Source organism: Lytechinus variegatus, chromosome 2 (genome assembly GCF_018143015.1).
Source record: "Lytechinus variegatus isolate NC3 chromosome 2, Lvar_3.0, whole genome shotgun sequence".
Taxonomy (NCBI): Eukaryota; Metazoa; Echinodermata; class Echinoidea; order Temnopleuroida; family Toxopneustidae; genus Lytechinus; species Lytechinus variegatus.
The window spans coordinates 55,032,079-55,176,257 of NC_054741.1; the positions used below are offsets into that span (position 1 = coordinate 55,032,079).

Consider the following 144,179-nt stretch of genomic DNA (forward strand, 5'->3'; position numbering starts at 1 on the left):
GTTGATATGGTCGTGGTTGGCTTCGTGGCGCCTTCCAAAGATGTAAGTTCCATTGTGTCTTAAAGTCTATCCAATACTTCTACTACTACTTCGAGTGTTATAGAACGAACATATGCTAACTCGGAAGTCTTGAAGCAGTTAGACTGTATGTCCACTTAAATCAGGTAAAAGGTGTAATTAGGGTTACAGTTACAATCCGTTGTACCAGGTAGCTGTCACCAACAAAGAAATCTGAATTTGATCCTATAGGCCCTATTTGAAATGAGTATATGCTAATAATATAGCAGTGAAATAATTTCGCTAAATCTTTCGAATCATCTAAGATAATCGCCAAAATAACGCAAATCCATCATTGACGTAAACGAGGAAATATGCTTATGTGAAGTAAGTAGAACAGGGTTAGAAAAGAAAGGTTCTTAAATTTCTAAGAGTGTAGAGGCATTTCGACGGATGTTGCTTTATAGAAACGGACGTCAGGCCTACACTTTTGTGAATCCATCAGATATATCAATCTTCATGTAGTTTATTTCCTTCTCCAAAGATGATTCAAAATTCAGTCGAGGAAGGGAGGATTTTTCATCCAGCTGTGTCAGATCCCAAGGGCTGGTGATTACCCATGCAAACTTGAACCTGTGTAAGGAAAATGAAAAGAATAGAAGACATGAGTAAAAAGTACTTTAATGAAAGAACAGCCATGCACTCTAGAAGATTGAGTTAAAATTTACCCAATATTGGGTAGAAAGGGAACATGCATGTTTGTTGATTAATTTTCCCCCATATTGGGCAAAATGCATGTTTTATGGGTAAATTTCAACGCAATATTGCATAAAATTTACAACGTATTTGGTATTATTTTACCCAGTAAACATGCATGTTCCCATTTTACCCAATATTGGGTAATTTGTTTTAGAGTGCGAGAGGGGAGCTGTAAGGAAAGGTTATCTCCCCATTTCATTCTGCATAAGGGTTCAAATTCAACCGCACACACACAAACACACCCACCAAACACACACTCATAATACTAATACACACTCGTTTAGCAAAGTCTCACATAGAGCCCAATAGATACAGGGTGAAAGGGATGAAGCCGAAAGAGAAAAATTCGAAGAAAAGAAAGAGAAAAGGAGAGATGGGTGTAGGGGAAGAGAGGATGAGAGGGGGCGTTTGAAAAATAGAAGAGAGGAAAAATCAACATATTGTAAGATGAAGGAATTAATATAAAAGCAGATTTGTTTATACATAGTGGAGGAATACAGGGTGAAATTGGGAAAAGACCGAGAAGGAATCAATTGTCAGGATTGTGAAGAATAAATAAGCCTACGGATGATAATGAGAGAATGGGAATGACTGATGAGACGAAATAACAGGATAATGAAAATGGATGACAACTACGGACACAGACTGTGTTTAAATTATGACAAGAGGGAAGAATTGGCGAATTAAACCGGGGAGAGATGGAGAAAATTGAATGAGTGTTAAGATAGATTACACACCTTTGGCAACCTCGAGTACGGCAACATTAGATCTACGATTCGTGTGCAAACTTCTTGTTAAATAAAAGAGAACGAAGGCCGGGGAGGAATATAGATATAAATGGAGAGAGGGAGAGATCATTTATATTTTATACGATATCGTGGCAAAAGTAAATGCAGGTCGTGGTTTGAAAGTCCCTTCTTTTTGGGGTTACACTTCGTAATTCCGAAGGTTCGTAAAATTCCGAAACACGTAAATTGCCTATACCTCGATGTTCGTTAATCCGAAAAAGAAAAAAAAAGTTCGTTAATCCGAACATTTGTGGCGTTATTCCGAAGGTTCGTTAGTCCGAAAACGAAATGAGGTTCTTGGCTCACCGGATTCTATACAAGTACATCATGTACATGAAGTAATTGAAAATATGTTATTGTATAGAAGCGATCACCCCCCCCCCCCCCTGAAAAAGATCAGTCATGTGAAAGTACATGCATTGTTTGAAAGAAGGGCTTGTTTCTTTTTTTTTTCATATATGATAAAAAGAAGCAAGCCCTACTTTCAAACAATGAAATGAATGTAGTTTCACATAACTGATCTTTTTCTGGGGGCTGTGCTTCTTTACAATAGCATATTTTCAATTACTTCATGTACATGATGTACTAGCTTGTATAGAATTCGTTGAGCCAAAGACATATCTCTGGCTCAACGAATTCTATACAAGTACATGAAGTAATTGAAAATGTATTATTGTATAGAAGTGTAGTACCCCCCCCCCCCCATAAGTGATACTCCATTCACTTTATTGCTTGAAAGTTCTTCCTTTTCATGGGTTTGGCTCAACGAATTCTATACAAGTACATCATGTACATGAAGTAAATTGAATTATGTTATTGTATAGATTCGTAGTCCCCCCCCCCCTCCTCCAGAAAAAATCCATTAAGTGAAACTATACATTCAGTTCATTATTTGTAAGTACTTCCTTTTTCAAATCTTTGGCTCAACAAATTCTATACAAGCTCAAGGGCATAAAGTAATTGAAAATATGTTATTGTATAGAAGCGCAGCAAAAAAAAAACTTAATGAAGAAAATTGAATTGTTGCTTTCCAAGTCCAATAATGCTAATGAGGTTTGTATGCCATCGTGTATTTTAATATCCCTCAAGATCTTATTAGTTACTGATTTAATTTATATCAGCTTCCGGTTTTCGTGAATTCACGTATGTTGCTGGCGTGTGAAGGAAAATGTCTGGCCGGTTTTTCGTCGGATTTTATTTTCTTCAAGAATTTCACTGATTTCCTTGATTGTAAGGCTTCAGGCATCAGCTAATGGAACAATCTTGACAATAACAATACTACTTGCGTTGGTATAAGAAGGGTGTATATGTTCTCGAGGATGGTGATGCAAATCATGCAAATATTTTTTTTCAAGACGAGACTCATCTCATGCCAGTCTTTTCCCCATAAGCTCGATTCATGAAATTTTAATGAAAGTGTTCCCCCGAGTCTTTGATTTGAATTCGGTCTCGTACTGGGCTTCCCGAGACATTGCATTCCATTTCCTGTATTTTTTCCATGCATGTTAGGCACCGAGTGAACATCAGAATCCCATTGACAGCTTATTCACGTTTTATTTTCTACAGTATAAGATGGGCACGTGTATGGCAAGCCGTTGACATGCAAGGGTAGTATCATGCACTTAATTCAAAGACGTAGTATATTCGTACTAATTTTCTTCGCGCCAAAGAATAATCTATACGGATACAAAATTATTATCTACAATGAATGATAACATTTTTCATGTATATCTAAACCTGAGGTATTGATTAAGCATTCTTTATTATTTCAAACAAATTGTACGTAGGTACAGATTGATGTACTTTGCTATCACGATTTTTTTTTTTTTGAATGGTTACCACCAAATCCTCCAAAATAAATTGTAAAGAATCTTAGGAAACAAAATTGTAAAATATCGGACAAAGCGATAGCATCAAATCATTACTCACATTTTGAGTCATATTTTTTTACTTGATAGTATGCGAAACAATTTCTGTAGAGGAACCCTTTGTAGAGCTGATATCTACAAAAAAAAACTATATTGGCTTGAAATTTTTGAAATTTTCAGCCCACTGAATGTTAAAGAATTGGTTTTATATAAAAAAGAAAACCACGCAGATTTTCATTTGTCAATCACAAAAAGTATCGAGTTAAACACATTTCCATTCCACATTCTCCACATCCTAAATGTTTAAAAAGGTATACATTATTATTCATATCATCGATTTATTGATTGGAAGGGATCCCACATGTTAGGGATTTACCAAAGCGTAAGACATGGTCTTTGTGAAATGTTTGCCTTTCTATCTGAGAACAAGCGTATCACTGCCGCAAATATTGTTTCATAATATTAATATTCTTCTTTTCATTTGATTTTGCAGTTGGCAGTGTCTGTTACATTCCAAATATCATCGACAAAAAATACATTACCTATGATGTTCTTGTTTCATTTCAGGTTATCATAATCTGTACAAATCTTTTATCTTAATTTGTTTCATCTTCAAAGCTTCAGTCTACATGTTTTGTTCTTCTTATTCTTCTCACTCTGCCTTCTTTATTTTTTCTTCTCCGTTTAAATTCTCTTCTTCTTTCCCTTCATATCCTTTTCCTTCTTTTTCTTTTTCCTTCTTCTTCTTCTTCTCCTTCATCTACGTGATGTTTTTCATAATCGTCTCTTCTATAGTTTTTTTTTCTTTTTAAAACCGCAATGTTTGTCATTCTTACAACTCATCTTCTAATTAACGATAGTACATTACCAAAAAAAATGAAATGAAACAATATGCTAAAATGCTCATTTGTAATCACCAACTTTTAGTGCGCACTGTGCGGTGAAAATCTCATCGACCGCTTTTATAAAGCGGTCGATGAAATCAATTTTAAATCAACGAATCGATTTGGCATATGTATGGAGAGTAGCGTATGTAAAACATACGTTGCAACAATGGTATATATTATATCGTAAGATTTATTTTTTATTCATTTGGTATTTTGTCTCATGCAATCGTGTTTTTTTTTTCTTATCCCAATATTATGTTCTTTTGAGTGATTCATAGATTCGTTGACCACAAAAGTAATGATTTCAGTACTTTTTTCACGTGCTTACAGATGCGATTGAAATAATTAAGCTTATTCACGGTCAGTGGCGTAACTACGGGGGGGGGGCATGGGGGGCACGTCCCCCCCCCCATCGGCTGGCCAAAAAAAAACGAGGAAAAGGAGAAAGAGAAAGAGAGAAGGGAAGAGAAACTTAGTTGGAAAAAAGAAATTATTAATTTTACATTATATTTATATTTTATATTATATTTATGTTATATTACTGTTTATTACATGAATTAACTTTTTTTTCATAACTTTATGAAACATAATTTGCTAAGGGCCTATATTTTCATTGTTCCTGGTGCTCGCATTCTCTGTTCTACTATAATAGATCAAATATTTTTCGGAATACTATAGTTTTCAAATATATTTGAGAGACGTGACGTTGTCAAATCAAGTCAATATACACCAAATATGTTTCCTCGCACTTCGAGCTGTTATTGTTTTATGTAGTGACATATGTTTATTTTTAATGACTACTTAAAGTGATTGCCCCGTTTCAAGGTCTTAATATAAAACATTTCCTGTCCGTTCGCATTAAAGGATTTGTGAGATTTTGTCTGCTCTTCATGAATTCCTAAAATCAGTCCTTAAATGTCCCTCTTTTCTGATCGAATTTCAGCTCGCGCTTCGCGCTCGCATCATTTGGTTAGTGAAGTACGTATGGTCTTAGTGAATTCCTACAAACAAGCTTAGAATGATCCTCTTCAGGTCTGAATTTCCTATATTTTCAGCTCGCACTTCGCGCTTGCAATATTTCATTAGTGAGATGCGTATGATAATCATGATTACAATGACTACAAAAAGAGCTTCATGTGTTTAGATGTAATTCTAACCAAATCAGCAAGCGCTTGGCACTCGCATTAGATGATGATATGTACTCTTAACGGATTCCTTATAAAAATAGTCCTCAAAATATCCCTTTTTGTGATCTGAATATCAAATTTTTCAGCTCGCGCTTCGCGCTCGCATCATTTGGTCAGTGAAATACGTATGGCCTTAGTGAATTCCTACAAAAAGGCCTTAGAATGCCCCTCTTCAGGTCTGAATTTCCTAAATTTCAGCTCGCGCTCGCAATATTTGATTAGTGAGATGCATTATTATGTCAATCATGATTACAATGACTACAAGTGCTTCCTGTGTTTAGATATATAATTCTAACAAAATCAGCAAGTAATTGGCACTAGCATTAGATGAATATCGTGAGATATTTATACTTACATACATAATAAACATTTCAGCTTATGCTTCGCGCTCGTATTGTTTGTTTAGCGAGACAGGTATGTAACATTATAACAAGAATTCGCTTAGGCCTATAATGTCCCTTTCTAGATCTGAATATCAAAAATTTTCAGCTCGCGCTTCGCGCTCGCATTATTTGGTCAGTGAGATACATATCCGTCTAATGGCACTTTCCTTAAAATGTCTCTTTTAGGTCAGTATACCTGGCAACTGAAGCGCGCTCAGAAGGTGACTCAAAATTTTTGATGGTGCCCCCCCCCCCCTTCATGCCGTGACCCACGGTACGCCACTGTTCACTGTTGTAAACTACGCACGACCAGTGAAACGAAGGTGGTCTTCAAATTCGCATATAGACATGTATCGGCATTTGTGATTTGATGATTGTTTATGTATTCCTTTTGCAATATTCTTTTCATCACATCCAAATCGAAAATTAGGCCTAAATAACAAAATATTCATAATCGCTGGTATTTCATCGCCCAAACAATAGTCAAATGTGACAAAAGTAGTCAATATAACAACAGATTTCCAAACTTTACCCCTGGGGCCTGTTCCATAAAACTTTTTACCTGAGAAAACTCTGGTTAAAACTGAAAACTGAACGTTTTATGGAATGAGCCCGTGGTATACTAATTTAGTTACCAGGTCTATACAATGCATTTCGTTCTTAGAATTGTAATGCTTTGACGGGAAAGAATTCGGAACATCTTCATTTGAAAATGTTAGTGCTTAAAGGCGTGGTCACACCGCCCGAGCGTTGTTGGAGCGGTCGTGGAGCGGAAGGGAAAGAGAGTCGAATTTCGCTCACAAAATTGGGGGAAAAATCGGAAAAAATCGAAAACAAAACAAAAACAATCGAAAATGGTGAACGGTAGCGAGCGGTGATGATTTTTTTTCCCTCCGCTCCAACAACGATCGGGCGGTGTGACTAGGCCTTATCCTAATGAAAAATCGCAAAGGTAGTATGAGAAAAGATAATGAGATAAAGGCCTGGTCACACCGCCCGAGCGTTGTTGGAGCGGTCGTGGAGCGGTAGGGAGAGAGGATAGAATTTTGCTCACAAAATTGGGGAAAAAACGAAATAAAAAATAAAAACAATCGAGATCGAAAATGGTGAACGGAAGCGAGCGGTGATGATTTTTTTCTCTCCGCTCCACGACCGCTCCAACACCGCTAGAACTTTGCTGGAGCGTTCATGGAGCGGTGACAAAAAAAACATCACCGCTCGTGTTAAGGCAACGCCGTTTTCGCTCGGCCACCGTTGATCCGGTCGCCGTCCCTCCAAGTGGCGTACCGTGGTTCACGGCAATGGGGGGGGGGGAGCAAAAAAAGTCACTTAGTTAATTGCCAGGAATACTGACATAAAAGAGATATTTCAAAAGGATAATTATGTGTCACACTAATCAAATATTGCTAAATAAAAAAAATAAAAAAGGGACTGGAAGCAAATTTTTTCAGAAGCAAAATCATGATACGTACCAGTATATCACTAAACTAACATGCGAGTGCCGAGTGCGAACTGAAATTTTAAAGACTATTTTTCAAGAATTCATGAAAAGCATACATATCTCACCTTGGCCATCTATTGTGAGCGCCTTGCGCCTTTTTCATTATTTTAGTGTTTTAACACCCTTATTACGTTCGTAACGTAGCTATCTTCAAAAGACATCTCAGTTTTTTACGTGTTTTCTTTGGTGGCGCGTGGTTATCCACTCGTCAAGGTAAGTGCGCCCCCCCCCCCGAGGAGGACCAGGCCTTAACCTTGAACTGGCTATTCCATAAAAGTACAGGGAACAAGTCAGTTACTCATGGGAACAAGTTTTAAATGGAAAACTATGTTGTGCAATTAGCTTACGAACGGTCAAGTCCACCTCAGACAAATGTTGATTTTTAATCAATAGAGAAAAAATCTAACAAGCATAACGCTGAAAATTCATCAAAATATGTTTTAAAATAGGAAAGTTATGACGTTTCAAAGTTTTGCTAATTTTTCGCAAAACAGTTATTATGTACAACTCGGTTATATGCAAATGAGTGAGTCGATGACGTCCCTCACTATTTTGGTTTTCGTCTCGCCTGCATAGCAAAGCAAGACTATATACACGCAGCTTTTCCGACGGCGGCGGCGTCGTCAACATTGAAATCTTAACCAAGGTTAAGTTTTTGAAATATCATCATAACTTATACCTAGTTCATGAAACTTAGACATTAGGGGTAATTAGGTATTACCAAACATCTTGTCCGAGTTAAAGGTCACATGACTAAGGTCAAAGGTCATTTAGGGTCAATAAACTTAGACCATGTTGGGGAAATCGATATCGAAATCTTAACCAAGGTTAAGTTCTTGAAATGTCATCATTACTTAGAGTATATAGACCTAGTTAATGAAACTTAGGCATTAGGGTAATAGTGTATTATGAAAAATCCTGCCTGAGTTTCAGGTCACATGATCAAGGTCAAAGGTCATTTAGGGTAAACAAACTTCGATATTGTTGGTGTATTCGAACTATCATCAGAACTTTAAAAGTTTATGGTTTTAGTTGAACTTGGACATAACAGTAACCATGTATCCATGAATATGTTGTGCGTGTTTCTGGTCACATGACCAAGATCAAAGGTAATTTAAGGTCAATGGACTTTGGCCATGTTTGGGGTATTTGTTGAATTGGCCTCATAACTTACAAAATTAATGGATCTACTCATGTAGTTCATGAAACATAGACATAAGGGTATTCAAGTATGAATGACTGTTTTACACACGTCTTGTGCTCATGGTCAGTTATTAATTATATTGCGAAATTTTGATGACATTTTCATAGATTTTGACTGTCAGTAAGAGCTTTAAACTCATTGTTGTGATCTCGTGATTTGAAAACGAGCACATGGAACATATGTTTTTGATATTTTAACGTCTTCAGAAGACGTTCCTATACAAATCTAGAGAGTATGATGAAAATTACATGGATTTTTAATGTTTGGGAGCAGAACGAACCATTCGTCTTTTAGGCATTTTGGACGGTATTAGACTTGCCCATTATGGGAGCATTTTAGACTGTTTCGAGCCAGTTTGCAACACTTTGGACACTGATAGTTTAAAAACGAGCTCATGGACCCCATATTTTGAATGTTTAAACGTCTTTAGAATATATTCTTCTAAAAAATCTAGACAGTTTAATAGAAATTAAATGGATTTTAAATGTTTGGGAATAGTACTATAACGAACCATTCACATTTTAGACATTTTAGACTTTTATCAGACTTTTGTACGTTTTCAGCGCACTTTGGGCCGTTTCAAGCCAACTCGCAACACATTAGACCCTGAAATTTTTCAATATTTTAACGTCTTCAGAATAAATTCCTCTACAAAGCTAGAGAGTATGATGAAAATGACATGGATTTAAGGGAGCAGAACAACGGAACCATTCCCTCTTTAGACGGTATTATTAGATTTTAAAAACAAGCACATTGGCCCCCTTTTTTACTTTCCTATACCTTTGTAATGCATTCGCCTACAATTTTACCGAATTTGATGAAAATGACATCGATTTTGAATAAAACGCAGCTCAAACTATACTTTTTTAAATTTTCGAGTCGATTCACGCCTTTTAAAGATTTGTTTTTGGAAGTTTTTGTACCATTCTTATCAAATAAGGCAGCTGCTGAATCCACATAGATATAGTTTTGCCAATTAAAAGATATTTCCTACTTTGGTATGTACTTAGTTACATATTCTGAAAGTTTGATGAAGTCTGATGCGATATCGACAGAGAAAAGATAATTTAAACTCATTTGGTGAATTCGTGAGGTCTAAGAGAGGCTTCATTTTTTGACTGCGCAACATTTTATATCATCCAAATACGGCGACATTGAAGTCCCGTAGAAAAAAATAGCACATGAACCTATATTATTTTTTGCATTTTCATAATGCATAGATACCAAAGTAACTCTGCAAAATTTTGTGAAAATGATATGGATTTAATTTTAACTGTGGAACGTCATATGTCACTTTATTCGCTGATATCTCTTTCTACCTGCACACTAAAAAAATATTGGGTAAAATGCTTCGTGAGGGTAATTATTTGTTCAACCAACATTGGGAATTTCTATTTGGCATTTTTATTTTGTACCCACTGCGGGAAGCATATTGTCCAGAAAGATTGAAAAATAAGCAGAAATTACTTTAGAATGGGCAAAATTTCCATCACAATGGATAAATAAAAATGCCCAATGATCGTTGGACAAATAATTACCCTCATGGAGCACTTCTTTTACCCAATATATTTTAGAGTAATGTTTACTGCATGATACTTGAAATAAGGCCTATAACCCACGAATTTCTCCAATCTGGCCAACAAGTCAGAAATGTAATTTTTTTTGCTCGAGTTTGATCTCGTCAAATCCTTCGCTAGATTATAGGATCAATTATTGGCAGCCCTAGTTCTAGCAGATAATTCTCTTGATTTGTGGGTGTGGGTGTGTGCACGAGTGAGGGGTGTGTTTGTGCAAAAATACACCTTTCCGTGTTGACATTATTGTATGTTCGGTTGAAAAAAACTACAATAGTTATATCCAATTATATTCCTGAAATTCAATTCATTTTCTTTATAACTTAGCCTGGTTCTTGCTGTAACCTCCACCCAAACAAAAAGACGGGTGAGTACAAATCTCCCGATGTCGAGTTTAAAAATTGTATATGTCACGCAAACTTGTTGGGTAAGACAAAACATTGCGTAAAGCATGTACGCATTATGATGTTTTGCCAACAAGAATAACGTTCTCTCTCAACATGCTCAACCCAATAAATATCATTATTGTTAGAGTGTAGTAATTATAATAATAATAAGAAGAAGAAGAATAGTCAGTTCTTGTGTAGCGCATAAAACATGAATAACATCTTTGTGAGCTTCCAAATGACTTGGATATTATTTGTGTTGTCAATTCCTGTATTTTTGCCAATTTGTATTTTGGTCTATTCCTGCCAAAGCTATATGGAATCTTTCCAAATAAGCACTTCGGTCTATTTTCTCTACTTATATTCTTGCGTACTGCTTCGGGTCAGATCTAGACAGGTCAACGTATCGAATCGTCATTATTATGCAAAAAAAAGTAAAGGATGATTCTTATCACCTGTGTGACTAAAATAAATGAACTCACTCTTTGATGCATTGTACTTTATCACTCTTTACTAGAATAATATTCACTGAATTTACGAAAAAAATAGAAACACTTACCTCAGCCGGTAAGTCTTTCAAAGTGTGAGATCACATCGCGGAGACAAATCGAAAATGAAACCAGTGTTGTTATATGAAACAATGTCGAAATTCTTTGGAGACTTGCTTGAAGGAGATACCACGACACATCGCCGCATAATCTCCACGCAGTGATTTTAATAATTCATGATTCTATCCTAGTATTTAGCTTGAGCATGCAAGTTCTGATTGACGGGCATACGTCACACCCACTGCTTTATTTTTGTCATACCCTTGAGGGTTGTTATTGTTGTTTTTGCTGTCTCTATATTCCCCTTTTTCTCTTTAACTTAAATCATTATAATATTGGCCATGCACCTAATGCAGGTTGATGCGCTTTTTAAATTATTTCACATCCGATGAATTTATTTTTTAATGATAACATGTTTCAAATCCTACAAGTCCTGACTCTTCATCTCAGTCTAAAGCAAGTAAAGGATTCGAGGTCTTCCTCCTCTAGTTTGGTTCCCAGTAAGACGGGTCTTTCGTCGTCCTCGCGCGGGGGGGTGACAAGTTATAACCCTCCCTCGATCTTACTTTTGTCAACAAATTCGCCAATGCCATAGAAAAAATGCAGTGAGTACACTACAGATGGCAATACTTTTTGTCCGTCAAGCAGGCGCGTAGCCAGGGGGGGGGCAGTGGGGCGATCGCCCCCCCCCCCTCAAAAAAAAGAGAAAAAGAAAAAGCGAAAGGAGAAAGGGGAAGAAAGGAATAGTTTTGTTGTTTTTTCAATCTTTTGTTTTGTCAAATGAATAAAAACCTAAACGAATCGTTGGTCTTCTCTCTTAATACAAAATATGGCTTTTCTCAACTTTTTCGTTATGTTCATGACCATGATTCAAAGGCGTTTACTTAAACATTCACGCTTGAATGAACATGTGGAATGTGATTAGCTCTTATTTACCTTATCTGAAAAAATGTAACTGTGAATATCTGTCATAAACCTCCTTGCATAGTTCATTTGATGTGATTTTTATGAAAATCCCGATGTTTAATGCATCAGTGAGCACACAATATTCGAAAATTATGCAAATGAGAAGAAAGTTCAAGGCCTTGGCCCCACTCTGTGCAGTATTAAATTGTTATTTTGGTGTGCGCGCCTTTTAGATAGTGTTACTCTGAAGCCAATATGCGAAGTTTCGTGAAATAACTGTTGGTAGAACAAAAACCGCCCATGAAACAAACCCTCATTTCATATTTGTTAAAATTTTGACTTCCTCTCTCGTAGACTTGTGTACATTATGGGTGCATATGTTTAAGAATAAGTATCCCCTTATTCAATATGGTGGAACTTTTTTCAAGGCTGTCTTTCGCAATGTCATTTGGCAGTTATGTTTATCAACCTGTGGGCAGAATTCTGTGCAAAAATGAAATCGAGTTGTTTATTTATGGATGAGTGAGCACGAATCAAAGTGGGAAAATTGGTATTTTCAATGTTACAGACTTATTTTAAAGGGTAAAAAGTGAATATTGGGGGCAAATTTGGTTTAAAATGTGACTTTAATTACTGTTTTTTATCATCCATCATTTCTATCAACACACACTTTCCGAACTTTGTCATGGTTTAGCGAGCACATTCGAAAACTTAGGAATACTCTTAATACTGCATAAATGTATTCTTTTCCAAACATTTTTCTAATGATCAGTTTAATTTATAGAAAAATCATTGGTGGATCCAGAAATTTAAAATGGGGGAGGAGCCTATAATCGGGGGAGCCACCAACATTTTCAAATTTTAACATGATCTAACAAGTTGTAGAGGATACTACAGTGGGATACTACCAAAAACCCCTCTGATGATACATAACAGTTTAGGAGCCGCGGAACGGTTTTCAAAGTTTTTTTTTTTTTTTTTTTGGGGGGGGGCTGACCATGCAAAAAATCACAATCGTATGGTCATGTTTACATTTTTGTACATGCTTTTGGAACAAAGTGGGGGGGGGGGTAAAGCCCCCAGCCCCCCCCCCCCCCCGCTTCTGCAGCCCTTGCAATACATTGCGCTCACTTAACCATGAACATACGATATCAAAATTTGGTCTGAAGTGGTTAAATGATGGCTAGTAAAGCATAACACCATAAAATTCACTTAAAAACAACTTTTGCTCAACTTTGTATTTGTACAATCTGAAAAACGACTCTTGGTGACTTTCAAAAATTGTCATTTTTAAATTCAATCTTTAATTTCTCATGCCTGACTCAACCAATCAATTTCATTTTTCCCCAATGGTTGCTCAATGAATGTAGAAAAATGCCTACGAAATATCATATCTCAAAATAATTCCGTTCAAAAGTTACAGCAATTTGATTTAGGGGGGACTTACATTTTTTGTCATGTATATAACCAACTTGATGGTCATGTTGTGGTTCTCCTTGACTATAATGTACACTGTACATGCATCCATGCCACTTCTATCCAACAAATCAAGGTATGAATATCATAAGAGCAATCTTTGATCACTACCACGAGAACAAATCGAAAAAATGCAAAAAACGAGACAAGTCATGTGTATTCACGTCCGGACATAAAAAATCAAAACTACTAAACCACCCTCCCACTCAGAAAATATGGCATGTTCCCAAATTTGGTGAGTACACTGTACCGCTGAAATGTATGCACACATGGCACCAAGAAATATTACTAAAAAATTAAACAAGCAAAGACTAGCATGCATAATACAAAATGTAACCAAACGGCGCTCAGACTGAGTGAACACCAAACACATTTGTGCATCTCAAACATAATAAGTAAGCACAAATACAAGACCTGCCTATACTTAAAAACATTAAACACTCCACTATAAGCAATCTGGGGATCGGTCCACATTAAACGCACAAACCTTTAAACGTCAAGGCTCCAACCAAGAATATAACATAAAATACTGCAAATTTGTGGTATACCTATCAGAAAACACCAAAAACACACATGATGGGTCATAGGCATGATACATTTTAAAAATAAAAGCACTAATATAACATAAAAATGACACATCAAATGCAGTGGCGTACTTAGGATTTTCCACAGGGGGGGGGGGCAAAAACGGCCAAATATAAGCAAAAAAAAATTGACAAGCAAAAAAAAAGGTCTTCAAGCTAGTCAGGGGGCAATTGATGTCTTCAAGCTCGTCGGGGGGGGGGCAAAAAAAGGTCTTTCAAGCTCGTCAGGGGGCAGGGATACACCCTTTGCATTGGTTGTGGCTCATCTGTATATCACAGAAAACTTTTCTTTGGAGTGGCAAGCCGACTAAAAGTCTCTGATAAACAAAGCGAGGAAGCAAAGCGACCGAGTTTGGCAATGGACGCTTATTCATAGTAAATGGAAGGATATAATGCACACTTTTGGTGAATATTGTGAAAATTTTCAGTTTAAAAATGTATCTTTTTGCTGCATACGGCCATGGTAGAGGAATTGGGCATTATTAACAGTATCATTTAGTTTGTTATTTGGAACATTTTATTATACATTTTTGGAAAAGTAAATATATATCCAAGACCAACCACTAAGTCTTAAAGTGTATCAAAGACCAGCCAATAAGTCTTAGAGTACCTGCCATTTGAAAACGGAATTATTTACCTTGTGGAAAATATTATTCCTATACTGTAGTGATTGTGAACTCTAAAGCTAAGTACTTTTATTTATGAGGTTCCTTCTAAAATATGTAAATCACAATGATCTATCAAAGTTTCTATCTGCAATTCTGGCAACTCTGTACATTGTGAACTCAAAAACTAATTACTTTATGAGGTTCCTACTAAAATATGTAAATCAAAATGAACTATCAGTTTCTATCTGCAATTCTGGCAATTTTTCTGTGTTGCTGGAAGTTTTATTTTTCTTTTTTTGTTGTTGTTATTATACCAATGGATGGGCAATAGGGCAGTTAACACAGTAGTATACTTGCAGACCTTCAAACAGGATTGCTGGTTTATCTGCACAACCTGATGAAAAAACCTTTTCAATGATCACCTGCCATGATTTAAACACAGATCAAGAGATCCTCAGTATGTCGTATATACCAACTAGACAACAAAAATTACTGTGCCTGTTGCTCACTAGAACCGATTAATCTCTGTACATTAGTGGGCATTACATTACTGATTCCAGCAGTTAATTAGCAGGTCAAATATCTTTTCAAGTAGAATAAATTAGGAGTAGGCCCTGTTATTGTCTCATCAAGATAAATGGCGAAGTCCTAACCATTGAACTAATGAGCATTCCCATTTAAGTTCTTTCTATAAACCTCCAAACCAATCTCTCTCCCTTTCTCGAGAAGCCACCTCCGATCGAGAAAATGTAATTATTGGGGATTTCAACAGTCACAGCATTATCTGGGGGTATGGAGAGACCAACGAGATGGAGAACTTGTGGAGAACTGGTCAGATGCAAATCAGATTGCATCACCCAACAAAATGTGACAAGGTTGTGCTTGACCCTCTCCCGCACACTCAACATCAACCTATTGGGCTGAAGGTGAATGAAGGCATCACTCTACGCACAGTTCCCTTTCACAGATGTTTCACCCTGAAGAAAGCAATCTGGGAGCAGTTTGTCATAGATCTGGATAACTATCCACAGGATCTTCCAGCACTCCCTACTCATTACGACACATTTGGAAAGCTATTGAAGAAATTATCACCGAAGAATATTCCACGAGGATGCAGTACAAACTATTCTCCGGGCTTGACGAATGATGAAGCTGCTGTACAGTAAATATTTCAGGAGCTTTGAGAATGACCCCTTTGTTGCCGATACACTTGAATGTGGGGGAAATTGACAACTGCCATTATGGATAATAAAAAAGAAAGTGACAGTGATTTAATAAATCAATGGACATGACTCACAACAGCAGAAAAGCCGGGGAAAACGATTCGGATCCTTAAAAAACGATTCAATATATATATATATACCCCTAGTGACCACCGACCAAGTGGCCCACTATCTTCTTGTGTACAGTCAAGGTAACCCTATTTATTGCCCACGAAGGGCCAACCTCCCTAAATAAAAGTGCAGTTACAGTCTCCCAACTAAGAGTCATTTAAATGCACAAGACCATTCAGCCTGAACGTCTTGTCTGCTTGTGCTAGGCTATCAAAGGGAATAATTAAGAGCAACAAGGCACCTGGATTAGATGATGTCCACTGTGAGCAGATCACCCTTCTTGGACCAATGGCTGCTGACATGTTAAACTACTGTTTGCATGAAGAAGAAAAAAAAACAATGGCAAGAGAAAATTTAGGGTAGTTGCCAAAGTCGAGCCAGGCAAAGACCCAATCAGAGTTACAGAAAAATCTCTCTACTCTGTCACACATACAAGCTCTTTAAAAAGCTCCTGCTTAACCGCATTGTTCCCTTTGTGACTGAGTTCTTCATTCCAGTAGGCAAGATTCAGGCCAGGAAAGTCCTTTACTTATCAAGTACTGAATCTGACTCGGTACATCAGATGGTTTGAGGAAGGTCTGAAAACTAGAGCAGCCTTTGTTAACTTAACTGCAGCTTATGAAACAGTTAATCATGGGGTATTATAGGCCTTCATACGAGGAAAGTCATTGTGATGACAAAGGAAGTCAAGTTGACAAGGCTAATTAAAAAAATGCTGAAACCGGTTGTGAATCTCAGTGGCTCCAGCAGCAAATGGTGGAGGCAGAAAAATGGTCTCCCACAAAGAAGTGTCCTCCCCCAACTCTTTAACTTCTACACAGACGACCAAGTAATCCGTCTGTCAGCTACCATAAAGAGTATTATGATCTTTACCTATTGTGTGGCACAGTCCCCCAGATATAGAGGTATCAGCATGGGTGGAAAAAAGAGCAAAAAAGATGTCCTTCTTCCACTCTCTAACTTTGAACCTGACACAAAGAGACTGGAATCAAGACAATTTCCTTCACTAGACTGAATCCCTTGATAGTTATGCACAAAGTCAAAGGATCGCCCTATGGACAAACCACCTCAAGCCTGTGACGCAAAAGCTTTCCATGTGACCTACGAATCACGCCCCAGGTTCAAATGACGATTGGCCATCCTGGCTATGTCTTACATGGCTATGTCTTACATATGGTCTTGGAACAAAAAGGTGCAAAGTCCTTAATATGCGGTTCGGGGCTACAGCAGGGATGCAGACACTATCTACGACTGAGGAGAGGATCAGACAGTGCATCACCTTTTGGTCTGCCCCCCCCCCCCTCCTACTTGAGCCGTGCGCTGCCAAAGATCTGGAGTCACTCAACCCAAAAGCCAGATCTTCCTTGAACCCTCTACTACAAAGGACTTGTGTCGTTACCGATCAAAGGGCACAGATCAAATGTTGCCCTTTAAAATCATTCAGTATTCTATGACAAAAATGGGAGCTTAGCTGTGCAGGAGTTTGTCTCTCCAAAAGGTGGCTTTTTAAGGGGGGAGGGGGGGGGTATGTAGATATTGGGTAAGATTGTTAGCATCGAATATCTTTGCTCTTTCACTGACAAATTGTTAGTTTCACCTTAAAACACTAACATTCAGAATATAGGCACCGTTTTCAGCAAAGTTTTAGCCTCACCATGGACCTAGGTCCATGGCCTAACCGACAACCCCATCAGGAACCAATTAAGTCCCTGTTCCCTCCCCCATCCAACAACCTATGACCAAATAATCATTTCTGACCAAATGTCAGATTACCATAAATAGGTGTCTTCTACCAGTCAGATAATTAATGACACACTTTTTCTTAGCTCATTAAAGATGTCATGTCCTGATAATGGTACAAGATCTACATGTAGCTTTCCTGTGAAAAGAATAGAGTGCAGTGGCAAAGGCAGTGGCAGTTCAAAGCTCTGGTAGGAGGGGTATGCCAAAAAAGTGTTGTATATCCTAATACAGTTGCAGGAAGTTTCTTCATTCCTATTGTAGCCCCATAGGCGGTTCAACAAGATCAAGTAGGCCATTCTTCACTTGGACCCGGAGAGTGATGTACTAAGTCCATTGGTGAGATTGTGCATCACAGACTGGAGATTGTTAGACCAGTGGGTGATGCTTTTATGCAAGCAGAGTCATCAAGGGACTCTATTGAGCAAAGAAAACTGTGTCTAGATTTGAGTCTCGCTGCAGGCTCATGATTGACGAGTGGAATACTATGTTCTTGATTGTTTTTTTTTTCTTTCATCTGTGCTGATGACTTCTCTTCTGACGTACAGTGGGGGCAATAATACATAGTAGGTAAAGATTACTCACTTCTTTTAGTCACAGGCATTCAGTGATGGCTCTGCAAGATTTGGGGTCAATATTTAGCACCAAGTGCTGCGTACTCAGCAGTGCAGAAGCATAAAGTCAGAGCTGTGGTACAGAGAGATTTGGCATCTATCAATTCCCCATATGTTTCCCAGCTTCTTAAGAATGATATTCCTTTGCTCCAAATTTCGCATTTGTTTTGGCAGCATGTTCTTTGTATGCAAAAAGAACGGTCTACAATGACGCCAAGGTAGGTTGGCTTGTTACCACCTGACCCTCAGTTTTTGATCTGCTCCCTGTTCTTAAAGCCTGTGTATAGCTTTGGTAAAGGGTCAATAATGTGATTGATAAGTCTAAATGAAGTGTAGAGACCGTTAGATATTTTTCCAACTGCACTTCTCTGAGAAAATTTCAAATATTCAAATGTTGGATATATAGCGCCCTCTCTCGGCGATGCTTGTTTTGAATTTAAAAAATGGGCATTCAAGCACTTATCTTATAAATTTAGTGATTTAGAGATATCCAAAAGTTACAGACAAAGAACATATCTTTAAAGTTTCAGCCCATTCCATGATTTGGAATAGGATTTAATTGAAAGACAAAAACACAGAGATATTTTAATTAGATCGGGTGACCCGATCAAGTTAAATTTTCATGTAAAATCGCAAAATTTATCCTGTAAAACACATTTTCATTTCATATCCTCCACATCATAACTCTTGTAGGGCATATCCATTCATATTAGCTAGCCATGAATTGGAATAGTGATAGGTGCATTTTGGTGGATTTACCAAAACTATACACAAGCTTTAAGGTGGAATACACTAAGTTTCAGTTTTTCTGGATCGGAACAGAGATGATTTATAGCACAGTAAGGAGTTAGACTTGCCAGATCATCACTGAGTCCGTTTTGGCACACTGAGGAGTGATTATTACTTTAGAGATTATTGTTCAATTCAATGTTTTTCTACTCCATTCAAGTAGTGATCCAAAATTATGGCAGTAATTTAAATGTTCCAGCCTTATTATTTGAACAAATCATCATTACAAATGCAGATGCATTTGTATTATTAGTATCAGCATTTTTTACCAATGCTGTAGGGGTATCATCCCAATTTTCCGTTTCAGATATTTTCTCAGAAATATTTCTTATACCATGGATGTGTTTGAAGATATACATTGATCTAAATCTCCATGGAACGAACAGTAGCGTTAGTTTAAGCCCAACAATCATGACAATAGAGGCATGTGTACCTGTTTTCTGAAGCTTTACCCATATCAACGTCCTTTACATATGTATGCATGTTGAGAGGAATCCTTGTCTTTTCTTTCAGACATCTTTTTTAAAATGAGTATTTAAGGCATCAGTTTTTTCCATCGGAGTCACTGACACTATCGCTGTAGCAGAAAATACCCGAAGGACAACATCAAAGACTACATAAGCTGATATGCCTCCTCTCTATATTCTGGGACTTTTGTTGTATGCCCCACCCTGGTTGTCTCTATTCAGCAGATGTGTGCAAACCTCATGACATATTACATAATGACACTTACACATAGAAAACATCTCCCACTTTAGTAAGCCTCTCTATCCTTAATGGTTTTCTTGTCCTTTTCTTGGCCTGATCAGGAATGATAGCTCAGTCGATAGAGCGGGGGTTTCGGATTCCGGTGACCTGGATTTCATTCTCACTTGGTGCATTAGTGCTCTTTTTTAAGGCGCATCCTCATTATATCCTCATTACCAGGTCCTGGAGAGGACATTAAGCCGTCGGTCCTCTGGTTGTTTGCTTACAAGCATTCATGCTTTCTTAGCAATCGGGTAAAAAAAACCATATTAAGGCTTAAGATCCCAAGTTTTCATACTTTCATCCTTCTGATTTCTTGACAGTTATCAGATTGAAAGTGACATAATAAATTCCCTGTGATTAAACTTCTGACACATATTAATAGTATCAAAGTTTCAAAAGAAACTTGTCGAACTCACAGCCTTGGCATCTTTGGGCTACAACCTCAACACAGACACAACCTTGGAAGATGGACATGCATCGGTGATTAGGTACAGAGAGATCCATTTGTTAACCATTCCTTATTCACTCAAAGGAAGTGATCTACATGTAAATATGCAGCCAAAAGCCTTTGCCAATGACCTTATTGAGTACTAGTACAGGAGGGCCCTGAAATTGAAAAAAATATCTGTACAAGCCTTATGTGAAGGCCCACTGTATGATCAAAGTTTTAATCAGGGACTGTGCCTAAATAGTAGTGTTGTCCATTTTATCAAAGCATCAATGCTATACCTATACTGTAGCAAACTAAAAAAGAAAAAAAAAAATGCTTTGTACCCAGCAGCTATTTCAGTTTCAGTTTATGAATCATACAAACCGTATTATTCTATTTTTATCTGCAAAAACATTTAAATTTCTCTTTGAAGCTGCTCTTTTTTAAACGATAAAGTTTAAATACCATGCTCATGTTAAGAATAGGTAGACAAGCAATATACATACAAGGATAGATGATTTTTCTTTAGAAATAAGAGAAATGAAGCGATGTCCTTCAATTTATCATTGCCAGTATGCATGTAGGTATATTATTGTACAAATGGTACTGTACACTTAAAAGTGGATTATTTCCCCCCAAATTGGTTAGGGGGAAAACATATCGTTGCTAAGGTAAATAGTGTTGCTAGGCAATGAAATTGTGTCAGTATAATGGTAAACTCCGGAATATTGTTTGCCTATCGATAACAAACTATGATATGTTAGTTCTCTCAATATTTTTACTCTAAGGCACAACTTCGTCCACACATTTAGCCGAGATGAAGAGTTGTAACATAGCCGTTGCTAGGGAATATTGTTTCTGGGCAACACATTTGACGCCATGGAAGCTATAAGATAGACAGTTTGTTGAATGGTGACTGAAAACGAGTTTTTAGCATCTATAATGATAATTGTGTCAGTATTATTGCTCATAATGGACTATTTTCCACAGATTTGTCCAGGGAAAAGAGTGTTAATATAGTCGTTGCTATGGAAAATAGTCGTTGCTAGGCAACAAATTGGTATCCATGGATAATGTGAAATGGTCATTTTGTTGTTTTCTACACTCTAAAAAATGGAATGTTAAAACAACATTTTGAAAGGTTGGAGGAGTGACAACATTTTCTAAATGTTGCATTTACCACTTTAAATGGTTCTACCCGACATTTAAAATGTTGGACTTAGCTTTATACAAAGTTGGATGTAACATTTGGAAAAGGTTGTCACTCCTCCAACCTTTCAAATGTTGATTTAACATTCCATTTTTTAGAGTGTATTGAAGACAAGATAATTGATCAGGAATTATTCACTCAATTGACTTTTTCACCACAAAATATTATAAAGTATGTTACTTGTACGTACATGTATCTGTATCAATGTAGTCAAAATGAACAATAAAATGGCGATTTGTACGATGTGAAGGGGTGTGTCCGGTAGTGCATTAAAAATTAATTTGAGGTTCTCAATAGCTTAAATGGGGGTTTTCAGTTCTTTTTATTATTTTTAAATAATAATTTATGTAATTTCTTTGGTGTAACTTACTTGGTTTGATTCAACCTAGTTAAAAAGTTAAAAGTTAGGTTTGAAATGGAAAAATAAGTTGTTAATTTAAGGAGCTAAATGGTTGCTAAGGAAAGTTATGTTGCTAGGCAACACTTTCTGAGAAAATGTTCATAAAATTCATGCTCAGTTGTTTTTCAGTAATTCTTCTTACAATATATAGTAGATCTATCCTTTGAAAATAAGAAACAATATCTGATAATCTAAATTAATGAGTAAAAAATCAATATTCGTGATAAATATTCAATAAGTATCTAAAATGGGCGTGGCTTGTTCAAGGCTGGTTTCCATAGTGATGCTACACATTACGGCATTTTTAATACCCAATTCCGGAAAATTCAGGAAATTTCCTTTAATTTGATGTATGATTTTGCTTTGATCCAGCCGGGGGGATTAAAGTCAAGAAATAAGGCACTTTTTGGCTTCTGGCCGCTCACCTATAATTCCCGGTACATATTATAGTTCAATGTATATAAAGAAAAGTATAAATAGTAGTAAATAAATAGGGGACCCTGTTGATAGTAAAAGAAAGAAACAATGAATAAAAAAAATAAATGAAAGTAAATAAGTCACTCACTGAATTAAAAAGATGACAGCACATTGAAGGAAATACCTACATAAGTGAATCAACAAATAAATAAAATGTGAATAAACAAGGAAGTCACGGTAACTAAATAAATAGAAATAGATGGATGGATGGATAGATATTCGGTTACACTTCGTAATTCCGAAGCTTCGTAATTCCGAAGGTTCTTTATTCCGAAGGTTCGTAATTCCGAAACACGTAAATTGCCTATACCTCGATGTTCGTTAATCCGAAAACGAAAAAGGGTTCGTTAATCCGAACATTTGTGGCGTAATTCCGATGATTCGTTATTCCGAAGGTTCGATAATCCGAAAACGAAATAAGGTTCGTTGTTCCGAAGGTTCGTTAATCCGAAAACGAAATAAGGTTCGTTGTTCCGAAGGTTCGTTAATCCAAAAACGAAAAAAGGTTCGTTGTTCCGAAGGTTCGTTGATCCGAAAACGAAATAAGGTTCGTTGTTCCGAAGGTTCGTTGATCCGAAAACGAAATAAGGTTCGTTTTTTCGAAGGTTCGTTAATCCGAAAACGAAATAAGGTTCGTTTTTCCGAAGGTTCGTTAATCCGAAAACGAAATAAGGTTCGTTAATCCGAAAACAAAATAAGGTTCGTTAATCCGAAAACAAAATAAGGTTCGTTAATCCGAAAAATGAAAACCGGGAAAGCAGAGGCAGAGGCAAGGGGAGGGGGCGGGGATACTGTTGCCGTTCAATTATTATGAGGATGCGAAGGCAAGGGCGGCCGAACGAATTTTCGTTGGGGGTAAAGCCAAAAAATGAAACTCATACGTCAAAATGGGCACTTTGGTGATATTTTCACCTTAAGATTATCATCTGCTTGAAGTCATTGTGTGTTTGATAGTGATTAAGTAGAGAAAAACTTTTTTGAAGTGACTTCTTATTATGGCAAAATTTATATTTAGGCTTTATTTTTCGGGAGAGAGTATAATGAGCGAGCGGCTTGGTAAAACAAATTCAAAGGTGAAGTTGTATAACTTTTTTGTGGTCAATTATTCTTAAAATGGCATTATTGCGAGGTGTTGCGAGCGTGAATCACAAGCTAAAACTTTAGGTTATTTCAATAAAAAATGAAAATTAGTTTTTAAAAATCCGAGCAGATTTCTGCTGTCATTAAAAAGATGTGCATCTAACTAAAGAATTAACACGAGCGCAAAACGCGAGCTTAAACATACTGACCAGAAAAGGAACATGTTAAAGAAAGCATTTAGTGACCTCTTTAGGATGCATATTTCACCAATCGAATGAGAGTGCGAAGCGCAAGCTGAAAATTTTCAATATTCCAGTCCTGAAAACTTAACTTGTATACTTTAAAAAGAGTATTTTATTAAAAAAAAAACATGAAAAACGGCATATTTATTTTTGAAAAAGGAACTTTCCCATTTGGGAAAATATTAATTCCCCTGTTTGTTATTTCATTTTTGATGCCCCCTGCCTCCCTCCCGGCGGATCAAACTCTCGTCAAATTAGAGGGGGGGGCAATTTTTTTTAGCCATATTTTCCTTGATCGGCAGTTTAAAGTTGATTTTTGTTTGTTTCTTTGAAAGGGTAGTCCTAACAGTCAATAATTAGCTTTATCCTTATAAAATAAAGTAAATATGTAATAACATGATAAACCCTTCTTAAATAATGCGAGCGCGAGCTATATATTTTTTTTAATATGTTTGTGATCTTCAAAGCGAGATGCCTATGTAACTAAATTTAGATAATAACTGCTAGCAAGAAGCGCGAACAGAATTTTTAAATATATAAGCTCTGACCTGATCTAAAGGGGACATTTTAAGAACTTTTTGCAGTTAGCCATGAAGACGATGCGTGTTTTAACCAATGGCGGCGGAAAGTATTTTTTTTGGGGGGGGCAAAGCAAAAAAAAGGGGCCAAAAGGGGCAATTTGGTGCAAACGGATATTTTCACCATTAGATTATCATCTGTGTAAAGAGGTTGTGTGTTTTGTAGTAACTAAATTGAGCACAATTTTTTAAGTGATCACTAAAGTTATATATTTACGTTTCATTTCTGCGAGCGTAGAGAGCAAGCGGTTTGGGGGAAAAAGTCAAATCTGAAGATGTAAAATTCACCTTTTTGGTCAATTACTGTTAAAAGGGCATCCTTGTGAGATGTTGCGAGCGAATCACGTGCTCAAACTTTTGGAAATTTCATGTGGGCCTAGAATGATAATATTGATATAGATATTATTTACCCAGGGAAGCCACTTCAGTTCTGAAAACTATTCTCCCAGCTATTATTTTTTTTTACAAGAATGCTTAGAATGTCCAGTTTTTAGGTTGGAAAATCGGAAAAATTTGGCTCACGTTTCTCGCTCGCATCAAGTATTGTTCATTGAGGAACTCATTCTATTCCTGGTTACAAAAAAAGAAGTATGAAATGTCCAGTTTTCAGGTTGGAATATCACAAATTTTAAGCTTGCTGTTCGCGCTCTCATTATTTAGTTCGTGAGATATATATTCTATTCATGAGTCACTAAATGCAGTCCTTAAAAGATTACTTTCTGAAGCCTGTTGCATAAAACTTTTTACCTGAGAAAACTCTGGTAAAAACTGAAAACTAAGGTTAGTCTGATTTCCGCCATTGACTTTAGCACAGGGCAAAAACTCCTGTAAAAACAACCTGAGTTTTCTCAGGTAAAAAGTTTCATGCAACGGGCCCCAGGTCAGTATATAAACAAATTACAGCTCGCCCTCGCATTAATTCTTTAGAAAGATACACATCTTTCTCACGATTACAAAAAATGCTCCGAATGCTCACTTCGCGTCTTGTTACATGAAATGTCTACTAGTTTGAGCTTGCGATTCGCGCTTTCAACATCTCACAAGGATCATTATTAGTATTATTTTTATTTTTATTACCACCAGCAGAAGCTGTTATTAAAAATGACATCCCCTCCAATACAAATCCTATTATCTAGAGGTTGCTCGCACGCTTCCAACACACTTGATCCCCTGCATCTTTAATTAAACCATTTGCTTAGGCAGCAATTGCTCAGATAAAATCGAAATTAGCCTATGCTTGATCAGGGCGCCTATATTCTTAATGAAATACATGCTTTGGCCCCAACACACGCATGTATCATCGATCGTTATTACTATCATTGCATAATATCGTGTAATCTTGTAATGACAACATCGTTTTTGTTACCAAAATGAATTATTTTCATTTTCGGAATTACGAACCTTATTTCGTTTTCGGATTAACGAACCTTCGGAATTACGAACCTTATTTTGTTTTCGGATTAACGAACCTTCGGAATTACGAACCTTATTTCGTTTTCGGATTGACGAACCTTCGGAATTACGAACCTTCGGAATTCCGAACCTTCGGAAATACGAACCTTCGGAATAACCGAACCTTCGGAATTACGAAGCTTCGGAATTACGAATGTATGCGATATATTCGTATAGATAGATAGCTAGATCATAGCCAGATTTGCATTCAAAGTTCGTGAAAGGAAAGAACAAATAATAATAATAATAAGAAGAAAAAAATTATTCTGTGAAATTATGAATCCAAATAAGCATTAGGATTTAGATAACGGCTCATTTGATTGCAATCTCGCAGATACATAGGCCTATGTTCTCAATACAGTGGATTTGTTGCTATTTTTATGCACTCATTTCCTGTTTACTTATAGGTGAGCGTTATGATATATTTTGTAAACATGAAGCTTTCAACATTTCTCTTGAATCTCAGTTAATCTTTGTCAAAATGTTCAAAATCGATCTAGATATCACAATGTCAATCTGCCTAGCAACCATTTCTCTGCCTGTGTAGTCATGAACGCTCGTACCAGTCTAGTTCCAGCCAGCTGCGCGCAATGATACAGAGTAATCCGGGGAGTAATTTAATAAGTTATAATTTATCGAATTAATCTGCATTCTATCAAATTTTCAGAGAGCGTGGAATGTAATATCAATATGAAATAAATTTAACCACGATGATTTGATTTTTATAATTATTTTTAATGTGCATTTCAACGATTATTTGGACGTATTTTACCAATCAATTATTGCGCGAATGTGTAAACATGTTTAGGTGCGTACTGCGGTTTTGTTTTTCGAATATGTATCGCGATTATTGTTGGAACCAAAATTTAGTGGAAAATGTTGAAAATATCAACATAATATCATTATTTTAAGGAACGGAAAAGGAAAGACAAAGCCATGGATGATATTCGTTTTGAATGGCTGAGAGACAAGGTCTACCATGCCTTAAACATTACTGATCCTGAAGTGTTTGAGGAGTTGATGAACCGAGATGACGGCGAATACGAGAGAAGCCTTGCGAAATTTCTTAATGAAACTCCAGAAGAAGGAAGATCAGCTGCTATATTTTACAAAAGAGTCCAACAAGAAGAAAGAGAAGTTGAGATAGAAATAGGTTTGTATACAGGCCCAATAGAAAATGTTTCAAAAGAGTTTAAAGAGATCTAGGCCTAACAGATGATTCTAATCCCGGGATTCTATTCCTCAGGCCTGGCGATGCCTCGCGTCCGCCGAGGACAGAGGAACGATTGCCCCGAGCCGGGCGGGCTGAGTATGAGCGGAGCTCCGCTGTTGAACATGTTTTGATGCGGTTGCTCTTTCGTGTCCATCCGAACTGAATTAGCCAAGTAAAGACTGGGGTGGAAAGAATTCTAGCCCGGTCGCAGGCATGATACTCTTCCAAAAATGGGATTTATGTTTTTTTGTTACACATGAGGCACTGAGTTAGTGAAAGATCATGTTAAAAATTTGTTGTGGCTGAAATCATGATTCATACTCAGCCTGAATAATTATTGAATGTGGTAAAGTGGCAAAGTCTGTGCAGACCCACACTCACAGTATACCCCTCCCTGTCTGCAAATATCTATGTGTGCAATAAAACTTAAAAATATGCCACAACCACAAAGTTTGCACTTGCATACATTGACAGATATTCATTGAAATATCAGACTCAAAATTGGGAGAAAATATTTAATTTCAGGCATTTCATATGACAGCCTCAAAATAATACAGCCTTTCTCATCAATTCCCCAAATTGTGTGTAAAGTGAAAGAACATGCAGACATGCACCATTTTTTTTTTCAATTTTAAAAATGACAGGTTTTTTTTTCAAACCAAGACAATGTATTTCTTTCAAACTTTTATAAGATTTTGGGCATATAGGATTTATGTGTATCCACCTTGTTAGGTGCTCAAGGCGCTCCTATAATACCCTGGCTAAGCTAGTCTACCTATTTCGGTGCACATAGCTTTCTGAGGGATTAATTCCTGTTGGTACCCATTTACCTCGCCTGCGTTGAAAGCATCACAATGTGGGTAAATTTCTTGCTGAAAGACAATACTCGATGTCTGAGAAGCAAACTACGTTCCTCAGATTGAAAGAAGAGAGTCTTGATCAGTAGACCACGGTGCCCCCACAAAATATAACGAATCTCAAATGAAAATCTATGTGCAATAAATTGAAATTCATGTTTAATCTTGGGTTAAATTTTGTTGAAAAGTTGACATTTTTCTTGGAATGGTTACCAGAGGTGACAAATTTGCCAGTATATTGTCAATATTTTGTCAAAACTGATCTCGTCGTAAAGAAGTTTTATTTACAAAGTTATAATAGATTAGTTTGCCATACATGTATCGTGATGATTCGAACCCCAGACAATTACATGGAAGACTTGAAACTCACATTAATTTGGACTTAATTAAAAAAAAAACAATTTCTTGTCAGATAGACACAAATATTGGGATTTAGAAAAAAAGTTCTTTAAGATGTATTTAATTACACTCGGGGGGGGGGGGGGGGGTAAGTGAGCTTTCATAAATCGAGATAAGGCAAAAAATAAGAGATATCTAATTGATATAGCATTGCAAGAGAATGAAATGAAAATTATTTTTAAGTACATTGTTCTCTTCACTTGCTAGAACCTTCTGAGACAGATGGCCTCCCTGAAAACATTGAAGGTGATGAAGGTTTGTTGGGTGCTACACCTGCTGAAGAGATTCCACCTACCCCTGCAGAGCTGGTTGAAACCCCAACAGAAGAAAAGGGGAAAAGTAAGTTTATGTGAAGGAAAGGATGTGGCATGTCAATGACAATTTTTGGAGCATCTACCTACCAAGAGGATACCTCTCCTGGATTCCTTTGCGTAATAAGAGTTTCTGTCATTGGAACTTTGCTGTCAAATAGGAACTACCATGGTAAATTTCATGGAAGTAACCATTTGATGGTAAAAAAAAGTAACTTTATGCAATAGAACTTGGCAGGGCAATTTGCTGGTGGCATGGGTTCGAAGGGGTATGTCCTGGGAGGAGTTATCCTGCGGGAAAATGTTGTTTGCCAGGGAGAGATTTGTACTTGGAGAATATCCCCTCTAGGGAGAGATGTTGAATGAGGATAATGTTTTGATACAAAAAATTGTTCTTTTTTTGTTGTTGATAACATTTGCTTCTCACTAAGTTTGTAAGTGTAAGATGACATAATAAAATTTATTTGAGGGAATTTTTTTTCAAGGCTCTTAAAACATGGTAACATCTCAAAAGCCGAAACTGCCTAAGCTGAAAGAGAGTGTCAGAATAGGTGGAATAAGCTGTTGCACTACCGTATTGACATATATATAACAGGCTTAATATTTAATTCTACCCTTGACAGAGAAAAAGAAAAAGAAAGGAAAGAGGAATCAATCGGCAAAGACAGAGGCCCAGCCAGAACCTGAGACTCCTCGTGAAGAGCCTAAGCCTCCTGAACCTGAGCCTGTCCAGGCAGCCGAGGGCGGAGAAGGTGATCCTGATGCACCATCCCCAGAAAAACAACCTACAACAGTATGTACACTTTCTATGAAAATGTCAGTCATTGGTTAACTCGTTCACTATGAGAGTTCAAGACGCTTGTGTGAGGGAGCGGTAGATTTGCGACAAACTTCTGTGATGCACCTATTTCGCCGAAAGTTTTAAAATGAGCTTACTCGAGGTAGTTGCTCAGGAGTTCTTCTCGCATATGCTCATTTCTCATAGCGGTTCTAGGCCAACGAATTGTCTTCTTGAAAACGTTCATTTCCCCAAGCACATTTGCTGGATGATTGTGATGCTATCATAATACTGAGCAGGTAACAGCATAGACATATGCACCTGTTATGCGATGATTTTACACCGGTTTCCTCTTGCACACTTAAATCTAGGGTTGCAATGTCTGTAAAAGCATATATCTAAAGCAAGTTTGCAAGTATGTGAGATAAAGAACAGAGAGCTAGTCTTGATGTCAAGATTCTGTGTCAAAGCTGACCAATATGGAACATATTATAAAGGAAACCCAATATTTAAAATAAATATAATTTCCTATTTGGTACTCCAATAATTGGATTGAACCCAGCAAATTTCTGACTGGGCATATATTCATTCTCACATGTAATTCAGAACAACCCACTACTTTACTTTTTCATCAGAAAATCATCAGGGAGACCTTCATGCGCACATTGCTGTACATGTGCCATGGGCATGTACCTGAGCAGGTAGCAGAGGAAGACTGCATTTACTTCATCCGAAACACACCGGGAATGGTAGACCTTCCCAACACCATGGATGAAGCACAGAGCATGCTGCCAAAGTTCTTTGAATACGGTATCCTCAACGGTCACTCCTTAGTCATGCTGGAACAGATTATTACCCAGGTGAGAATAAGAATTAAATATTTGATTAAAAGGTGACTGTATTTTATCCTTTGAGAAACAAGCATTTCAAGATATATCGAATTTTCATATTCATTCTTATATTTTAGTTTTTCAAATATTGGAAATTTGTGATATTAGAGGTTTGAAATATCTTAATGGTACTAAAAGATGATTAATGAGGGGATAACTTTATTCAACATGAAGGTTATAGAAGCGTAGATAGGGTGACATTGCTTGTGCACTGGACGAAAATATGAACAATGATATTCAGTGTGTAAATTTGCTTGAAAATAGAGGTATAACTTGGAGAAAATATCAATCTACCTTGTGAACTTTGGCTTTTGATTACATTTATGAAAAGATTGTTCCTATGTTCAAAAAATAGAAATCTTATCTGATAGACTGAAGTGAGTTCTTTCCAGTATAATAAATTGTATAGTCCGGGGGTAGATCCCGTACCCACTATACTCCAACTATGCAGCTGAGAAGCAAAACAATGAAATCATTTGTCATTCAATACCCCTGCAGGTGTACATCCCCTTGCTATCCTTTAGTGCTCACAAGAATGGGGATGCTCCAACAGAAGCAGAACAGAAAGCTGCTGCCCTGTCGTCATCCTCAAAGGATAGTCTTGGTATCCAACCTGATGATTCAGATGAAGAACAAGAAGAGGTAAATGTGGCTGAACTTCAGAAACATGCCCTCTTAAGAGATGATTTCCTCATCAACATGGAGAAGTTTGCCAAGCACATCGAGCGTACTATCCAACAGATTGAAGGGGAGGTCCGACTTGACATTCCGGACCTCCTAACCGATGGAGACCCGACTGAGCTTGCCAAAGACGATGTACTCATACATGAGATTGAGAACACAACACTTGAATGGACAAAACAGATTGCTAGTGCTGTTGAGGTTCAGCTGAAAAAGACTCCTCATGGTAATGGCCCACTTGCTGAGATTGATTTCTGGCGCGAGCGGAATGCAGCGTTGAGCGCTCTCAGTGAGCAGATCAAGATGCCAAAGGTCAAGAAAATGCTAGACATCCTGGCCAAGAAGGATGCCATGGGCGACCATGCCATCCTGCAGAGTTTTGATCTCAACAGGGCAGAGCTGAACAAGTATTACGTAGAGGCAAAGGACAATGTCCGCTTCCTCAGCACCCTTGAGAGGCACTTCAAGAACTTAACGCATGGTGCAGGGTTTCAGATTGTCCTGGACACCATCCCATCCATGATGAATGCCTTGCGAATGGTTTGGATTATCTCAAGGCACTACAATACAGATGAGCGCATGATCCCCCTGATGGAAAGAATTGCCTGGGAACTGGCTGAACGAGTTGAGAAGGTCATTAACATCAGGACCATATTCAAGTAAGAATTCATTCCAGATTCAGAACCAATTACATGTTTAAAACTTAAAGGTCAAGTCCACCTCAGAAAAATGTTGATTTGAATCAATAGAGAAAAATCAGATAAGCACAATGCTGAAAATTTCATCAAAATCGGATGTAAAATAAGAAAGTTATGACATTTCAAAGTTTCCTTTATTTTCAACAAAATAGTTGTATGAACGAGCCAGTTACATCCAAATGAGAGAGTCGATGATGTCACTCACTCACTATTTCTTTTGTTTTTTATTGTTTGAATTATACAGTATTTCAATTTTTACGAATTTGAGGATTAGGACCTCCTTGCCTGAAGCACAAAATGTTAAAATAATGGAATTCCACGTGTTCAGGGAGGAATGAAACTTCATTTCACATGACAATGACGAGAAAATAACAATATTTCATATAATAAAATACAAAAGAAATAGTGAGTGGGTGATGTCATCAACTCACTCATTTGGATGTAACTGGCTCGTTCATATAACTATTTTGTTGAAAATAAGCGAAACTTAAAAATGCCATAACTTTCTTATTTTACATCCGATTTTGATGAAATTTTCAGTGTTATGCTTGTTGAATTTTCCTCTTTTTATTGAAATCAAGTTTTTGTTGGGGTGGACTTGTCCTTTAACTTATCTGAGTTTCTATCCTGACTCTTATTTCATTATGCAACTTTGGATTTGTTTGATTTGTCTTGATTACGTTGACTGAAATGTGGACTACTTCTGCTTGTGTATTTTCAGGGATTCCCCCGTGCAAGTGAAAGCCAAGACTGCAGAAGCCAAGAAGACTTTGGAGATGTGGAAGGAATGTTACCTAGAGGTCAGAGCCAAGATTGAAGCTTCTGGACGTGATGCCCGCTGGGAGTTTGACCGCAAGAAGCTCTTCGAGCGGACAGACTACATGGCTACCATCTGCCAGAATATCTATGATGTTGCACAGGTATAATATTCATCTTTCTGCTTATTACTGTCCTGTAATTTAAACTGTACAATGACAAAAAAATATCAGAATCCTCTGGGTATTTTTTCTCTTCGATAATGATGCGCATGATGAATTGACCAATCGATTTTACAATTTGGAATTCTTTTCTTTAAGGTCCTAGAGGAATTTTACAACATCTTTGGACCTGAACTGAAGTCTGTTACCGGAGATCCGCAGCGCATTGAAGATGTGCTTAAGAGAGTTGATGGTCTGGTTGAACCTATACAAGATGTGAGTTACCCTTTTCGACTTTGTATTAAAAGATTGTAAGCAGTACTTCACATACTGCACAGAGAAATACATTACCATGAGAATTACAGATGGTTATGTTTTGTGTAGTACATGTACAAAGGTCTTTTGCAAGAAAAGTCCCATCATGAAGAAAATTAATATAGCTTTCCTCCTAAAAAAGAACATGCTTTTGTTATTTAACAGGAGAATATATCATGACATCATACATCCAATTCAAATGTTATGTGATTATTTCATCAACTATACCATTTTGATTATGTGTTTAAATTGTAGATGTAATGAATGTAGATTACTAGTATTTCATAGTCCAGACATAAGTCATAGTTTAAAATTTCAGTGCTGATAACAAGTATATGTAATCCCGATTCTTCAGTGAAATATTGGGTGATTTCAAGTCTGGTGGTGGCCTCGGTGTTGTTGTTGGTGTTGAAATTTGGATTGCTTTCCCTAGCTCCATAACTTACTCAGAGTTGGTAAAACTGATCCAGATCACATTATTGACATCTCAACAACTAGTGAGTGACTTTTCAGGACCATCTTTATTTTATGTTTGGTTTTATAATCGTGTAAAAATTGACCTAACACCATTACCAAAATGTCAACACTGAACTTGAAATCACCCATTGTGTTGCGCCCCATCCTCTTTCTAGATTTTATTCCTGAAATTCATGAAGCACTACACATTTTCCAGCTAAAGCATGGGTTGTAATATCTTATTATCGATTTTAGAGACATGTATGTAAGGTAATACAATGTAATATTGTTTGCGCTTCATAATGACAACCTGTATTGATATGTACTATACAAGAATAGCATGTCGTTGAATGAAAGAGAAATGTGAAGATGGCATAATGCATTTAATACACGATACACTTATGTCTTATATAATATGCTTTGTATATTTAGGTCAACTTTGAACCCTTTAGCTTGAAGCACCAGCTGCAATGGCGCAAGGTCATGGAATGGTTCAACAAGGAGGTAGCCGCCATAGAAGATGAGGCTAAGCATTTTATTGACGAATCCTTCAAGACGCTGCGGTCAGCAGAGGGCGCTTTTGACATGCTGCTCAAGTTCAGGCACATCCGTTCCCGGGAGGCAATCAACTCACAGATGATGAAGAAGTTTAATGACATTCTCCTACAGTATGGCAAAGAGGTCAGATCATTTTTCCATTTTAAAAATAGAAATATATTTCTTTCAGTCTTTAGAAATTTAGATTTAAATCTGGCTTAGTTACCAACCATGGGGCTGGTCGGGATTCACCTCAGATTAACAGAGACTACCCCTGCCCCGTCTCTCTTCACTTTACTTAACTCAGTGCAACCTATTCCTCAACCGAACCCTCCTCTCCTCCACCACTTGCTTCTTCCATTTCTTCTTCGGTTGCCCCTTTCCCTTCTGAACAGCCTTCTCTGTGAACATTCTCTACATTATAAAGCAGAAGATTTTATTTATAACACCCACAAATGTAAATGAACAGTAAATAAATGTAAATGAGGATGAGTACCCTCTATTCATTCAATTATTCAACAGGTAGATTGCATTTCTATGTACAGCACAGTTATCTTTTCTTTCTTTTTCCCCCCAATTTTGTGGACCCTGCATCGGCCACGTCCCTCATCCAAACTCCTCCAAATATGGCAGGCATGGTTTTTAACATCAAGTTGTGTAAAATACATTCAGTTTTCCAAAATCACTCGTGCATGACCTTCCAGGCGCCATTTTGTAAATTTCAAGTCTATTTGCATACCATTCCTCTATCTCCCTTATCCCATCATATTTCCCTTATCCTGCATGCTACAGACTTCTAAAAAAATGCTGTAGATTCTCTAAGAGTTGCTCTTTCATATTTGACGTATGACCTGCCCTTCAAAATACCATCTTCATGCCCTCATTTCAAATCCGAAATAGTCTACGTTGATACTCTTTGGAGTTGGACCATAGTCAGTTTGATGCACATAGTGAGTCTCTATACATGCAAACATATGCCAAATGATAAAAATGGATTTAGTCTCTATTGCTTGTTACCTCTTCTATATTTTGTTGAATCACTGTTCTATACACAGGTTGACACAGTACAAGCTCTGTTCAAGCAGTATCAGCACAATCCACCCGTCTCCAAGAACCAACCCCCTGTAGCCGGAGCCATTGCTTGGGAACGATCCCTCTTCCATCGCATCAAACACACAATCATCAGGTTCCAGAGTATGGAGGATATGCTCTCCAGTGAATATGGCAAAGCTGTAAGTCCCCTCCCCCCTATTCAATGAACTATTACATATTCACGTTGCTGTAAAAAAAAGAATTGTGGGTTTTCTTACTGAATATTTAATGCATATTATGTACATGGATAGAAAGTTTTAGCTCTTCCGTACACTTTTATCATTTAGAGTGCCCTAATGGAAGAAAAGAAAGTTTCGATCATGTTGAATGGCCTTCATAATAACTTCATTTTTTTAACAGTTCCCAGAAGTAAGATATTATATACCTTTAAAGTAAAAGTTTAAAAAGTCAGAACAAAATCTTATATTGAGCATAATTTAGAAATGGTTGCAAGTCATCTACATGGATGCAAGTCAAACATTCATAGTATTTTTTCGTTCTAAATCACTAATGCATCTATGCAAAGCTGCCAAGTAATACCGATGTTCAGTATTGAGTACTGAAAAATGAAAAGAATACTGATGGTTTAATACATTTATTTCTTAAGTTTCAGTTTTATGTGTTGTCTTATGGTATTTCTTGGATTTCCTCACCAAAATTCTGATTTCAGCTGTTAAAATGATATATTTTTTTCTAGTTTGTAGCTCTAATCTTCATCATTTTTCTGTGCATTCATGATTCCTGTAGGCAAGGACCAAGTACCTCGGTGTTGCCAGACAGATGAAAGAATATGAGGATAAGAAGTATAAGGTGTGGCGTGAACATGTCGAGGTGATCCTACCTGGCTTACTTAAGCGCAATCTCCTGACCAGACCTCAAGACCAGTTGCCTTCTGGAAAGACCCACGAACCCTCGGGTGGCGATGATGGTGATGACACACACAGGTCACTGGGTAAGGTCATTGTTCAAATGTCAAGAACTAACAGAAAAGGTTGTACCTTTTGTCAGGAATGGAAAATGCATAATTGTTTATTTACAAGGGGCTGCGCCGATATGTGTGTACAAGTGTGAATGCACAAATATTATTAAACACAAGGCTAATTGATGAATTACGCATACCCATACCACATGCAACTGGTAATATTAGCATTTTTTTTTTAAATCTTTGTGAAAAATCCCTCAATTCAAAAATTCAATTCAATTCAAAATTTATTTCAAGCAATCAATCATAAAAATACAGGTATATCCAAAGTAGGTAAAACATGGGATTGGGAGCCCCTAGAAGTTTTCATTAAAAAAAACTTGTGGGTGGGGCACCACCATGGTAAAATCAAATACAATTAATATAATACATACATAAAAAAGAGTGAACAACAAAGAATTTGTAGTATTCTATAGATAAATGTTTTTTATACATGTATTATGCTACATTAAGTTCTATGTGTAACAGTTATAAGTGCATTAAAATCACCTGATTGATTGTAGAGAAAGAATAGGATATCCGGCTCATTCGATATTCATTAAGTGGAAAATAGATCTAGGTAGATCCATGAGAGAAATGTAGACGGTATGAAGAAGGAGTCAATGAAGACCAGGATGTGACAAAGGCTTGGCTACAAAGAAAAAATATATTCATAATTAACCAATTAAAAAATATAAATGATACATTTAAACAAGTTTGTTCAGGCTCATTGCACATTAGTAGCAGAATTTTGATTACAATTAGTTTTAGTTAAATAAGTAATACTGGTATTTTGGCAATATGAAGAGTGTCATTGTATTATGGACAGTGAAATCAAGTTCTTTCTTATCCATGTTTGTTTTAGTCCTTGGAAAATTTTTGAAAGAGAATTTTCTTGAAATCAATGATTGACCTCAGTTACATCTGGCTTTCTTGAATACACATCTGACAGTTTTGTTACTTCTGTATTGTATTATTTCAGGTCTTGGTACAGATACCAAGTATGTAGTAGACTTTGCTCCAGACCTATCAGAGATCATCACTGAGACGAAGTACATGGAGCAGTTGGGTTTCTCTATCCCTGAGCTGGCTCGTAATGTAGCCTTACAGGTAAGACCATGCAGTTTACCATGTTTTTAAAGAATAAAACCTGTGGAAAAAGCCTTTCTGACAACTTAAAAAGATGTATCTCTGTTGAGCCTTTCAGAAATCTTTCCAACCCCTTTAGATTTACTTCCAATGCATCATGTGCCTTGAGCACTCTTCAGAGTGGATTTCATCCTGGCCATGTTGGGGCCTTGTTGTTGAATTACAATCATGACTTTGAAAGTTTATGGATCTACTTCATAAAACTTGGACATAAGAGTAATCAAGTATCACTCAACATCCCTTGCGAGTTTCAGGTCACATGACCAAGGTCAATGAACTTTGGCCATTTTAGGGGTAATTGTGGAATTGCCATCAGAACTTTGAATGTTTATGGATATAGTTCATGAAATGTGGACATACAAATGTAGGGGTAATCAAGTATCACTGATCATCTTGCACAGGTCGAAGGCCACATGATGATCAAGGTCAAATGTCATTTAGGGTCAATGAACGTTGTAAGATATTATTATATGAATGGCGTTTTTTTTTAAATAATTATTTTATAGTCGTTTTCAAAGTCGGCACTGCTGCTATGTTGAATCACGTAATGTAGGCGAGACTGCCACTTGTTTACAAAGTGGAGCCTCTCAAAGGACATCAGTCCTTTGACAGGCATTATTTTGTTCAATGAAAGCCTTGTTAATTGTAGTTAGCCCATGTGGTACTAGACTATCTGAGAAGAAGTAGACCAACTGGATATAAACCCAATTATGCGGTTTGCTCTCTTGCAGGAAGACAAGTATCTAAGATGGAAGGATGGACTGAATCACATGTTACAGAGATACCATGGTGTCATTTCTTCCATTGATGCTGCTGAGGTAATCTTGTTATCCCTTCCCCTATTTCAGAAATTGCAATATCCCCCTTTAAATATCAGTACCTTACTACTTATTCAACTGACTGATGAAGAAAAATGGCTATTTTTCTTCCCTCATTTCACAAACTCACAAAAGTGTGCTGCTTGAAAAATTCCAAGGATATTTTAACTTTCATCTAATATACTTATTGTTTCTCAGGGATAGTAGTTTTTAATCGGCATGTGATCACAAAACATGTTTATGGGGCGTTGCAAGAAACTTGCGATCAATTGCAAGTCTATTTTCGTTCCCAAAATCAAGCATATGCCATGCAATTAATTGCAAATTTGCGAGTAATTGCTAATCTGCTCCATGAAACAAGGAGTGTATTCTGATTTGCCAAAGTTAAAAGTGATTAATCAACTGTAAAATTACAACAGAATATTTGCGATTGATTGCAAATATTTTCTTGCAACACACCCTTAGTGTAGTTATGGATATCAGTCAAAGACGTCAAAAAAATATTGATAAAATTGAAATTGATATAGATTTAGAATTTTTTTAGTTTGAGCCTTTATGAGGAATGGGGATAATTCGTTAGCCTTTACAGTGTTACATCTATGCTTAAACTGATATATGCAGGCAAGTAATTTATTCAGACAATAAAACACGTGTACTAAAATAAAAAAAATGTTTAACTGATGCACGATTAAATACAACATGGGAATAGGATTATAATATCTTTGTGTATGATAATGGAGATGTTCTTGTGAGAATTTAAGGTTGAATTAAAAATGAAAATTTGTAAAAATTATTGCAGACCCAACTCCTTGATGAACATCTGAAAGACCTTAGACGTACCCTCAAACCAGGACACAAGCGGCTCAACTGGAACTCACTCGGTATCGCCGATTATAACACAAGATGTGAACAGGTATGAATTATCTTTAATTTTCACATACACTCAAATCTATATTTTGGGTTCCATTTCATTTGTTTCTAGGACAATTGCTCTGCTATAAGTTCCACACATAAGTCAAATGACTAATTTCAACCCTGGATGTAACTCTACACCCAACTTTAAACATAACCCTAACCTTAAATCTTAGATGAGAATGAGATAAAGCCCGGAACAATTGTCGCAGGAGAAAATGCTTTGTCACCCTTCACCTCATTTAAGATGATAAGTTTTAAGTAGAAATACATGTTTGTTGAAAATTTTATGCTGCTTTTTTAGCAATTGGCTAAATAGTTACCACTACTGAACCACCAAAACGGCAAACATATTGATACCATGAGCTTTCACTGTCTATTTTCCTTTTTCTTGTTCCAATTAACTCAGGCTATATCCAAGTTTGAGTCCTTGGTAAACCAAATCCAGAAGAATGCCAAGGACATTGATGCTCGTCTCCGAGCTATGGAGCTAGCTGAACTGTTCAAGGGTCCTCCACCCCAGGTCAAAGAGGACATCCTACCAAGTTGTAAGGTAAGTCGGTATCTTGCATTTTAATGCTTGGCATCGCAGGCAAAGGCCACATAAAAATGCCCTTGTCTATAGGGAACTTGTGGTGATTGAATTATTGTATTCAAATGTGATGAAATTGATGATGACTATTGAAATTATTATGGTGAGGGCAATGATGATGAAGATGCTGATGATGACGATTATGATGATGGTGATGATGATGATAGTGAGGATGATGATGGTGAGGAGGAGGATGATGATGATGATATTGATAGGAGGAAGAGGATGATGATGATGATTAGGAGGAGGAGGATGATGATGATGATGATGATGATGATGAGAGTGCTTAATACATTGGGAAAACAACTCTGATGATGAAATATTGGTCATAATTTATGTGGGTGTCAATAAAGTTGATGATATATCTGTATTCCCTATCATAATTTCACGGATTATGTCTAATCTATTTTGTAAATGTATTGTGGAAATAGGAAATGGTGATGATGGTGGTGGTGGTGATGACGATGATGATGTTAATTATGAGGCTCTGTGACAGATTTATGTTCTTGGGTATGCTGTAAAAATTGCTTCATAAAAGAAAATGCAATGCTTGGTTCCAGCTGATAGTTTCTGCGTGTGGACATTTCTGCCATTAGTGTGTTCTTGTCAGTGGGGTCAGACTTCCTTTCCAAGACTTATCATTAGTCATTTTGTTATGTTATCCCTTTCTTCAAGGAATTCTATGACCACATTGAGAGAGAGAGGCTTCACATGTACGAGACTCTGTCCAGGAAGTATCGAGCCATAGGTCCTTTGCTAACCAAGATGGAAGGTTTGGTCGTCCATACCAACACCGGGAAGTCTCCACGTCTTGCTGCATACTATGCTTTCTGGGAGAGGAGGGTCTATGAAACTCTGACAAGGGTAAGATAATTATAGATATTTTTATATATTATGAAGTGAAGCCATCTTGGTCACATTGAACAATGATTTTGAACCATTTCTCAGAAAGGCCAATGATTGTTAATTTAAGGTCAATACTATTAAGAAGTACTAAGATTTTCAAATTCTTTGGAACACTCCGACAAGCGGAGGTTGTGAATTCAAACCCAGCAAATTAATTCCCTTAATGCTTTAATAGCATCTTTATGGTGGCTCAGCATGGAGATGATGTGCATAGAGTAGCTGCGCTATATAAGTGATGCTATTATCTTTCCTCCGATCCCTCCAATGATTAAAGCGTGTGTATAAGGCCTTATATTTTATCTAATGTCATTCCAATTACTTCACTCTTTTCAGTCCGCTATATGCTTATTTTTGTTCACTCTGTCTGCTCACTTATAATAAATGGAAACTGTTACTTGATATTTCGTTCAATTTATCGTGTAGTATGAGTTATACAGGTATCCCCTTTTTTTAGCTTTATGTTATGAATTTGCAATTCTACCCTTATTTTGGTATATATGTTTCAATACGTAATTGACAACATTCTTCATTTTCCTTCTTGATGCACTAGAAAGAGTTGGCACTACTTAACGGAAAGCCTACTCACTGATCACTTATGTTCACACCAGGTTCTCTTTTCTTTGTGTTTGTGATTAGATGGTGATTAGGAATCTGTCTGAGTTTAACCACGACTTGGTAACCAACAAGCCTCTGTTCCAGATAGAAGCCATGCTTTCTGCTCCTGAGATCATCCTAGCACCAGCTGCGAATGAGATCTATAAACTCACCATGCAGTGTGTTAGAGACCTGGTTGAAGGGTAAGTCATGAAGAGGATAATAATGATGATGGTTATGATAAAGATTGGTCATATCTCACTCCCACTGTCACGATGCCACGATTGGCTTTTCATTGCTGGTTGTGAAAAAATTTGAACAGTCCAATGTTTTTTTTGATCAATACGATTGCCCTGACTAATCTGATATGATCTGATATGATCACTACCATGACTCCACAAATAAGACCATGGATTCACTCTAAAAACAAATCTTGACAGAGAGAAGTAGGTATAAAAATTGTGATGATAACGATAATGTTGATGATGATAATATTGATAATAATAGTTGTAATGATAGTCATAATCTCACTGTTATACTATCTCCTGAATAAAACAAACTTTGTTGGATAAAACATTCAAGTCCTCTCATGAAATGCCACTCTGAAGTATTATTATGAATTAATTGTTCTATTCTTTTTGGGTTTGAATTTGGTTGCAGCACCAAAAACTTTGTCCGTTGGATGCATGGTACGTGCATTGAGACCCCGCCCCAGAATGTAGATGGGGAGGATGAGCCATACATCTTCAGTTTCTTCTCAGACATCTCAGCAGATCCTGCGGTCATTGAGCTCGTCCAGACGTCCTCAACATCCATGCAGAAATCACTGACCAATCTCACCAAATACCTCAACAGGTTGGTTTCTCGAATGATAGAGTCTTCTCAACTACTCTTTATTATCAGTCCTTTTGAGCCCAAAACTCAAAGTATTTTTAGCTGTAGTTTGGGTTCAGTCACTACATCCCTTTGTGATTTAGCAAACCTTGATTATTATGTCTTTACATTGCATGCTACATGCACCAATGTCTTAAATCACTTCCAGATTTATTCAGTTGATATTCTGTTTTTACTTCCAGCAACCTTTGTGCTTTATTCATTCGATGAATATTCTACCCAGAATGATATCATGATTTTTATGTATGTGAGCAACTCTGGACAAATTAGTTTGCCTTTAGAGTTATAAGTTGGATTAACCTTGTATAACAAAGAATCTGATTGGTCTGCAGTCTTTCTATCTTTGCCTCAAAAGAATAGTTGCTTTCCTATGCAACATTCTTTGATGCCTCATAACCCATTATCCCGTATTCTAAAGTCAGGTTTAGACCATGGTCTAACTCTGTGCTAAAGCCAACAATGTCAAAATTGTCCTTACATTGTATATTTCTTATGATTACTGTGCTCTTCCCTAACTCGTGAATGGTAAAGAAAGCTATCTTATAATCCTTTCAAAACAGTTAAAAAGGATTTTAGAGAAAAATGAACTGAATTATACTGTTAGAGATTTATGCCATTATTGGCAATCCATAGTTAAATCACAACACTTTAAACCAGAGTTTGAATTAAACTCAACTTCAGAATACGGGCCATTGACTTTGTACCCGAAAATGTTACTGAACATTGTCACAACAAGTCTGAATAAACCTTGTTTTGTGAAACAGATAGTCAGTGATTTTCCGTAACAAATTTGCTTTGAGCCAATCAGAGGCAAGGATTTTAGTAGCTTATAACAAAGATCAATAAATGTATCTTTGTTTGATGAAATGCACCCTTGGCCTACAAGTGTAAGTCCATTGTTACGTTCATGTGTGACCTAGGTGGAAGCGATATAGGCCTCTGTGGAAGCTGGATAAGACCATAATGCTGGAGAAGTTTGCTGTTAAGAATCCAACCTGTGTTGCCTATGATGACAAGCTACAGTTCTACTCTAATCTGGCCACCGAGGTATGCCATAAACCTTGTTTTTCCAAAGTTACTTGATGTGAAGTTTTGAATATGCAACTTTTGTTACGTGTTTAATATTTACTCAACTTCCAGTAACATACTGCTTAAAATTTTCTTCAAATATAAGAATATTTCTGTTGAAAAAGACTTCTAGTTGATTATTTTGCGCAAAAACTAGAACTTCATCTACGTATCAAGTTCTGTTGGTTATATGAAATGTGACTTTTAATGTGGGCATGGGACATTTCTATCTGATACAAATCTGTGTTAAAACTTCTAAGACAAAATATACAATATACAGTCAATTAAGCATAACTGCAAGTATGTGGCAGATCATTTGATAAAGTAACAATCGGTTGTATACCAGTATTCCATTTTTCATGTTACAACAGGGGTTTTCTCTGTGCATGTACTTTATTTGAGAACCAATTATTACAATTCTGCAATGCAATTATCGCCATATTTTTATATAAATATCCCAACATATCAATCCTTAAATATTTCTCTTGCCTCAATCTTCTCTCGATATGTTCAGGTTGGGAACCAGCCCAAGATCAAGGATGAGGATTGCATCCGCCTCCACATGAAGCTCCTTGCTGATACTGTCAGAGACCACGCCCGTAAGTGGGTGGAGTCCCTTGGGCAGCTTCTGCAGGATGCAGTCAAGGAAGACCTGATGGGCCTCAAGACTGAACTCACAGTAAGTTTCACTGCCATATTTATCTTTTTGCATGCAATATGATATTTACCAATGTGTTGATTAATGTTGATTGTTTTTATTATGTATTTTATTTTTCTTAACCATAAATTTGTTATTTTCCTTTTGCTTATAAATGCACTGTAAATTTATTAGCTAGATACATATTTGTAAGCAAATAAAATATTTCCACCCTGACAGCTGCTGTCTGAAATCTGCTCAGATTATCTTCTGAACATTTATAGATACCTTAACCTTTATACACTAATTACATTAATGTAGATCTAAATTCTGTGTTTTAGATTGAGATTCCTCTTCCATTTCATTTAATCACATTAAAATTCACTACACTGATTAATGCTCATAGTTGATGATTATACTGTTTTACCTGTAGTTGTGACATTCATCAGAAATGAAACAATGGATCTTTTGACTTATTCGTTTTTAAATGAATGTTATCTCAGGGCTTGGCTTCTGACCTGAAGAGGGCTCCCGACACGCTTGAGGACCTCAAGTTTGTCCTGCGCGTCATCTCTGACATCCGTGACATGTCCCTGACCGTTGAGATGCGCATCGCCGATATCCTGGAGCGCTACCGCACCTTGTCCATGTACAACCTCCCGGTGTCGGAGGAAGAGACGGAGACCTGTCAGAACATCAAGCAGATGTGGGATGATCTCTTCTTAGAGTCCAAACACGTGGACGCTAGTCTGGTGGTTGTCAAGAAAAAATTCACCGAGGTATGTCCAACATGTGCACTGTACCGTCAAAATGACCTCAGGCGATGGTCTGTGTAGGCTCCACTACACTACCGTTACATCCGCTACACCGATGGTTCGGGTAGGTGTAGTGGAGGGTAGTGAAGTGTAGTGGAGACTTCACGAACCATCGCCTGAGGTACCTCAAAATCTACCCCATCATTCTTTATTGGCACCTTAATGTGACAATTGATATGCAGCTATATGACTTGAAGCAATGGATGTTTCATATGTCATCTTGCTGGCAGAAGGGCATTAGGATTTACACTTGTGACACTTCTCATTCTTCATGGTCATGCAGAAGGGTGTTATCTCTCAGGTGCGCTGTGCATATCGTGTGGGGCATGCTTGATCTTAACGCCTTATGCCAGCATCAGTAAAAAAACCCATTCGCATGCAAACTACTGCCATTCTGCTTTACAGGGCTCTGTAACACAAAGGTTAGAGATCAATCACTAAATGAACTGGCCAATCAATATCAATGTTACACGTGCATTAGGTTTGAAATACTGACAAGGGACAAATCAGTGCGATTCTTTCATATTTGCGATTCATCGCAAACCTGTGTGTTACGGAGCCCTGGTGAAGAAAATCAGCATTCAATCTTCAAATTCATTCATTATTAATTTTTGCCCTTTTTCAGACCTGAGATAATTTACACGTGTTATGTTTGTTCCTTTGTATGCTTTTTTTCTAAGACAAGCCTTTTTAAAAACTTAACATTTATTCCAGGGAGCAGAACAAACTGTCTTTCATGAGCTTCGGCTCCACTTCATTGCTAGTTTATTTGGCTTTACTCTGTAACCGTGCTGTCAAGTAATGAATCAAATTAAATAGTTTTCAATCAATATCTGAAACAACTTTGTGGCAGTTCATGATATGCAGGGAGAAGACATATTTTACTTTGATGATGTAAAATATAACATTGCTGTGCTTTGTCACGCCATGTGTGAATGACTTTTTCTTTTGCTCAGAGTTGTGAATATAAAATGATAATCCATTTCATGACTTCATACCTGACAGATCACTCAAGTGCAGATAGGTGGCTTCAGCACTGAACTGAATAGCTTCCAAAAACGCTTCAAGATGAATGGCCCTGGAGCAGTGGGCAATGATCTAGATAAAGGTAGGAATATATTTTTTGTGTCATGAGTTCAGGGATGGAAGGGGAACTAAACATTTGATTGAAATATAAAAAGGTAAAACAAGCTCAATGCTAACCATTTCATCATAATCATATTACAAAATAACAATATGAGAAAGTTATTACATTGTAAAAGCTTTGCATAATTTCACAAAACAGTTATATGCACGTCGTGGTCAGGATGTAAATGAGGGAACCGATTGCATTACCAACACACTATTTCTTTTGTATATCATTATATGAAATATGCTTTTTTTTCCTGATAGCACAATGGGAAACAAAGTTTGATCCCTCCTTTGATGTGTGGAATTGCCATTGTTGTCACCAGTGCAGTGTTGACCAAATGGCAATTCAGCCAAGTTTATAGTAGTTTGTCTATTTGGTGTGAGATAGGGACTAATTACCTGTATAAACCAAGTTGATATATATTGATTGAAGCCCTGGGTCCAGTCGAGTGGTATAGATCATACAAAATACCAATGAACTGTTTGACTTGCCGGGCATAGAGCAAATGTGACCAAGGTATAAGTAAGCAGTCGCTCTGCAATTGATGTTGAACAGGGTGATCCAGAGGACCTGCTTTTGTGTTGCAATTCCTTAACACCAGAGCATGCAATAATCATTTATTTCATTCTTGATCAAAAATAGGTGTGGAACTGCTGGAGCAATTTAAAAAAGAAATGGCTACCTATGAGAGAGACAGACAGGAGTTGGCCAATGCTGAGAAGCTGTTTGATCTGCCCATCACCATGTATCCTGAACTGCTTCAAGTCCAGAAGGAAATGTCTGGTCTTGATAAGATTTACGACATCTACAAATCTCAGAAGGTAGGCAGAAACATGATATTTTACAGATTTTATGTTTTTCTTGAAACAGGGCTGCTACTTATCAAGTTAAAGACTGAACTCTGGCCTTATCAACTTATTTTCTGGCTGTAAGAAATCATATTTGTGTACAAAGTGGCTTCTGGATGATTGTCATGCTTTCATTTTCAGTTCTCTGCAACATCCTTGTTTGAATGATTGTTCTTGTACTTCATATAATTCTAACTACCCGTATACTTAGTTATCTTATCATCCCCATTTCATAAAACATATAGTCTGTAATTTTCATTGAAAACAGCTACTGTAAATCTGGGCCCCGTCCTGCAAAGAGTTACCATTGATCCGATCAACTTCAACTACATGGAAATCCATCAATGTCATAATTTTCTCTTTAGGAAATGTACTTTGTGAACAAAGATAAGCACACTGAATTGTCATGAAAACGATGAATGTGTGAATATACATCATATCTAGGAAATATTTTGAATTAATATGAATGTTGGATGTTGATGATGCTGGCTTTCCGTAGTTGTGGCTGATCTGATCAATCACAATTCTTTGTAAGACTTGGATCTGATTGAGTGAAAGCAAGTTAGCTGATGAAATTACAGATAAAACTCTTTCATTGCAACTGATCAACAAGTAAGTCAGTGACAATCAGAGTCTATCAGCTTCATGAAATTGTTCTCTGGACTTGATATGATCTGTGATATGTACAAAGACCAAAAGGTAGGTTTATAAACAGGCTTACAGTGAAAGGATTGTGAAAGGCCTTTGGTGAAGCTTAAATTGGAGGCTCAACTTGCAGATTTTCTATTGGAGCACATGTCACAGAATTGTATTCCCTGTTATATATTAGAGTTCGGTATTAATTTTACTTTTACTTTATTATGTAATTAATCGTTGTCTTATGTGCCTCTGTCATTTTGCTCAGGCTGCTCGTGAAGAGTGGGCTCAGACTCTTTGGGCCAACCTGAATGTGAACCACCTGGTTGATGGTATCGAGGGTTTCATCAAGTCACTCAAGAAGCTCCCCCGTGACATCAAGGGCTCCCGGACGGCTCAGATGGTTGAAGGACGTATGAAGGAGTTCAGGGATTCCATCCCACTCTTTGTGGACCTCAAGAATGAAGCTCTGCGCGATCGGTAAGCGGCTGCTGCATAGTGTGATTTGACATGATTTGTGTCTTATTTTATTTAAGGGTTAGAGACGTGATAGGCTTGAAAGTTGGGCTATTTTATTTAATAGTCTTTGAAGCATCCCGGTGTAGTGCCTTTGACTCTCATTTTTCAATCAGAGTCTGTGAATTGAATTTCCTTATCCATTACTAATTCTCTTCAGCAAAAAATTCATCTTTATTGTATTGTTCTCAACCCATGTGAGGTGAATAGGACCGTAGCAGGAATTTATACCATGAAATGGAGAATATGAAGTGGCTACTCTGTGAAAGCATGGTTACTCCTGATGCAGTGGAGGGAGGGAGCAAGGATGATTGCCGCAAGTGTGAGGTTAATCCTGTCACCTCAGGTCAATTAGAAAAAAGAATGGATTTGAAATTTCGAGCTACTGACTGACTGACTGTCATGCTTGTTTTCCTTGACAGCCATTGGAAGGAGTTGATGATCAAGACAGGACAGTCCTTTGACATGAATCCTGATACCTTCACGCTGGATAACCTCTTCGCCATGGAGCTTCACAACTTCAAGGAAGTGATTGCAGATATTGTCACCAGTGCTTCTAAAGAGTTGAGCATTGAAAAGGCAAGTTCTTTGTTCTGGTTCATTTCACATTTTAGGTTTGCAATTTTGATGATGATGATGGCGGTGGTGGCGATGACAATGATGATGATGATGATGATGATCATGATGATCATGATGATCATGATGATCATGATGATCATGATGACCATGATGGTCATGATGAAGGTGGTGATGATGGTGGTGATGGTGGTGATAATGACGATGATGATCATGATGATGGTGGTCATGATAATGAAGGCAACAATGACTGTTATGATGATTTATTATGATGATGGTGATGTGACAATAAGGATTAATGGTGATGATGATTATGGTGGTGGTGATGATGATGATGATGTGACAATATGGATTACTAGTGATGATAATTATGATGGTGATAATGATGGTGTTAATGCTCATATTTAAAATAATACTTAAGATGGCATCAATGATGACAAACTATTACCATGTTCTGATCATACAGGGTATCAAGGAAGTGACTGAAGTCTGGGAAGGCATGAAGTTCAACGTCATCAAGTACATGAAGGGCACCCAGGAGCGCGGTCATATCGTGGGAGCCGTGGACGAGGTCATGCAGATCCTGGATGATAACTCCATGAACCTTCAGAGTATGTCTGCTTCACGCTTCATCGGTCCGTTCCTCAACCAAGTCCAGACCTGGGAGAAGAGCCTGTCCCTGATTGGAGAAGTCCTTGAGGTAATGCTTGTTGATCTCTCAATATTTCAAGAGGGACTAATTTCCTGTGTGCCTGAAGTAATGTCCCATTTTCTCACTAACGTGCAACAGTGTGCAAAATAGTTTTATAATGAAAATATGTATTGTGCAGAAATTCCTTGACCCACTTACATTTTGATAACCTTTTTGTAAAAATATTGTGTTGAATATTTCTAAATATTGGGTATGGTTGCATCGTTACAGTAAAAATATGTGATTATCTTTGTGGAATTAAACATATAAATTCCTTCATACCATGAATGCTACCTGTCATAGAGTAAATATAAGGTCTTTATTGTGGCAAAGGCATTGTGATTTTTTATCTTCCTTACATATTTATGTAATGAAATAAGTAAAAGGAATTCTATGTGTTTTCATTATCAATATCAATCACCTTACCTTACATATCTGCATTATTTATATATTAGAGTCCCACAAGAAACCACTCATATTTTTTTGTATGTGTGGAATAATGCTGTTTTCAAGTCAGCATGGCAGTGTCATTTTAAGTTTAATTTTTGTTCAAGGAAGGTTGATACTGATCTAATTCTGATTGTTTTTCACCACTAGGTTTGGCTGGTAGTACAGCGTAAGTGGATGTACCTGGAGAGTATCTTCATCGGTGGCGACATCAGATCACAGCTTCCAGAGGAGGCTAAGAAGTTTGATGCCATCGACAAGACCTTCAAGAAGGTATATAAACCAGTCATGTCATTCAGTCATTCATAGTGATCATGATTCTACTAATAATTATAGTTGGTGGTTTTATAGTGCATACTACATAGCAAGATAGTATGTCATTTTGTGCATGAAGGAAGAAAATTGAAACATGGTAAAGTGAATTAGAAGGAAGGAAGTAAATATGAAATTAGGCACTGAAATAGGGCATTATGCTCTCATCAGAAGGTAAACATTAAAAAAATGTTTTAACTCAACTAAATGATATAATCAAATATAATCTCTTGTTGGTTTAGGAAACTTCCATGTTCCTAGACATCAGAATGTGTTTAAAAACACAATCTAAATCAGATTAAAAAAAAAAAAATTCTGAATCAGAGCTTTAATATGGATGGGAACATAACACACAAAGAATATGTGGATTATACTTACTCTTCTGTACTTATTTTTTTTTCATATGAAGATAGAATTAGTCCACACTATTCAGCTCTTTCACCACTCTACTGAACATATGGGAAATTTGCATTTCAACTTGTCAACAGGCATAATTATGTTACATAAAGGATTACAAGATGTATGTTCTGTCCATAGATTTAGAGATTATAATTTTCTCCCCATTTGTAGATCATGCATGATACCGTGGCGAATCCAAAGATCAAGGATGCCTGCCACGCCCCAAACCGTCTTCAGGATCTTGAGATGATTAGCACCGGTCTGGAGAAGTGTCAGAAGAGTCTCAACGACTACCTAGACTCCAAGAGAAATGCCTTCCCACGGTTCTTCTTCATCTCTGACGATGAGTTGCTGTCTATCCTCGGAAGCAGTGAGCCTACCTGTGTGCAAGAACATATGATAAAGGTGACATTCAGGATAGGGTTCCATGAATTGACTTCTTAGTGTTATTGACTATTAAGTTCTATAACTAAAATCCTTATAAATGATTAATTTGTCAGGAAATTTGCTTGTAAAAAACTTTGACAAGACGCCTCATAAAACATTCCCTTGGTATAGTTTGTATGGGAACCCATATTTTTTAGGGGAGATTTTGAAAGTCCTGTTTTAAAGGTATTCTGTAATTTGTAAGCTTCACTTGATTTTTGTTTTAGTCTGGTAATATTTTATGAAGATATGAATTTTACTGCTTGTAAGTGTTAGTTGCATGCTGTATTTGATGCATTACTGCATTGGTAAGCTCATGTTGTTATCCAGAGGGAGGGGGTGGGTATTGTGACATGCCCATTATGGTTCTGTATACCATGTTTAAGATAAATGAGGGACCCAATATCGAGAGAAAATTGTATCATTACAACCCCCTTCCTTTCATCAGATGTTTGACAACATTGCCTCGCTGAAATTCCAAGAGGGTAACAACAAGGAGACGGTTGCCTTGGCGATGGTATCAGCAGAAGGAGAGATGATGAACTACAGACAGGTTGTAACAGCCGAAGGCAGGGTGGAGGACTGGATGACGTGTGTCCTGGAAGAGATGAGGAGAACCAATCGACTCATCACCAAAGAAGCCATCTTTACTTACTGTGAAAGCAAATCCAGGTGAGTAATGGTATTTCATCTTTTTGGAGTGTAGTATGAGTTGCACCAAGCTTTGTTGCATAGCGCAGTATGTGTATAGAAACATATGTTTACTCTACAAATTTGACTGTTCACAATTGCTTTATCAAAAAAAATTTTACAGGTCACCGAGTAACATGGAATTTGCATATTAGAAAAAAGAGAAGTAAGGAGTTTATGTTAAGGTTATCATTGATATAAGACAGTCTTGTGCCGTAATGCCCGGCCTTGGTCTTAGGGCCTACTATTTGAATGACTTGGCCTTGGACATTCAGACCTTGACCTTGAGCATATCTTGGCCTTGTTCCTGAGTTTTTAGGCCTTGACTTCAACACTGATGCAAGGTGAAATTATTGTTGAATTTTCATCTTGATTATTCCAGGGTGGAATGGATGTTTCTGTACCAAGGTATGGTTGTCCTGGCCACCAATCAGGTCTGGTGGACGTGGGAGGTCGAAGATGTCTTCCAGAAGGTCAGACAGGGTGACAAGGTTGCCATGAAGACGTACGCCAAGAGGATGCATCAACAGATCGATGACCTTGTCGTCCAGGTCCGATCACCTCTCTCAAAGAATGAAAGGAAGAAGTTCAACACTGTTCTCATCATCGATGTGCATGCCAGAGACATCATCGATGGATTCGTGAGAGACAGGTAATGAATGGATACTCAAGGCAATGATGACATCATCAGCCTGTAAGCCACCACATGCTTTAGGATTGGTCTAAGACCAAAAGTTTTAATAATTATAGTTGATTAGAAGATTAAAACAAAAACAGTCTGCTGTTCAAAATCCTGAATGGCAGTATATGACTACATACTTAAAAATGTATTGTTATTTCATTCCCTTTCATAGGTTTATATGCAAATTCATTTCAAAATGGTTATAGCGTCATCACAATCATATTATTTGTTACAATTTTTAGCAAATTAAGAGATTACTGGAAACAAGGCTTTTATTTCTTTTTTTTAATATTATTTCAATCCAATAGCTATCCTTAGCCTCAAATAATATCAAAAGACTCTATTTGTTAATATTGTAACTTTACAAAACACTTTCTTTGCAATTTGGGTTGTCTCACCTTAATTTCACTTATGAAGGAATAACTTAAACATGTTGATGCCAAATGATTGGTGGTAAAGAATGATAGATTTAATGTAATATCAAATTAGAAGATCAAAGCATTATACTTGAGGGTTAATTGTACAAACAGTAGAATATGTGTATATGTTATTAAGATTCATGATATGTTTTCTTTCAGTATCCTTGATGCCAAGGAATTTGAATGGGAGAGTCAGCTACGATTCTACTGGGATCGTGAGCCCGATGAGCTCAACGTGCGTCAGTGCACGGGAACCTTTGGCTATGGTTATGAATACATGGGACTGAACGGTAGACTGGTGATCACCCCTCTCACAGACAGAATCTATCTTACCCTCACTCAGGTAGGTCATATAAAATTTGTCACCAGTCTTAGGTCCAGATATAGTTAATATACAGTAAAGATTTTTGAAACAGTGCCCTCCATAATCTCGTTCGAGTGCTTAATAAATCTTAACTGAAATAGATTAGAATTCTAGAGCATTTAATCTATATGCTTAGCAATTGTGAATTTATATTAATTACCATTATTTTATCATGTTTAAGAGTTCCATCAGGAATAGTTTCATCCATTAATTATATGGATTCTTCTGTCATTAATTTATCTTTTATAAATATTTTACTCTGCAAATTTTACATATGTGAATCCATCATAATACAATCATGTATAACAAAGATAGAGAATATTTATTGTAGTTGGTACAGTCCCCGGGGAGCCACTTACATTGACGAGTGGATACCATGCGCAACCAAAAAACACGTAAAAAGGATGTCTTTTTCACGATAGGGCACATTATGTACGTAACGTGATAAGGGTGTCAAAAATACAAAAATATTGAAAAAAGGTATCTATTTCGCTAGGAAAGTTACGTGTTTAGGGTCAAATTTGCGGGGAAGATAAAACAAAATTAAAATGTTTTATAAAGAATGTCCTTTTTGCCCCAACACTTCGTGTTTAGAGTCCGACCGAAGGACCCGTGACATAACAATAACATATTCCTGTACTTGTGTAGGGGTTCATTTTAGGGAATACTTGGCAAGAGTATCATTTTGTTCCCAATACTTGTTAAGGGTAGGTTTTCACACGCCAATACTTAAGGGGTGCATTTTCAGAATATGGAAAATATGTGTTTAGGGTGCTTTTCGAAACCCCATGGTCGCGCATGGTATCCACTCGTAAATGGAAGTGGCCCCCGGTACAATCTAGATTGTTCAGAGTATTAGTAGTATGAATATGTCAAATTCAATAATACATATTGAAATGCATGAATAACAACAAAATGTCAGAGCGGTTTTCTGTTTTCATATCCGTGACAGATTTTCACAACTTTTCCATAACTTCCATAATTCAATATTACCTGCAGGTATTGCATTTAAAAGACTCCAGTGAAATTATTGTATTGATATTTATTGAAAACACTCTCAATGTGTTTTTTGTTTTGTGTGTGAATAGGCCCTGTCTATGCAACTTGGTGGTGCCCCAGCTGGTCCTGCCGGTACTGGTAAGACAGAGACTACCAAGGATCTGGCCAAGGCTCTAGGTCTTCTCTGCGTCGTCACCAACTGTGGTGAGGGCATGGATTACAAGGTCAGTCATCACTTTAATACTCTTTTTATACAATGAATATTCTTCAGGTGTCCTGGGGTGCTTTGCAGAAAGGATGAAGTTTTTTTCTGTGTGTGTGTGTGTTTTCCATTTACACAGTATAACTTTGAACAGTATTCACTTCGTGAATCAAAAGTTTAAAGGCCATGATTAACATTGTTTTAACCTTAAACAATCTATGCTGTAGGATTCTATTAGTGTATGTGATGTTGTACAAATGAGCCCTGAAGAAATTTCACCTGAAATTATTGTTTAGTGCTTCAAAATAGTGAAAGAAAAGAAATGAAATGTAAATATATATACTACATATTTGGAATCCCCAGCTTTGAAATCAAATGATGCTTTTTCTGTCACAGATATCTTGATAATGTCTGCACAATTACATACATTTTTTTCTTTCTGGATGATTTTTTATCCACATGAACAAACACAACACACATTAAAGTGAAGGAATTTTGTTAAAAACAAGATCATTTTATTGTTAATCATTAATGGAATGAAATTGTTTTTCTTTGCAGGCTGTTGGTAAGATCTTCTCTGGTCTAGCCCAGTGCGGTGCCTGGGGTTGTTTTGATGAGTTCAACCGTATTGATGTCTCTGTACTCTCCGTCATCTCATCTCAGATTCAAACTATTAGGAATGCTCTCATCCATAACCTCAAGAGGTTCCAGGTAAAAAGAATGATTGTTAACTACAAAACTAGCTGTTCAATTAGCCATAATTCTATTTAGATCACTCACATCTTTTAAGAATTCTTCCACAGTATGGCGAAATACTACAACCCTTCAATAAATGAGTCCCCAAAAATGGGGCGACTTTTAAGCACACACCCAGAAGGAAGTCATATAGTCGTGTCATTGCAGGAACACCCTTATTCGCACGCATAAGGGGCATTGCGTAAGGGCGTTTCTGTTCCAGCGAGGTGCGTTTCTACACCGACACGACAATGTATTCCTATCAAGGACAAGCTAATGAAACTAACGTTGGATGCAGAAAGAAGCTTTCTTAAAAATTACTGTTGATTTACATGTGTGAGAAATCGTAGGGCAGACTTGGGTGCTGCTACTTTTATCAATTGCTCCTGGTCGTGGTGAAACCAGTGTTGAGATAAAGAAATTTATATCATTGATGATATTAATCTGCAGAATGGATTGGTTCAAATCACATTCATTCAAAGCATGACCATTTCCTTCAGGGCTGCTACCTTTAGGAAAATAATCTACAAGACCCTCTCTTGGCCATACATACTGTTTACTTCATACCATTTTTGCCTCCTCTGCTCAATGATAAATGAATTAGAGCAGATATGTAGTAATTTATCAAGAGTGATATGAAGGGTTGTGTTCGGAAGTCTATATATATCTCACTTTAAAACAGTGTTGCAATGACTAATTTGTGTGATCAAAATCTTTTTGTACAGTTTGAAGGAATGGAGATTGCAATGGACAATCGTATGGGTATCTTCATCACCATGAACCCTGGTTACGCTGGTCGCACTGAGCTTCCTGAGAGCGTGAAGGCCCTCTTCAGACCGGTGGTGGTTATTGTTCCTGATCTTCAGCAGATCTGTGAGATCATGTTGTTCTCTGAAGGTTTCCTCATGGCCAAGGTACGTATTATTCACTTCTATCAGAGATAGAAATAATACTAGAAATACTGGTATGTCTGGAACTAAGAAACAGGATTAGTCATGAAAGTTGTCAGCACTGAAAAAAATGTCAGCTTTGACAATTCAGTGAAATCCTTGCTTTTGATTGGGTAAGAAGTACTAGAGGCCGTTTCATACTGTTCGTAAGTTAAGAGCAACTTTAAGAACGACGGGTGGTCCTTTCTTGTGGTAAATGATATTCACCATTAAATGTCTGTTGGTGATTATTTAGCAGGAGAGAAAGGATCACCAGTCATTCTTAAAGTTGCTCTTAAGTTACGAACTGCTTTATGAATCACCCACCATCTCTGTGACTGTTGCTATGGTAACTGTCAGAGAACTTGTTAGTGCTGACACTAAATGGTGCCGTGAGCCATGCACTACTGGCAGAGAGGTGCGATAGATTCACTTCAAACTCAAACTGCAATTGATCTCAGTTCAATAAAGTTAAGAAATAGGATTTTTATGTTTTAACTACATATACAGCTGTATATTGATAGGAAAGAATCTTATGCATCTCTCAGTATGACTGTAAGTTACTAGATTCTTGTACTGAGATGCCCTTTGAGTCAGAATATGTCGAATATGTAAATCGTCAAGCATGCTTAGAATTTGGGGAAAACAACTTTAACTAACCTTCCGATCTTTGATTTTACAGGTGCTAGCTAAGAAGATGACTGTGCTGTACAAACTTGCCAAGGAGCAGCTTTCCAAGCAGTACCATTATGACTTTGGTTTGAGAGCTCTCAAGTCGGTCCTTGTCATGGCTGGTGAACTCAAGAGAGGCTCTGCAGAATTGCCAGAGGTAAACCTGACCTGTCTGATTGTTTGATTATTGAACCTCAGTTTTCTGGATGTTTGCTACCAGCCCAGTCACTGGTACAAAGATTGTTAGTGTTTAAACATATTTCTTTCCTTATTTTGATGGTAAATCTTTTTTTTTTTTTTTCCTATCAGACACAACTTTTAGACTTAGTATAAAAATATGGAATTTGACTAAAATGCATTGAATGCGGAGATAATAGTCCACATGTACAGCTGTTTAAACATGTTTGCTTCATATTTCTGTCAAATGAATGAATTATTTTCATGTTTTGGATAAAGTCTTCCTATGAAAGAAATTCAAAAAATGTCTTAATGATTCTTTGTATAAGGTAGCGGTAGTACATCCAGAAATGTGTGAGTACTGGGGTAATGGATAAAGAATTGATGGAAAGTAACTTTGCATGCAACCCATTGCTGTATTTCAGTGCATGTTTCAATAATCGTTAGATGTCTAAAAAAAAAAAGATGAAAAAAAATGCCAAATGGCAAGTGAAGGACGTACCTTGGAATGAAAGTGTCCAAGAAATTTGAACACCCGAGGATGTCTAGTTCTCTAACCATACCTTCTCTCATTCCTCCCATCAGGATGTTGTGTTGATGAGAGCCCTCCGTGACATGAACCTTCCCAAGTTTGTCTTTGAGGATGTTCCTCTGTTCTTGGGTCTCATCTCTGATCTCTTCCCCGGTCTAGACTGTCCTCGGGTCAGGTATCCTAACTTCAATGATGCAGTGGAACAGGTCCTTGAGGAGAACAACTACATCCTGCTTGATCACCAGGTATGCAATACAGATAACTTGGTCATTTGTATCATTCTATGAATTGAAGACAGTAAAGCATTTACACGATTTGCACCTTACTTAGATATTGGGAATAGCCTGGATATAAGTCATACCCCATGTCAACATTTGCTTGACACAGTAGATTATTATCTAATTAGAATAATCAAATTACAAAAGCAATAGGAAGTATGGCCATGATTTTTAATAATTCAATATAAGTCATACCCCATGTTAACATTTGCTTGACACTTACAGTAGATTATTATCTAATTAGATTAATCAAATTACAAAAGCAATAGAAAGTATGGCCATGATGTTTAAAAATTCAGTTGTATGTTTTATAGTGCGTACTTAATCAATTAATCCTCGTGCTCAATTTTGGGACCTCTTAACATCAAATGCCCATCATTTTGCAAGTTTTTATATTTTTGATAAATTTTACCAACACTCTTGATCAATGTTGATGCTGTAGTCCATGTCTCTGTTTCACAAAGGCTTGTAATCCGTTGCAATTATCAAACAAGGATTCTGGTTGGATGATGATATGTATGATAAAAAAAAATATGTGCACGTATTTATGTAATATTTGATTTTCCATTTGAACTTGATAGCAATTTTGGGGTTAGAGCCCAGTTATAGAAAGCAAAATTGATCGGTCATGACCAAGTAATAATTTACTGTGATCTTTGTTGCAGGTCGACAAGGTAGTCCAGATGTATGAGACCATGCTGACCCGTCATACCACTATGGTGGTTGGGCCTACAGGAGGAGGCAAGACTGTGGTCATCAACACCCTCTGTCAGTCTCAGACCAAGTAAGTGATTTGTACTTTATTGGTGTTTCTCTGGCAAATAGATGAGGGTTGGTGGTGCGATGTTTCAAGCAGTGAATTCCATTTGTGATTTGCGCCATTTTCAGCATCATAATGATTTGTCTGTGTGTCATCGTGTAATTATGCCTTTCTTAAGTCAGAATGGTATAATGAGGCAGGGAAAAAAGAACACTTTGGAAAATATTAAGAATTGTATGACCTGATTAAATTATCTGTAATCTATGAACATTTTGAGACAACCTTGTGTTTCATGTGGCATTGAAAAAGTAAATGTGTGAATTTGTTTTGTGTCTGTTTTATTAGGTGGTCTGTCTGTGACAGATCACCTCTTAATTTCGTCAGAATTTTCTTATTATTATTTATTTTTACGGATTTTCTTGTCGCCAAGTTATCTCAAAATCGACTTGATCAATTTCATTGAATTTCATGTCATTTATAGGATCTGTCATGGACACGTGCAGTGAAGCTTTTCAAGGTCATCAGGTCATGATGACGTCATCTAGGCGCCATTTTGTAAAATCACATTATCAATCATATCTCCATTATCAATTATCAAAAATCAATTAAATTAACATCACATCAACTTCAGGTCAAAGGTCATCAGGTCATGTCATCAAAGGTCACCTGGAGGTCACGACGCGTGCGTACGCGCGCGTCAAAATTTCAAAATGCTCAAAATCACTTTTTGACCAAACGAGAGTACGTTTCAGGTCATTTTAAGCATTTCAAAAATTTGCGCGCGCGCACGTATGCGCGCGCGTTTCCGCGCGTTACGCCTTAACGCAACGCAGAAACACCGTTTTTTTTACATCTTTGCATTGATAATAAAATTTTGAACAATTTGATACCTTGATCAACCTTCTACGACCATTAATAACGAAATTAACACCCGTTAAAGTTTGCAGCACGTGTGCGCGCGAGCTCTCACTATAGGCCATATATGGGCAAAAACATGCCTATTGAAAATTCACTGTAGCTCTTTAAATAGTCCATTGACCCCCAATTTTTTTTTCATATATCGATAGAGTATGAGTTGTAGATTTGATTTCATGTCACCATTGTCCCTAAATTATATCGTGACGTCATCAAAATGGCGCCTAAACTAAAAATTTCATTTTTTCAAAAATGACGTCATCAAATTTATGCAAATTTGGTTGTAACTTCTCGAATATAGATCGTTTTTCGCCTAGATTTCGATATGTTGTAGTTTAGAATGTACTCTTTCTCGTCAGTAGTCATAAATTTTCGTTTTGAGAAACGCATCATTGCGTAAAACAGCGATGAAAAGAGGCATGTCATTTTTCCTCATTTTGCGTGTAATCTCTATGGGACATGACTTTTTCTAAAAACTAGATTCGACATTCCGCTATTTCGTGAGCCATATCTCCATTGTTTCTTGTCAGTTTTCCCTGAGCTTTAAGTATGTTGTAGCTGAGATTCTTAGCTTTCGGAAGTGTGCCCTCCATTTTTTGATCAGATGCCGGGATCATGCCCGTATTTCGCTTGCAAAATTTGAATTGTAATTCTCAAAATTGCTTACGTGTAATCTCTATGGGGAATATCGTGGCTCAATGGATAACGCATTTGACGTGTTGGTCCGTGTTGCTGACGTGTTGGTCCGTGTTGCTGACGTGTTGGTCCGTGTAGCTGACGTGTAGGTCCGTGTTGCTGACGTGTTGGTCCGTGTTGCTGACGTGTTGGTCCGTGTAGCTGACGTGTAGGTCCGTGTTGCTGACGTGTTGACTACGTGCTCTGCCGGCATGATCCGTGTAGATCCGTGTGAAGCTGCCGTGTTGATGCCGTGTTCAGTCATCTGGGGCAAAACTATCCCGGATCATGCCGGCATTGCCGTGTTGATCCGTGAAGATCTGTGTCTACAAATCATGATGGCGAGAATAAAGACAGACCACCTAATTCGTCCGCATGAGGAATTAAATTCTAGTTAAGATTTATTTTGTTGTATTCTTATATCAGGCTAGGAATCCACACCAAACTGTACGTGATGAACCCCAAGGCCATGAGTGTGATAGAACTCTATGGTATCCTGGACCCAGTCACCCGTGACTGGACCGACGGTCTCCTCTCCAACATCTTCCGTGAGATCAACAGACCCACGGACAAGAACGAGCGCAAGTATATCCTCTTTGATGGTGACGTAGATGCTCTTTGGGTGGAGAACATGAACTCTGTGATGGACGACAACAGGCTCCTGACACTTGCCAACGGAGAGAGAATCCGCCTTCAGAAGCATTGTGCTTTGCTCTTTGAGGTCAGTTTAGACTGTAAAAGTATCTTCTTCCACATAACTATATCTTCCATCATACTTGTGCTCTTTCTGAGCTTTTGTTCACTCCATTTCTTGGCATCTTTTCCTAGTTTAATGTGTGTTTCCTACTTCCTTTCTTCCTGTTACTCTTTCCTCCTACTTATTTCTAACTTGACTTGTGGCAGGAGGTATTTCCAACGCTATGTGAACAACCTCATTTTGTGTTCCCCTTCATCAAATTGTATCAATTGGTATGATCACATGTCTTGGGTTGACTGAAAGAGCTACAGTTTTTGCCAAGGACAATTCATCTAAAGGAATATCAAATAATGTAATGTTTATTGAGAGTGAAAATAATGTATCAGAAGATTTATAACTGAATTTGAATGGAACCAGTTATCAGATTCATCAAGTAATTGTAATATTGAAGCTGCTTCAGACGGGATGAATAACCAACCATTCACCATCTGATATCCTTGCTGCAGGTTTCCGACCTCCAGTACGCCTCCCCCGCTACCGTCTCCCGCTGTGGTATGGTGTTTGTGGATCCCAAGAACCTTGGCTATCTTCCCTTCTGGCAGCGCTGGGTCAATGCCCGTACTAACAAGGCAGAGCAGCAGGACCTGACCAGGCTGTTTGAGAAGTATGTCCCTGGGTGTCTGGACATGATCCTGGAAGGTATCACCGATGGCAAACAAGGGGAGAAGCTCAAGATGATAGTCCCCCTCACTGCCCTCAACTTGGTGAGTATTTAAGATTGGGTTGTTTCATAGTGCTATTTATATAACTGAACTATAACAAGCAATATAGAGTCGTTCATCATTTAGTGCAAGATCCACTGTAGGTTGAGATAATTCTTAAACCCCTTTCTGTTGAGCCTACATTTTTATCACTAGTTGATTAGCTGGTTAAAAAAGCTGTATAGCCTTCTTACCTATTTTGGGGTCTCTGAAGATTTCTTGAGTAGATTTACTGGACTGAACCACAAATTTTGGAGCAAAGTTCATTTTTGTATGCCCTACATTGGGCCTCCTATTGGTAACGATTTTCAAAACTTTTTTTTTGAAAGCATCTGAATTTTGCATGCATGTCTCCTCTCATCGTTTGATCAACTTAGGTGAACCAACTGAGCCGAATGCTTGATGCCCTCCTGGTCAAGGAACTTGGTGAATCCGATGTCCTGGAGTGTTACTTCCTGGAGGCGTTGTACTGGTCCCTTGGTGCAGCACTCCTTGAGGATGGACGTATCAAGTTTGATAGCTACATCAAGAATGTTGCTTCTATGCCAACTGTCTCTGATGAGAGCGTGGATGCTGGACCTGGGGAGTTACCCGGTGTGCTGGATACGGTCTATCAATACTTCTTTGATAAGCAAAAGAATAAGGTCAGGAAACAACCTAGTTTACAGTACCTAAATGTAGTGCTGGGAAATCCCATGAAATAGTCAATGTTTTTGTATGTCTGGCACCCCTTTTTCCCCATTCTTACTTCACTTCACAATCATTCAAGCCTTGATAATTTGTGGGCATTGCAAGCTGTCATATTAACTATAAAACAGAGACAAAGCATTTCTGGAAAGTCCCAAATATAGGGGGGCAGATGTACATAATCTATGGAGTTTTCTTGCTTCCTTGTCAAATGGTAACAATTGATAAATTAGATTAAACCCAGATATTAATTAAATCAATATCTGCATAGTATGCCTGTGTACATGTATTTTCTCAATTCCCAAAGCTTTGTTTCAATATCTTAACAATTTGTCAGCCACAACAGAATCTATTGTGCCTTTTGACCGTCAGTTTTCCTTGAATGTGGTTTTTAATGTATACATTTTTTCATGCCACCCTGGATATGAATTTCTACACAGGTTCACAGTATTCCTCTTGTTTTCCCATTTAAGTGGAGCTGGTGGTCTAGACTAGTTCCTAAATAGGCTCATGAACAGAAGAAGCATTTGAACAAGATCCTTGCACCTACTATCAAATGGCATATATTAACAATCAATGTCTTATGACGGCACCTTTTTTAACCTATTATGTGGTTTTACTTTTATTGTATATGAGAAGAATTTCGTTCGTCTTTCTTTTAGTGGATTGCCTGGTCCAAGGTTGTACCCAAGTACGTCCATGACCCAGAGAAGCGTTTCAACGAGATTCTTGTACCGACTGTGGACACTGTACGTAACACCTGGGTGTTGGAGCAGATGCTGTCTGTCAAGCAACCGGTCCTGTTTGTCGGAGACACTGGTACTTCCAAAACAGCCACCATCCAAGACTTCCTCAGGAATCTTGATCAAGACAGCCATGTAAGTCCCAAGACCTTTCAATCTTCCTAGTTTTTATAACTGATTCATTGTAAAACCTTTGCATTGGTCTTTTCTGTAACTATATCAATAACCAAGTACATCCTATTTAAATAAAGATTGAATCCCAGGTGTTCTCTTCACAAGTATTTGGTGTAGATTATTTTGTTCCCCCTTTTAGCCCCACCAATCAAAGCAATATTCGGGAACCAACATGTGGTTGGGTTACTTTGGGTTACTTTGATACAAATCATGCAACTCAAACTACTTTTGCATTTGTTATTTAGCGATGCTGACAAACTTTGTCGTAGGCATTTTGTCAGGGATATTCGTCTTGTCTGTGACCTATGTCATGTATTTCCTTTGGGAGAGAGCTGGCGTATTAATACTAAAAGTATATGTGGGCTGTGTAAATATTGAAATTATGGCATTATCTTATTTTACAATTCTAACTTATTTCGTACATGTATGCACTTAACCATCCTACTCATTTCACTTTCTATGTTTATATTTCTACTAATCATTCTTGGCTTTTTTTCCTGTTTATTTTGAATAATGTTGGTTACTTGTAGAAAGAGCCAGAAAATGAGAGTTATGGTCGTCTTAAATTGAAGACAGTGAGTAAAACAATGCTAGCAACAGTATCTGCACTGCTCAATTGAATGGCATTGTATCCATGACCATATTTAATATATTATCAGTCATATTGTATATCAACATATTATTCTATGTATGCACAGTGTAGATAATAGAATATTGTTGTGTATTTGTATTTACTATGGTATTGTGTTATATACTGAGCATATATCACAATATATCATCACAATAGACAATAATAATAATATAGGATATTTGTATATCACAGGTATCCACCTTGGATATAAAAATTGATTGCACATAGATTTTTTATTATTATTACTGTGGCCTGTGTCATATTTGCAGTTTGTAAGCTATGCATGACTTGAGTGTCTTTATTGACTGGAACATGTACCTGTGTTAATTGTGATACACCCAGACTTTTCCGCAGTGTTTTAACAAATTTGGGCTGAATTTCCTATAACAGTGATCAATTTTGTTGACTTTTTATTGAAAGGCTTAAGAACAAGTCAGATCTGCAGCTCATATTTCAAGTTTAGCTGATGGGAATGAAAATGTTTGAGAATCTGATATAGCATTCCAGGAGATGTTCCAGTCGTTTATAAAGTCATAGATACACATAATTGTAAGAAAACCTTTGCAAAAAAAGAGAGACCCCCCCTGGACTTAAGATGATATGCTCACACTTTTGCATTAGTTGTTGTTGATGAACTTTAAATCTTTTTGTTTCTGGTGGGACAAAATAGTATGGGGTAGTAAAAATTCTTATATTAAATATACTCGCTGAGATAAGAGTGTACCACAATTCACCCTTAAATAAATTTGTAGGATCAATGTCATTATAGATCATTCAAATTAAAAGTTACTTGTCAAAATATACTTCTCAAAAGTGTACTTATCAACATTCTGGTATCCACTTTGTGAGTATCACATAACCAAATTATTTTTAGTTATTCTTGTTTCTAAACCATTGATAATGTACCAGATAATGTTCTTTGCAATTAATTTCACACTTCTAGCAGTATACTTAAATATTTTTTTAGCTGATTAGTGCATTTTCAGTATCTTATTTTGTCAGGTTATTCATTTATATATAGATCCTGTAGCTAGAGTGTCTTGCCTTTGTACTTGTTACTTATAGAAGTAGTTTAGATTTAGTCCTTGTATCTTGAAGCCTGTGTACTAGTACACCTTAAGTGAATTCGTCTTATATTCAAACGCATATTGCTGTTAGGGTCATATTATGTATCTCAACCTTTTGACAGCTGCTAAGATACTAGCAAAATCAAATCAGTGATAACAACTATTTCCTTTTTCATCAATACCTTCCCATTCTATCAACATAAAAAATTGAATCTCCCATTCAATTTCTAACCATACAAATCCCCCATTTAATGCATTTTACATTTACATGAAAAGACTAACAACAAAATATTACAATCATACTGATTCATATTCTTAGAAAGAATATTCAAATATGATATGGGTGATGAAAAGGGTTGATGTAATAATGTGTAATAGGTAAACACATCCACAACCAGATTTTCTTCCAAATAATTTGTTCTGATTAACATTTTAGCCCATTCACCATTATGTAAGAAATCCAGTTAGGTTATATACGCATTTTGTCTAATATCCACTTGGACTAACATCATTTAGTCTATATGGTTTGAAGAACTGTTTAGAAATCAAGTTTTATGTTTAAAAGTGCTTACTATTTAGTAGATAAAATGGAAATTAGAACTTGAAGATGATGTGAATATAAACCCAAAGTCACACTTGTTGCCAGAGAAACTGTCTGAATATTAAGCAACTTTAACATCATATTTTGTTTTCTTGTTAATTCATACATTCAAATTTGCCTTCCTCCATCAGACTGTAATACTGAGTAATAAATGTATGACTCTTCAGTTGAATATCCATGAATCATGATTGTTAATGCTCTGCACACGCCTCTGTTATACAGTTGATCCTGTCCATCAACTTCTCGTCTCGGACCACCTCCATGGACGTCCAACGCAACCTGGAAGCCAACGTTGAGAAGCGTACCAAGGACACGTACGGACCGCCACCGGGCCGCCGTCTCCTGGTTTTCATGGATGACATGAACATGCCACAGGTGGACGAGTACGGTACCCAACAGCCCATCGCTCTCCTCAAACTGCTCCTGGAGAAAGGGGGTATGTACGACAGAGGAAAGGATCTCATCCTGAAGTACATCAGGGACATCGGTTTCTTGGCTTCTATGGGAAAGGTAAGAATGATATGAATAATATTGTCTGCATTCTTTCATCTTGAAGGATGATGATGTGGTGCTAGGTGGTGATGGAGTTGCACTTTATTGAGTGGCTGTAGAGTCCTTCCCTGGACTGGCAGTCTCTGGAGCACTTTGTACAGATGAAGGAAGTTGGCGCTGAATGAAATTGAAATGATCCTGTTAGAAATGATAGAAAAAGTTTGATTTGCTCTATACAGTGTTTATGCTACTTCTTTCTCAATCAACTGGATGAAAAGTATTGAGGGAAGAGATACAACAACTTATCAAAATGTATTTTTATTAATACCACGTTTTATGCAGTCAGATCCTCATTGTTAGCTAGATTATCCATTCTTTAAATATTTTTTAAATTCGTAGTTACCATTTACAATGATTAATTTCTATCGGTAAATTGCTTGTATCTAGGTTTCTAGTCTGTATACCTGTAGTACATTTTGAATAGTTAGTCCTATGGTCTAAAATAGACATCTTTTCCTACCTGTTTTGAATTGTATTCATTTTTGTGTAATGAAATGGTGGGGGGAAAGTTTGTTATATCTTTTATTGTCTGGGTTTTCTGTTAATGATATATCTGTAAAGTGCATTGAGACATAGTTTTGATGTGATAAGCAGTATATAATATAGAACATAATATTAATCGGACCTGAACTACCCTATGTTCCTTGTAAGACTTGTTGCCATTGTTTATGACTGTTTTATTTTCTGTTATCTAGCTGCAATCTGACTCCATTATTAATCATTATCGTAACTCTTTCCTACCCACCAGGCTGGCGGAGGAAGGAACGAGGTCGATCCTCGTTTCATCTCTCTCTTCTGCTCTTTCAACATTACCTTCCCTTCGGAGGAAACCCTGAATCACATCTATTCATCCATCTTAGCCGGCCATCTCCAACCTTTTGATGAAAGCATCCAGAAACTTGCCCCCAAGATCACTCAGGCGACCCTTGACCTCTACAAGGTATGTAATCAACATTGTCTTGTGTTAGCTCTTAACATCAGAGGGGATAGTTGAAATAATTCTAAAGTCATGAAACATTAAATTTGTTAATTATTTGTATTGGTATTGTACATTTTTGAGGAATATTTGTTGAAAGTGAAAGTGCAAAATGTTAAATTCTTCAGAATCATGTATCCAAGCATCACAAAGTTAGTCTCATAAGATGGCTTGGATGAATAAATTAAATTAATTGTGTATCTTTTTTTAAATCTTCTTTTCACATTAGGTGATTGTTGTGGATCTGCCTCCTACCCCATCCAAGTTCCATTACATCTTTAACCTTCGTGATCTGTCTCGCGTCAGTCAGGGAATGCTACTGACCACCCCTGATCGTTTCTCAGATGCAAAGAGTTTCATCCGTGTGTGGCGTAATGAATGCCTCCGGGTGTTCTATGATCGTCTGATCAACCAGCATGACAAAGACCTTGTGCAGGTAATCCTCAACATTTTATTTGTCAGAGCTTCATCCAATTTCTGGAATAGTTTCCCTTCCTCAATAAGAAACACATCATCTGTTCACCTACCGTATCTAAAGTGAATAATGATGATTGTTTAAAAAATACAAATTATTAATTTTTTTTATCACTTTTATCTACATCGGTCAAAAGACAACAGTGAAAGGAAAATGATATTTCTCTTGTTGCTTTTAATATTTATATGAAAGCAGGGTTGTTATCTTGGGAGCTTCAATGGATATTGTATATCATGTCGTAGTCAAGGTTTTGACAGTCAGAGTTGTAGAAATCACAAAGATGATGTTTTTATGAGCATTGTGATGTATTACTAGTTCCTATCGAACAGTTCTGTTTTGTAAGTGGTAAATTCTTTTCCTTATGATTTATCTGTGTTTTATTGTGTTTTCTGATAGGGTATGATCAAGAATATTCTTGACGAGCATTTCCGTGAACATACTGAGAACGCCATGCGTGAGCCACTCCTGTATGGGGACTATCGCACTGCGCTCGACGGTGGTGAAGCCAGACTCTACGAGGACATACAAGATTACGATGCAGCTAAGGCACTCTTTCAAGAGGTAGACTTCTAGGAAATTTTCTTTCTTTTTTTATAAACCGCCAATTTCATTGCCTATTTTCATCACTTTGTATATGATTTATTGTGAAATGCTTGAGCACTTTGTTGTCTCTGATAGTAAGTGCCACAATAATAAATCTCCTCTATATGAATAAATTCTTTGTCTGCTTTCAGCAACATTTGATAACAATGTTCTATTTGGTTTGTCATAGTTACATATGATTAGGATTTTGTTACATAGTTTCTAAATTTGCATATCGACCTGTATGGATTGTAATGAAAAGAAATCAAGCTTATGGAGCTCTATGGTATGGTATCTTATCATTGAATTAGTTTTTGTTTTTTACTTTTTGCTGTAGATTCTTGAAGAGTACAATGACAGTAATACCCCAATGAATCTGGTTCTCTTTGACGATGCCCTTGACCATTTGACCCGGGTTCATAGGGTCATCAGGATGGATCAAGGTCATGCTCTTCTTGTTGGTGTCGGTAAGCAAAACTCTGCATTTTGCTTCTTGTCTTAGACTCATTCTTAGCCACCTTCTCTCCTCCCTCCCCTGGCCCCCCTTTATATTTCTCTCCTTGTTCTTTTTTTTTTAATTCCCATGTCTCTTTCAAATATTGAGACCAAATAGAATGCATCTGATTGCTCATATATGAGATACACTGAATCACAAATGAAAAAAAAAGAACTTGCAGCTCATTTATATTTACTGGGTGTTAAAATTTTGTATCTTGAATTGTTAAACTCAGAATTAACTGTGTCAAAATATGACAATGGTGGCAACTTCTTATTGTCTGAAAACCAATCCCCTAATTCCTACATGTATGTGGAACTTTTTCTAGGCAAATGAAGGTTGCTACTTACATGTATGTCATAACTCTATAATCAAGCTTTTTCTGATTTCTCATCAAACTCATTTAATTTTGAGATGTGAGATGTTTGATACCCCAGCGATTTTTGCTATTTGGTTGAGTCATATACATACTTATTGATGGTATTTGTGGTTTCACCTATAGGTGGGAGTGGTAAACAGAGTTTGACCAGACTGGCATCCTTCACCGCCGGCTGTGAAGTCTTTGAGATCACCCTGAGCAGGGGCTACGATGAGAGCAACTTCAGGGAAGATCTCAAGATACTCTACAACAAACTTGGCATTGAGAATAAGAAAGTCTCATTCCTCTTCACCGATGCCCATGTCGCACAAGAAGGTAGGTTTATGATGACCCCCCCCTTCACAAATACCTATTCTCCTTACACCATTAGTTTATAAAATGTTGAAGGATTGATTGATGAATCAGAGATACTGACTGTTAGCATAAGAGATTATGCATGCATTTTTTTAATCATTATTTTTCTTCGTACATGGAAACAAAATTATCTCTTGCTTTCTTGCTTTGTAATCAAGAGGTCAAGTGTGAAAGTCCCTCTGGACGGAGCCAAACATTCTTTTTTCAAGGATTCAAATTCACATTTTGGTATTGTTCTTACAGTTGTTAAACAACAGCCGATGTAGAATGACTAGTGACAGATTTCCAAGCTCTTGCTAAAGAATGCTCCCTAGGGAGTGCAGAACGTGCATTCATGCGTGTGCAGGCAAGCAAAAATCTGATGACTTGGGAAATGATATTTCTGAAAAGTTTTAAATACCTCATTCTATATAAAATCGGAATACCTTTCTCATATCAAATTTTTAACTCCACATATTATTGGGAATCTTGTGTCATCTACTTTGAAAAGTATGATTTTCATTTTTATATTCTTATTCTATTGTTTTTAATTGCTTTAAGAATGAATTAATTGTTATTTTATATTTCGACATTTAGGTTTCCTCGAGCTTATTAACAACATGTTGACATCCGGCATGGTGCCAGCTCTGTTTGCTGATGATGAAAAAGAGGCCATAGTTGGACAGGTATGTCAGTTATCTTTTCATAAATCAGCAATCTAACCTTTCTGTTGTACCTGTGATGTATACTGTACAAGTTGCTTTTTTTACATTAAAGCAATAAAAGTATCAGTTATAGAGGTGTCAGAATAATGTAAATAAGAATAAATATACTTACCATGAAAGATGTTATTTGGATTATGCATGATGAACATGTAAATTCCCTCAAACATCATTTTGATATTTTTAGAGTTCACATTTTTCCATTCAATTTATGGTCATTGTCCTGTGAAAATCTGTTATGGCACTTCCTCAAGATTACTGTTTTTTTTTATAATTTCCTTAGATGCGAGATGAAGCGACTAAGCAGGGTGTACCGCCCATCAGGGAAGCCATCTGGCAGTACTTCATCACCAAGAGCATCAACAACCTTCATGTGGTCCTAGCCATGTCTCCTGTAGGGGACACCCTGCGCACCCGCTGTAGGAACTTCCCTGGTCTGGTCAATAACTGCAGCATTGATTGGTTCATGGCATGGCCCAAGCAGGCCTTGGAAGCGGTAGCCACTGTTTTCCTTGGACATGAAGATGTGAGTGATTAGGAAGAATAGAAGATAGAACCTTATGAGGATATTACATTATTATTTAGCTATGAAGCATTTTAAATTCATTTATGTTAATTTGAGGTTAGTGGAGTCCATTTTATCATGTCAGAAAGCAAATGCTTCTTGGTTTCAAATAAACTGGAGGTGATTGGGGTGAAAACAAAGAGAGATTTGTTTTTCCTTATACAAAGACTTCACAACACTGTAATATAGGACAGTGACATTTAAATTGAATTAAACTTTAATGTAACCTAATTGAATGAAAAAATGCAAAACAACAAAAGTGGATATCAGAATAAAAAATAAAAAGAAAACAACCTTCCAAATTTCACGAATGTCATATCTGTAATCCAATAGTGATGCTTTTAACAGTTTGTCTCAGGGAGGCCATTTTTTTTCTTCAGATTTTGTTGGGACGGTACTTTCGGACCATAGTTGATACTTCAGTATGTTGTTAGTAAAAATTATTCCTTTTTAGGGTAATGGGGTGTTGCAAGAAACTTATATTTAATTGTTAATTAAGCATATAACACATAAGTCTCAAATTCAAGTATAGTTTGGCATTGCCAGAAGGTTGATTAGCAAATGAAGAAAAATCAAAGAACTTGTGCTTAATTTTACAACCTATGCTTGATTTGGATCGAAACATGAATTTATTGCAACACAAACTTATTTGTGGATGATCACCTACCAATCTTCTATCTCTTGTACAGGTTAAGAGCATTCCAGATGACAAGCGTACCAGTGTAGTAGACCACGTTGTGTTTGTACACCAGTCTGTCAGCGACTACAGCACACAGTTTGCACTAAAGCTGCGTAGGAACAACTACGTGACACCCAAGAACTACCTTGACTTCATCAATACATACCTCAAGCTGCTTGATGAGAAAGATGAATATATCCTTTCTCAGGTAATATATTGATTTGTTTGAGTATTAGTGGATGAGAGCGAGAATGACGTTAAAACTTCCATGACAAGATTCTTTTGTATTTTTTTATTACTGAAGTTGGTCAAGTTATGAATTTCTTTAAAGGAGAATGAAAGCATTGAAACAAGAAAGCTTGTGTGAAAACAGAAAAATCAAAGAAACAGATCAACAGAAGTTTGAGAAAAATCGGACAAATAATGAGAAAGTTATGAGCATTTGAATATTGCGATCACTATTGCTATGGAGATAGCAAATTGGCAATGCGACAAAGATGTGTGATGTCACTGATGAACAACTCTCCCCATTACTTTAGTATATATTTCACTTGAATTGCCTCTTTTATCACATCAATCCATAGATCATGTGTTCTTTCTACATGAGGGCATGTAATACATATTTTTTAAGAATACATAATGGATAAAGAGTTTGTATCATTGTAAAAAAAAGCAAAAAGAGACATTTTGAGGGTATTTTATAGTCCACCAAAGGGAAAGTTGTTCATCAGTGACATCACACATCCTTGTCGCATTGCCAATAGGAGGATCTCCATAGCATTAGTGATTTCAATATTCAAATGCTCATAACTTTCTCATTATTTGTCCGATTTTTCTCAAACTTTCTTTATTCTTATTCTTTGATTTTTCTGTTTCTACACAAGCCTATTTGTTCCAAAGGTTTCATTCCCCTTTAACTTTTTAATGACAGAGTAATATATAATGTCTCTTGTTATCGTGTAATAACAATAAACAAAGACAAAAGTGTTGTTGGATAGTTTGGAAATTACCTTAAATGAGCAGGCAATTAATACCCTCCCAATATGTAGGGCCTTATGACAAAGATGGATGTTTTCATTGAGGAGAATGAACTTGATACAAAGCTCACAATTGTTCATTCATTGAATAATGTAATTCAATTTGTTGTATCAAATCAATATCAGTTGGTGCGGAGAGCAACAATTAAGCTTTTGACCCCTGCATTTACATCAACTATAGGTGTTGATAAACTATACCAATTACATTATTGTTAACTGAGTATGATCATCCCTATGCCAGCTCCATTTTAAATCTGGTGGGTGTTTCATAAAGCTGTTTGTAAGTTAAGAGCGACTTTAAGAACGACTGGTGATCCTTTCTTGTGGTAAATGATACGCACCATTGGCAAATGTTTAGTGAGTAAGAAAGGATCACCAGTCGTTCTTAAAGTCACTCTTAACTTACGAACAGCTTTATGAAACGGGCCCCGGGTGTTGTGGATGATATGAAAAGTTGTCCCAACGCCTTGCATTCAATACCAAATTTGTAATATGCTTCATCAGGTTATTTATGATAAAACATCAGTTGGTGTTAAGAGCTATGGTTAATTTTATTGCAACAATCATTTACATTACTTCGACACCAGCCTCATTTCAGGTTGGGTGTTGTGGCCGATGCTAATACTGCTCCAAACAACAACACCGGTGTCCAACGCCAAACATCTAATCACCCTATTTAATGTAGGTTATTTCCAATAACCTTTGACACCCTAACCCTGATTCTTTTCTCCTGCAGTGTAAGCGTCTTGAGGGTGGTATGGCCAAGCTTGTAGAGGCCAGCGTCCAGCTGAACGAACTCAACGAGAAGCTGGCTGTTCAGAAGGTAGTCTTGAAGGAAAAGAATGATGCTTGTGAGATTCTCCTGGAGGAAATCACAACCCGTACTGCTCAAGCCACTGAAAAGAAGACATTCGCTGTGGCAAAGGGAAAGGATATTGAGGAGCAGAGTGTTGTTATCAAAGTGGAAAAGGTAAATACACACTTTTTTTTTTTTTGGTTGGCATACAGAATAACTTACTACATGTAATTATCATCCAGGAGAAGGTTTCATTAAACAGATTTTCAGTGAAACTTATAAGCTACTAAAATCTTTGCATCTGATTGGGTCAGAAGAAATTATTCAGTGAAAAATTTATGAAACTCTCCCCAGTTGAAATTGGAAAATGCCACCTACATCTGTGTGTTATGTGCCAAAGTCCAATTTATGAAAATTTTTATTATTTCAAATTTCTAAATTAACAAAAACAAAATAAGATATCACTCATTTCAATGCCATAATTACTATACTTATCCTGTTCAAATGATTTAATTCAGAGCTGTAGTGTCCTCATGTTTAGATGAATAAAATCTGAAAGAGATCACTTTGAAATGTTAACCTGCCCTATATTAACAATCTAAAATAAATGCTTTCAATCACAAATGCTTGATGCAGAAGAATTTTTTCATGAATCTAGAATTGAAAGATACTGATTCGTAAAGGGCAATTCCATAACATAATCAAACCTTTTCTATTTCTGACCAATTTTGTTGAACTAGAAAGCAAAGACAAATTATTTATGGAAGGTCTTGATATACATGCTTGAAGGAATTTCCAATGAATCGATCATGTTGTTTTAATCTCATCTACAGGCTGAAGCTGAAGAGGCTTTGGCTGAAGCCATGCCAGCGCTGGAGGCTGCAAGAGAAGCACTGTCGGATCTCGATAAATCATCCGTTACTGAGATCAGGTTAGTCATCTCATTTCCGTAGCAAAGTTTATAGCAATGAAAATGTAATAAATAGTGTAATGGAGAAAAAGAGAATTTTTAAAATATTTTTTGCAGTATTTGGGGTAAAATTGGAACCCAATCAACCTAAAACAATCCTCTGGTACGCAAATATCAGCAAGTAATCACAAATTCAAGAAGACAGTCTGATGATATTGGTTATTTTGAACAAGATGTGCATGCATGCTTTTTAATTATGATTAAGAAATGTTATGTTTTTGATAGTTTCTATTGTGTTGCAGAGCCCTCAGTCCATTATGCAAGGGTTAGCAATCAAATTCAAATATTGAACAATAATTCTGATTGGTTAAAGGATTAGTGTGCTTATGCAACAATGATTTTGATTTGCCATTGTAATTTTGCAATTAATCGCAAACTAGTATGCTACGGGGTCCTGAATTTATCTAGGAGCACCAATATTTTTATTGTATTGTTTGATGCTGATAATCATAAAGTTAGAATGTATTGATATTTTTTCTTCTTGCTCATCCAACAGGGCCTTTGCTAAACCTCCAAAAGCTGTACAGATGGTGTGTGAGTGTATAGTGGTGCTCCGTGGAATCCGTGAAGTCTCCTGGAAGTCAGCCAAGGGGATGATGGCTGAGGGGAACTTCCTCAAGTCACTTCAGGAGTTAGATGTTGACGGTATCTCACAGACACAGGTAGGGTCATTTCTCTTCTTTTACATGTGATTAAGGGTTGACAATCATGATGCTGGTTGTGGCAGCGATGGTATTGGCAGTGACAATGGCAGTGATAGTATTTTTTGTTGTATATTGCAGTTAAATATTAAGTTACTGCCACATGTAAATGCTAACATTAATGATGATAAAAATATTGCATTGATGATGATGATGATTGCTTGAAATGCTCAAATTTATATTAAGTGCTATATAAATGCTGCATTATATAATTATCTTTATCATCATTATCATAATCAAGATGATAAAGTTGGTTTTATGATGATGGCAGTAGTAATAGTTGTAGTGATTATGATGATGATCAGAATTAGATGACGATTATTATGATATGATTAAGTATTTGTACTCTTATCATTTCTTGTGTGGATCATATATTCATCATCATGTTCATGTTATTTTTCCTCACAGGTGAAGACTGTTAGGAATTTCTTAAAGGATCTTGACACCACATATGAAGACATGAAGACTATCTCCTTTGCCGGTGCAGGTCTCTTCAAGTTCGTCACTGCTGTTCTTGGTTATTGCTCTGTAGCAAGAGAAATCAAACCCAAAAGAGAAAAGGTAAGAAGCTTGTTTTTAGACTTGTGGGGCTTTGCAAGAGACTTAGGGTTAATTGCAGGAAAGCGCCCTCTTTAATCCCAGCAAGCTTTAATTTAAGAGTCAGTTTACTTTAGTTTAGTTTACTCCAACGATGCTGTAGGACTAAGCCTGTTCATCGATCAAAGTAGATTGTCTATAGCTGCTTTCCTTCAGACAAATTAGATGTGCTACTTATGTTGGCAGGGGTTTCGTAGACAGCAAAAAATTCCATGAGAACACACGAGAATTGAAAATCACTCAAAATCATAGGCAATCAGCGTGTTGAACCAAAGATAGTGGGTCCAAGTCCATCCCAGGCATATGACAGAAGCCTATTTCAGAGACCAGACTGTGTTACAGAGGAAAAAATCCTTCATCCCTCAGATAGGATGTTAAATGGAGGTCCAGCTTAGAGGATAGTCACAATCTTTGCACATAAAAAAAATTGAACATGTGGTTTTGGTTTTTAATCCGGGGGAGTATTTCATCATCATATTTGTCTGACAAGTTATTAGGTCTGACTACTTTCCTTGATCCTGATTGGCAAAGAAGCACAGATCCCATGGTAACTGTCTGATACAAACACAGTTTGTTAGGCTAAATCATCCGAAAAGTCCTTTCATGAAACGCTCCCTCTAGCTTAATTCCTCAGTGCATTTAACTTTCAAAGGAAACATATTAATTTTACCATCTCTCTTTATGTCACTTTCTAGGTGGCCAAACTGGAGAAGACATTCTTCCAGGCCAAGAGAGACCTGGATCGAATCAATGCCGAGGTGAACTCCCTGGAGCAGGAACTCAAGGATCTCGGTCAGAAGTACGAGAATGCCATGTCGGAGAAGAAGACCCTCCAGGAAGAAGCAGAGATCATGGAGAGACGTCTCATTGCTGCTGATAAACTCATCTCTGGTCTGGGCTCGGAAAATGTCAGGTGGGCTTTTTTAGAATTCTCGCCTCCATTTCTGGAATAGGATTATCATCTTTCCTGTGTTACCTCTGAGAAATGAATAAATATAGTAATACTTGGCGGTAGACTTCAGAATCTGAAATCATAAATATCATGAATATTGGTGCTTTGAAACATTTACTTGATGTATAATGATTTGGGGATAGGTTGAACCCTCTTGAGAATAAGAAATGGGTTCATATGTCATACAACAGTATGTTAATCAAAATTAAATAAAAAGGGGGAAAATATTACATAAAAGGTTGTATTAGGAAGGATTTATGATGGGGTGAGGGTATTACTCTTATGGGCTATTTATTTCACTTGGTTACATCTGAACTGGGTAAGTTGTAATGGGATCTTTAAAGAGTGAAGTGATGTTGGAAGCTTCTTGAAGATAGTTTTTCATTTATGACAGTGTGGTTTCATCCCTGATTATTGCAGATGGACCAAGGATCTGGAGGAGTTGCGCCAGCGTCGCATCCGTCTCCTGGGTGACTGCTTGGTGTCCTCGGCCTTCCTGAGCTACGTTGGCGCGTTCACGTGGGACTTCCGTGATAAGATGGTATACAATGATTGGCAGGAGGATATCAAGGAGAGGGAGATCCCCATCAGTGACCCGTTCAAGGTGGAGAACCTCCTGACCGATGATGTCGAGATCAGCAAGTAAGGCTTGGTTTGCCTTGATACGAGTCCAGTCCAGTATGAGTCCATACCATTGGACTTAATTCTTGAAGTTGGTGATGGTGATGGTGACGACAAGGATGATGATGATGATGATGATGATGATGGTGATGATGATGATGATGATGATAGTGGTGATAAAGAGCGTTCTAGTGTTTGTGGTGTTTATATATTATTATAATGTTATTCATAGTGATGTTTAAAGTGATAAATGATACTAATGATGACTATGATGATTTTGATGGTGAAGCTGATGAATACCCCATAAAAGTAATCCTTTCATAATCTATTAAGCATTAATGTTATCATTAAATTGCTTTGTTATTATGAATTGATAATCAGTGATGATGGTCAAGAGTGATTCATTTAAAAGAAATAAGATTGTTGTGATAAAGTTTATTGCTATTGTAATGTACACAATAAATCAAGATGCCAATTGGATCCTTAATGAAATTATTCATTAAACCTGTCACTTTGTATCTTCTCTCTTCAGATGGGGATCAGAAGGTTTACCTCCTGATGAGTTGTCTATTCAGAATGGTATCCTGACTACAAGAGCTAGTCGTTTCCCTCTGTGTATTGATCCTCAACAGCAAGCTCTTAACTGGATCAAGAAGAAAGAGGAACCCAATAATCTCAAGGTATCATTAACAAACATGTCTTATTTATTCACTCAGTAGTCTTCTAATGACCCCATTGCCCTATAACATAAAAAAATAATTGCTTTGAGTAGTAAGATGATACCCCCCCCAAAAAAAAAATAAAAGTAATAATTATACTAGATAAAATAAAACAGAAAATAAAAATAATAAATACATAAATGTATATATATAGTTGGATAATAATTGAATGACTAAATGAATAAATAAATAAATAAATGAATGAATAAATAAATAAATGAATAAATAAATGAATGAATAAATAAATAAATGAATAAATAAATGGGGGAGGGGTCATATTTGTAGCATTCAAGATTTTCCTCACATTTCCTTGAATAACTGATCTTTCATACCCTCACCTATATTTTTAATTATTTTATTTGGTGCAAACCTATCTATGATAACCACAATTTTGGTTTGCCTTCAATAATTTTCTCATTTAAAACAAATCATAGGAACCTGTATAATTATGAAGACCACTTTTCTCGTCTCCCTTGTTCGGTCTTTTTAGACATGTTTCACTGGGTATTTGTTTGATTTATTCATATTTTTTGTAGGTGTGTACTTTTAACGATCCAGACTTCTTGAAACAACTTGAGCTGGCCATCAAATATGGCTTCCCATTCCTCTTCCAAGATGTAGATGAGTATATCGATCCTGTCATTGACAATGTCCTTGAGAAAAACATTAAAGGTAAGAAACCAATCACTTTCTCAGCATTAGTCATTTCATAGCTGCCAAATATTACTGATTTTCAGCGTTGATTCCTGAAAAATGAGAAGAATACTGATGGTTTTATGCAAAATACTGAATTCTATGGTGTCAGTTTTACGTGTTGTCAAAGATGGCATTTCTTTTTAAAATACTGATTTTCCTCACCCAAATGCTGATTTGCAGCTTTTAAAATACGAAATATTCATCTTCAAGTTGTCAGCTCTGTTCATGTTCATAGCGACCTAGACCTAAGGAAAGCATGTTTGATTTTTATTCACAACTTGACCATGTTGTTTGGAGTTAATCAGATCCTCAACCATTTTTGTTCCTAAAAGTTAAAGTCAAAATATGTTCTTTGTAGATTGAATTTCTTGTACTAATCAAGCATCTGAATCCCAAATGTATTGTTCGTCAAATTTGATTAGGGTGCAGGAAATTCAGACACATTTTGTGGGAACACCAGTTTAAATCTCAACAAAAGAGCATCAGAATCTGTTGATTGCAACAGGTGATTTCAAGTGCTGTTGGTGTTAAGCTGATTTGGACACCAACACATCCTTTAACTTGAAATCAAGCCGGTCCTTAGACATAGGTGTTGAGTCATCCATCATGTGATATGGATTGTTTTTGTAAAGTCATGTTAAGTTTTAAAACAGGGAAGGCAATATGAAATGTGCTTCTAAAGGCAACAGTACACCTTACGATTGGTCTGCGACCCGATTTCAAAATAAAATGTAGTAGAAGTTGATGCTAACATTGAGACTTGGAATATCTTACTGAGTAATGTTCTAAATCATTGTAAGAATACATATGTTCAAATCTGTGACTGTGCTATCATCCAGAATAAAAGCGAATTTAATATCTAGTCATGATGTGGTCATAGCAGTCATATGATTGGCTACGTTTTGAAACTAATTTGGCCTTTACTCAGAAATAAAGGCTTTCAACCTTTCAAAATGGTTATATCAGTATTCTTTCAATTAATTTAAACCTCAAATAATATGATATGTTCATTCACATTTTCAGAAAATGAGCAAAATGCGATTTGTTCCAAAATTGGATCGAGAACAGTCGTAAGGTGTGCATTGGTCTTAACACCATCACTGAACTTGAAATTACCCAATCTGTGAATTGCAATCTGATTTCTACCCTGAATTTTATGAATAGGTGCTGCTGGTAGGGAGTTCATCATGCTTGGAGACAAAGAGGTTGATTACGATCCAAACTTCCGTCTCTACCTGGACACCAAGCTATCAAACCCTAAGTACACACCAGCAGTCTTTGGCAAGGCTATGGTTATCAACTATACTGTGACTCTCAAAGTAAGGAATACTCCATGATATTTGTACTTTTTTCAATTGCATAGACAAATAAATGATTAAGTAGAATACTATGCAGATATCGCTTGCCGAAAGATGTAATGTAACATTTTAATACCTGGACACTAAGATGTTGCATACTAAGTACACACCAACATTCTTTAACAAGACAATGGCTATTTACCATGCTGTTACACTCGAAGTAGACACAAAATTTTGATTTGATGGAGAATATATATTCCACATACTGAGAGTCTTGTTACGGATTAATGAAGTTTAAGTAACATTGTCTGTGGTCATCTGAACCGTCGTATTACACGTACGACAGTGCAAACCCAATTTTCAGAGAAAATTTACTTCAAAGGTTTACTATAATTTCCAGACTTTGTTCCCCAGCCTTACAACATTTTCATTGCTAGAAAAATACATGATTGGAAAGACCAAGACAATTCTTGACTTTGGCATCTTTATTTTTACATAAAACTAAGAATCATAGTAAATATTGCAGAAGAACTACATATCTTTAATTACAGTTTGAGCGGTTAAGATTTTCCCTGTACAAAAACGGCTTAGGGAATACAACAACCCTGACCGTGATTTCAATGCACGCAATCAAGCAAAACGTATCACTCTTTCATGTGCAAAGTCAATGCAGTGCAGATACATGTACGACAGTTTGGTTGACCAAGCATTTGTATATTCAGTGTGTGCAGCTGTTGTTTGCTTTGCTAAAGTACTCATCTCTAATGAGATTTGTGTATTTTATCAAAAATTTGTGTGGCATTGCCAAGAAAATCCCCACATATCTCAGAAACTAAACTGCTACATAGAAGTTTCATTATGTAAAGTGTATAATATGAATTGTACTTTCATTACCTTGAATAATTGATTTTGATGTTGAATCTTAGCAAAAGTTACTCACTTTACATTAACTGTCTTGATATTGTCTTTGACAGGGTCTAGAAGATCAGTTACTCAGTGTGATTGTTGGTTTTGAGCGTAAGGAGCTTGAGGAGCAGAGAGAACGTCTGATCCAGGAGACTAGCGATAACAAACGTCTCCTGAAAGATCTTGAAGACTCCCTGCTCAGAGAGTTGGCAACATCCACTGGTAACATGTTGGACAATGTGGAGCTGGTATCTACTCTCGAGGAGACCAAGTCTAAGGCTTCGGAAGTAGGTGTCTCTGGTGATAGCTTTACTGTTTAAAGTAATATTCAAGGAAGGTTTTTCATAAAGATTTATGTGTGACCGAACAGTAAAAGGGTGAATTTATCTCATCATTGGGTTCCTTTTTTGTTCAACTTTTGGCAAAACACTGAGACAAATGCCCACCTCATCCCGATCAGTGCCTGTTCTTACTCTCCTCTACTTGTTTCCTCTGTCTTCGGCTGTTTCCACCGTGATGTTTTAATGCATTTCGGGTTTAAGAAAAATATTGAAAATTGATGTAAATCAAATAATTCGTTATTATTAAAATAACCAAACTTGCCTTTACCTTGTCTATTTTGATTGTTCCCTTCCAGATGTTTAAATGCTTATTGGTTAAAAAGATTAATGGAGATTAATGAAAATCATTCAACAAGTAAATATCCTTATAACCCCCAACAGGTTACAGAGAAGCTGAAGCTGGCTGCCACCACAGCCGTCGACATTGACAAGCTTCGTGACGGCTACCGTCCTGCAGCCAAGCGAGGAGCCATCCTCTTCTTTGTCCTGTCCGAGATGGCCCTGATCAACAGCATGTACCAGTACTCACTGGCTGCTTTCCTGGAAGTCTTCCAGCTCTCGCTCAAGAAGAGTCTCCCGGACTCCATCCTCGTGAAACGACTCCGCAACATCATGGATACCCTCACGCATAACATCTACAACTACGCATGCACAGGTAAGGTGGCGATGATATCAGTTGTGAGAAAATCATCGCTACGGTCGATAGTAGTGATCGATAGTAGTGATGTCTGTTGAAAGTGACTCATCATAGGGTTAGGGTGGTGTGAATACTATTGACAAGAAAGCAATTATAGAATGAGTGATTGTCTATACAGTACAGATTGAAAGAATATGTAGAAATTCATTATAAATGATGATCAAAGTAATCCTTCTCAATTAGATGTTAGAATAAGTCTCTGCAGGGTTTTGGAGACGCCTGTGTGTCCCAAGGCAGGAAAATTTCAAAGACTTCCGGTTGTAATATGATCACCTTTTATTGGATGCATCAGTAGACATGACTCAATGACTTGTTCTAAGAGTGAGAGAGATTAGAATAAAGTTTAAGTTTTTATTGAGGGAGAGATAATAACACATATTATTACATCACTCTCTTCTGCAGGATTGTTCGAGAAACACAAGCTTCTCTTCTCCTTCCAAATGACCATCAAGCTGGAACAATCGGAGGACAACTTGCCCCAGGAGGAGCTGGATTTCTTCATTAAGGGCAACCTGTCTCTGGAGAAGAACCGTCGTGGTCGACCTCATAAGTGGATTCCGGAGCAGGGTTGGGAAGATGTAATGAAACTGACAGAGCTTGCTGATGTCTTCCACACTCTACCGGATGATCTGGAGAAGAATGAGAAAATCTGGAAAGAGGTAAGAGCTGAATTGTCTGTCATCTTTGAATGTGATAGTAGCATGGCATGGGACTTTTATTTTTTATTTTCATGATTCATATTTGTATAAAAAAAAGATAAATTAGCCATTGCATGGCAAGAATGTTAGGTAGCTTGCCTTCTGTCTGTCATTCATGTACCTGAATATGCACCAATTTAATTGATAAACCAAAGGATCTGACAAGTTTCATTTAAATGTTTGCTTGGCACGATTTATATGTTATTTTTTTATATTGATAAAAATGTTGAAATAATGAAAATAAGAATGATAATATATTGCTTTTAATCGCAATTAATACATCAGAACAGCATCTCTAAGCACTTTGCAGGTATGCTATTAGGATTATAACATCTCTATGCGCTTCAAAAGAACTTGGATATTATAACCCGGCTTTGGCTTGGCTGTGAATATTTATATTGCACATGCATTTCAAGGAATGATATCACCCTGGTCATCAAATCCTAGCTTTTTTTCTTTCTTTGACAGTTACACAAGAATTGTTATTTTATTTTTTCACAGGTGTAGTGACAAAAATTGTTTATTTGTATTCTTATCACCTACAGTGGTATGACCAAGATGCCCCAGAGCAAGTGGCCTTCCCTATGAAATACAAGGATGGTCTTAACGAGTTCCAACGCCTCCTTCTGCTGCGTTGCTTCCGTGTGGACCGTGTCTACCGTGCCATCACTGATTTTGTCACGTCTCGTATGGGTGAGAAGTACGTCACTCCTCCTGTGATCAGCTTTGAGGCCATCTTTGAGCAGAGTTCTCCGCTGTCTCCCATCGTCTTCATCCTGAGTCCTGGTTCAGATCCTGCTAGTGATCTTACCAAGCTGGCTGAGAGGTCTGGCTTTGGGGGTAACAAGCTGAAGTTCCTTTCTATGGGTCAAGGTCAGGAGAAGGTAAGATGCTGTTCTTTTTTATATGTTAGGGTGTGAAGAAAAGAGAACTTGAATCTTGGCATACAGTGGAATATTTTGTTGGTTGGGGTTTCTTCTTGAAACTGAAAACATACAGTTTGAGACTGTACAGGTCTTTATATGAGGCACTCTTACTACATGCATAAAGTAACGATGCTGTCAATTTTTGTATCTCTGTCAGGTTGCCCTTCAACTACTTGAGACAGCCATAGCCAGAGGACAGTGGCTGATGTTGCAGAACTGTCACTTGTTGGCCAAGTGGCTCCGTGATCTGGAGAAGGCTCTCGAGAGGATTGTCAAACCTCATCCTGACTTCAGACTCTGGCTTACTACTGACCCTACCCCAGCTTTCCCCATCGGAATCCTACAGAGGTCATTTAAGGTAAGTCGCAATTGAAATTATTCCTTTGATTCCTAGGTATTGATGATATCCAGCAATTTGTTTTATGTAGCGCTTGGTACATTGGAACAATTTTTCGTAGTGCTTTACATATTATGAGCCCAGTCATTGGATTCTAGGTTTAAATGGTCTTACTTGTAAAATGAATTTTGAAGTGCTGTGGTCCTGATTCTTACCTTCTAGTCAGAGAGGGTTGCAGATCAAATCTGATTTGGTGCTGATTCTAGGATTTAGTTGGATTTTCATGATTTCTCTCCTTGAACAGGTTGTAACTGAACCTCCCAACGGTCTCAAGCTGAACCTACGTAGCACCTACCACAAGATCTCAGCCCAGGTCCTTGAGGACTGTCCTCACGAAGCCTTCAAACCTTTGGTCTTTGTCCTAGCCTTCTTCCATGCCGTGGTCCAGGAGAGGCGCAAGTATGGCAAGATTGGCTGGAACGTCCCCTATGATTTCAACGAATCTGATTTCCGGGTGTGTCAGGAGATCCTTGGAACGTACCTGACCAAAGCCTTTGAGCAAGGAGACACCAAGATCCCATGGAACAGCTTGAAGTACCTGATTGGAGAGGTTAGCTTTATATTGCTAGATATATAACACGTATATGTCCTGCCATCTTAAAGCCCACAAAAAGTTTGCCAAAAATATGTTCAGTTACAATCTTCCTTTAATGTTCTTGGAAATAAAATGTTTAAATCTGTTAAATATTGTTTGATAAAACTTGTTACCAATTGCAATCACAAGCTCTGATTTCACCTGTGAACTTTTTTTTCATAGATATTTAGAATCTGTCATTGATATTAGATTTTTTTGGTAAGAGGGCCTTGTATGGCAGCTTTGGTCATTGTCCCTTTACATGTACCTTACATTGATGCTTCTTAAAGCAAATCATATCATGTTTATACAATGATTAAATAAGAACCACTATCGATCTCTACCTGTAGGTTATGTATGGTGGTCGAGCCATTGATAACTTTGACCGACGTATCCTGAACACCTATATGGATGAATACATGGGAGACTTCATCTTTGATACATTCCAACCGTTCCATTTCTATTGTAATGAGTCGGTAGATTACTGCATTCCAGAGTATGGACCAAAGGATAATTATACACGTAAGTCCACTGCCAGAAGTGTGTCCTACGACATTATTCTAATACAAATTGTTTTATAGAAGGTGTTATGTTATTATGTTGTAAACCTTGTCTTGATAATGATAGATGAAATAATGGAATGCGTGGTTATAATTTTGTGATATCATAACTTCTTGTTTTTCCACTATCTATTTGAATAACATGTATTTTTGCATTAAATATGAAATACTGATAGTTAGAAATTGAAAACTAGTGAGCAACCTGACAAGCAATATGAAGAATGATAAATGACAAGTATTTTTATCATGATGAAACAGTAAGGTTGTCTCAGTGAATGATAATTATCCGAATATAACCAAAACAGTGGAAAAGGTTCCTTATTGGAATTCTTATTATATTCTAAATCTAATTTGACAATTCCTAATTTTACAGAAAGAAAACATGCTAATAGTAGAAACGGGTGATTTTGCAGATGTGAGTTTTGTCTGTTTCTTCAAAATCACATCATTTTATATAATGATTAATATAGAAATGGGAGAAAAAGTCATCCACACTCACATTTTTGCTGTATGTCCTTTTTTACCCAATTACCCAATTTAGTCTCTTTTTTTTAACTGTGCATGTAGTAAAAGTCCATTGTTAGTATTCTCAAGGCATTGATATGTATGTTGATTGTATTGCACAGAGCTGATTGAAGGCCTGCCCCTAGCAAACACTCCAGAAGTATTTGGTCTACATCCCAATGCTGAGATTAACTACTACACACAGGCTGCTAGAGATATGTGGTCACAGCTAGTTGAACTACAACCACAAACAGGTCAGTAGGAGATTTCTGAATCAAACTTGTATGCGAAGACAAAAGGAAAGTTTGAGAATCTGGTTTACCTGAGAAAATAATTTTTTAAATCTGGCTTCATTTGAAATTTTTTTAACACCACTGATAAAATCTTTAATGATGGTGGTGATGATGATGATGATGACGGTGGTGGTGGTGGTGATATTGACGACAGCTCTGATGATGAAATGATGGTCATAACTCATGAGGATGTCAATAAAGTTAATGATATATCTGTATCCCCTGTCATAATTTCACGGATTATGTCATCTATTTTGTATTCTGGGAATAGGTGACTCTGGTCAAGGCATCAGTCGTGATGACTTCATTGCTGGCATTGCATCTGACATCCAGAACAAGCTACCCCAGCAATTTGACCTTGATAAGATCCGTAAGAAGTATGGTCTTGACATCACACCTACAACTGTTGTACTCCTGCAAGAGCTGGAGAGGTTTAACCGATTGATAGCCAGGATGGCTCGCTCATTGGCAGAACTCCAGAGAGTAAGTATCCTAGCAATTTGACGAATAACTAATAGTATGCTGCCTCAACATTGCAACAGTTTTTGTCAGAGACAATAACGTGCAAATATTTAAATAGTTAATACAGTGACGTCTCCATGAGTTAACCTCCTCGAAGTAAAATGATTGCCCAAGTTGAAGCCATGTTTGAGACGAGATGACAAAGCTTGTGTTGTTCACATTTTCCAAGTCAAATTTCTCTAATGTCCAACAGATGTCTGTATTCCCAAGGGATTCAACTTCAGCATACTCTCCCGTATGGTTCCATGACATTCACTCCAGCAACATTTTTGCTCTAATGTAACTTCTGCATGTTAAGCCTAACATGAAATCTAACTTCCGAAACTAAATAATACCTAATCCTAAACCTTCCATTATTCTGAACCCAAAAATATATATTACAGTCCTAACTCTAACCCCATGCCCTGTGAGATATTAAGACCGGAGCAAATGCCGCTGGAGCATAATTGTGTCACCCTCCCATATTTCCCACCGGTTGATGAAGTAGCATGTTTGATAAGATTTGATGTTTATTACATGATTCATTTTTCCCCCATCGTAGGCTTTGAAGGGAGAGGTCGGTATGAGCAACGAGCTTGATAACGTAGCTAGAGCTCTCTTCAACGGTCAGATCCCTCATATCTGGAGACGCTTAGCCCCAGACACCCTCAAGGCACTCGGAAACTGGATGCTACACTTCCAGCGACGCTTCAACCAGTACACCACATGGGTAAGTTACACACCAATGAGCTCTCATGCTTTTCATTCTTTTCGTTATTTAGTGCTCAAATCTTACTAAGCTAACATTAACTTGTGAAACGAAGAGTATATTTTGTTAATGTTGATTTTGTTATCACAGCAAAGCCTGAACATTTGCATTTATCGCATAGAATAATTCATAAACATTCAAGCTTGCCTGATCGCAATTTACAACGAGGAGCAAAACATAGGCTACACTTTCATATAATACATAGTTCATTATATTTTATGATTGCTAAGTTCTGAATTCTTGGATTCCAGCATAGGGTATATTCTCATTTTGCATTATTAATTGAATGTGCAAATAATTCATTGGGACACTATATGTGTCGTTCTTGGCCATACTTGGGCATCGAATTATGTCCATTTGAGTTTATTTCTCATGTTTATATTTTCCCCACAGGTGAATGAAGCTGAGCCCCCAGTCATGTGGCTCAGTGGTCTACACATCCCAGAGTCCTATCTGACTGCATTGGTTCAAGCCACATGTCGCAAGAACGGGTGGCCACTCGACAAGTCAACTCTGTATACGTCTGTGACTCACTATGTCACCCCGGATGAGGTCACAGAAAGAGCACATTCAGGTTTGTGAAATAAAATGATATTTTTTTATCTAATGAGGCTATAGATTTTGAAAATGGGTGATGATGATGATGGTGGTTTTGGTGGTGATGATGATAGTGATGGTGATCAACATGATGATAAGGATCATCAACACCATCTCAAAAGAAGGTAGAATGAGGAAAGTAAGATGACTATAAAAAAGGACAAGGTGGTTTATTATGTTAATGTGTGTGATGATAGCAGTGATGATGATCATGATGATCATGATGATGATGATGATGGTGATGATGGTGGTGATGATGGTGATGATGATGATGATGGTGATGATGATGATAGTGATGATGATGATGATGGTGATGATGGTGATGATGATAATGATGATGATGATGATGATGGTGTTGGTGATGATGATGATGATGATGATGAAGAAAATGATGATGATGATGACGACGACGATGATGTTGATGATGATCTGGGTAATAGTGATGATAATGTTGGAGTGGAGGATAATGCTGATAGTGATAACATCGTGAGGAGGAAGTAGGGTGTCATTTTTTGTTTGTTTTATTTTTCACCATGCATAACAAAAATAAATTGACGGAATATAGTGTTGCATTGATAGTGATACATTGTAGGAACTAAGCATAAACAAAATATGTTTGAAGCGCAGTTCCCTTGTAACATACCCTCTTTTAAAAGAAACAAATCCATCATCAATCAGTGGGTATTAAGCTACTATTAAGGCCTAACCTTGAGATGCTGTAATGTTAAAAACCCTGTTAAACAGGTAACATTCATTCCGATCTCCTTATTTTTGTATGACAGGTTGCTTTGTGACTGGACTTTACCTGGAGGGTGCAGCCTGGGACGTGGATAATGCATGTCTAATGAGACCGCGCCCCAAGGTTCTCATTCAAGAACTACCCATCCTCAAGGTGATTCCCATTGAAGCACACAGACTCAAACTACAGGTCAGTATATCTTCTAACATCATTGGATCATGTGAAAGGTCATAGATTATATTACCAGTACTGCCATGCTTTGACAAAAGGAAGCAAGTTACAAAAGTATCATTTGTTGTAAATGAGCAATGTGCAACATTCAAAGGGTTTTTAACAAACAACAATAACTAAAATCTTACTAATGTGTCACTTGCTTCCTTTTGCCAAAGTTGGGCAGAGTATATACCTGAGAGTATCTCAATTAGGTGATAACAAAAGAACCATCTAAGGGACCAACTTCACATCTGGCTCATGTATGCAAATATGAATGAGGATCTGATTGGTCAAAGGTCACAGAGGTCCTTATGTAGGTGAAAGACTTTTGCAGAAAAGCAAATCGAGATATGCCAACTAAAGGCTCAATTAGGCATGGAGCTAGTAATCTCAGCAACATTTTTGTGTACAAAGTCAGGCCTAAAACAAAATGTTGCAGAGATAAGTGACTTTTGTAGCAAGGTGGTGAGAATTGTGGATCAATCAAACTCCAGAGAGGAAGTGTAGATTACCACAATAATTGTCCTCTTCATAACTACATTCTTTATGATGTTGGAGAAAACATTTCAACACTCATCAACCCTTCTCTAAATGATGATATTGGTTTTAAATTCGTTCAAATACTTTTCATTTCTATTAATGCATAATATTATATGCTTTCATTGGCTCAGAACAAAGTTTGATATTTATTTGTATTCATTTTATATTGCTTTTGACTAAATGCAAACATTTATTTATTTCCACAGAACACATTCCGAACACCAGTGTACACCACATCCCAGCGCCGTAATGCCATGGGTGTAGGGTTGGTGTTTGAGGCTGATCTGGCTACTACCGAGCACATTTCACATTGGGTGTTACAAGGTGTTTGTCTGGTGCTTAACACTGATTAGACTTAACACTACTCTCTAAACACCCGTGAATGGTCCATGCAGGGAGATGCCAAAGACTTGCAACTGAACTTTGATGAAGATTAATAACATTGTCTGAATACCATTTATTGATTTCAGATGTATAAAGATGTGTGCTGTTTACTTATTAGGATAAGTGCCAATGTCTAAACAATTATGACTGATCACATAGTACAACAGTTATGGTAATGCCTTATGTCCAGAAAGAGTTGCAGAAAGAGTTGCAATCAAATGCAACTAAAAAAATCTTGCGCAACTTGATTTTCAGCCAATGAAACACCCATATTTGGGACTTGCGCTTGATATTTTGACTTGCGTTTAAACGGACCTCTTTCTGCAACAGGCCCCAGGTAAGATAAAGATCTAATATGATTAGCTCTTTTATGATCCTAGGATTTTTGTGAAATAATTTCCGCAGTTCACCATTTAGATGTTTGCCAAGCAATACTGTGACATTTGCAATTTCAGTCTTGTTTATAGCTTATATGGTGTCGTGATTTAAACTTCTCAGAAGTACATTCACCTTCATAACATTTGATTATATTCATTATATTGCATAAATATATTTCGAAAATGAGTTTTATTTGTACATCATGAAAAATTTATTGAAAATATATGAATATTTATATCTCTGCCTTTTAATTTTATAACATGTGTACCAAACTTATGCATATTTCATATATTCCGTCCAATAGGATAATCAGTTCCATCCAACAACAACCTTGATTGTTTACAATTGCTTGTTTGAGAGTGACTCTATTATGATTGTGATACTGATGTATATATCACATGGTCTATCTTATTGTCCATCCATCCTAATGAATATTACATTCTTTCACCTTGAAATGCTTGATACAATTGGATTGATATTTCACATTTGCTATGCAGTTTTTATTGTTTTATGAAGCTATTTCTCTATACATGTATATATATATATATTTTCCCTATGAATTTCTTCATTGAATCCATATATTGAGTATTTGGAAAAGTGCATTTTTGTTGCAGTTACAAAGTGTTTCACAGTTGACTTCACTAGCCTCTGGTGATTGCAATGATATCTGTATTATTTGTTTTCAAGTGAACAATTTGAGAATGGTGGCTTTGTATATAATATTGATGCACTCCTATTTCTTGTTCGATTTATCTTTATATTCTTGTATATTGGTTATGATATATTGAATTCTATCTTTTCATGATTTTATGCTGACTACCTTGAAGATTTGTATGATATATTTCAATATATTGTTTGGTATTTTTTGCAGTTACATATACTATTGCATCCACAATTATTCAACACCCTCACGTGTTGGTCTTAAATTTGCAACCTGAAAGATGCAAGAGTTGTGGGACAATGAATTATAAATCTTGTTTTGTGTTCTGGTATGAAAAATGATAAATCTGTAACCACTTGAATTTTTTATTAATGCAAATATCACTCATTTCACAAGATTACTTTGTCCAAAAAAAAATGCAAGGGGGTTGAGTACTTCTGCATGAAAGTGTATATTTATAAGTTATTTCTGAATTCCTTCCATTTAAAATGAGAATTTCTAGCAGACTGCCTTGAACATTTGTGTGATATCTTTCAATTCCTTATGTAATGTATAAAATGACTTTATGTATAAAATGACTTTAGAGAACACCTTTGATTTGTCATTACATTGATGATAATCTCTAACATTATTTTGGTCTTTAAAAGAGCCACTTTCCAAATATATTTAAGCCTTCTTTGACCGCTATGCAAAGTTTAATAGTTCTACAATTATCTATACTTTCGTTTGTATGTCTTCTACAACTTAAAAGGGATACTCCGGGCTAAATAAATTGAGTAAAATTCACAGGGCAAAATACTGAAAATCATAATTTCATCAAAATTGGATAACAAATAACGAAGTTATTGACATTAAAAGTTTAGCATTATTTTGTGAAAACAGTTATATGCACATCATGATGAATATTCATAAGGTTGGCTGATGTCACATCCCCACTTTCCTTTTTCTTATGTTATTACATGAAATCATAATTGTTTCATTTTTTCATACATGTGTAAATGATGTCTCCATTATGATGAAATAAGTTGCAGCAATCAATAACTAATGCACTTAATCAGTTGTCAATCCAATTGTTTTAGTTCTTGGTAAAAAAATTAATAATCCTTATTTTATACAATAAAATACAATAAAAAGTAGTGGGGATAGGACATCAGTTTGCTCATTGAATATTCATGAAGACATGCCGAGAACTGTTTCAACGAAATAATGCAAATCTTTCAAATTTAATAACTTTGTGATCCGAATTTGATCATATTTTCAGCATTTTGCTTTGTGAATTTTACTCTATTTATTGAGATATGAATATTTTCAGCCTCGAGTATCCCTTTAAAAGTTATGATCTTATTCACAAAGTTGCCCTGGGCCCGGTCTCATAAAGAGTCATGATCGATCCAATCAACCTCAAGTATGTAGAAATCCACCAGCGTCATTTTTTTTTCAGGACATTTTTGCAAGGTTCTTTGTAAACAAAGAGAAAAAAAGACTGAATTTTTAAGAAAACTACGAATGTATGAATATACAGCATAGCTAGAAAATATTTTGAATAAACATGTACTTTTAATGTTGACGTTGCTGGCTCTCTGTAGGTGTAGTTGATTGGGTCTATTGTAAATCTTTATAAGACGGGGGCCCAGACTTATGAATTGTATGATTGCTGTCAATTCTTTACAATAAATTATTTTCCAGATATGAAATATGAGGCCTGTGCTGTCTGTGTAATCTCTTTCTCACTCTTTCTATTAGACTTTGTTTTCTATTGATATCATTTATTTTCTAGACCTTTCTCTCTCCCTCTATTTCATTTTCTCTCTTTTTTTAACTCCCCCACCCTCCGCGTGATAAAACAACTGATCTATATTTGGTTTTACAATGTATGCCCATTAAAAGGACATCATGACATGCCTGTCTATATCACAGATAATTAGTGTTGAATACACTCATTAGACGCAAGACTATATCTGCCTCCGTAATAATGCTCTTGTAACGAGGATAAAATCTTTTTTCTACAATTGTGTTGTCCTTTCATAGGGAGGTCACGATTACAAAATTGCATTATCAAAAGTTCATTTCTCCTAGGTGACACAATTTGAGAATCCTACTTGTCTTTGGAGTGGATGAAGCTGGCTTTCTACAAAAAAAACAGTAGAAAAGGGCCACTGAGGATAATTGGTCACATACGCTCGTAACAACCTTGTTATGAGGGGCAAATTATTGGTTGTGATTCTTGCGTTTGTCTGTGTTTATTTTATGAAGCTGAGACATTGATTAGCTGGTCATTAAACCTAATATGTGTAAGCTCATTAGTTCAAAGATCTTTATTATTGGAAGAACTTTGACACACCTTGCGGTTTTGTGTTCCTCAGGTTATAATCACAAGAGTTTGTGTTGTACTAACTTATGAAATTATCAGGCATTGACATACTTTTTGTGCGAGTATGGCCTGTCACACAAATACATGAAAACATAGTGACAAGACTAGTTCATTAGCCACATAATTTCTACATCTGTTATTCATGATGTTTCTTGGTATGACTAATGAAGAAAAAAGCAGTGATTATTCAAGGCCCTAATTTATTTAATGAAGATTTTTATCAGAAAAAATGGATATTGAAAAAATAATCAGCAAGTCATGTATGCATAATTTTTTTTTCCAAAATCAAATTATCAATGTGCACCATTATATTCCACTTTATGACCTCAAGTATACAGTTGGACACTGGTGTGGGTGTTGGGGCAATTGCAGACACTAGCCACAACATACATAGAGGTGTTATCTTTACACCACTGGGTGTTGAGTTTTTAAAAGTATAACTATTTTTATAATTTTCTCAATAAAGCCTCTTAGATCTCTTTTTCAGTCCAACCAGCTCCTAACAATAGCACCTACTCCACAGGCCTCCTTGAAATCACTAAGTGTTTGGCCTGATTGAGAGCTGATTATTTTCTTGTCCTACAGGGGCCCGTTTCACAAACACTTGTAACTTTGCCATTGTAATGAATACCATAAAAATCATTTTTTTTGTATTAGCTGTCAGCCCCTGTTACCATAGCAGCTGCAAGTAATGGCAAAGTTAAAGTTATCACAATCGTAATTGAAACGGTTCTGATATCTTCAGTATTCGAAGTTCAAGTATGATATTCTGCAAATATGAAATTGATGTTATTATTCACCGAAGGGCTTATTGATGAAATCGATTTTCAATGGATTGTATTCCTTTTGAGTTAGGTTCAATTAAGATCTGTGAAATTTGTTCTAAATTTGAAGTGATCGCATTAAAATATGCACACATGAAAACTACATTAATTGCATATGAGATATTTTTGTTCGATTGCATGTGTGTGTGTTTTAAGAGAGCTTTACTTTTATTACTTTATTCAGATACAACAAAAATAACACACTCCCACAGGAATAAACCTCTATACATCATGATACCATTTCAGTCGTATATAAGCCCCGTCAAGCAATGTCCATTTATAGATGTTCGAAATTGTTCTTTCCATCTCTTATGAACTAGTAATAAGCCTATAAAAAGTACAATGCTGTGAAGTGGTCATTATTGTGAATGTAAGTGTGTCCGGGCAGACGCCATCCTACAATGCTTAATGGATGCTACACCTGTAATTAAATATAATAATGATCACGGTGTGACGTCAGATATGTGCCGCATCTCTAGAATTTTTGAATTATATTATATAGTACTGCCTTTATTCAGAGCACAGCCCAAACCTGAATTATGTTTGGTTACATATTTTTGTTCTAATTGTATATTCTCTCTTGAAATACAACACTTTACAAAACCGTTCTTTGTGTGTGTGTGTGAGGGTGTGTGTGTGTGTGTTTTTTTGGGGGGGGTATCAAAGAAAGGCTAACGAACGCTGAACGTTCAGGACGGATGTTTTTAAACATAGCAAATGTGATGAATAAATCTAGAAATACTGAATTTCAACCGATATTAATTCTCAGAAGGATAATCGATTTTCTAGGTTTTCTTTACCGGTATTTTGTTCCTGAAATTGTTTCATTTCATTTATATGGAATTTAAAGGATAACAGTTAAAAATATGTAGCTCCATGGTTTCGTGCTAGCAGTGTAAAAGCATGGCCGATAGTGGTGTCCTAATATCTTCAAGTTTCAATTTATTTTTTTATTACTTTCAATTTGGCTGTTTCCCTTTCATTCTTCAGTTATGAATAATATATTGGGAAATTGGTAAGTAAGCAAATTAATCGTTTTTTCAGTACACATTTTGATATTAAAACAAATTATTCATAGATTATGATTAACATGCAAAATTTGTTTAACATACATGATCTTCTTCATCCTCCTCCATTTTTCTCCTCTTCTTCTTATCATTGCTCTTTTTTTTACTTTCAATTTGCATTTTCCCCTTTAATTCTTCCTCCTCACTTATTCTTTATTTTTCGATTCTAAAGAGAAATTATCAGGTATTCCAATCTCCACCGTCTCCGTTCTCCTCCACCCTGTCTTGTTCTCCGTCTTCCCTCCATTTCCCGTCCTTCCTTTAAATTTTAATTATATCTCTTCTTCATTATCTACTCATTTAGATATACTCATATCCCCCCCCCCCCTTATTCAAGAAGGAAAAAAAAAGATCTATTACAATTCCATAATTCATGTCGCCTTACAAATAGATGCGTTTTGTAAATGTGAAACTTACGAGCACGGCACCAATTCTATATACAAAGTCTGAATAGGCGGAGAGAGAGAGAGAGAAAAAAAAGAAAAGAAAAGAAAGGCATAGATATATAGGGCGCATGTCCGTTTCGCAGACACGAGTAGCGACGTGCGAATCGGGTGTATAAAGGCCAATCCCAAATTATTCTTTCGATTTCATTCACTCTCTCGGGAGTGTTTCTGCTTCATCGATGACGTACACATTTTCTTCGCGCCAAGTGCGATTTTCTTGTTTGGTGCTTATGTAGTTTGGAATGTGAAATTAGTAAGTATATTTATTTTTCTTTTAACGTAATTTGATTTCTTGTTTCACCATTCCCCTTTAAGTGTAGCGAAGTGTTTCTGTCCAATTTTGTTTGTAATTCATGTTCTCTTTACTGGTGGCAACAGTTGTGTTAATCGTTTGAATGCTATAGTCACACCAATGAAACCAAGTCCCGGCCAATCAGAGTATATATTTTGAAACAAGTGCACACCTATGCTGATAACATTTCCTTTTATTTGAGAATGCAGTCGATTAAATGCCTTGCTCACGGGGATCAGGGACGTGTCTCCCCCTCTCACGTCCCTGCAGGGATAGGTGCCATGGCGGGGGATCGAACCCCGGACATTCAAATGTCTAGTTAGACGGCTTAAACCACTCGGTCATGCACGGTTTCCTGCATTTTTTCATATTTCCAGTTGTTGTTTATTGAATTCATTCAACACATCAATACAATACCGTATATTTTTTCGAGTAAAATAATGCAGAAATAAAATCTACATTGTTGTTTCATCTTTCATTTGACTTGATCAAAACTAATTATCTGCAAGAATATAGACATAAGTAAACATCGCTAATAATAATTATCAATAATTTTACATCAAATTGATTTGTACCATGAAACTCGTCTACCTTGTACATAATGAATTAGAGTAAGTAAAAAAAATATATAAACCTGAAGGACAGGAAACCCCACACCCGCATAAAACCCAGACCGCAACAGTGAAAAAACACCAAAAACAAATGATTCGAAAAGCAATGCGCATAAAGAAAAAAAACATCAACAAGCAACGCACAAAAAGGAAAAAAAAGTTATTTCGATTGGTATTTTATTGGTCGATTTGAAGTCGGTTTCTAGGGTGGACTTTATCATAACCGTCTTTATTTCAGTCATGTTGTTAAACTCGATCTTTAAAAAAAACACGAAGAAAACTATTCAAAAACTTAATGTTGGTTTTTACAGAATCCTTACTACTCCGTCAAGGTGATCTTGAGATCAAACTGTTGTTTTTTTCCTTATACCGTTTTCTTTTTTCTTTTAACTGATGTTTTTCACATGGCTATGTATTTCATCAAAGTTCAATTATTTTCCCTTTGTCTCGAAAGATCATGTTATTTTGAATATACTTCTAGCGCGACCTATTTCAATTTCGTGCTGAATACAGACATTCTAGTCATATAACTTTGCGATTAAATTGGTCTCTTTTTTATTGAAGTAGAGCATAAGTGAATGAGGTATGTCATCTACTTTTAATGAATCCTGGTTTTGGGAAATCCTAAGTCAATTACTTAGATTTTTCGGAAACTAGTAATAGGGTGTTCCCGGGGTGTTCCTTACTTACTTACTTACTTACTATATAAATAAATTGGGATTAAGTTTCTGCTTTGCGTTATCTGATTGGTTCACATCACAATGAAACAACAAACGGTAAACATGGTAAACTCGTGCTTTACATTTGTGTTGCTTTTCAAAAATTATTGTTTAATTAAGAATGATAATAATTATAACATTTGTAGGGCGCTTAATACAGACGCTTCTAAGCGGTCAGTTAGTTGCCTATCAATTAAATTACCGGGGAAAATAAAAAGTTGTCTTGATGAATTCAAATCAAAATTTAAAGAAACAAACGAAACGTTACTAAGATGTGCATCTTCTTTAATATAGAGCAACCCACAACTGATATCTAGACAATGAAAAGGTGGGTCTTTAGCAAGGTCTTAAATTTATCAAGGAAGATGGCATTATGTTTATAATATGGTAATTCATTCCACTGGATTGGAGCAAAAACAGTGAAGGCTCGATCACCAAAACTGGTATTTGTACGTGGTCCTAAAGTTAGCTGCAAGGTTGATGAAGAACGAAGTGGTCTGAGTGAGCTAGAGGAGCGGAGAATGATGAGATTATTATAGAGAGATATTCAGGAGCTAGCTATTATTTTATATGTCATAGGAAGAACTTTGAAAATGATGCCTTGGCGCATGAAAGCCAATGAAGTGATTTCAGAATAGGTGAAAGTTGTTCAGATTTTGTTTGAAAGAGTAACAAGCCTTGCAGCAGTGTTTATTCTATGGAGTGGGCGTAAATGTGACAATGTGGTACCGGAAAGAGATCACTAATATATTTTCTGGATTATCAAACTTCACTAAAATTCATATTTTTCTATATTTACGCTAGTGAATGTTATAAAAACAAATATGGCACCATGGTGCTATACGTCAATTATCATAATCATCATCACTACCATCACCACCATCATCATCATCATCACCACCACCACCATCACCACCATCATCATCATCACCACCACCACCACCACCATCATCATCATCATTATTATCATCATCATCATTTTCATCATTATCCTCATCATCATAAATCCTATCACAACATCTTCTTCATCATCATCATCACATTCGTTGTCGTCGTCATCACCACCATCATCACCAACACTATCATCATCATCATCGTCATCATCATCATAATCATCATCATCATCACCATTATCATCATCACCATCAGCAGCAGCAGCAGCAGCATCATCATCACCAACGATCTCCATAGAGCACAATTCTATGAACCTGCACAGATTAAGATTTTGTGAGGCTCCATGTCATTAACCCTAACGCCAATACATTTCAGGATAGAGATATGATTACATAGACTGTTTTTTGTGTGTGTTTTTTTTTAGACAAGATACTATCGCAATATTCAAGTAGAAAGGCACTCGCCATTATAACAAATAAAATTTCAATCTTACAATGGCTTTAGGCATATGGATTTTTTGTTGTTATAGTTTTTTTTTCTTTTGGGGGAAAGACAGAGTAATTAATTTGAGGACGATGAACTATAATATTCCCAAGTCGCAATCTTTCTTTGGTTTCTTTATTAACCTCCTATATACTATTAGGCTTATTTGGATAATGGTTCATCCGCTGTTGAATTGATTTGTGCTGTTCATAATATTGATTATGAAAGTATAAGATAAGATTATGTAAGTTTTCTTCCCATCTCCCTAAAAAGACAAGTGGAATGCCTCTGGCCGTCTCACCTGCATCACGCAGTTCAATATAGCAGCAGTGCTGACTTTGAAAACTACTCTAACTCGCACAAGATGTTTAGTGATACATGGTTACTCTTATGTCCACTTTTTATGAACTAGACCAATAAACTTACAGAGATATGATGGTTATTCAACAAAAAAACCCAACATGGCCAAAGTTCATTGACCTTACATGACCTTTGACCTTGATCATGTGACCTGAAACTCGCACAGGATGTTCAGTGATACTTGATTACTCTTATGTACAAGTTTCATGAATCAGATCCATAAACTTTCAAAGTTATGATGGTAATTCAACAGATACCCACAATTCGGCCAAAGTTCATTGACCCTAAATGACCTTTGACCTTAATCATGAGACCTGAAACTTGCACAAAATGTTCAGTGATGCTTGGTTACTATTATGTCCAAGTTTCATGAATCAGATCCATAAACTTTCAAAGTTATGATGGGAATTCAACAGATATCCCCAATTCGGCCAAAGTTCATTGACCCTAAATGACCTTTGACCTTGGTCATGTGACGTGAAACTCATGCAGGATGTTCAGTGATACTTGATTAACCTTATGTCCAAGTTTCATGAACTAGGTCCATATATTTTCTAAGTTATGATGACATTTCAAAAACTTAACCTCAGGTTAAGATTTCGATGTTGATTCCTCCAACATAGTCTAAGTTCATTGACCCTAAATGACCTTTGACCTTGGTCATGTGACATGAAACTCTAATAGGATGTTCAGTAATACTTGATTAACCTTATGGCTAAGTTTCATGAACTAGGTCCATATACTTTCTAAGTTATGATGTCATTTCAAAAACTTAACCTCAGGTTAAGATTTGATGTTGACGCCGCCGCCGCTGCCGCCGTCGCCGTCGGAAAAGCGGCGCCTATAGTCTCACTCTGCTATGCAGGTGAGACAAAAAGTACATACCCTGTTAATAATTAGTGTATGATACCTTAATCTTCATTTATTATTCAAACTAAAGTAATGAAGTTGTGTGAAAATCTTTCATATATTTAGATGCCATCTTACTCGTTGAAATTTGGATTGCAATGCAGATATTAAAGGTCAAGTCCACCCAAGAAAAATGCTGATTTGAATAAATAGATAAAAATCAAACTAGCACAACACTGAAAATTTCATTAAAATCGGATGTAAAATAAGAAAGATATGACATTTTAAAGTTTCGATTATTTTTCACAAAACAGTGATATGCACAACTGAGTGACATGCAAATGATATAGTCGATGATGTCCCTCACTCACTATTTTTTTTGTTTTTATTGTTTGAATTATACAATATTTCATTTTTTACAAATTTGACAATAAACACCAACTTGACTGTACCATATAGTATTCAACAATGCTAATTCCACATGTTCAGGGAGGAATTAGTTGTTGTCTCACGTGGCAATGAGGAGAAAAGTAGAATATTTCATATTTCACATAATGAAGTACAAAAGAAATAGTGAGTGGATGACGTCATCAGTCTCCTCATTTGCATACAGACCAGGATGTGCATATAACTGTTTTGTGAAATTAAGCAAAATTTAAAATGTCATTACTTTCTTATTTTTCATCCGATTTCGATGAAATTTTCAGTGTTATGCTGGAGTGGACTTGTCCTTTATTATAGGGAAGGGAGCGGGTAATTTTATACTGCATGATATTGAAACAAACACCTGAACAAGTCAGCTTAATTTGTTGATACTGTGCCAAATTATGACTTACTTATAGGTATAAAGTGGACAAGAATATATCATGATGACTGATGCGACAGACCATCACTCCCAATGAAAATCTGTATACTTTTATTTATTTCTTTGATTAATTAATAAATTTATTTATTAATTTATTGTCTTTATTTTATACTTTAAGTTAGACCTGTTCAGTTATGTAAAACTGCTTTCCAAAGGCACCCTGCAGGGGAAATTGTTCAAAATATCGTGTTTTGTAAGTTACATTACGTTTGCAGATAAGTGGTCGCAAATAGGCTGGGGCTAAATCGTTGTGTATTTCGAAAAGCAAGAACACAATATTGATATTTAATACGTTCCTCCACTGATTACCATTTTAGTGTATAGACAATTCATGTTGGGGAGTATGATAGTCCTTATTGAAAATTATTCCGGCATACTAATTCTGCAGTTTTTGTATCTTATTTATGTTGGTTTTTGCACAGCTTCCCCAAGATGTACAACAGTAATCAATGTAAGGTAAAATCATGGCAAAATATAAATTCCTAAGAATCCTAGGCGGAAGGAATTGTTTGATTCTCTTTATGCAACCTATCGTCCAAGATATTTTAACAATGATATAAGATACAGTCATGTTCTCCCCACGTCATACCAGAGTCAAAGTGTTACACCCAAGTATTTAATCATATTTACATTTGTTATGGGTTCATTTCTATATTTCATCATTCAAGCATAATTTTTCAATCTTTTCCTATGACCCAAAGCCATGACTTTTATCCTTTTTGGACATAAATTCATTCCGTTAAGGTTGAGCCAATTACAGATAACAACATTGAAATCCCCGTGACTTTGCAGATTTTTTAACCTCCTTAGATAATACATCATGACAGAACAGAGCCTAAAGCCTGACTGGGAATTCGATCAAGCATTTTTTGTGTATTCAAGTATTCATAAAGTTGATCGTGAATTGCTTTTTCTAATATTTTAGACAAGGCAGGTAGAACAGATATCAGTCTAAAATTATCAACATCGTATGATCCTTCTTTATGTATTGGAGTAATTCTTGCCGTCTTTAAATCTCTTGGAATAGTACACAATGTCATTTGTATAAATATACCAATGGTTCTACTGAAAAAAGAGCAGCCAGATTAAGAAGCTTGGGATGTGTGCCATCTACTCCAACAGCCTTTGAATAATCAATGTTTGACAATGCCTTGAAAACGCGATCTTTTTATTTCACTGAATTTGAATTCACATTCGGGTAAAGATAATGTTTTTAAACTACTTAATGCATCAAAATAAGTTAATGATGTATTATCCGAAGGAGTCTGCAATGTCAGTCCTACGCCATTAATGGCTTTGTTTAAAACATTGGCTATTTTGTATGGTAGGTGTATCTGTTCATTTCCAAGTTTGATATCATTATATTCTTCCTTATTTTTCGTTGGTATAAGTTTTGAAAGAACTCTCCAATTCCTCTAAATATTACCACAGTTCTGAAATCCATTCTGATAGTATATTTCTTTTTCAAAGGCTTATTCAATTTGTTTGCTCTATTTAAAAAATGCTGACATTTTTGCCACCAAGATATTAGTTTTTTTTTTAAATTGTTTTCGACAGTAATCATCCCTTTCTCGTGCTAGATTCAGGTAGTCATCATTAATCCATGGTACACCTCTTTGCCTAAGACGCACTGTTATGAATGGGGCATGTCCATCACAAATTTTCCAACAGAGTATTTATGAAACATCTTCATAATATTACATCTTGACCAGATTAATAAATTCTTTCAACGCAATGTTGCTCATTTCATGTTGTTCTTTAAATGTGTCAAAATCAAAATGTTTGAACGAGCGAAATTTGCTTATCTTTGGAGATAGAGATTGATATTTACCTTTGATGACAGTGAATATAACATAGTGATCACTCAAACCTGTTATTTGTTCTCCTGATTTAATGACACTTTCACTAAGTGAGTCAGAAATACAAATTAAATCAATAAGTGATTGACTGTTAGGCGTAACTCTTCGTGGGTTGAGTTATACATGTAATCTGCGTCATCTGCTCGGGCATAAATAGAATTTTTAAATACTTTTTTGACAGATTATTATCAGTTTACACGTTACAGTATAAGTTTTCAATACTTTATCGAGATTTTGTTCTTTACTCCCACAGAATTCTAAGTGAGTATCAGGTTTCCTATATACCAACGAACAGTGAGATGCTATATTAGCCGCGCCAATTCGAGCCGCAATATTTCTAATGTTACAAGTTCAAGATCTTTTCTTCTAGGAAGTATTTCCAGATAATATAACACCTACTCCTCTTCCATGGGTACCCCTATCCCTTCTCTCAAACTTATATTCTTTAAAGTAGACACCCGAAAAAAATCCTGTTAAGTAATGATTATAGACAAGTAATATATGCGTGGAAAGGTATTGTCTTTTTTGTCACAAATATGTCACTAAAAAGTTTTATTGATGTCACGGAAAATCGAGAATTGCAATTATTAGAGATCCTTCTCAGCCGCCTGAATACACCCTATCAGTGCATTCTTCTGTCAACCATGTTTCAGACGAACTGAATATATCATATAGATTATTACTAAGCAAATTTTGTACATCAGCAACCTTATTTACAAGACTCCTTACGTTGAGATGAGCACGTGTGATGCCTACAATAGACCAGTTTGTAGTTACATCATGGGCAATTTTGGTCACATGACCTTTCATTTCTTTCATTATGATAGGCAGATTTCCAAGCAAGATATTAATTAAGCTTGCCTTACATAGCAGGATGAAGAAATTGAATAGACCAGGTGACTAGAATAGTACACCAATGAACACTTGATAATGGTATTTGTTGCATTCCTACTTTGAATGCATATCTTAGCATGTTGCACAATGTACTTAAAATACCAGTCGTTCGTGGAAGCATTGTTGTTTTTTGTGGATGTAAATGAAAATAACAATTCAAAAGAATATATGAATAATCAGGACATCAAAGTTGGTGCTTATCTCATTAGATTTTAAAGCACCATGTCACTTTAGTACAAATGACCTTCTTCTGATCATGCGTAGAATCTTTTGATCATGCGCAGAAAGGAAATACGAACTGGCTTTGAAATTGCTATTCGACTCACCTTTAATACATGCATTTACCAACATCTCACTGCATTTTATTTTGATGTCAACATTTCTTTTTATTTCATCTACATTATTCCAAAAGGGTAGCCGTTGCATCAAGCACGTGGGACAGAGCCAATTTTCAAAGAGTACATCTAAAATCAAAAGTTTTTTTTCAGGACATTTCCACAAGATATATGCACCCATTGGGAATATCCAGTACATAATCATGCATTTGTTCTATACCGTCTTACTGCAAATAGAAGATGGGTATTTAACCATTATTGATAACTATGTTAAGACTTGTGTGGAAGACTTGCCCTGTATTGTTGTCACTCTAAGCATGCTGTAAGTAGATACATGTTGTTATGAATAACTCTCAATGTGGTGCACAGGAAAAGAGAGTGCACCATAATAAATGAACGTCATTTCAAATTGGTAATGATTGGAACACAGAACTATGTAATCCTTGAGCAATGATCAAACAAGATGTCCGACAATTCAAAGTTGGAACAATTACAATATATCACAGTAATTAATGAAAATAGGGTAAAAGCACCCTGTAAATTCAAATAACCTACTAGATGTAAATCACGATGTAACACAGTACATAGTTTTATAGATCTAGACTTAGTAAATGCAGATTTGTACAAAATAGATTTCATTAATAGTAGAGACTTGGTCTACTCTCTAGATCTATTTCAAGAAGACAACTAATCAACACAAAATTTAGCTCCTAATTAAATAATAATAATAGTAACGGTTATTTATATGCGCTATACACAAAAAGTATCACAGCCCTTACAATAATTGTCAGAAATAAAATATAGATATAAATGTTCAGTAACAAAAATTATAGAAGTATTTACATTAAATTGCATCAACTATTGGTGTTCTCAACTGCGACAAATGAGGCCTGATGGCATCTTGCTTGCTACTTCGTTCACCAACAGTATAAGGGACAAGCCCGTTCAGCACATCATTCACAAAAGCTCTAGTATAGCACTTGAGGCCACCAGGCCCCAGATGGGTTAGCCAAGTCAAACCAAACAGTGATATAAAAAATCATCAAGACAAATACATATTAAATAATTAGAAATAGAAATCTAGATATTTGGAAAAAGATATGACTTGAGTTGTCGTTTGAAAGATGATATGGTCGGTGTTGTTCGGATGGAAGAGGGGAGTGTATTCCAAAGTCTATAGATCCAGCGATACTAAAACGTTTTTTCTGATGTGGAGAGGTTTGTTCTCGGAATAAAAAGTTTGGTGGTATCATTAAGGGAACGTATATTACGAGCAGGTGTCTAATGAGCAATTGTGTGTACAAGATATAATATGAATGACCAGTACTGTTAACCAATTTATAAATGTACAGACAAAGTTTGAACATGACACGTTGGGAAAAAGGGAGTTCCCTAATCAACATGATCATTGCGACCAACTGAAAACAGTAAACGTGCGGCAGAACGTGATGGAATAAACAATTAACATCTCCACATTATATACACATTCGCTTTGGATAGATAACAGGGAAATGGAGAAATGTTGATTTTATCATCTGAGAGCAGAAGGAGGAACGTGTGTTTTGTGTGAATTTATTATGGCTATGTTTCCGCACCTTGTCGTTCACTCGTTGCTTCCACCATGGTGTCGTAGAGGCGTACATGTAGATGGTAGATCATTGAATTAGAGTTTAGATAATGAGCTAATTGAGCATGCTGAGCGCAAACGAACAACGCTTACTCTTTTTCCCCCTGAATAGAGACCAGGAGCCCGTTTCACGAAACTTGTTATAATATCAAATTTGTAATCAACGAGTAAATCTACTGAAATGTTTCAATTTTATTGGCTGAGAGTTAAATTGTTATAGAAACTGTTCATTTATTTCAATAACAAGGCTATATGAAACGGGTCTCAGATTGTCACTGACATATATTTCTTTTAATCTAACTTTAATCTAATTGTTAAACCACATCGTGACAGACACTATTCTGACTGGAATAAGGGTGTCACTTGTGAGGTGGGGCTATACATGAATTTGGTTGCCATATGCACGGCTTCCAATTCATATGCAAATCAAAGAAATATTCACCGGCATGGAAGGGCGAGAAGCAAAATAAAAATGACGCTTGACTATCTTTCTAGTTTTCTTTTGCAATTATTTTCAAAATAAATTGAAATTGTGTGGTCCAGTGGTTGGAGCATTGAACTTATAATCGCAAGGTTGTGAGTACGAAATCCCAATCTGCTATTGCCTTCACTTTGATTTAAAAAAAGGGCTCGAGAGTAATATCTGTCGTCAAAGGGTCAGCCGTTACGACTGATTAACCTGGCGGGAAATGTTTCCTAGGTATGGTTATATACCAGCTTGGCGTTTACCAGCGAAAGTGCTGTCCTGCCGAGTTCCTACGGGAGTCACCATAAACAGAAACAGAAATTGTCAAATTGATGATTAGATTTTAGTTACATGGATTAGACTAATAAATCATCTCAATGCAATTCTAAACATTACCCCTGTTGAAAACGGTACGACCTAAATAAGTTTCCCTCCAAATCATTTTCGAATAAACCACATACGAACAATAAGGTATAAAGTATATAAATTAAGATAAAATATATAAATCTATGATACCAAGATTGTCACAGACAGACATAATGCATTCTTAGCTGAACAAAGGGCTCGGTATATTGTCTATAATGTAACACTTATCAAGAAAGAAATCAATAAATAATGTCAGATATAAGGGGAGAAATCTTCATCATCATAATGATAGTCAGCACCACCACTATCATCATCATCACCACCACCGCCACCGCAATCAACATCATCACCATCGTCATCATCACCATCATAACCACCGCCATCACCACCACCACCACAATAAGCAAGGTCCAACTATAACAAAAATGTCTTCTTCGTCATCATTGCTATTGTTTTTTGGTACTCCTGTTATAATTGGTTCAATTGACATCATCATCAGCACCAATGCAATTTACATCATCAACAGCAACTCCAACGCCATCATTATCATTACCATCACCATAACCACCACCACCATCACCACCATCATCATCAGTATTATTATCATCACTATTATCAGTATCAACATCATCATCATTGCATCATCATCACCACCATCATCAATACCGTCATCATCATTAGCATCATCATCACTATCACCATCACCATTCCATCATTATCATCATTGTCATCACCATCGCCACCTTTACGTCCATCCAACCATCTGCTTTCTCTTATTCTAGACCCCTTCTACAAAGTTTTCTACATATCCACGACAGATTATATCAGATATATAAAATTTGGTTGGTGCGTGAGCTATAGAGACATGGGAGTGTAAAATAAACTAATTTTAAGTCAAACTCGAATACCTTTAAGGTTTTAAGGTCATGTGAAATGATTTTAAAAAGCACTTTCGCTTCACTATGCAAGAAACAAGTGGAAGTGGAAACAAATCATTTTAATTAGTGATTGCTTTTTAGCAAGAGTGGCCTGACATTCTTTCGCTCATTTTTTTTAATGAATATTGAAAGTATGAAGTCAAGCAATATAAAGATATGTTGCAGCACCAGAGGCTCTGTATTCTTATAATAGAATTAATAGGACATCTGTATAGGCCTATTATTTTCTACTCGACAATTATTTCTTAGTAATAAAGATTAAAACCGTAGAAAAAAAGAAAATGATTAATTTGGCATCAACTATTTTAGGACCGAGGACATTTGAAAAAAAAAATCTTTTTATCAACACAATCCCGAATCTGTGAGAATCATATCGATTAGATTACAGCATGCCAGGGGAGGTGATACTGTATGGGGGCAGCTAGGGTGCTACCACTCCCCATGAGAGAGAAACGGAAAAGGAAAAAAAAGGAAGGAGATTGAAATGTAAAATGTGAGCCACGTTATACCATTTTGGTTATACGACATTTGCTCTGGCGACAATTGCTCCGGGTTTGATATCGTCTAAGATATCAGGTTAGGGTTGGGTTTATGGTTAGGTTTGGGTTTAGGGTTAGGTTTAGGGTATAGTGTTAAACCCAGGTTTGAAGTGGGTAATTCAATCAGTGTGTGGAATTTAGAGCGGAGCAAATGTCATGGAATCTCAATTTCATCACTGCCATTCTATAGAAAAAGTCGTCACATTTAGGCCATCTTATACCCCTCCCCTCCACAAGGGTCGTGTGGTCCAGTGGTTAGAGCATTGGACTCATAATCGCAAGGTTGTGAGTTCGAATCCCAACTCTGCCATTGTCTCCACTTTGATAAAAAGGCCCAAGAGTGATATCTGTCCTCTATTACGTCAGCCACTATGACTAATTAACCTAGACGTAAAATGTTTCCTAGGTGATAGGTTATATACCAGCTTGGCGTTCACCAGTAAAAAGATGTTTTGCCGAGTTCATACGGGAGTTACCACAAACAGAAACAAGCAAACAGAAATGTACTTGGCGCCTACAGTCTACATCGATCCTTTATGATCGATATTCATAACCTAAATTGGTCACATCCTTAAATGGACGAGAAAAATGTAATTATTATAATATATATAATAACTTTCCCTCACAAACAAAAACAAAATTTGAAGGTCAATCGAGCTGATTGATGAAATTACAAAAAAAATAGACTGATCAAAAGGACAAGTTCACCCGGAAAAAAAATATTTGAATAAAAGGAAGAAAATCAAACAAGCACTACACTGAAAATTTCAAGAAAATCAGATGTAAGATAAGAAAGTTGTGACATTCTAAATTTTCGCTTTATTTCACAAAACATTTTTATGCACATCTTGGTCGGTATGCAAATGAGCAGACTAATGATGTCACCTACTCACTATTTCTTTCGTATTTTATCATATGAAATATAAAAGATCTAATTTTCTTCTCATAGTCATGTTAAACAAAATTTCATTCCTCCCTGAACATGTAGAATTACCATTATTTAACAGTTTATGAACAGTTTATGATGAAGTCAAGTTGGTTCTTACTGTCAAATAAAAAAAAAAAAAATAAAATAAATGATACAGTGTGTGATGGGCATCATCGACTCTCTAATTTCCATATCATTAAGTTGTGCATATAACTGTTTTATGAAAATAAGTGAAACTTAGAAATGTCATAACTTTCTTATTTTACACCCGATTTTGATGAAATTTGCAGCGTTAAAGCCCCCTCATATGCACACCTGACGGAATGTAGGCGGACGAAGTATGACGAATGGTAAAAATACACGAAATGCACGCGAATTCAAATAAAAATTTAGTCAAATCATGCATGCGATCAGTAACTATTGTCAAATTTTATCGACGAACTGTAAGCGAAGGATAAATATTATGACATGCAAAGGATATCGATTTTTGGTTCACCTCTTTGACTAAATTGCATCCGATGGCGACCGAAGGGTTGATATAACCCAATAAGACGAACGAACAGTGAGCAATGGTTTGATATGGCGTGCGATTAGAAACGAAGATGAGGGAATAGATCGGGCGTTCTTGTACGTTTGTGTCATCGTGTTGCTTTGTCAAGGGTTCTTTGAGAACGGTCGACTTTGGCAAAAGCGCGATGAAAGACAATGCGCGTACTAAATAAGAGATACGAATTCAAACAGATAACCAACTATTTTTCTATTCGTCAGGGAAGTTTAAACAAATTTTCGCGCGAATTTGACTAATCGCAGCTGTTAGTTCAGAAGTTGTACGAACCTTAACACGAAGAGTAAATATTATGGTTCACTATCAATTGCCATTGAAGACGATTAAAAATATGCCTTTCGCCAGCCATCACAAGGCATATTTCAGGCAATTCGGTTAGGTGTGAGGGGGCCTTTATGCTTCTTTGATTTTACTCTATCGATTCAAATCAACAATTTTGGAGGTGTCGTGGCCGAGTGGTCTAAGGCGCCTGAGTATACATGGAAAGTTCAGAGTTCGATCCCCAGCCGCGGCACCTATGCCCTTGAGCAATGTATTTAATCTACAATGCTCTTTTTTCCTGCTTTCAAATAATGGAAATGCTATGTGCATTATTGGTAACTCGGTGTGCACTTGTTTAAAAACAAACTTGTCTAAAGGGTTGACTCGACCTTTATTATACGATCCCTCGTAGTACGGCAACCTCTTCTTAATTCCTTCGATGCAGCTCATTTTTCAAAGATTAGATGTTATTTAAAAGAAGAAATAAATTGACATTTAAATGTAAATTATAATTTTGCAAAAGATAATTCTTTATACCCTAGGAAACTAATGCTATCTACAAAGTTAATCTCCTCATTATTGTTTTTAAATAACATCGCATGTACGCAAGTGTGACTAAGTTTACCTCTTCGCAAAATATATAAGAAATGACAAACGAAGTCGATATCCTCTTCCCCGAGCTTTTATTTCATCGAGGCGTTGAAAAGGAATTCAGGTAATACTGATACATATTTTATATCTCATTTCAATGTCTGATAACAAATCACGGCTTTAATATCAAATAGAAAATGGATTTTGGTTGATCTTTTCTGTAAGCACTTATAGCACTGTCTTGATATTCTGACTACTTTTGATCGAGTTGTTGGTGTGTCGTGTTTTCTTTTCACCTTGAGATGTTTTATACTGATTTTATTCTCGGTTGGATATTTGGCGGGAAAGACCTCTACAGTGCGTACCAAAAAGAAAATTTACACACTGCCTTGGGAATTAAAAAAAAATCGCAAAATATGGGTATTTTTCACATATATCTTGGGTTTGGGTCTCATCTATCCGATGAAAGTAAAAGTTTTGACAGAATGCTACACTTGAGTGAGCACTTTCCATTTTTTGTTCAGCTCTCCTCTGTTTGCGTAGAAATGCTGTTTTTCACGCTGTGTCAAGGAGAAAGGGCGAAATCAAACTTACCCTGCAAAACATTTCTCTTACATTTCCCTTGCACTTTTGGCCATTTGAAATATAACGGATACAGTCAAGCATTTTGTAATAATTTTGCCACCAAATTTAAAATTTCTACACTTAGTAAGCACAACCTTCACCCTTTTTGTGCCAGCTAGATATGAGTACATAACTGAACCTGAACAAAAATTTATATCAGACATCTCCACCATTTTTTTCACTAATTTTTTATCATTTAAAGTGGGTTTATAATTAATTTCTCATTAATACTTGTTTCTCCACATCTTTCCCAAGTTTGACAATGATTAACAAATGAAAATCAAGCCTCAGCCATTTCATGTAAATCACAGCTCAGTATAAAGCAAATATAGCCACGATGGCCTCGGTGTGTGGGGGAGTGGGGTGGGGCGCAATTCACTCTTGGAAGTGTTTGGGCAAGGAAACAAGTTTTTTTTTAAAAAGGTAAAAGATATCTTCAAATCCACTTTACTAGCTAAATTCCAGGTGTTCTTCATGATTAAGGTCTACTTTTATTCGCAAAACTATTTCAGAGTTCTACTCAAATCATTGTTCACTAACTTCAAAACTGAGTAGTGCTCACTCAAGCAGAAATATTTCCGATAGTTATATCGTCATTTGCTTAAATGGATCTGTACCAATGTTAAAACATTCAGGATATTACAAAATATTACAGGATTTTTTCCCAATTGTTATTTTTTTTGATGCGCACTGTGTAGAAGACTGCACATTTATGAGACCAAGCATTTAAAATTGTTATACTAGTATCGGGATTGGTGCGTCTTTCTCGATCAGTGGATAGCTGCACACTCAAGCATAAGAAGTATATAAATCAGCTAAACCTCATTCGCACAATCATGATAATACGCAAAATTAAACATGATGCAAGGAAGTCATATTTCTGAAACGACACGACATTAGCCTTAAGCCTGAATTGTCTTGCATGACCTTCTTGTTTAGTCATTTAGCTATTAAAGCGGTCTCAGGCGATGCCAGTCGACTAATTACAGATTTACAAGACATTACCAAAAATTATGAAAAAAATATCCAAGTCGATATAAGGAGACTGATATGCATGCAGTTTTCAACGTTGAAGATGAAGTTGAATGTATTTCTGACTGTAACATTCTTAGTCTAACTTATCTGAAAATCTTCTAGCAAAAATAATGACAGCAGTCCTTGTCCTGGTGTATCTTTATTTTCACTAATACGAGCTCTCTGTATTGTTCAAGCAACACATAATTTCGCATCGTTTTTTTTTGGACAAAGGTTATTTACAATATATAGGCGCGTTTATATAGTTTCAATCAATAGTCCCGTGTTTTTTTAATGATCAGTCTAATAATTCTTTATCAATATCGCGAAAAGCTGGAGGAAAATATCAATCAATCTACAGCAAAACGGCTTAAATGTGACATTAGATAACTATTATCTTTTACACAGTTGATATCTATTGGTGCACTGGTATATTATATTAACCTTTTTTATATTATATTTGACCTTTTTTTTATTTTTTATTAGAAATCATTGATTTTCATTTAATTATTTTTTACATGATATTTTTTTATTTCATCTTTTGGGTCTGATGTTACAACGCATCGTAAAAAAGTAGCAGAGAGTTCTTACATCAAACTAATTTCAGTTCAGTTTCAGTTCAGTTTGGTTTATTTTCATTTCAACTCATTTTGAATATGAATGTTCCATTTCAATTTATCGTCAATCATGACCCCTAAGAATTTGGTTGAAGAGACCCTATTTAGAGGAGTGTCGTCCAAAAGGATGTCTCCAGGTAGATTTTGCAAAGTATACTAGATAACATCAAGTTTGTCTTCAGGATATTAAGGGATAATTTTTTGTTAGCTTTAATCCATTCAATTTAATATTTTATTGACATAATTCTTAAATCTGCCCATGTCGGGAGGTAAGGGGAATAATTATGATGACGAGTATATGAAATGACCTGCAGTATGATCATTATTAAAAGTGAATCTGACTAAATAATCACAAATTTTAAACAGCAAATAAATTGATATACATGTATATATATTAATTTTAACAATGACGAAGATGATAATCACTTCCATTGTACTGCCCGAGGCAGAATTTTTATTTATCTTCCAACGAAATAAAAATAAACTTATCTTAAATGTGTTGATAAATAATATTGTCCGGCGCAAATCCCTTCCAAAATATAAATAAATATAGATATTAGCAGCAATCGTTTTTGGTACTGATGGCAATTTACATTGGTCACACTATCCGGAAATCAGCAATTTTTTTACGAGTAAAGTATATATCATTGTGTTGATTTTGTTAGAATTTGAGTGCTCCACTATATATATTACTTTCCTATAGGCCATTATTACAGAATACATACCTTTTAAAAAAAATTGATTTCAAAATCTAATTAAAAAAGAAATGTTCATTGTATATGATGCGTGTTCAGAGAAAGAAGATTCATATTAAAAACCGCAATCTTCGCCTCGGGTGCAGAATTTTATGTCAGTTGATAATGAGTTTCAGGCTTTTATTTCTGAGCCGACTCCCATTACAAATAATACAAATAAAATATATCCTGAGCATATACCCGAACACGTGCGAAGTGAGGTTAAACAGAAGAAGTAAAATGTTCCATTATCATGATGATATACGGTATTGATACCCCCCCCCCCTTTCTACACAGTATAGGGCGGCCAAGGGTACTTTGATATGGGGGGTGCTCACGATGGCTTAAAAACGACCTAATTTCTCTCTTTCTTTTCACTTTCCTTCCTATTCATCTTGTCGACCCCTGTCTTCTCATCCTACAACATCGCCTCTGGGCAGGCACAATCAGATAGCAACGATCACATCATCCAACTTCCAACTGAAATCGTATACCCACGCATTTTCCAATGAATAGATTCATGAATAGAATGCATTAGGGGCGAATCCCGAATAATATTTTTCATATTTGCTTCAACATTTCAGATCAATATCAGATGTGATATATCGCTGTGAAATCATAAAACGCATCGAAGGTCTTATACTCATTCTGCTAATGCGATGTGTTATGGAAATAAGTGAAGATTTATTTTCGAACATAATCACAGCGCCCACCCCCCCCCCCCCCCCAAAAAAAGTAGACCTAATTTGCAATGCAAATCTTCACCAAAATGCGCCGATGCCTACCTTTTCAATCTTCAAATAAAGGAGAAAATACAACTGCCTTTGTGATAAGCTCGGTAGCTTCGCTCTCTTTCTGCTTTTCGCACATTAGCGTTTTCTCCCCCCCCCCCCGGAACTCAGCGTGTAAACAGCCTTGAGTGTAGAGCCATATAGAGCTAAAGCTCTTACTTTTCTCTCTGCTTTTGTTTGTTGAGCAAACCATCTCTATATTCTGTTGCATATCAGGCCTAAAAAATACAAATTTTCCGTTACTCGACCGACTGTCGTAAAACTTGCCAACTTTTTTTATCAAATTTGCCACACTAGTAATATATTTAGACCGACCCTAAATAATTTTCTTGGTAACAGGCCTAAATCAGTGAATAAATTATACAATTAGTAGTTTTAAAATTAGTTACTGTTCCCTTTTGATAATTTAAAATATTTTAGTTTGATTCATATTATCATTTAAGTAACAATATTTGTTTATTATGTTACTAAGTATTGTTATCTTTGATTTAGATTTTGACTTTATTTTCATGCATGATTTGATGATTTATGTTGTTCTTTATGTTTTCATCAGGTCATTGATGAAAAACAGTTCTATACTGATCTTTTGTACCTGATTAAATATCTTCTAATGAATAAATAAATTTGAAGTTTAAAATGGCAGATCGTACTGTATAGGATATCGTTGACAGCAAATAACACTAATTTTGTGCCTAAATAACCCTCTGTCTCAAAATGAAAATAGATTCAGAAGTTCTTTCATATCGAATCTCTAAAACAAATTTCTTCGTCTGTTACGGCAAACAAACGTGTTTTTTAGGCTTCCCTATAGTCAGAGAGCTACAGATTAAATCTATCGGTTATTGACAGACTAATGTAATCATTTTTACAGTAAGATGCGGATAATTCAGGGTGTGGAGCATAACAGTTTGGGGAAGCAAAATCAATGATAGACGTTAACAATCGATGACATTTAGAGTTATACAACATGAATTCAGCTTTATGCACGTTATCGGGAGTAAATGTGATTTTGAATACATATTCTCTATTCCCGTGTGAACTGTAGGGTGTTTTTCAATCAAAAGTTCAATTCCTTTCTATTAAGAATTGTTGACATTAAGGAATGTCATTGCAGTAAAATCGCAGTAAACGTATAGGGCTGTGAAGTAGTCGAGTGTAAAATCGGAAAGTTCCTCCACCATTCTTATGCCAGACCATGCGCAAATGAGGTTATATAGCTGGTTAAAAAAATATTTCCCCATGTTTACACAAATTGCAGATAATGAAAATATCATTTTATTAGGATGAGTGCTATACTCTGTGAAAAGGTGCATCATTATTTCTAATGGATGTAATTAATCTAATAAACGTGGTTTACTTTTTGTAGGGTGCAATTTGTTATTACCATGGCAACAGTAAATGTAACATAAGTCTATAGGGATTCTGAAGGTATACGTTCTTTCATTTTTTTTTCTTTCGGTGATGTCAGTTTTGGCATATGGGCATAATTATGTTTTATAGTGTTTGGTAAAATCAATAAATCGTAAAACAATACGCATGCTCTTTTATTATTTTTTTTTGCTGTTATGGAATTGTTTAAAGGATGCCCTGAGTTTTGAATGGTTTGAATCGGATTGGTTCAGGGGGTAAAAAATCGAGCTTTACCTTTTAGTAAGAGGTAGGACTTGTGCGTAAACTTATCTCTCTTTTGTGATGAGAGCTTATGCCATCCTTATTCTAGTTCTTGTTTTGTGTATTAATTTCCTTATTGTTATTATTATTATCATTATTATTAATACTATTATTATTATAATAATCATCATCATCATTATTACTTTATTATTGTTGTTGTTACTATGTCTTTGCTTTGGCATGGGGTGCTAAAAACTCGTCAAGCTTTACAAATCATGATTTCATAATTTTGTTTAACCTGCTAAGAAAGCATGTTCACATGCTTGCAAGCAGAGGACCGAAAGCGTAAAATACTCTCCGAGGAACGTGTTGAGGCTTGTAAAAAACCCTCGCTCTACCGAATGAGTTAAACAAATAATTGGGAGAGATTGAATTTTCAGCAAAGATTCGAGATGACAGTGGTGTCACATGATATCTCATATTCATGATATTTAATGTTCCCTCAAAGTTGCGATGATTAAAAATAAATCGATCGATTGTAATGGAAAAACAATTTGTATGTAGGCCTACTTCAGAAATGACATAAAAAGCGACAGAAGTATCAAAAATACCTGCACCTGCCGAACATATAGACACGATAATATACATATTGATCATTATCTTATCAAAGGGATCATTTTCTGTAACGATGGTTGGTCCGTGCATTTTGATGGGGAGCGTGCTTTCCTGCGTGAAGTTCGGTATAGAATAATTAGACGCTTCATATGCATTTCGGCATTGTGAAGAAAATGAATTGGGAACTAAAAAAAAAAACGAAATGAAAGGGGGAATTGGGTGTATCATTTTTGTGAAGGTAATATTTTCATTATAGGCATAGTAACTTGTTACCCCCTCCCCATCCATTATCATTTCTGGAACATGTTTTCAACAATTCCTAAGTAGAAAGGAATGTGGTAATGGCAGTGTTCGGGTAGAAATTTCTCATAATTTGGTTTCACTGAGTAAAATCTCTTCCTATACTCACTCAAATTATAATTATTCTATAAGACATTTGCTGTTATTAGATCGACCTTGATTTATTTTAATTACTCATCACTTCCCATTATAAATTACATTAGAAACATAGTGTTAAATTTTTAATGAATGAAGTAATCACTTTTTGTTCCAATTCAAAATAGTTATCTTAAGTTATAGCGCCCAAATTTTCTGCCCAACTTTGGCAATAGCAAGCAACTGACACACCCTTTGAATGTTGCACGTTCAGGCAACATTTGGGGAAGAAATGATCGTTCTATAGAAAGATTTTGAAAAAAAATATGCTATTAAATTGCATTGACGCCTATGTAAATAACGAACACGCATTGCTCATTGATTTTACAACAAATTATACTTTTGTAACTTGCTTCCTTTTGCTACGGTACGGCAGTTTTATCTAAACCTTTTCCGTTGATTTTGTGCTCTTTAGTTCTGCATATAAGATGGAATTAAAACGCATCATTAATTGGTAGAATTTGTCCTAAGTTTATAAAGCCTCTTGCTATTTCTCTTGAGATAATGCCATGTCTGAAGTTAGTTAAGCCTCCCCTCTCCTAATTACCATTAATTGAGGGGTGAGTTCTTTAAAAAAAAAGTCGTTTCGTTTCCAAACGTAAAAAAATGACGATCTAACTTAGATGTTAAACAATTTCTGATAAAGCACGGTGAACACCCGGGACGAATACTTTTCAATGTTTGATGGATTTTGGCCTTTGATACATGTCACCCCCCCCAAAAAAAAAAAAAGAAAGAAGTTTAATGTGTCTTAATGTTTGATGTGTCTTTTCCAAAGTAGAATACCAAAAGTGATCGGTTCTGACTCTCGCCTTGTAATCAGAGGGTCGTGTGTTCGAATCCCCCCATGGCCTAGCGTCCTTTGGCAAGGCGTTAATCCACACTTTGCCACTCACCACCCAGGTGTTAAATGGGTACCTGGTAGGATGTGAAAGCCTGTGTAGTATGCCTAGCAATGGAGTCTTGGAACTCTTGTTGGAATTCTCCCCAGGGAGTGGAGAAGGTGCATACATTGTATGCGGGCATGCAAGGATCTGATGACCGGGGTAATAATAATTATGTCTGTGAAGCGCTTCCGATGTATTAAGCGCTATATAAATGCGGAATATTATATTATATTATTATTATTATTATTTTATGATTCCGTGTATGTATTGGTTCGTATAGAATGATCCCGAAGATCAGTCTGACTCAGAAGACATTATACACTGTAGATATGCTGTTTGAAAAAGTAATAAATGGCTGTTTACTTATGAACCTCACAGTACACTGCAAAAACTCCGGTGTTGATTTAACACCAGCCCGGAATCTATATCTGTCCACACCAGAGAAGTGTTGATCAACACCAGTTTGGTTTTGGTCTAACACCTTAAAGGTGTTTATACAACACCAATTAGTATTAAAACAGCATCGGTTTGATTCCAAACTAGTGTTATTACAATACTTATCTGGTGTGGACAGATAGATTCCGGGCTGGTGTTAAATCAACACCGGAGTTTTTTGCAGTGTAGCTGTTTAAAAGTTTAAACACGTGTTTAAGATGATAAACAACAAAGTTTAATTTTTTATATTTATTCTCAATAGATTAAGCATTGTTGAAACTGTTAAACAACTACTGCAAGATTTAGCATTGTATGCATCTTCATTGTGTTCAGCAAGCAGCAAATAAGCTATAATAACATTTATAAACAATTGTGTTTTGGAAACTATTATATCGTCTGAATGTATAAACACGCTCCTAATATTTTCTTTTCCTGTCTTTTTTTTATCTTATTTCTGCATGCAGGTCAGTTCCGGATAGCGCTAATAACCACGAAGTGAACGCAACTTAGATCCATATCTCAATTACCTAAGGTACTGTCTTCGGAATCAAAGACATCGTTTGACTGCATATAGCTTGAATTCAGTCGCAAAGAGATATACACAGTGTCAAGGCCAGACGTTGTCATGAAAATAAAACGGACTACTAATATCCAAGTCCACAAAGCCTTTTCAAAGCGAAATTTGCGTGATTTTTCTTGTTCGGCCATTCGCATGTACTCATTTGATTGCTTACACGAAAGCCTATAGGTGAAGAAAATTTCCTTACATAAGCATTGCATCATTGTTCAAGTACATTATCTGCTCCTTTTATCATCAACAAGTAGAAAATAGAATTGATAGACGTTGATTCGGTGGTTAAATGCTGACGATTGAGTCTTCAGTTTGGATGTAACTCATCCTGGTAATATGTCTCACTCTAATAGTATTATGTTCTACGTCTATCATCGCATTTACGTGTCTCGAAATCGCATATAACCTGACAATATGAATGTTTAACGATTTTTGTAGGGTTATCAATGGTTTATATTTTTGACTTTCTCTCTCCTTTCTTCTACCTAACTCCTTATCTTCCGCCTCTAATTGAAGTTGATGGGCACAAACATTTTGTCTTTAAATACTCAAGCGATGATTCTGTTTCTTACTTGTTGACATGCCAAATGAAATTAATCATATTTCACGTCAAGTGCACACACGATAATTGCAAAACTTCTAACGGAAGTACAGAGACCAAATTACATCTGCGAAACGTATAATGTTAGGACATTATAGCGAAACTCATCTGCTTAATTGAAAGTGAAAAACGCAAATGTTGAGAGAATGGAGTCCGATCTTGAGAACGAGATTAATGCCATGACTTCGACATCGTCACCGGACGGAGAAAGTTCTTTCAATGACGTCGAAGGTTGGTCTGTGAGTCGCATTGAAAACAGCTCTTTAGTACGTTCCATATACGGTCTTATCGCCATCATTGGGATGAGCGGCAACGCGCTCGTCTGCTTCGTCCTCTTGCGCGTCCCGTCGTTGCGTACGCGCACGAGCCAATTCATCGTCCATCTCGCCGTGACCGATTTTATGACGTCATTTTGGGTGATACCATTCCATCTTTTCCCGTTCACGCCACCCATCCCCGAGGGTTTTGCCGGGGAGCTCATGTGCCGATTCTATGTCTCTAAATACCTTATGTGGGTCACTGTGTTTGCCTCCGTGTACAGTCTTGTCTCAATCACTCTCGAGCGCTACTTCGCCATCGTTCACCCCATCAAGTACAAGACAACTTTCTCCTTCAAGTATTCCATCGTCATCATGATCGGATGCTGGTTGGTGGGGGCGATATCTAACTCGTTTTTCTTCTACGTCTACGATTTCCAGGATGGGGCATGCCATTTCGTGCCCTACCCAACTGATTATCTTAAAAAGGTTAGAGATTGCATTAAATTTGTGACATATATAAATTATTTTGTCTGCCCCATTCTCCTATATTCTGGTTTTGATAATAATAACTCAAGCATAGAAAATAACCAAGGGACACAAAGTTCGGTTCTGTTTTAATAATCAATGGTTAAATTCTATAGTTTCCTTATGAAAGGAAATACTAGGTTGGCTGACGGACTTCACCAACTCCGTGTGTTGATTATCAGCTATACAATTAAGAAGTCCCTGGTTTAGGCAATCAGTGAAAACACGTTCCTATAATCAAAATATGTATTTTTATAAATGCAAGTTTAAAAACAACCCGGTGGGTGTTTCGTAAAGCTGTTCTTAAGTTCTAAGTGCGACTTTGAGAACGACTGGTGATCCTTTCTTGTGGTAAACGGTATATTGAATTAGCGATGGTTTAGTGTGTAAGAAAGGTTCACCAGTCATGCATAAAGTCGCTCTTAACTTACAAACAACTTTATGAAACGGCCCCAGAGTGTTGTTAGTCCCTGGTTATTTCCTTTGGGCTATTATTTTACAGAGGCACCACAGGGAGTTAGTAGAGGGATCGAAACCTTTCCTAAAAATTATTTTTTTAAGGAACAAGAAATGGGAAGAAAAACGGAAAATATGAGAGTTCTGGGTTGTTCAACTCAACAATGACCTATTATATCAATGGGTAGAAAAAATGACGTCACACGTCACGAATGCATATTCGGTCTTCAGTCCTGGATCCCGTAACACAAACTTTAGCGATTAATTGCTTGATATTGACGAATGATTGTAAATTGTAGTCAATGCAAATCAACCTTTAATACATTCTTCTATGATGAATACTAAGCTTTGTAATACGGGCCCCAGATTGTCTTGTCCCATATCGAAATAGCTTGGACGCGACGTTGATGTATATTATAGAGCAGATAATGAACTTTCATCACAATCATTATCTTCTTGAAATTCAGATTTAACCACCCAACAACTGTTTGGTAGCTTTTCTTCAAATTATTTTTAGTCATTCATTAGTAACACCAGCAGAACGGGGATACTCTACACACTAAGAAATAAAGGTTCAAATTGAACCCCGAAAGGTTGATGCAAAATAAGCACCCTATGGGTTCAAAAATTGAACCCCTGATTTGGGGTTCAAAAATTGAACCTTGCGATTTTGGTTCATTTTTGCACCCTGCGGGTTCAAAACTGCACCCCTAAATTTTAAATTGAACCCCTCGGGGTGCAGTTTTGAACCCGCAGGGTGCAAAAATGAACCCTAACTGCAGGGATCAATTTTTGAACCCCAAATCAAGGGTTCCATTTTTGAACCCATAGGGTGCTGATTTTGCATCAACCTTTCGGGGTTCAATTTTGAACCTTTATTTCTTAGTGTGTTAGCTTTAAAATGGTGTGTCAAATCATATTTTTCATTGATTTATGATAACACTTCTATAATTCTCGGTTTCTGTTTTTTTTCTGGGAAACTCTGTGATGCTGATGATGGTGATGATTATCACGTTATTCAAAGTTCTGATAATAATCTCATTCATCATCCTTATTTCATTCATTTTTAAAAAGCAAACTATTGAAATTGACGGCGTTCAGTTTCAATATATTGCCTCGATAGATCAGTATTCGAGTTTCTGTTAATTTTTTTTTCGTTTATTCATTAGATATGATTAAAGGATGTAAATCCAATTTACATTTTGATTTCCAATCAACAGTATTCATACTAAGAATACAAATACGAAAATCACTCCCGTTTCCATCGTGGATTAACAAATGCACCTTAAAGGCAAATATCCACAACTTTGTGAGATTTAAAAAATTCATGTCGATCTTTAAAAACGGTATGAATTTAAAGATCCAGTAATCTTAGGCTGAAATTTAAGATAAAAATAAGGACACAAACGAATTTCAGAAAATGTTAACTAATTCAGAGAATTCACCAATGATTGATTTTTTTATTTGAGGAGAGTAGTCACTGTTGCTATTATCAATGTCTATGCTGTGGATTTTATTACACAAAATTCCAATTCATAACCCATCTAAAACATTTCACATAAGCTATTGTTTCATGATTATTTTTTTTGGTTGGTAAAAGACTATCCACTTACATAATCCTGAATCTATGTTTGGTTGTAAAATGATACATCTGTAAAATGTTTAAAGACGTCTTTCCGATGTATTAAAAGTTCTACAATAAGCGGCTTATTATTGTCATTATTATCATCATTATCATTATTTTATTATTATAGCAGTAGTCGTAGTTGTAGTAGAAGTAGTAATAGAAGCAGTAATAGTAGTAGTAGTAGTAGTAGTAGTAGTAGTAGTAGTAGTAGTAGTAGTAGTAGTAGTATAGTGTTATTATTATTGTCATTACTATCCATCAAATTCTCCACTCTCTTTCTCTCTCCCCATTCCCCCCCCTCCCCCCTCTCTCTCTCTCATCACAGGTGATAGGGGTATATATTTTCTTATTGATCTACTTCATTCCCATCACACTGAATCTACTTTGCCACGCAAAGATGATACGATCGCTGAGACAGCAAGCTAAAACCCTGGACGGAAATATGTTTCAAGGTAAAAATAATCATATGACTGTTTATAGATATTCATCGTCACCATTGGCGGCGGAAGCCAAAAAATTTGGAGGGGGTCCATCAGAAATTTTTGGATGGTCACATGTAAAAAAATTGACCAAAAGAAAGGTAATCAATCTAAATTTTATGGGGGGCCACAAGCATTTTAGGGGGGGTCCACGTGAATTTACGGGGGGACGCAGGAAACAAAATTGAAAAGCAAAAAAAAAAAAAGTTATCAAAAAATTTAGGGGGAGATAGGTCCCCCTGTCCCCAAACCCCCCGCCTCCGCCGCCTATGATCGTCACCATCATTATGATGAGCTTCATCACCATTTTTATAACGATTTTTTAAATATACAATTATCATCATTATCATGAGCATCATCATCATTATCATCACCATCATTAGTAGCAGCAAGATGTATGCATAATAAACAAAAATACAGTAGGACCTATATAGTCGACATTAACGTCATAACATAACAATAAACATCATCGCTATAGATAGTAATAATCTTCGTCATATTCATCACCATCACAAGTATTACCAACACTACCACCATCATCATTATCATCGTGATCTCCGCGATGATGATCATCAGCATCATGAACATCATCGTCGTCATCATCATCAACAGCATCATCAAAGTGATCATCATTTTCCTCATCAAAGTCACTGTCATCAACATTAATATAATCATCATCATCATCATCAACAATAACAACATTATCATCATCGTCGTCGTCATCATCAAAGTCATCATCGCAATCAAAGTCATCATAATCATCACCATGTGATCACCATGATCATCATCATCATAATTGCTCCATCGTCATCATCTAACAAGCCTAATAAAAATAATACCACACTGCAATTGTTTTATGTAGGTAACGATGGTAACGGTCTCAAACGAAACGAAGCTTGGCAACTCAAGATCGCACAAGACGTTCAGCGAATGCTTCTCGTCGTCGTAGTCACCTTCATGATCTGCTGGGCGCCAAACCAGTTCATCTTCTTAGCTTTCAACCTCGGTGCCAACGTCGACTTCGCCTCCTGGTATTACCACTTCTCCGTCATCCTTGCCATTTGCAACTCGTGCATGAATCCTTTTATCTACGTGTTCAAACATAAGGAGTTCAGACACGGCATCGCCAAGGCGGCTGGATGCGAGAAAGCGGTTCGACGGTTTGCTAACCGAGTCCAGCCGGCTGAGGTAGGAGTTGAAACCGGGACTGCAGGAAGCACCGATAAGACTGCAGTCACAGCTCGAAATACGGCGAGCTCTCGAGTAGCATTCAACTCGAGCAACTCGTGAATGCGCAATCCGAAAAAAAAATAATTAAAGGCATAAGTTAATACTGATCTGAGCTACAAGGTCCCACTTGTCACCTGTGTCTGTTATTTTATAAAAAAAATAAAGCCAAGAAAAATTCGTGCCCGACAATCATTATTTCGGTGCTTTTACAAAGTGAATTATAAAGTCGTGGGGAACATCATTAAGTATTTTTTCTACTAACAAATAACTTTTTCTTTTCTTGGTTGTGTTTTATCAATGACATTAAAAGAAACATTTTTTACTAAGACCTTTAAACATGTAATGTTAAGTTATCCCTTTATGCATCATGGTCATTGACTGTTATTTATTTTCAAAAAGTGTTTTTTCAGTGACCTAATATTAGCGAGTTTCAACAACCATTACGCAGACACTCGTTGACATTCTCTTGATGATGCCCGTCAAATCACGATGGCTGAGAGGTCTTTGCCGACAATCGGTGAACTGGGGCAGCAGATCGTTCTAAGATTCGGGGCTGACCAAAAAATTGCAACTATGTCGTATTGCCCTGAGTCCAGAGCGACACTGCTTTTTTTTATTTACAAGTTTTGGACAAAGGCTGCTTTGTCATGAAGGGCTTTTGACAATACTCTACGTTTCTCTGCGTTCTAGAAAACGTCTTCTTAGTGGTTAGAAAAAAAACCTCCGTATTGACAATCAAATAAAATCAAGTCCACCCCAGGAAAATGCTGACTTGAATAAGTGGAGAAAAATCAAACTAGCATAGTGCTAAAAAATTTCATCAAAATCGGATGTAAAATAAGAAAGTTATGACATTTTAAAGTTTCGCTTATTTTTCACAAAACAGTGATATTCACAACTAGGTGAGTCAGGCGATTGTGTCCATCACTCACTGTTTCTTTGTTTTGTTTTTTTATTGTTTGAATTGTGAATATTTCATTTTTTATAGATTTAACAATAAGGACCAACTTGACTGAACCATATAGTATTAAACAATGCTAATTATTCATGTTCACGAAGGAATTAATCAGTGTATCACTTGACAATGAGGAGAAAATTAGAATATTTCATATTTCAGGTAATAAAATACAAAAGAAATAGTGAGTGGATGACGTCATGGTCTCTTCACCAACTCGGATGGGCATATACATGTAACTGTTTGTGAAATTAAGCGAAATTTTAAAATGTCATAAGTTTCTTAATTTACATCCGATTTTGATGAAATTTTCAGTGTTATGCTTGTTGGATTTTTCTCATTTTATTCAAATCAAATTTTTGTTGGGATGGACTTGTCCTTTAAAGACCCGGCTGTGATTGAGTCAAGGCAAAAGTCACCCGGCCAAGGGCACTACTAAGTAGGTAACATTCCTTGTACACGAAAGAATGTGAAACGGTTATTTTTCGCGGCTGAGCGATGTACCCACGTACAGTGAAAAGGGTATCTAATTTGTCAAAATCATGTGCAATTTTCAACACTGGATACGCTGGAATAACCTGGAACATTTTGATTCATTAGTGGGTAAAAAAATACTTCATGGTTCTCCGAGCGAGACTCTGAATTATGAATTTAAGATCCATGTTGAAAGTCCGTGTACGAGAATGACGATGGCCATCCTCTTATGCCAGTGCCCCCCCCCCCCATCGAAACTAACACCAATAATAAAAAAACAAATCATTTGGGGCGTCCTGTCGTTTTTGACGCCCAGTCTTTTTAGGCTTAAAAGATCCATTATCTGGTCACGAAATATGACTTCAAATCTGAACCGAATCATCAGGGATTTTTTTAAAGCTACATTTTGATTTATTGCTCGATTTTGCTTGTCAAATATTTCCTCGGGAAAATGTCCCCCCCCCTCTGTTCAAAATCTTGGATCCGCTCCTGGGAAGGGGGGCAAGACAACAAGATTAGTGAAAATGAGTATACGGAACGATTGATGAGTGGAGGAAAGTTACGTCATTACTTTCTAACTTAGATATGAAACAAGTTTAGGGTTAGGGTTAAGCACAGCGAATAACTTTCGATTTTCGGTTGATGTTGGCCTTTGTTGCTTGTCGCCAAAATAGAATACCATAATGTTTGATGTAAGTTTATATTGTCAGTTCCTTTGTCTTATAGCATTTTTATGATTATATGCAATTCGTATGTCTTTTAGTAAAGAATTATCCCAAATTGCATGCATTTATTTCTTACTTCATTTTTTCAATCATTATTCGAATGCATATAGTGGAGGTGCCGTGGCAGAGTGGTCTAAGGCGCCTGGCTATCCATGGAAAGTCCGGGGTTCGATTCCCGGCCGCGGCACCTGGGCCCGTGAGCAAGGCATTTAATCTACAATACTCTTTTATCCTGCTTTCAAATAAATGAAAATGCTATATGATTGTTGGTAACTACGTGTGTACTTGTTAAAAAAATAAATAAATAACGTTATTATGTATAGTATAGTCTTACACCCATATTAGGAACTATAAAATCAAATAAAAGAAAGATCTTGTGTACATAGTCGAACATTGGTTATATATGTCTATATCATTTATTCCTATTGACAAAGGGATGCACAAAAATAAGGGCTATCACGATGTTCATTGTACATAATTATTTTTGTAAAAATGTATTTTCATGACTAGAGAAGTCACCCGACTTTTTATATTCTTACCTTGTACATATATTGTAGTACACCAGTGCATATCACGATCCTAAAAATGCGTGCAAGCCTTATAAATGATGAAAAATCGTACAGTGTTGTTCACGCAATGTTTATTGAAATAATGTCAGTCAGTGTATTGAATACAAACGAGCTCCCCCCATAAAAAAAGTTTCACCGGGGCCCAATGCAAACTGATTTGTAATCAAACGCAATTTAATTTCAACCAATCAATCGTTTATGTTTGACTTGCAAATGTTTTCTGATTTGCGCTGTTAAAGCAACGGTCCCTCTCGGGTACCAAAATATCCCCCCCCCCCCCCCCGGACTAGTAGAATATACTTACTGTTTTTGTTTATGTTTATAAGAAAGAACGTGATACATGTATATTCATCTCTTTAATTTGAATATGTTTATAACGTTGTGTGCTCCTGGTTCAAGCCTTCTGTAATGGAGCCTCGTTATAATATAGTTACGCGTCAAATCGACTGTTGCTCAATCATGATTGATGATTACATTTAAAAAATAATATCACAACGACCATCATTTTGTACTCCAAATTTTCGATCAATTATTTATTGCAAGTTTGTCCATACTTGAAGCACACAATTTCCAATTTCATCACGCATGGCACTATTTTTTTATATGTGAACATATTATTACCCATAACGTAATAAAGTGTATTCAAATAAAATTAATTTGCCCGTTCTTTTGAATAGTTAGCTAAGAATATTCCGGAAAGGAAATTAGGCACTGAACTGCAACAACACGTAGTTTGCTATTGAGAGTTAGAAGAGAGGGAGAGGAGGGGGGGGGGGTTAAAATGGGTAGAAAATGGAAACTGATGAATTAGTGCACAGCAAGAACTGTGGTGTTAACCGGTGTACATATAGACCACACCAGTTATTTTACACCGGTGTTAAATTGGTGGTGTTAGTTTTACACCTATAGGTGGTATTACAACACATTTTGTTGTTACATTTACACTCTTTGGTGTTATGTTTAATCTCTAGGGTGTAATTTTAACACCTCAGGGTGTGGTCCTCCATTAACACCAATTGGTGTCAGTTTTAATACCGCAGTTTTAACGTGTGGGGGGTATGACAAAGGAAGGTGTTCCGGAGAAAAAAAAATCATCTATCATAAGGGGCGGTGCCAGACAGGGTTGTCAGATGAACAAAGGTGAATTTGATTTTGCACAAATAAAGGAAATTTGCACAGGAAATCCGTCTCTTTTTTAATATTTCCTCCTTATTTCTTTTTATTTCTTCCCACTTTTCTTCTTTTACGATCCCTTTTCAATCACTGAAAAAATCACGAGGGGTATTTTCCGCCTGCATTCCTGTAGCGCCGCCCCTTTCAGCGGTTATAGAAAAACACGGACGAAACAAGGTAAAAAAAAGGGGAATGGGTGGGCAGCAGGAGAAGAAAGGAGGAAAGGTGAGAGTGCGGGGGAGGGGCACAGCCGGCCCGTGCCCCCTTGAGAGGCACAATTAGAAAACAGAAGTATGCCAACCCCCTTTCGAAAGTGAAGATTTTTTTTTTGCTGGTCAAATACTTCCTCGGGGAAAATGTCCCCCCCCCCCCTCTGTTGAAAATCCTGCATCCGCTTCTGGGAAGGGGGGGGGGCAAGACAACATGATTAGTGAGAATGAGTATAAGGAACGATTGATGAGTTGAGGAAAGTTACGTCAGTACTTTCTAACTTAGATATGAAACAAGTTTTGATAAAGCACGGCGAATATCTTTCAATTTTCGGTTGATGTTGGCCTTTGTTGCTCGTCGCCAAAGTAGAATACCATAATGTTTGATAGCGATCGAAATTTTTATGATGTTTTGTAATTCGTATGTCTCTTTCGTAAAGAATAATCCCAAAGGTTTTACAGAAGACATGTTGATTCTTTCTCCATGAAGTAATCTATTTTACGCTTCTGCCTGTGGACTGTCTATTTAGATGAATTAAATGTACAACATGAATGAAAACACAATTTACATCTTCTTATAAATATTTTATAGGTAAGCTTTATTTTAGGCTTATTTTTTATTTATTCATTTTTCTATTTTGTTATATCACTGGTTCAATCACCTGAATCGTGTGATGCGAATTTGTGTATTTAGTTTTGCTTTTTGTTAACGTATCATTTTCTATTTGTATGCAGTATGAAAGACATTCAAATTCATTTTTCAAAACATTTATGTTATATATTGTTTCTATCTTTATAAAAATACCTTCAGCGAAGAGATTGTGATTACTGTTTATAAATATATTCATTTATGCATTGTATGTAAAACAATGAATTGTGTTATTGTTGTGTAAATAATTATTGTACACGTGGAAAACGAACAATTTGATATTTAAAGGAAAAAGGAACCTTTGGAACAAGTAGGCTTGTGTCGAAACAGAAAAATCAAATAATAAGAAAAAAAAAGTGTGAGAAAAATCGGACAAACAACGAGAAAGTTATGAACATTTGAATATTGCAATCACTAATGCTATCCTCCCATTGGCAATGCGACAAGTATGTGTGATGTGAACGAATTTCCATTTGATGGACTATAATTTATAATACCCTCAAAATGTTTATTTTTGCTTTTTCTTATACGGTGATACATACGTTATACAAACTCTTTATCCATGATGTATTCTTTAAAATCTGTATTACATGCCCTCCTATAAAAAGAACACATGATCCATTTATAGATGTGATAAAAGAGGCAATCTAAGTGAATATACTAAAGTAATGGGGAGAGTTGTTCACAAGTGACATCACACATCTTTGTCGCATTGCCAATTAGAAGAGCTACATAGCATTAGTGATCGCAATATTCAAATGCTCGTAATTTTCTCATTTTTTGTCTGATTTTTCTCAAACTTTCGTTGATCTGTTTCTTTGATTTTTCTGTTTTCACTCAAGCTATCTTGTTCCAAAGGTTTCATTCTCCTTTAAAGACCGATTGTGATTGCGATCCTTTCCCGTCTACCCCTTCCCCTAAAGTGGCTAAAGAAGCAACCTCGGATTACACCACAAGCATATACAAATGTAAAATGAACCTTTCACCGTTTTACACTTCACGGTTACGATGACAAGGCTGAACGAGCTAAATCTGCTCTTGGCAACAAAAATTATCAAACTACCAAACAATTCTGATAAGAATGTTCGTCTGTGTGTCTTGTGACCTTCATGGCATGAAACTGCTATAGTGGAAATTTTAAGAGATATACTGAAAGTTCAGAAGTGATTGCATTACATACCTACACATTTTGGCCTTTAAACTACTTTCTACCAGTGGAAAAAAACGAACAAAAGCATTCTAGGAGAGCATGTGACTAAAATGATCACGCATTAATAAGAAACTGTATCTTGGTGAGGTATTTTATTGATTTTATTTTTACCCTATTCCTTGGAATATTGTACGTGCTCACCTTGCTCATCGTAGCAAGTAAAAGTATCGCAATTTGTTACAAACATGTTGTTCAAACAAGCCTGCATATTACATTGTTTGTTCCAATTAACGTCTGATGTTGAATCTTCTCCCCTTTCTCTATCTCTCTCCCCTTCTCGTTTTTTTTCTGTCTGTCTTTCTGTCTTTCATTTCTTTCTTTCTTCTTTCTTTCTTCTTTCTTCTTTCTTTTTTCTTCTTTCTTTCTTTCTTTTTTCTTTCTTTCTTTCTCTCTTTCTTTCTTTCTTTTTTGAAAAATCCATCACAATTTTGTTTCAAATTATGAAATGTTTATTTTGATGTTGTATAGATGCTGTAAAGTCTGATCTTTTAAAAGCAATTAAAAAACAAGTTTCATTTATGCTTGAGCGCACCCCGAACGTTTTTGTTACGGGTAAAAATTAGAAAATAATCTTGCTAATCAGCAGACTTACATTTAAGCTTTTGATTAGCTTTGCTATAATTTTATAATTATGCTTTCAAAATCCATTTGCAACTGAGCATTAATATACTAATTGTTTTGTATCTTCATTTGACTATCACCAGTGGCGGACCGTGATCCGGAGGAGACCAAGAATGGGGGGGGCACTGCATTGTTCACAGACAATGCAGTGCCCCCCCCATGCTTTGTCTCGTCCGGGTCACTGTCCGCTACTGACTATGACATCTTTTAGTATTCCTTCACAAGTACGAAAACAGAATGTCAACCCAAGCAAGGAGATTTGAATTATCGATGGGCGAGCTTGTAATTTAATCAAATATGTGAAACAAAGGTTATGATGCTTTTGAAAGACATAAATCCTATTGTCGAGGGGACATCGTCCCTTGAACGATTATTGTGTCCTTAACAAGGTGCTGAAAACAATAATTTTCCACAGAGGGTGCTGGTTTAAATTTAACACGCAAAAAATCACTTAGAAATTAAACTCATTTCGATTAACGAAATTTGAAAAGCAAGTAAAAACAAATGCTAGGAAATTAAGGTTAATTTTTGGTTCAATAGTTACTTTTTTAAAAATTTTCCAGGGGGTGCTGCCTATGATTAATAATACACGCATCGCCCCCAAGCACCCCCGCTTTCCAGTGCCATGGTACTTGACAGGACAATATTAATTCTTACACGAAAAGGTTATATTAATGTCTTTCAAATGCACCATAACCTTTGTAGCACACAATGAAAGGATTTGCTCTACATTAATAACGCAAATCCCCTTCCTTGGCTTGACAAACAAGTTTTTCTTACGTATTATGAAGGAATGTTAAAAGATAACATAGTTACATGAAAATACAAAACAATTGTTAGTACATTAATGCTCAGTTGTAAATGGATTTTGAAGACATGATTCGAAAATAATTTAGCAAAGATAATGAAAAGGTTAAGAGGAAGTCTGTTGATTAGCAAGATGTTTGAAAGTCATTATTTTCTCATTTTCTTTCATTTGGCTCGAGCAGTGGCGTACCCAGGATTTTCCAAAGGGGGGCAAATTCGTCCGGCAAAAAAATTTGACAAGCCCTCAAAAAAGGTCTTCAACCACAAATAAAGGACATATCGCACCAGAAACAAATTTGACAAGCACCAAAAAAAAAAGATCTTCAACCACAAATAAAGGATATTTCCCCTTGGTACGCTATTGGGCTCAAGCTTTTTTGAACCTCCGACAAAAACGATCCGTGTGCGCTCCAGCAGGAATGAAACTTATATTGCATCCGACAGATAAGAGCTTAGAGCATCTATTGACATAAAAATATACATTTCATAATTTGAAACAAAATCTTGATAGACTTTTCAAAGCTGTCTCTTTTTTTACACGCACTGTATATAAAATCTTAAAACAAAGTACGCATATACACACCACACACACATCCCGCACACCATCTCTCTCTCTCTCTCTCTCAAACACACTCTCACACACACACACACAACTACACATGGCATCCATCTCCATCTTTCTACTTTAACCCCCCCCCCTTTCGTGTCTCTCTCACCCTTGCTCTTCATCCCCTCTCTCATTCATTTCCCTCCCTCTCGTTCTTATCCTTTCTCTCTCACCGTTATAATGTCGATGCGAGGTTTCGAGCACGCAATCGGTGGAATGAATACGATGATAATGGATGAACACTCGATGCTCGACACCCTTCATCGGTGTATCGATTGGATCTGCTCTTGGGAGACTTCCTCTTCCATCCACCATCTGATAATAAAAAGGAATGAGACATTTTATGGTTAGTATCATCAATGTCAACATCTAGTGTGGGCCTACCATTATCACCTCCAGGGTAGCGCTTGATAAAACTGTTGAAAGTTACTGACTTCTCGAACTGTCAGCGATCAATAATAGGCTAGACTTATCATTTTTGTCATGCGGGGTTTAATGAAAGGTTTTGCTCGTGTATAAAAAAAATGAAAATCCCATGCAATCAGTTCACTGTAAAAGAATATTGGGTAAAATTTTAACCAGCACGATGGAAATGATGTGTCCAACCAATTGGGGCAGTATTTTACTCAATGCTGGAAGCATATTATTGTCCAGTGAGGTTAAAAAATAAGCAGCAGTTACTTTTAGAATGGACAAATTTTTCATTACACTATTTAAACAAAAATGCCAAAAATGTGTGTGTGTGTGTATTTGAGTTTTGTCAGACGTGTATCAATCAGATATGATTATTTACGTCTGGGACCGACCTTTAACGTCACCATCCGAAAGACGTGACCAGGGCCCGAACCTGGAACCTCTGCATCAATTTGTAACTTCCCCACAGCTTGGATTACAGGCGCACGCCACAACGCCCAATGAAGAAATGTCTAATGCTTGTTGGACACATAATTACCCTCATGGAGCACTTTTACCCAATCTTTTTTTGGGTGTGGTTGCTTACGTTCATCACCGTTTATCACCTCCTGTGTCAAATCTTGAAGACATACCCCCAGCACCACCACCACCCCCCCCCTTGCACAAAAAGAACAAGACAGTGCTTTGTTACCAAATATTCATTGGAACTTATAACTAAACCTGAAAGAAAAGTGTGAAATGTAGATAAATGTCTGGGGCTCAACGTCGGAGACTTATCCATGGAGCCATATCATCATGGCCTTCATCATCATCATCAACATCATCATCATATCACCGTCACCCTCAACTTTATCATCTCCATCTACATACTGTAATATTGCATGAAATCATGTTTCGTATTTGAAAATATATGCCCATTCTGCTTTATAAATGTATTAATTAATTCAATTAGTATAAGTTTGGGATTGTCATTTTTTTCAAGCAATCTGCTTATGCTGACAATCCTTCTTCTGCAAATTGTGAATATCATACAGTTAATCATTTTTGTCTGGAATTATTTTTTTAGTACTCTTTATTTGTGATTCATGCCAAAAATGCTAACATATTATGTTTATTATGTTACGAAAAATGTATTATATAAATGTTATGGATGCAGAAGAAAACAATAAATCAAATCAAATCAAACCATGCCAAGGTATAGCATTTGTTTTATTAGTTTTGTGGTGAAAAAACTTCCTCGTTGTGCTTGGAAGTGCAGGTGAGATGAGGGCAATTTATGTGTAATAATAATATCTTGATTAAACCATGAATCATAATGAAAAAATATGATAATTAAAATAAACTACATGCACATCTTCCTGTAATTATGTACAACTGCTACTTATTCCGATCGGATTGTGTACGTTTATTTTTCTCTGTTATCTATTCATTTATTTTTCTTTTCTTTTTTTTTTTTGGGGGGGGGAGCAAACAGCGTTTGGTACAAATTTGCTTACAAATTGGAAATATTTTTGTTTTGTTTTGTGTGGGGGGTATTGTAGCATTTACCATGAAGGTTTAGCATAAAAAGAGAGTTGTTACGCCCCCTCCCCTAGAATACAAAATCTGTGCATGCTCCGACAGGCTTCCGTTGGGAAGAATTTCTACATTAAAATCAAGGCATGCCTTTCATCACCACCCCCCCCCCCCAAAAAAAAAAACACAATGGGGTACATGTTTTTCCATCTGAATGGCAGTAATATGGACGTAAATTAAAAAAACTGTCAACCTGTCACTCTAAATATAAATTCAATACAAACACTCTTGAGTATTATTACGAATCTCTTCCCGGTCAACGCTATTTTCTCAATTTACATTAAGTGCAAACTTCGGACTTGAACCCATTTCTGAAAATCAAACGATGAAAATACATTGCAAGATTGCTAATGTAAATTGAGATTGCGGCCATATAGTAAATTCATATTCATGATTTCCTGTAAGTGCTCTTGTGCTTTGATGCATGTCCTGTGTGTAGGGTACAAGTAAGGGAGAGGGGGCGAAAGACAGAAAGAAATATTAATGTGTGTGCATTGATTCATGTTGTGAGGGACGTGTAAGAGTAAGAGAGAGAGAGGGAAAAAACGAGTCAGGGGAATGTGTGCGTCTGTGTGTGTTTTTTAGACAGATGGGAGAGTGAGTGGGGCCGAGAGGGAGCAGTTGCACAATGAAGTAAAAATTCGAGTGTTAATTTACGAGACAACAAAGCAAGTTGACAGGAAGATGATTATTGACAGTCTTTGGCATACAGTTCGCCTATGTAAAAAATCAAATTGTCCAGGTACTCAAAGAAATTCAATAAATTTTTGATGCTGAAAGAAGAGTCTGTTTTGAAAATGAAATTTTCTGAAAGGTAACAAAATTGGAGTCTCCCTAAGAAATACGAAAATGAATTAAGGAAAGTGGAGAGATGGAAAGAGATAGTGTTTGAGAGAAGAGGAGAGACAGATAAAAGAAGATGGAATGAGAGAGAACAAAGCAAGAGAACGAAAAAAGGGGAGGAAAGGTGAAGGTATACCACCAATAAAGTGTATATTGATGAATCAAGGACGTTTTATTTCATTAAATTAGATAGTTTCTGTAATTCACATTTTGACAAAGTAAAATTCCAAAACATTTGAATATTGACATTCAATTGTAATTGAAAATTAATTGAACATTACTACATGCACAGTCGAGAAATATCTGAGTTGGAAGGTTGATACTAAATGAAACAATGAAAAGTGACATGCATGATCAAAATTGTATTTACTTTGTACAGATGATGTAAATCAAATAATTTACGCTTGTACAGCCGTGTAACGTTTTTGTGCAACTTTCTCTAAAAATAAATTTAACGCAACTATGATAAGATTATGTCGTCTGTACAAACATAATGAGACGGGAACTTTTAAGAAGTGCACGAATGTACTATTGGTGAATTCATAACGAGGGTGGGGTGACGTGAAGAAGGCTAGGGGAAATCAATCTTTTGTTTTGTTTTTTCCTCTTTTTTTAAGGACAACTCCACCTCAACCAAAAGTTAAATTGAGTAAAAGAGAAAAATCCAACTAGCATGATGCTGAAAATTTCATCAAAATCGCTTGATTTAACAAAACAGTTATAATGCACATCCTGCGTATTTTATTATAATAAAATAATTTTCTCCTCATTGCCTTGTGAAATACAGTTTTATTTCTCCTTGAACACGTGGAACTCATATTTTGGTTTAGTCGTTATATCAAATCTGTAAAAAAATGAAATATTGTACAATTCAAACAATTAAAAACAAAAGAAATGGTGAGTGAGGGACATCATCGACTCTCTCATTTGCATATCACTGAGTAACTGTTTTGTGAAATATACACTCTAAAAATTCGAATGTTAAATCAACAATTGAAAGGTTGGAGGAGTGACAACCTTTTCCAAATCATACATCTAACTTTTTAAAAAGCTAAATCCAACATTTTAAGTGTTGGGTAGAACCATTTAAAGTGGTAAATGCAACATTTAGAAAATGTTGTCACTCCTCCAACCTTTCAAATGTTAAGTTAATTTTTAGAGTGTAAGCAACATTTAGAATATCATAACTTTCTTATTTTATATCCGATTTCAATGAAATTTTCAGCATTATGCTTGTTTGATTTTTTTTTATTAATTCATGTCAACATTTTTCTGGGTGAACGTACGCTTTAAATCAAATCTTGCAGTTGTTACTTATGGATGAATACTAATTCAACATGTTCAAGCAAAGGTTTCATGACCGTGTATAGCTTCAGTGAGGTGTGCTATCGGGGCGGAGGGGCTACTGCATGCATGGCCCGGTGATTTTCAAAGAGTGAATACAATATAAAAGGGGATGAGGAAGAAAAAAGGAGAAAACAATGCCTGATTATTTTAATATCTCTTCTTCTTTTTCTCCTTCTTCTTCTTCTCTTCCTCCTCCTACTTCGTCTTCTTCTTCTCCTCCTCTCCTCCTTTTTCTTCTTCTTCTTCTCCTCCTTCTTCTTCTCCTTCTTCTTGGCTTCTTTTTCTTCTTCTCCTTCTTCAGTTCTTCTCCTTCTTCTTCCTCCTCTTTTTCTCCTTCTACTTCTACTTGTCTTCTTCTTTTCTTATTGGCTCGAAAGTGTGCTCCTTCATGGTGGTATTGCTTTACTTACGTCTATTGCAACCTTACACATTACAATTAACTTCTATTATGAAGTGTTTTGAGAGGTTGCTATTGCCGTATTTGCTGATGAAACAAAATAAGGAATTCACAGACCCATTTCAATTTGTATAGAATAAGAAAGTGGAAGATGCTGCACTTGTATATTTGCATCAAATATATGAGCACTTAGATAGACCAAGGACATTATGCTCATTCTCTATTTGAAGATTTTAGTAGTGTTTTTCTCACCCCATCGTCTGACTCACAAGATGAGTGGAATGAATGTAGACCTTAAACTAATTAGATGCATACATAACTTCTTGACAAATAGAACACGGTATGTAAAGGCCAGTCGTCATCAATTAAGCACTGTTACCACTTACATTGGTGCCCCCAGGGGTGTGTCCTCTCCCTGGTATTGTTTTCTCTTTACACAAGCGGTTGCGTGAGTTCAACCTCTTGCTGCAGCATTCTTGAGTACGCTGATGACACAGTCATTATTGCGCCATTGTCAAATCAGGTTAAGGACTATTTTTCACAAGTATAGATTCATTCGTTCCTGCATGCGACTGTATGTGATGACAAAACATTATCTCACATTTTCAATAATATACCAATACATGACTTTTTTGTAATCAATGCTTCTACAGGAGTATAACTGGAAACCATATGTTTACCAACTCCAACTTTCTTAAGAAAGTATTGTTAAAAGCTCCTTGGTATTGCTCAATCTTCTTCCAGCTTAACTTCCGACGCACACACATTTAACATGTTTAATGTTTTTTTATCTACTACATTCCTTATTCTTATTAAAAATGCTAAAAGGTCGTAAAGTTATGACGAACAGGTTGCTTTGGTCAAGCGTCCAAGGTTGATCAAGACCTTTTTGGCTGTAGAGAGTCTTGACCAGACCAGTATAAAAGAAGTTCATTTCTGAACCCATCACGTTAGAGATTAGAGAATGGATTAAGAGAATTGATAGATAGAGCTACAGAAGAGTTAACTTTTTATACTACATCAGTTTGCCATGTTTGCATAGTTTCTTCATCAGCAGAGTAGAGTCACCATTAGACTTACTCATGTATTTGTCATCATCATCAAGTTATCATCTTTGATTATATCCTGCATTGCTTCGTCTTCACTAAAGACTTCTTGAAAGTGAAAGTGCAATGTCGATTCGTCGCCAACATAACACAACGACCATTATTTAAACACTAAATACAACCGAAACCCAAAAAATTGTCACCGACTTCCGTCGAAATGGTGAAGAACACTAGAATTTGATCATCCATGATCAGGTGATCAAACAGACCAGCAGCTACAAGTACTTGGGGATAGTAATAGATGACAAATTATCATGGAGGGAGGTATATGGAAAGGCTAGCAAGAGGTCGTCCTTTCTCGGCAAGTTGAAATCCTTCCATGTAGACAATATGATATTGACCCTGTTCTATAATTCAGTGATTAAAAGTGTCCTTCTTTTCGGTGTGTTATGTGTATTAGGCAATCTCTCAAAAGAAGACAGTAAAGATAAAAACGGGAAAGGCCCCGTAAAATAGCGCAAAGAATAATAGGAATAGATTTGGCCTCTATAGAATCCCACTGCACCGATCAAAATCATAGGAAAGTCAGCTCAATCAATCTTTCTGGCATAAGACTTCGTACCACTCCAATCCGCCTTTCCCGTTTTAGAAATTCATTTTATCCCGACTCTAACAACAAAGTCAATGTATAAAAGCTCAACGTTAATTAGACTTCTGTTCCCCGCGAAATGATGACACTGATGTACTGATATATCCCGGAAAGTTTCCTGATGGTGATGATTTTCATATGATGATGATAATAATAATATTGATAATAATAATAATAATAATGATAATAATGATAATAATAATATTTCAATAAAAATAATCTTCTGGGCGACTCAAATTTGTGTAAATGTTTTATTGTATCTGCTTATAGCTGAGTAACTTCAAACCTCTTTTTAACCGTGCTGGGGCACTATTATAGATTTGAATAAAAAAAATCTTGAATAAGTGATCTCTCTTCGATCTAAGAACGCTTAACAAGTACTTTTGCCACGTTTACCCTATCTAAAGGCGCAGTCACATTTTTCCTACGGCGGCCGCATAGCGAGTCGAAAACAGCCGTTTCAACAATCTTCTTTTTTTGTAATTGCTACATTGGTGGTTTGAATGAAAATTCACCGGAAGGTCGCCTTAGGGGAAATGTAACTGCAGCATATTATGTCCCGTAAGGTCTTGTTCTAAAATAATAGGATGAACATGATGAAATACATATCCCTTTCCACGCACCATGCACACGAGGCTTTTCAAGTATATCGCCCCCCCCCCCCCTTTCCCGATTTTGGCAATTTCGACACCTTTTATCTTAAACCTGAAAAAAGTGTGTGTGTGTGTGGGGGGGGGGGGACTCAGTGTGTTTATGAAGCTATCTTAATAAGTCGATTGAGAAGTACAATGCTATTTTAGCAAAAGCTGATGCAGATTGAAGCGCATGCACTTTTTCTTAATAGGGGTAAAGGATCTTATAGTTTCTCCTCAAGATTACAGACAAAAAAGCAGATTATTCAAGCAGGTCTGCAGGTTTAACGAAGAAGTTGACCCAAGTGAGAGTGAGGTTCGGTGAGGTTAATAAGATCTTAAAGGTCAAGTCACCTCAGAAAAATGTTGATTGAATCAATAGAGAAAAATCAGACAAGCACAATGCTGAAAATTTCATCAAAATCGGATATAAATATGAAAGTTATGACATTTCCAATTTTCGCTTATTTTCAATAAAATAGTTATAGAACGGGCCAGTTACATCCAAATGAGAGATTCGATGATGTCACTCACTCACTATTTCTTTTGTTTTTCATTGTGTGAATTATACAATATTTCAATTTCTACGAATTTGGCAATTAGGACCTGCTTGCCTGAACCATAAAATGTTAAAATAATGGAATTCCACATGTTCAGGGAGGAATGAAGCTTCATTTCACATGACAATGACGAGAAAATAAAAATATTTCATATTTCATATAATAAAATGAAAAAGAAATAGTGAGTGAGTGATGTCATCAGTTCCCTCATTTGCATACTGGCCGAGATGTGCATATAACTGTTTTGTGAAGTGAAGCGAAACTTAAAAAAGTCGTAGCTTTCTTATTTTACATCCGATTTTGATGAATTTTTCAATGTTATGCTTGTTGAATTTTTCTCTTTTTATTCAAATCAAGTTTTTGTTGGGGTGGACTTGCCCTTTAAGAATGCGATGATGATTATTGATGCATATATGATAATAACCATTATCCAGGGGCCGCGCCACGTTATTTTGATTGGGGCAAGTCGATATATAGATGTTATTTTTTGTTTCAATGAAATAAAATGGCTGGTATGGCAAGCTTGAACTACATACGGGTGACGTAATAATTAAACTAAACGCGCATTGAGCTATGTGCATTTTACTTAGCACGCGCAATTTTACCATTGTTTCGTCACAATGTAAATGCCTAGCGACAAACTTTTTTACCAATGTAAACAAAAGAAACCCATTGATATTCAGATCATTGTTAGTCTCACTGAGAATTAGCCGTGCTCTTCGATAGCTCTCATTTATGATTGCTTTCTTCATTGAAATAATCATATTTCAATATATTCTGATCTTTCGTGTAATTGTTATAAATACACGATGCTTGGTGAAACATCAAAACCTAAAATGCGGTAAGTTTTGGTATAATATTAATCTGTTACAGAAAGGCAAATGCTATCTATGCTTGAAGACAGCATTTGATCTTGACCCACATGTTACTTTTTCTTCTCCATTTTTTTTTAAAGAATGAAACAAAGACATTTTATTCAGATATTTCATTAAAATCCAGTGCATTTAGCAAGAAAGTTATGATTTTCTTTTTTAATCTGCTTAATTGAAAAAAAATAGTTATCATGTAAAACACATACAATTTGCAAATGAGGCATGACATTACAGAAATTTCCAAATAATATATATAGCCCTATATCATATAGGTTTATCTCGATAAAAATATGGTCATGTTGACCACCAACGTCTCTCTCTTTTTTTTTGTTTTTGAGATTTCATTGTGTAAACAAGGAATTGGGTAATTAATTCGATGACTGTGCAATTAACTCTTATTCATTTCGTTAACAGGCAAAAACTATATAAATCAATCAAACTAATCAAGACAAGGTTAAAATGAATTTGAAGGTTTATTAAAGTGCTACTCTACTGACTGAATGATAACTAATTATTATGTGATGCTGATAGGGCTATTCTTTAAAGGAATTTTGTATACTAACAATGCTACTCTGTAGTGGCAAACAAAATAAATATATAGATAATGGAAACGATGTCACTTCATGTTTACAACTAATTAACTATCACATCTATTTAGTGTGAAAGTTACATTTCACTGGCCATGGGCTCGAATCGGAGCGGTAATCAAATCCCGGACTTCGACGACCAACAAGGGCAACCGGGACAAGAAACATTATCCCAAAGGCAAAGGAAATGTACGAGATGAGGGGGAAAGGAGGACAAGGGCGTGGGACAAAGATGGAATGAAAACAAAGCAAGATGCATTGAAAGGTATTTTTATCCGATTATTTTTATGAATCATTTAAAAAATATAGGCCTATTAGAAATAAAATCTACGTAGGCCTATTCGCATGAGCATTAGTTACACTTATATGATTCTCCTAAACCGACTACATTATGAATATCTTTAACTCACATCAAAGAAACTCAAAATTGTATAGGAATTCGATTAGTGTTTTGAATTTAAAATACCTTAATAACTATCATAAACATGCATGAGCACTTGGCCAAACAACTCTGGTATATGTATTGCCAAAACATATACCATTATTTTAATTTCTAACCTGGGACCCCCTTTTCATTTATTCCTTTGACATTATTCCTATTGACGTAATAGGAAAGGACCAGATTGGCTCCTCCAGATTCAAGAAACTGTTCCGTCGATCTACAAAGCGTACCCCAGTTCAGTATCTTGAAGAGAAAACTGGTAAAGAATCCTGGTACAAGAGACGACGAATCTCCATTACTAAACACATGGAGAAGATGAGAGAATCCATGAGAAAACAGTCAAATAAGGTATCAAGTGTTTAAAAATGGATTTCTATTAAAAATAATTTATTATTGTCCTTTTTTGCATAAAAGAGATTTAGTTGCTGTATCTACTCAGAATTTTCATTAAAATGAATTATATTTACGTAGGAGGGACAGATCGAGGTGTATGGGAGTGGAGACTAAACCCGTCACCATGGTTGTTGGCCTATTATGCAGGGACAGCGCTTGTCTATTTTGTAGGGACAAGACTATGACCCATTTTTTTTCTTCAAAAAATAAAAGGGGTTGTGCATAGCTACAAATTATAGGAATAATAGGGGCAGACCGTGATCATCGATCGACCCAAGCCTTCGAAACCACCTTCCCCCTTTAAAGGCGTCCCTGGTTTGAGTAAGACGAATAATGATTAAGCCTACAATCACGTCTTACAAATGCTTTCAGAACGCACAACATAATTATTCTATAGGCCCATCATTAGCATCAATTTTCATTCCGTAAGAAAAATGGCAACGAACGATTTTTTTTAAATCCTACATAGGTCACTGAATTCAAAGGCCTCAACGATCTCCTCGACGACGAGGACGACTCCGTTTCCCAGAACTCGACACCCGCCTCGTCAACGTGTCCGTGGTGGGTTGAGAAGTGGTGGAATCTTTACGAATCAGGTGATCCGGTGGTCGAGAAGACATCCGAAGAACTGGCTGATATGAGTACCTTGGCAAGGAGACTGAGGTCACTGAGACTTGAACATGGGCTAGCAGAGGAATGGATGCAGAAAGAGTTGGACATCGGTGACGTCATCTCTGATGAAGAAATCAATTGTGAAGCCTCGGTAAGATAATATCAAATTTTGTTCTATTTCATCTCTATAAAGGACTTTTACGAATAATAACGCTTATTAATGTCACGTTTGGTACATTTGAAATGTTCGGATTGCATAGATCAGGGAGTATAATTTGCATTTAAATGACCATTTCCAAAACTGTATAGACGGGATTAAATGTTTTATTACTGTTCTCGTATGACTTAATCTATAAGCCTAATGCATGCATATTGATCAGGATCTTGATAAATAGCTGGAATGGCAAATGGTTTGTTTTATTGTTCTTCTTATGTACAGGGTGTCCAAGAAGATAATCCTTGGCTCGTGATCTCGAGTTTCTTTCGTGACCCGACACTGTCCATGACACAGAGCCCTTACAGCTGCAAAAATTAGTTAATTCCATGATCAACAAGGATGCGTTGACGCCATTACTCATGGGATGAGCGTGCAATATGTGAGGCCTATGCAGGAGAATTTGAAATGGAAGAAGTGGGGACAATTTTGGAGGAGATGCAGAAAAAGGAGGAGCAGAAGAAAGAGAGGGGAGATAAAAAGGACGGTCTAGGGGACGGGGTTGGGAAATTCATAAATATACATCTTCCTTAAATGCTGCAAATATGTTTTGAAAATTGTTTGAAAATAAATGAGTTTATAGATCTATACTGCAAGTTATGGACTCCTGTTTTTATGATTTATATTTGTCTTTTTTGTGTCTTTTTTTTTGTTAGGTGATGGAAAAAAAGTTGAACATGGTTGGCTGCACTGAGTACATAATGTAAGAAAATGTTTTTAAAAAGTTTATGAAGGTTATTCCTGTCTACTCTTATAATGTGATAAGCAACAGTTGACATGGTCGAGTGGCTTTGCTCCTATGGCCTATTTGAAAGCTGCTTAATTCTGAAAAAACAAAACAAATTCAACGTCATGATAATAAGCACTCTCTTTGATAAAGGAACAAAATAAAACCCGACCCAAAATAAAAAAACGGATATTTTACAAAGAGAAGTAAGAAATATAAAAGTGAAATGATCAAGGTGCATTGGAGGAAGTAACAAAAGATATTGATATAAATTGCCCCTGTATTCATTCATTCTATCTACCTATCTATCTTTCTATCTATCTATCTATCTATCTATCTCTATTCATCTATCTATCTATATATCTGTCTATCTATCTATCTATCTATCCATCCATCCATCTATCTATCTATCTATCTATTAATCTATCTATCTATCCATCCATCCATCCATCTATCTATCCATCCATCTATCTATCTATCTCTCTCTCTCTCTCGCTCTCTCTCTATCTATCTATCAATCTATCAATCCATCCATCCATATATCTATCTATCAATCTCTCTCTCTATCTCTCGCTCTCTATCTATCTATCTATCTATCTATCTATCCATCCATATCTATCTAACTATCTATCTATCTATCTATCCGTCCACCCATCCATCTATCTATCTATTTATCCGTCCATCCATCCATCCATCTATCTATCTATTTATCCGTCCGTCCATCCATCCATCTATCTATCTATTATTTTCTTAATAATTTTATTTGTCTAGGTTTTAAACCATCTCCTACTAACGCCCCGAAAGCCTAACTTCCTCATCCTTAATAATTCCCATCTCTTTCTCTATCCTCTCTCACTCATTTTCTCTCTTTATTATGCATCTTTACTTTTCACATTCCCTTTCCATCCACATTTTGCCTTCACAATAAAAAATAGGCATATGCATAAAACCAATTCTGACTGACTGAATATTCTCATTCGAAAACGAGAAGCGGCAACGAACAATAAGAATTGAAAAGTTTAAGGTTTTCTTAAAAATCTCTTTTTATCCCCAAATTTTTAGACCAAAAATTCTTTCTTCTTTATCTACAAGCATATGTATATATTTAATATTAATAAAGAAGTCACAACTGTATTGTGCTATCAATAAACAATGGAAGTGAACAAACTATTTTCTATTAGGCCTTCTTAAAATAAACAATCGTGTTTGATGCAGGGCCGTAGAAAACATCATTCGGATATCTTGGTAAAGCTAATACGTCATTCCTTTAAGTGATTTAACTTTTATAATCATTTATTTGATGATTGTGTCGCAAGCAATCTTTAAAATTCGGTCCTAGCTGTTTGTAATAAAATGCAAGTTCGGGTGGTGTTTTCCTATTTCAATTGTGACCGCCAAGACAGAAATAAAAAAATGCATATGTGCTGTACATAATTTGGAATTATTCATTTGCTTTAAGATAAAATTTGATGTTATGACAAATATCCTCGATTCTGGACATTTTTTTATGGAAAGAAAATGTGATTCTATTATAAAATTACCAAAATATCATTAGAAGAGAACAAGATGCATGATGTTCCAGAGTGGCATGGCCTGGGAAGCGGGGGGTGCTGGGGGTGCTGAAGTACCTCAAGATTTTGCTGAGAGGGGGGGGGGGGTCCTGCGTGTATTATTCTCCATAGGCAACACCCCCTGGAATTATGGTAGCTGTGACAAAATTGAGAAATGTAACAAAAATGTCCTTTACTTTGGATATACCCCTGCCCCCTTTTTTTTCCTTGTCAAATTTCTCGGGACCAAAATTTCTTTGCTTTGCGATTTAACTTTTTTGTTGTTGTTTGCTTCTGAAATTTCTCGAGATCAAAATGACCTTCATTTTGCAGTCACCCCCTTTTCTTATGCTTGTAAAATTTCTGCTGACCAAAACCCAAATTACCTTATTTTCTTGTAGAAAAACCCACCTTCTGTGTTTGTCAAATTAATACATAATCATAATTTATATATATATTTACAGCAGCCCCTGTAAAAAGTTACTCTCATGTCCCTGCACATCGGTGATTCATGACGTCTACCTGCACGGCGAGACAATGAAGTAATGAACAAAAGAATTCAGGAGACTAGGGGCGCATCAAGTAAAATTCTAAGAAAGTCGTGTGCAAGCGAAGCGAGCAACAATTTTGAAATTTTTATTACAGAAATCCACTTTTGTGATAGATTTCGACAAAATATTCAAGAGATTACATCAATTTTCACCATTATATCATTCCTTTCCTTTCCTCTTTTTTTTTCTTGGTCGTGAGTAATTCGGTAATGAGTGGCAATCATTATTTACCAAATCACCCACGGCCCTGCAAGGGAACGTTTTTTTTTTTTTTTTTACAGGAAGGGCTGATGTAAATTTAATTTTTGACAGGCAAAAAATAAAAAATAAAAAGTTTCACTACCAAAAGAAAGTCACCCCAGCACACCGAGAGAGACGCTTTCAAGGAACACGGGGCATGAGTGTGACGCAAGGTGTGACGTAATAATTTGTCACTAAACGCACAATGAGTTGTGTGTGTTTTACTTAGTATGCGTTATTTTACCATTGTTTCGTCACAATGTATTGCATAACGACAAACTTTTTGACCAATGTAAACAAAAGAAACCATTGATATTCAGATCATTGTTAATCTCACTGAGAATTAGCCGTGCTCTTCAATAGCTCTCATTTATGATTGCTTTCTTCTTTGAAATAATACCATATTTCAATATATTCTGATCTTTCGT

The 144,179-nt window shown here is 36.4% G+C and overlaps 3 protein-coding genes across 3 annotated transcripts in view; 2 read left to right on the plus strand and 1 right to left on the minus strand.

The window, feature by feature from the left end:
- Window positions 1-53, minus strand: part of LOC121406866 (galanin receptor 2a-like) — a 5,104-nt gene extending 5,051 nt beyond the window's left edge. Inside the window, exon 1 of the mRNA XM_041597737.1 lies at window positions 1-53. This exon is cut by the window's left edge and continues 544 nt beyond it. Coding sequence (XP_041453671.1) covers window positions 1-53 — 53 coding nt within the window.
- Window positions 54-26,558: 26,505 nt separating this feature from the next.
- LOC121408397 (dynein heavy chain 10, axonemal-like) lies at window positions 26,559-88,585 on the plus strand. Its single transcript, XM_041599869.1, has 71 exons — window positions 26,559-26,905; window positions 28,429-28,560; window positions 29,156-29,325; window positions 29,946-30,170; window positions 30,699-31,540; window positions 32,301-32,499; window positions 32,656-32,772; window positions 33,700-33,948; window positions 34,860-35,036; window positions 35,644-35,848; window positions 36,840-36,967; window positions 37,738-37,824; window positions 38,624-38,737; window positions 39,146-39,289; window positions 40,004-40,192; window positions 40,871-41,031; window positions 41,489-41,683; window positions 42,643-42,769; window positions 43,305-43,469; window positions 43,931-44,206; window positions 45,248-45,350; window positions 46,017-46,195; window positions 47,127-47,338; window positions 47,797-47,953; window positions 48,417-48,650; window positions 49,239-49,361; window positions 49,971-50,204; window positions 50,674-50,897; window positions 51,298-51,567; window positions 52,176-52,359; window positions 53,469-53,603; window positions 54,140-54,292; window positions 55,042-55,230; window positions 55,928-56,074; window positions 56,680-56,871; window positions 57,570-57,688; window positions 59,681-59,975; window positions 60,458-60,715; window positions 61,090-61,356; window positions 62,062-62,277; window positions 64,838-65,125; window positions 65,916-66,107; window positions 66,373-66,579; window positions 67,015-67,179; window positions 67,538-67,667; window positions 68,199-68,390; window positions 69,006-69,094; window positions 69,414-69,656; window positions 70,385-70,582; window positions 72,148-72,381; window positions 73,041-73,138; window positions 73,674-73,839; window positions 74,287-74,439; window positions 75,171-75,388; window positions 75,848-76,069; window positions 76,581-76,728; window positions 77,304-77,439; window positions 78,628-78,782; window positions 79,736-79,954; window positions 80,390-80,663; window positions 81,108-81,364; window positions 81,949-82,287; window positions 82,487-82,687; window positions 82,971-83,276; window positions 83,651-83,822; window positions 84,487-84,618; window positions 84,929-85,140; window positions 85,721-85,888; window positions 86,321-86,501; window positions 87,307-87,452; window positions 88,223-88,585. Exons 1-71 carry the CDS (start codon window positions 26,689-26,691, stop codon window positions 88,367-88,369), a joined length of 13,998 nt encoding a protein of 4,665 aa, XP_041455803.1. The 5' UTR covers window positions 26,559-26,688; the 3' UTR covers window positions 88,370-88,585.
- Window positions 88,586-117,653: 29,068 nt separating this feature from the next.
- Window positions 117,654-122,266, plus strand: LOC121409520 (allatostatin-A receptor-like). The gene is made up of 3 exons (XM_041601440.1): window positions 117,654-118,270; window positions 120,718-120,844; window positions 121,734-122,266. The coding sequence occupies exons 1-3, from the start codon at window positions 117,671-117,673 to the stop codon at window positions 122,159-122,161; spliced, it is 1,155 nt and encodes a 384-aa protein (XP_041457374.1). The 5' UTR covers window positions 117,654-117,670; the 3' UTR covers window positions 122,162-122,266.
- The last annotated feature ends 21,913 nt before the right edge of the window (window positions 122,267-144,179 follow it).

Coding starts and splice junctions, on each gene's coding strand:
- LOC121408397 (XM_041599869.1), top strand. CDS start 26,689: ATGGATGATATTCGTTTTGAATGGCTGAGAGACAAGGTCTACCATGCC. Junction 48,651..49,238: donor TGATTGGAGAAGTCCTTGAG/GTAATGCTTGTT, acceptor TTTCACCACTAG/GTTTGGCTGGTAGTACAGCG. Junction 77,440..78,627: donor CCTTGAGAAAAACATTAAAG/GTAAGAAACCAA, acceptor TTTTATGAATAG/GTGCTGCTGGTAGGGAGTTC.
- LOC121409520 (XM_041601440.1), top strand. CDS start 117,671: ATGGAGTCCGATCTTGAGAACGAGATTAATGCCATGACTTCGACATCG. Junction 118,271..120,717: donor CAACTGATTATCTTAAAAAG/GTTAGAGATTGC, acceptor CTCTCATCACAG/GTGATAGGGGTATATATTTT. Junction 120,845..121,733: donor GGACGGAAATATGTTTCAAG/GTAAAAATAATC, acceptor TGTTTTATGTAG/GTAACGATGGTAACGGTCTC.